A 125,544-nucleotide genomic window follows, 5' to 3' on the forward strand; every position below is an offset into this window, starting at 1 on the left:
GTGGTGGGCAGGGTTGGGTAGGGTTACTTTAACTTGATTACTTTCAATTACTTTTGGATTACTCCTATACCAAATATGCTAATAAAAGACAAAAGAAACTAAATATGAATAAAATGACTCAATTTTCTGCAGGCTCTGGGAGTAACGGAATACATGGAACGGCAAAAATGATGTTGGCAAGCTGTTTGGATTGATTTTCATTTTGTTTCTGTCGCATTTGATGTTGGTTTTGCCGGAGATCAAAGAGATCAAAGCCAGGTGAGAAAGCTTACCACGTTTTGTGAGTCATCATTTTATTCATATTTAGTTTCTTTTGTCTTTTATTAGCATATTTGCTATTGGAGTAATCCAAAAGTAATTGAAAAAGTAACCCTACCCAACCCTGGTGGTGGGCCAGATGGATAGTGGCCCTCTGCGCTAAATGGATCTATGGTGACCTTGATCAATAATTGTTAATTGGGGTGCACGGGTGTCGCAGAAGGTTCGGCACGTGGTGCGCTTGCTGCGGCCGGCACATCAACGCCAGCGATTGGGTGCGGCGAGCCAAAGGCAACGTCTACCACCTGGCCTGTTTCGCATGCTTCTCCTGCAAGAGGCAACTCTCTACCGGGGAGGAGTTCGCACTGGTAGAGGACAAGGTGCTTTGCCGGGTCCACTACGACTGCATGCTGGACAAGATCAAGAGGGCAGCCGACAAAGGTGACCTCACAACATTGTACTTTCTTAACAACTGTGTCGAACTAAAGGTGATAACCATTTCATATACAGTGGAACCTCGGTTCTCGACCATAATCCGTTCCAGAACCCTGTTCGAAAACCGATTTGTTCGATCACCGAAATCATTTTTCCCATTAAAGATAATGTAAATGGTTTTAATCCGTTCCAACACCCTGAATGTTTACCTTGAATGTTTAACGTAAACATTAAGCTAACCCGGGCTAATCGTACGTTCGCGTTATCGTAATCTTCCGTACGAAAGATTACACTAACATGAACGTGTAAAAATAAAAAAATCAGGTCGTTTACAAGTCATTTAGCACCCGGGTCTCCACAACAAGTGGTGAGCGGTTCATTGGAAAGGGGGCTCCGTTCCAACATCCTGAATGTATACCTTGAATGTTTAACGTAAACATAAAGCTAACCCGGGCTAATCGTACGTTCGCGTTATCGTAATCTTCCGTATGAAAAATTACGCTAACATGAACGTGTAAAAATAAAAAAAAAGGATAAAGAAAATAATTATGAATAGGATTTCTTACCCTTGTGGTGGTCAGCAGAAGGCGCAGAAAAGATCAGACACTCGCACACCTCCTTCATATTTTGCTATTATTTCTTTCTTAAATGCAATAGTTGTACGGACTACTTTTCTTTTTTCACTTTTAGCAACTTTGCTGACTTTTTTGGAGGCATAATTAGGGGCTAAAACACTTCCTACACCTATATTAAAAGCGAAAGCAAAATGAAGCACGTCCGCACGCGATAACAGTTGTTCACGAAAAGAGCGATCTCCACCCGTACGCCGCTCAGCATCACACCCTAGCGTACGCACTCACGCATTACCGGCGATTTTTTGACCGAACAGCGAAGCAAGAATTTCTCGAAATTTTTGGTCGGACTCTGATTTGTTCGAACTGAGAGGCGTTCGAAAACCGAGGTTCCACTGTATTGTGTTTTTTTTCAGTAGGAAGAGCTAAATAATACACATGGTCCCTTTAAGGTACTCCGGGTGTTGGCCTGTACCACTAGGTTGTCCTGTTGTGGCTGATTCACTGCATGGAACTACAAAGTTAGATAAATATTTTATTAACATTCATTTTGACAAGTTTTAAAGTAGTTTCTCTGTCTTAAAATCAGTTTTACCTATCTACATAACAAACAATTCGTCTTTATTCTACTGTACTTTATTTGATTTGATTGTACACAGCAGTACTACTCATAATGTACAATTTTAATAGGGGCAGATGTGAAATCAGAGCCTTTATCTTGAAAGGAAAAAAAAGATAGATAGGTGCCAAAAACATTTGGATAGTTCGAACACATCGATTCAAAATTGCCTGCACACAATAACAACACAATAAAGGAGCCATGATAATATGTGCTCTCCTTTATTTTTGTAATTTTCTTTTTTAATGAGACTAATTTTTCTGTTGTATGCCAATTTAAGGCAGCAGTGTAAATATGGACGGTGCAGTGCCTACCCAACAAGAACTTAACCAACCTAAACCTTCCAAGAGAGCAAGGACCAGTTTCACAGCCGACCAGTTGCAGGTAAAATAAATAAATATAAAATGAAAATAAGAAAATTGAATCTAGCTTTCCTCTTAATAAAAATTGACATTAATGATAAAAACGGTAGCGTAACTATATAAAACAGTATCCTTTCCAGGATTTTCTTAACATTACATACAGTATGTAAATCCTAAATAAATGCATATTGTCATAATTTGCTTACTTGTTTATATTTTTTTTTATTTTTTTGTGAAAACAGGTGATGCAGGCACAGTTCGCTCAAGACAACAACCCGGATGCTCAAACGCTGCAGAAACTGGCAGAACAGACGGGCCTCAGCCGGAGAGTCATACAGGTTAGGCATTCAGTAAATACAGTAATCCCTTGTTTTTTGCGAGGTCGCCTTCCAAAAATGACCAGTAATCGAAAAAATCCGTGAAGGTGAAACCTTTTTTCATCTCATCTCATCTCATCTCATTAGCCGTAACGCTTATCCTCATTAGGGTCGCGGGGGGCTGGAGCCTGTTATCTGCCTGTTTCTGCCTGTGCGTCAATAATGTTGTGGCTTAAGGAAGCCGGTTACCAGCCGGTTCCTGTCCAAGACTTTATAATCACTGTATAATGAAAACAACAACAACAACACGATAAGTGATTTTAAATGATCATGGAATGGCATTGGTCTTGCCCAGGTTTGGTTCCAGAACTGCCGAGCGCGCCACAAGAAGCACGTGAGCCCCAACCACACGTCGGGCACCACCCTGACTTCCCTGCAGCCCGCGCGGCTGGCTCCGCCCACCCCCACTCCCGAAGAGCTGCAATACTCGGCGTACGGTGGCCCGGAAGGGTCAATGCTTTCGGTGTTGCACTCTTTTATCGACAATGAGCACCACGCTTTTTATGAGCTGCTCTACGAGTGACAGGCTACTGGAGATTCTTAAAGAGTGCTAACTCCCTCTAGTAGTGCATAAAAAATTGCTCAAATCAATGTGTCTAATGTGAAATGACTCCAACAGTTACCGTATTTTCTGCACTATAAGGTGCCTCGGATTAAAAGGCACACCCCCAAAAAATAGTATATTGTCATATATTTTTCATACATAAGACGCACTTGACTAAGAGGCACGTGTAATTAATACTACAGTAAGAGCTACTGTATTTTTTACACTTATGGTATATATTCACACCACTGACCTCAGTCACAAACATTGTATGCAATGTTCCCTCTAAGCTGCGTGTGTGTGCAATTGCGCACTACCCAGAGCTTTTCCGCACACAAGAAAATCTAGCTAGCTCACAAAAATCAGGGCTCGAAATTGCTAATTAAGAATAATAATAATAATAATAATTTCCTTTGTATTGTCATTCTTTGTAACAATGTACACAGAACGAAATGTCGATACACCTGACCCGTTGTAGCGAGCCGATGCAGCCGCAGCCAACAGAGGGCGCCGCCATTATACCAATTAGGTATGTCTCGGCCGAGGCGCGAACCAGCGACCTCCCAGTCTCAAAGCGGGCACACTACCATCTAGGCTACTGAGCTGGTTCAAGAAGCGAATTAAGTCAAGGTTGCAGTGCATGAAGGTAAAAATACACGGGCTCCCCTGATGCTGTGTTGTAAATGCAGTGTTTTGAAGTTAAAGTCGAAGTAGAACGAAGTTGAGTAAAGTTAATAGAGTTTTTCGAGGACCGGCTTCTTCGGCTCGGCTCACTAAAAAGTACCGGCTCTTTCTGGTCCCAAACGGCTCTTCAGATTGTTTTTGCTTATTTCATCCCTATATGGGCAAATATTATCTACAATTATGCACAAAATGACTTAAAGGAAGGGGGGGGGAGCAATAGAACAAAAAAGAAATGAAAAAATGAAAAAATGAAAAACGAGTGAAAAGCTGAGAAAAAAAAGGAGAGAAAAAGAGAAAAAAGAGCAGGAAAAATTCTGAAAAAAAGACAGAAAAAAAGAAAAAGAAACAATTAAAAGGAAAAAGGAAATAGAGAACAAAAAAGCAAGTAACAGCTGGGAAAAAATAAACACAGTAAGATTTTTTTTAAAGGAATTTAAAAAGAGGAGAAAAAACAGGGAAAAAGAGGAAAAGGTTTGTGTTGCATTCAAATAATTTCCAATTATATCAAGTGAATCTTGTTGCCAACATTGTACTTCCACTAAAAATGTAATTAAATACAGTTCTGTATCGTGCAACCGACCAAATAAGTCCCCAAAAATGTTAGTATTATGCGACAAAAGATACCAGGAATAAAAGAAATGGAAATCTTGTGAAAGAATTGTAAAAACATATGACGTTTGTAGGCCCTGCAACATTTGCAATCATACATGAGTCAATTCATTTAAAAGTGAAAAATAATTTTGCATTGCCGGAAACTCAGCAAAATGTAACGTGATGTCAAGTTTTGGACATGTTTGATAATGATTTAGTTGCCACACTTGGGATTGCTGTTGCTCACTGTTGTTTCAAGCGTGGCTCACCGACTTTGTGTGAACGCTCAGACCCCTGGAAAATTACAGGGAACATTGATTGTATGCAACAGGAATCAAACCCGGGTCGAGTCATTACACTAATACCGTAAAATATTGTATGGTAACCCCCCCCACACACGTATAATGACTGTATGCAGCTTATCCACCCCATTTTGTGGTAGGGCACACCGGGTTAAAAGGCGCAGTTTTAAAATTTCTGGCCGTTTTGTGGTTTTTGGGGGTGCCTTATAATCCAGAAAATACGGTTTGTATTCAAATTTGAAGGAATTCCAAAACTCTTAATTGAGCCACCAGATGGCGGTAAAGCACTGTTTCTATTTAAGGTAGGATTTCTCCTGAGTCGAAAAGGGTCTTCTGCATTTTTTACAAAATAAAATGTTTTAAAAAAACACCATCCCAAGGGAAATCATACAAATACAGTGTTTTTGGATCCCTTTACACATTTTAAAAGGTTATATTCCGAATATATTTGAAATTCTCTTTGCCAAGTCTTGTTCTGTTTGCAGTTATTTTGCTCATTTTAACAACTATCTTTCTTATCTGACCATACTTTTAACTTTTGAAGATATAAATAATAAGGAACCGAACGAATTTGTTAAAGATTTTGCTAAATATTTTTTAATTTCTAACATTATGCTAAGCTAAGTCACATTTGTTTGTACAGCCCTAAAAAATTTATATCAGCAATAAACATAAGTAATAAGGTAAATTGTTCCTAAGGTATTTAACAAGGGTTTCAGCCTCATAATAGGGTTTTAAATTGTTCTTAAGGTTTCAGGCTAGGGTTTCTAACTATGGTTTGCTCCATAATTAGGGTTTTAAAGCGTTCCTAGGGTTTCCAGCTAGGGTTTCCATCCAGGGTTTCCATCCAGGGTTTCCATCTAGGGCTTTAGCCTCACAATAGGGTTTCATAGGTTTTCCAGTTAGGGTTTCCCCCCAAGGAATTGGCCCCATATTAGATTTTTAAAGCGTTGCTGGGGATTCCAGCTACGGTTTTGCCCACATATTAGGGTTTTAAATTGTTTATAGTTTCCAGTTAGGGTTTTGAACTATGGTTAGGACCCTATAATAGGGTTTTAAAGCGTTCCTAGGGTTTCCCACTAAGGTTTGTAACTATAGTTTTGCCCCATATTGGATTTTTAAAGTGTTCCTAGGATTTCCAGTTAAGGTTTTCAACTAGGGTTTTAAAGCATTCCTATGTCAGACGAAAGGAAAACTGAGATCCCTTGCACTCGTTTCTTGGTTTTTATTGGAAGGAAGGAATGACAAGACGTGATTCTTCGATCCGTTGTTTGACGGATTGACGAAGCTTGACAGGCGGGTGAAGGCTTGGCGGGAATGGTCGTGGACAGGCGTAATCTTCGTGTTGTTGGTCGGGGCTGGAGTAGAAGGGCGTCGTCGTGTTCAGAAGAGTGATCAGGAGTCAGACGGGCAGGGCAGGTCGTAGGCAAATTCAGAAACGGGTTGGCAACGGAGATTAAGTAGAAGAAAACAGGAGGCAGGCAAAGAGTCGGAGGTACGGGCTTTCTGAGCGGATGGCAACAGGTAGCATAGTACAATCAGACAGCTTGTTTCCAGAAGCTGATGGACAGGGTGCGTAAATCAGCTGTCCTGGCTGTTGGCGCCAAATCCTGAGCCCAGGTGTTCCCGATCCGGGTGATTGTGACATCCTAGGGTTTCTAGCTAAGTTTTTTAAATTAAGTTTAAGCCCCAAATTAGCGTTTTAAGCATTTCTAGTTTTATTTAGCTAGGGTTTCCATCTGGGGTTTCCGCCCCGTATCAGTGTTTTAAGGTGTTCCTAGGGTTCCCAGCTAGCGCTTCTAACTATAGTTTTGGCCCCATATTCGCGTATTAAAGCTTTCATAGGGTTTCCAGCTAGGGTTTCAGCTCCATATCAGGATTTTAAGGTGTTCCGAGGGTTTTCAGCTAGCGTTTCTAACTAGGGTTTTGGCACAATATTTGTGTTTTTAAGCAATCTTAGGGTTTCTGGATAGTTTTTTTCAACTAAAGTTTCAGACTCCTATGAGGGTTTTAAGCATTCTTAGGGTTTTCACCAAGGATTTCCAACGAGGGTGATCATTTGTGAAGATATTATGATGGTTGCAAAAGCAAGAACTGCAATTCATCTAATCTACCTCAAAATTGTTGATTTCCTTTTATATTGTTAAAGTGGCGGAATATTGGTGGAACTTCCTCTGAACTTTGTGCAAAAGTAGCATGTTGCCGGGCCTCCAAATGTAATTTATTCTATGCGTGTGTGCTTGAGTGTGTGTGTGTGTGTGTAGGGTGATCAAATAAAGGTTTTATTACACAAAATAAATTGTGATTTATCAATGTACATTTTGAACTTGTCAAACAAAAACACTTGAAATAATTAATTTATAATTCGTCTTATTTTTCTGTGAAAATGTCTTTACAAATACAGTACATAAAAAACTCATCTTTTAATTTTTTCACAAAGCAGTGTATAACAGAACTTGAGAAAAAATACGGTTTTAAAGAAATTTTATTTTTGTTTTCTCTAATCATAACGTACTTTTGGTTAACATTTTTATTTTGAAAGTCCTACCTAATTTTTAAGACAAATAGTATATTTAAAACATCCATCCATTTTCTGTGCCGCTTATCCCTCACTAGGGTAGCGGGAGTGCTGGAGCCTGTCGCAGCAGATGAGTGGTTACCAGGCCCGTGGAACATTTCTGAGGTCAGGGGTTCAAATCCTGCTACCAGCCTTCCTGTGTGGAGTTTGCATGTTCTCCCCCGTGCTTGCGAGCACACCGGTTTCCTCCCTTATTCCAAAGAGATGCATGTCAGGTTAATTGACCGGTCAAAATTGTCCCTAGGTGTGAATGGGCGAGCGAATTGTGCGTCTCTGTGTGCCCTGCAACTGGCTGGAAACCAGTTCAGGGTGTCCCTAGCCCACTGCCCAAAGATAGCTGGGATGGGCTCCAGCACTCCTGCAACCCTACTGAGTAAATAATGGATATTGGATATTTAAAACAAAATGAGGGCAGCACGGTGGGGCAGTGGTTAGCGCGTGTGCGGCACAGTTCTAAGGTCTTGGGAACCTCTTGTGTGGGTTCAAATTCGGCTACCGGACTTCCTGTGCGGAGTTTGCATGTTCTCCCCGTGCTTGCGTGGGTTTCCTCCGGGCACTCCGGTTTCCACCCACATTCCAAAGACATGCATTTCAGGTGGATTGGCCGGTCCAAATTGTCCCTAGGTGTGAATGAGCGAGCGAGTTGTCTGTCCCCGTGTGCCCTGCGATTGGCTGGCAACCAGTTCAGGGTGTCCCCTGCCCACAGCCCAATGATTGCTAGGATGGGCTCCAGCTCCCCCGCGACCCTACTGAGGATAAGCGGTGCAGCTAATGAGAGATGAGAAACAAAATGATTTTTCAATATATTTTTTTTTTCAGAAAGTTAAATTAACTATTCCAGCTGGCTTTATCGAGCCTTGGTGCAAACTCTGAAGGGCTGCGGTGTGTTTGCCACCCCTACGATCCCTTCTGTTCTTAACTCCTCCCCCTCCGGGGCGAAGAAAGTGAACTTCTGTAGAATTGCCACCAAAAACAGGAAGATCTCCATCCTTGACAGGCCTTCTCCGATACACATTCGCGTCCCTGTAAGGTCAATTTTTAGAGTGTTGCATACAGAGAGAGTCCTGGCAAACTGCGTGGGGCTCACCCGCAGAAAAAGGTAAGAAGGCTTCTCTTTTGACAATCTTGCCTTCGGCATCCAGAAAGTGTCCAGGGTTGAACTGCTCTGGTGTCTCCCACTCAGCTTTGTCGTGCAGTGCGGTGGTCAGTAACGGGAGCACTTTTGTACCCTGGAAATAAGACACATACCCACGTTCTTACCAAACTACAAACATCACATAGAGATACGTTCTGACAAGACCTTGGGTATGATGTAGCCCCCCAGCGTTATGTCTTTGGTAGCCACTCTGGGTGTACTGAAAGGACTAACGTCTCCCATCCTATGGATCTCATGGATGACGGCTTCGGTGTATGGCATATGTGGTCGGTCAGCCATCGTGGGGAGCCGACTCCGGCCGATTACATCGTCGATCTCCTCGTGTATCTTCTCTGGAGGTGTATGAGGTACCCAAATATCAATAAAGCACAAATTTCCAAGGCAATATTTACGACCTACCCTGGACATCCCTGTTTTTGATGAGGTAGATCAAAGCCCACTGCAACGTACTGGAATTTGGCTCTGTACCCGCCATAAAGAGATCAATGGCGCAATTTGCCAAATTGCCCTCGTTGAAGCCTATGTTATTTTCGACCTGCTGGGCAGGGCACAGGACATGCATTGAGTTGACAGTTTGTGTCCCCCGCCTCGCTCGCTGGACTAGTTACTCACTTTCTCCATCTCGATGAGGAAATTGTCAATGTAGTCCCGTGGGTCATCCGGGTCGAGATCCAGTTTGTGCCTCGCTACTTCTTTATTGATGAAAGTCACGAGTTTTTCTCTATGACTAAAAACTGTGTGGTGAGGCCCTGGCAGGAATGTCATTATGTTGGGGAATGCCTGGTACAACTGCTCAGAGAAACAGAGTCCTGGTTTCTATATCCAAGTTATCTAGAAGTCTTTTTCACACTGCATTTAACATGCACTTGAAAAACCTGTTCACTAAGCACGTGGCAAGGGGGACAACATAGTAGCCAACCACACCCAGCAGTAGCTAGGAGGTAGAGCGATCGTTTTAGGATTAAGGGATCCCAGTTCGAATCCCGGCTTGTCCGTCTTACATGTCGAAGTGTCCTTGGGTAAGACATTAAACCCCCATTTACCCCCAATAAGCAGGTTAGCGCCTTACATGGCTGCACAGATCACGGCCGCTATTGGAAAATGTGAAGCACAATGTAAAGCGCTTTGGGAACTCCTTGACTTGAAAAGCGCTATATAAATGCAGATTATTTCAAATGCAGAAATGCAGATCAAATGCAGATCATTTCAGTAGAATGGAGTGTTGCTGGATGGTGTGATAGCAAAGGAATCAGACAGAAAAGGGGATGCTGAAAATACTGGAGTCTGGAATGTTGGAGAACAAACAGATACATGCCTATACCGGTACTGAGTGACTAAAGCTAAAGTTTTTACTCTATGTTCGGAGCCAGAATATACAATCTCTTTACAGTTATTTGTTAAGGGCTTCACATCATAAAATGTTAGCTGAATATGTAAAAGTATTTACAGAAAAGTGAATATTGTCAATGACCAGAGGCGGAAGTACCCAGTTTTAGTGAAATGGTGACATGTTAATGTCATGATTGCCAAAATGAAGACACCAGTGGCAATCGTTTGGCGCGCAGGAGCGCCCTCTCTGATTGACTGGCACTTTCCTCTTAAGCTGTCAGTGGCCAGAGGAGGGTGTCAGACCGTACTTGTGTCTCCCTGTGTGTTTTGCCAGATTCCAGTACCAAAGACCTTTTCTGTTTTGATTCCTGCCTGCCTTCGGTGTCGACCTGCTCTCCTGCTTTGGGGCGGCAGTAGCTCAGGAGGTAGAGCGATCGTTTTAGGATTAAGGGATCCCAGTTCGAATCCCGGCTTGTCCGTGTTACATGTCGAAGTGTCCTTGGGTAAGACACTGAACCCCCCAATACCCCCAATAAGCAGGTTAGCGCCTTACATGGCTGCACAGATCATGGCCGCTATTGGGAAATGTGAAGCACAATGTAAAGCGCTTTGGGAAGTCATTGACTTGAAAAGCGCTATAGAAATGCAGATCATTTCATTTTCATTCATTTCTCTGGCCATCGACCTGCCCGCTAAGACGTATCGATTCTGCCTACCTGTCACGGAACTGCCGTTCCGTCCAACGCTGCTAGCACTCGACAATCCTCGGCTTCCTAAGCAAGCTCTGTCAGCTCAATCCAATAAAGATTCCTTTAAAACAAACGCAATTGGGTCCGAGATTCCATTCTCTTTTCCTGACAGTTAAAGACATTACTGCCTTAGACTTAAATGTACTACCAATCCTTTATTTTTTTAGAACTGCAGTTCTCATAAGAGATCCAACTGTCCCACTGCCTACCATTCCACAGGTTAAGGACAGTTTACCAGTAGGCTGTTAGTTCAGCACTTGCCAATTGAGCGCCAAATGTTTTTCTAAGGGAGCGCAGGTCTTCAACTGCATGTCACAGGACTTGGACTTACATTGACCCAAACAGAATCCGCCAGGCGAATAAATTCATTCATGTGGTTTAGAAGCGTGGCGAAGGCATGGTCGCTGTACTCGAAGCGCCTTCCCATCACCAGCTGGCAGATTATATTGGACGCTGCATTGGAGAAGATCCGTGCCGGATTGAACGGTTGACCTGCAAAAGAGAATCTGCAGAATGCGGTAATGGTTTCTCCAAGGGTGTCAGAGCCGGAAACCAGTGGGCCAATTCACCTTTCTCCTTTGCAATCTCTTCCTGCAAGTGCTGGCTCTCTTTGCTGATGGCTTGCTCCATGCGATTCTTCCCCATGCCGAAGTTGCGAAGAGTAAACAGAGCGAAACGGCGGTGTGTCTTCCAGAGGTCGCCGTTACTTAAAAAGAGACCACCTGTGGCAAATTTGATAAAAGGGGATTTCATTTAAGGAGGACTTTTTAAGTATTTGAGGGATTGACATTTACAAGAGCCTTAGTGCCACCTCTGTCTCTCCCCCAAAATGTCAACCTTTATTTTGCGTTGCGTTAAAACAGATCTTGGCAATTGGAGACAGGATGCACTGTTCCCTTTAATTTTCCAGGGGTCTGAGCGTTTACACAAAGTGGGTGAGTAACGCTTGAAACAACAGTGAGCAACAGCAACCCCAAGTGTGGCAACTAAATCATTATCAAACATGTCCAAAACTTGACATCAAGTTACATTTTGCTGAGTTTCCCGCAAAGCAAAATTATTTTTCTCTTTTGAATGAATTGACTCATGTACTATTGCAAAGGTTATACGGCCTACAAACGTCGTTTTTTCTTACCGTTCTTTCACAAGATTTCTTTTATTCCTGGTATCTTTTGTCGCATAATTCGGAATACATTTTGGGGGGCTTATTTAGCCGGTTGCACAAAACAGAACTGTATTTAATCACATTTTTTAGTGGGAGTACAATGTTTGCAACAAGATACACTTGATATAACTGGAAATTATTTGAATGCAACACAAACTTTTTCTTCTTTTTCCCTGTTTTTTCTATTTTTTTTTAAATTCCTTTAAAAAAATCTCGTGTTTATTTTTTCCTAGCTGTCTTCTATATTTACTTTTCTTTTTTCTGGCTTTTTTCCTGAATTTTTCCTGCTCTTTTTTTCTCCTCCTTTTTTTCCTTTTTCCTCAGCTTTTCACTACTTTCTTATTTTGGTATTTTCTTTTTGGTTCTATTTCCCCCTTCCTTTAAGTCATTTTGTGCACAATTTTACATAATATTTGGTCGTGTAGGAATTAAAGAAGCAAAAACAACCTTAAAAGCCGTTTGGGACCCGAAAGAGCCGGTTCTTTTTAGTGAGCCAAGCCGAAGAAGCCGGTTCTCAAAAAACTCAACTAACTTTAATCAACTTCGTTCTACTTCGACATTGACTTCAAAATACCACATTTAAAACACAGCGTCAGGGGAACCTGTGTATTTTTACTTTCATGCACTGTAACGTTGACTTAATTCGCTTCTTAATTAGCAATTTCGAGCCCTGATTTTTGTGAGCGGGCTAGATTTTCTTGTGCACAGAAAAACATTGGTCAGCATGCACTGTTTTTACCACTTAAAACAATGAGAGTACCAAAATTGATTTCATGATCAGTATTAAGGTTGCTTAACATCTCATAGATTTTTCCATCTTACGTATCATACCCACAAGACTGGCCATGATAGTTGTTGTGAACTAGGTTAGAAGAATAAATCGAAATTGTTTTTCTGCCAATAAAGGATTCGATGCAAGCTTACGCTATGCAACATTTCTGTGCCGTTTGCTCTCTTTCAACAGATAAAATGTATTGTACTGTACATTATTTTAAAGCACCTTTAACTTCTAGTGTATATTTTGATGGCGGCGCCCCTGTTCGGCTGCGGCTACATCGGCTCGCTACAGTTTTTTGCACTTCGGCCATAAAACCCAGTCTTCGACTCAGTTTTGACGGCGCACAAAGTCAAATCAAACTGCTGATTAAAATACGATCGCAGTTTTTTTTGCTGGATATGCGATCATCTAGACATCAAGCGCTCGGTGCTACGACCACTCGGGAGTGTTTATTAGCCACGGACTGCTATGTCAACAAGACCCAGCGGCCTACAAAGCAGCGAAGCAGAGTGGCAGGACAGCGGCGTGACCGCCGGACGAGGAAGCGAGGTTGTCGGGCCGGGCTAACAGCTAGGCTAAAGGCTAAACCCTGCAAAACACCTCTCCCATCCATTTTCCTCTCCAACGTTCGCTCTCTGGACAATAAATTGGACCATTTACAACTGGGAGTAACATCGAACCGCGAGATGACGAACTGCTGCGCTAAAATTCTGACGAAGACATGGTTAATCTTATCTATCCCGGCTGACGCATAAGGAAACTGCGGGTCAGATGTATCGACATTTCGTTCTGTATACACGTGTACACGAATGACAATAAAGTAAATCTGAATCTGAATTGAATCTGAATATTTCCTCAATTTTACCTTCATTGGGTGAATATGAATGAGCGTCAAGGCTCTTGCCGTGCGTCACGAGGATCTCTTTGACCATCTTATATCCGCTCACAAACACGGACTTCTGACCATCTGTGTAAACGCTAAACACGTTTCCATAGGTTTCAGCCAACTGGACATGATATAGCAGAGGAGTGAATGAATGAAAGGACAAGAAAAGGAAAAATTGCACGCAGGATTGGGGTAAAACAACAAGTGAGGTAATCTTCCTGAATTTGCCAAAATTAGAAGATTTCATTGAGGTGGTATTAAAATAAAAATCAGTACCTTTGATAAAGAGACGAGCAGCTTGTTTCTGTCCATATACAAACCAAAATGTTTGATCAAGGGCAGTTCGAGCGGTCCGGGAGGAAAGTTAGGAGGGTTCCTGTGTCTGAGGAAGTCTATGACAAGGAGCAGGAATAAAAAAACGAGTAACCATCTGAAGTCAAACCGAAGCATTATATGTTCAAGCCACATGTCGGCAGACCGGAATCAGAAGCGCAAGAGTAGAATGGCAGACGCGAATGGACAAAATAATGGCAGAGTGTCTGAATAAAAGCGGTAGAAAGTCAGCCGTGCCTCCCCGGACAATCAAAACACCTGCCTGGTGTATTTAGCTTACTGACATTGTTGGGTCGAAATAGACAATGGTAAAAGAATGATGGCAGTCTTTGAGAAGATAAAATCACATTGTAACATGCTTGAAAAAAAAATGCTTTAAGGGTGTGCCTGTTGTGGTAAGGCAAACAATCCACTCCTTTCTTCCATGTGTGTATAATACAACAATACAATATGCATTTCTTTGTTGTATTATAAAGGGTGGAGTTTGTAAGTTGTAAATGGGCTAAAGTTCACAGTCATTATAACTTTATATATCAGGGTTTGATAATCTGCTCTGAGGTGGGGATCAGAAGGTGAAGCTACCATATAGTGTGGGATAGAAGCCTATTGTAATGCGTAGCTAATGCGTTCCGAACCGCTCGATACCCAAGATAAAAATATTGAAATAAGCACAACTTGTGTATTATACGTGGATATGATTAAATAAAATGATATAAAAATATTTTAGGCCATTTTATCTACCAATACCTCCGGTGTGACGTGGTTAGAGCTGGTTCAGTGGTGTCGTGGGTGGATGCAGAGGAAGTAGGAGACAGTTGATTAAAATCAAAACGGATTTTGAAACTTCCACTTGCGAGCATTGTCATGCTCCTAGAAGATTTCCTTGCTTTAATAGATTCCTTATTTTCAACGATAGTCCTAATTGTTGATTGGCCACTGCCATACATTTTGGCAAGAGTTAAGAGTTGCCCTTCTAGTATTTCTTGATGATCGCAAAATTTGTTTCCATGATTACCATGCTTTTGCTTCTCCATTTTACATCATTACAAGCCTTTGTACCCATAACAAATGAACTAAAAAGATGCATATCAATTGTAAAAGTTGTCAATTCCTACATTAATCGGGTAGGTGTGCTGCTTTTTCCAGGCAACTATTAGGATGTTGCTGACCAGTGGCAGGGACGACGGGCCGGTTGGGAAGTTGGCCAGCTCCCTCTTGCTGAAAATGCACCACAGGAGGAACGGGCTAGGCACAGAAGCAGCACCCCCAAAGATTAAGACCAAGGACCCCGCTGTACATCCACATGATGTCCCGTTCAGTTGGTTTGTCAGTGCTGTTCAGCCAAGCAGCGCCTTTAGTACCAACCCCCCTACTCATTTGCAATTACCTCCTTTAAAACACTCAACACTCGGCTACTTGAGGAAATCACAGTAATCAAAAAGATTTACGCAGTTTTTAAACTGTGAGTTTTCTTTTTCAAAGCTACCTGTATTTGTTCTGTCATTACCGGTAGTGGTGTTTGATCAACTGTAGTCCCTCCGCATCAACGGATTGTTTATTTGAATAGAACTTGTCTGACAAGATCCATCCATTATCTGCTCCACTTATCCTCAGTAGGATCGCGGGGGTGCTGGAGCCCCTCCCAGCCATCTTCGGGCAGTGGGCAGGGGACACCCTGAACTGGTTGCCAGCCAGTCGCAGGGCACACAGGGACAGACAATTCGCTCGCCCATACACTTAGGGATAATTTTGACCGGTCAATTCACCTGACATGCATGTTTTTGGAATGTGGGAGGAAACCGGAGTGCCCAGAGGAAACCCACGCAAGCACGGGGAAAACATGCACACTCCGCACAGGAAGGTTGGTAGCTGGATTCGAACCCATGACCTCAGAACTGTGCCGCACACACGCTAACCACTGCGTTGCCGTGCTGCCCGTCTGACAAGATGAATGGGTAAAAAAAAAACTACAAAAAAGAGTAGGGCAGATATTGGAATTTAAAAACCAATTCAACATTTTCACTGTTTAAAAACTATTAATGAAGCTGGAAGGAATTTGGAACTTTTTTACTCGCGCCAACCACCTCTGGCTTGTGTCAACATTGCAGCCACTCTCAAGCAAATACGTTCGAATAAACTCCTTTTTTATCTTTCATGGGGTTTGAAATGTATTTTAGGCAGGCTTCTTCTTACGCTCACAATTTTTATGCTACACTTACAAATAGAAAAAAACATAGGGGTTTAGCATGATGTCACTCTCCGCCACAACCCACGTCCCCCATTCCTCCAACCTAGGGTTAGGGTTAGGCTTTGGGTTGGGGTTAGGTTAAGGGTTCGGTTGGGTTAGGATTAGGGTTAGGGTTAGGGTTAGGGTTAGGGTTAAGGTTATGGTTTGGGGTTTGGGGTTTGGGGTTTGGGGTTTGGGGGTTGGGGTTAGTGTTAGTGTTAGTTTTTTTAGTGTTAGTGTTAGTGTTAGGGTTAGGGTTAGGATTTGGGGTTAGTGTTGGGTTAGGGTTTGTGTTAGGGCTTGTGTTAGGGTTTGTGTTAGGGTTTGTGTTAGGGTTTGTGTTAGGGTTTGTGTTAGGGTTAGGGTTAGGGTTAGGGTTGGGAATAGGGTTATGGTTATCCAACCTGACGTGTTTTCCACTGATAAGCTTTCTAAAAGTAAGATAAAAACAGGTGGGGAAAAACATAAGGGTTCCTTGAACTCTGTTGGGCATTTTTAACAAATACTTTTTAAAGAAAATATTTCATCTTTTTAAAGACACCCGAAATGATGTACCACCTTTAAGTAATAAAATTACGGCAGCTGAAAAGTCATAAAAAGCCTACTTGACAATCTGGACATAGTTTTGCAACACAATTTATAAAATATCAAAAAGTTTAAAAAAAAGTGAAGGAAAACGACAACAGAAATTTGACTATAAAAGTACATCAGATCAATTCCATTTGTGTAAGACAACACCAGAGAAGCATTTGTTGGACCCTCAGCGGGGAATGGCACGGATCTCGAAGGGGTATGGTGCACGGGTCATTCCGACGATTCCCTCGGAGCTCAGCTTGATTCCTTCAGCAGCGGAGAAGGTGAACTTCTGCAGCATGGACACCAGGAACAAGAACAGCTCCATCCGGGCCAGGCCTTCACCCAAACACGCTCGCCTTCCTAGCACAACCAAAACAGCCTCATTACGTTCTTCTTGCTTCGTCTCCAGAGAAGCTGCTTATTTACCCGCCGAGAAAGGTAAGAATGCATCCCTCTTGACAAAATTCCCTTCAGCGTCCAGGAAGTGTCCAGGGTTGAACGTATGCGGAGTTTCCCATTCGTTCTTGTCGAACAACACCGACGTCAGGATGGGCAAAACGGTGCAGCCCTTAAAACCACAGGAAGATCATTGGAATGGGTTAGTGAGACTTTTCTGTTCCTTTGATCTTGAGAAACATGTTTACTTCATGTTGATCCATGAAACTGGTACTAGGTGGTATTTATTTCAACATTTTCCATGACTGACTTCCAGGAAATCTTCAGGTATTGGATTACCAGACTTTTAGCAATAAAACAAGCTACAAATACAGACCGATTCACAGGTGCCAGGTCAATTTTCACTCAATTTGGCATTACAGTGGAACCTCGGTTTTCGAACGCCTCTCAGTTCGAACAAATCGGTGTTCGACCAAAAATTTCGAGAAATTCTTGCTTCGCTGTTCAGTCAAAAAATCGGAGTTTGAACGCCGGTAATGCGTGAGTGCGTACGCTAGGGTGTGATGCGGAGTACGGGTGTTCAAGCCCAATTATGCCTCCGAAGAAGGTCGTTGCAAGCAGCAACGTTGCTACAGGTGAAAAAATAGGTTGTTCGTCCAACTATTGCCTTTAAGAAAGACATAATAGCTAAATATGAAAGCGGTGTACGAGTTTCCGATCTTGGGAATACAGCATGGCTAAATCTACTATCAGTACGATAGTAAAGAATAAGGAGGCTTTGAAATCGAGTGCTGCGGCTGAGGAAGTTAGTGCTATAAGCAAGCAACTGCCGCAAGTTTTGGAAGAAGTTGAAAAACTATTGATGATTTTTCTCTCCCTACCGTCCATCACAAAGGTAAGAAATCCTATTCATAATTCTTTTCTTTATCCTTTTTTTAAATTTTTATACGTTAATTTTAGCGTAATCCTCCGTACGCTAACGCGAACGTACGATTAGCCTGGGTTAGCTTCATGTTTACCTTCATGGTAAACATTCAGGGTGTTGGAACGGATTAAAACGATTTACATTACTTTTAATGGGAAAAACGATTTCGGTGATTGAACAAATCGGTTTTCGAACAGGGTTCTGGAACGGATTATGGTCGAGAACCGAGGTTCCAGTGTATTTGGCGAGATTAACATGACAAGGCATTCCGGACTGATGCACCTTCGGGATTGTGTACTTTCCCAGCTGTACGTCTTTGGAGGCCACCCTGGCTCCATTGAGAGGAAGAATGTTGCCCATCCTCTGAATTTCATGGATGACTGCATTGGTGTAAGGCATTTGGGCTCTGTCCGCCATCTTAGGGAAACGATTTAGTCCAACCACTTGGTCAATCTCAACCTGGACTTTGTCTTGGAAAAGAAACACAAGATTGATAAAAGGTACAATTGTTAAATTGAGGACATCGTCGTAATTTTCCCCTTCCTCATTCCACCTTGGATTTCAGGGTTCTGGATGAGGTAGATCAGACCCCATTCCAGTGTTGTGGAGGAAGTCTCTGTGCCGGCAACGAACATATCCAGACAGCACAGAACCAGATTTTCTTCCGTAAAACCCACATCACAGTTTGCTTGGTCCTGTTTATAGAAACCGTAAAACACGTGAGTCATTCGTTTTTTGGGGGTTTTTTTTGACGATAGACCAAGTCATTGTTTTACTTTGCTCTCTGATAAAAAGGCATCAATGTAATCTCGAGGGTTCATAGGGTCCAAATCCAATTTATGGATCTTTACATGGTCTTTAATGAACTCCTGCATGGCTTGATAGAGGCCGAATATTCTATGGTGGGGCCCTGGCAACCGCTGCATAACTGCTGGGAAGGCACAGTAGAGCTGTATCAAAGAGAAAAAAAAACACAAAAATACTTTTAAACTTTCATAATCAGAATTTGTTTTCTCCAATGTGGTTGAGGTACAAATCTTTGTGTTATAAACGAACTTAGACTTGCCATGGTTGGCTTTAAAGTTAGCAAGTGAGTTAGCCCCTGACACAAACTTTTTCTTCTTTTTTCCGTGTTTTTTTTCCTACTTTTTTTAAAATTCCTTTAAAAAAAATCTCATTGTGTTTATTTTTTCCGAGCTGTTACTTTTTTCTTTTTGTTCTCTATTTACTTTTTTCCTACATTTCTTTCTTTTCTTTTTTTCTGGCTTTTTTCTAAATGTTTCCTTCTTTTTTTCTCTTGCTTTTGTTTCTTTTTTTTCTCTGCTTTTCACTACTTTTTCATTTTGGTATTTTTTTCTTTGTTGTTTTATTCCCCCTTCATTTTGTGCATATTTTACATAATATTTGGTCACATAGGGATTAAAGAATCAAAAACAACCTAAAGAGCCGTTTAGGACCCGAAAGAGCCGGTTCCTTTCAGTGAGCCGAGCCGAAGAAGCCGGTTCTCGACAAACTCTACTAACTTTACTCAACTTCGTTCTACTTCGACTCAACAACGTCAGGGGAACCCGTGTATTTTTACCTTCATGCACTGTAACTTTGACTTAAGTCGCTTCTTAATTAGTAATTTTGAGCCCTCATTTTTGTGCGTTGGCTAGATTTTCTTGTGCGCTAAGAATGTGTGCGCAGTGCGAAATTGCGCAAGCGCGCAGCTTAGAGGGAGCACTGGTTGGCATTATCTTTATTTTCATTGATAACAACATAGCGAACATTGTTTACAACAAGATTCAACATGGCAATTTAGATTTGGATCAGATCTTTAGATCTTAAAATTCAAACTCAGTTAGCCTCTGTGTTAGTGTAAGGTTTTCCTCACCCGAGTCCACACACTACCTCCCAAATAGATCATCTCTGTCATGGTGGCGCGCATCTGCTGGAGCTTTGGGTCACAGTAGTCGAATCTTTTCCCGAAAACGACCTGACAGATTATATTCGCCACCGCGCTGGTCAAATCAGCTGCGGGATTGAACAATTCGCCTGAGGGAGAGATGACATCTCACACCAACTGTACCAACATTTTGAATTTAGAAAAAGAAGAATTTACTCTTATTGTCATTCTTTGTAACCATGAACACAGAACGAAATGTCGATACACCTGACCCGTACAGTTAAACTGAAACGAGCCGATGCAGCCGCAGCCAAACAGGGCGCCGCCATTTTAGACCTAACTGCTGTGTTGGGAGTCCTTAGGTGACCAAACCCCCCAATCCGAACCCTTAATGCCGAGCGCCAAGCAGGGAGGCAATGAGTACCAATGTTGTAAGTCTATGACTCGGCCGAGGCTTGAACCAGCGACCTCCCAGTCTCAGAGCGGGCGCCCTACCCTAGGCTACCTCTCAACCCTAAGCTGGAGGTGAAACTCTAACATGATTTGAAAGTTAAACCCAAATATGGAACTGTAAATCTTGCTATACACCTATCCTAAAACATGACTTGGAATTTCATAAATGACTTAAATCCTTCCCTTGATGGAATCTCATCTGTAGCATTTGGTGTGTGTTGCTCACCATTGTGATTGTGGAAAGCCTGGGCCAGGTGTTGGCTCTCCTGGCAGATGCTCGTCTCCGAGACGCCGGTTGCCAAACCGAAGTTGCGCAGCGTGCCCATGGCGAAGTGACGCTGCTTCTTCCAAGTCTTGCCGTTGCTAAACAAAAGCCCTCCTGAAGGAACAAACACAAGCGGACTTTCACTCAGTTTGTTTCTTTATACCGCCCTTTCAATGCGTGGGTGTATACTTTTATGCATGTGTGTATTGAAGGATTTTATACATTTCACTATAAAGGATTTTATACGATTGACTACAAATTACATTTAATGCAAAGATATTCACTGACTGGGCTTTAGTTCAATGACAGGGCAGTCTGTTCCAAATGCAGAATATTTTGTCTAGGGAATATTGATAACAGGACTCTGACGGAGGACGGCAGGCGTTGTTTTGAAAATAAGGCGCTGTGTTGCGAGAACTGTGGGCGCAAAACAATTCCTTGGCACGCCCATGGGAGGAGCCGAGACGCCATCTTGCGGGGAGACGTGGGCCAAGAAAAAAAGCTAGAGGACTTCAGAACAAGGCTTTCCAGAGACTCCAACGTCGCTAATTTGGCTGTTTTCGATGGAGTACGCATAGTTAAATTGTTAGGGAAATTAAAACTGCCCCCATGTGGAAATGTCGGCTTTCCTGTTGATTTTTTCCTCAAGAAACAAGCGCATAAATTGTTGGCTGAATGTGAGTTGTGTTTGGTTAATGGAGTCCGATAACTAATTCGAACAATTTGGTAAAGGGTACATTTTGATATTTATATCAGGAAGCCAGAACAGAATAATTAAAAACAATAACATCAATAATTACAATGGATCATTCAGAAGTCACCAGGGAACTTCTGAGCGGAGAGAACCACAGGCCAATACATATACTTTTCACTTTTGATGTTGTAAATCGGACATAAAACGTTGAAATAATTTGTTTTTACTTCACGAGTGTGTCTCATATGTTGTTGATTCTTAGAAAATCATTTTAGTTTTGTAGCTTTAAGTGTCAGGTTCTGCACGGTTGCCATGGCGCCCAGCTGGCACTGCCCCTTGACACCTGCTGACTCGCATTTTCTGATTACTCCTGTGGGTACTTAAACTTGCTCTTTTGAACTGCGCTTTGCCAGATTTTTGTTGAAAACTTGTTTATGCATGGTTATACTTGTTGGACTTTGTTGCACTTCGGTGTAACATCCTGAGAGATTCCTGCAAGTTCTGTTTAATTCTGGAAATGCCTAGTTGTAGTTTTGCCTGTGTTTGACCCGTTTTATTTTTTGGTCTGGTCTGTTTGTGTTTTGGGACAACTTTTCTTTCTCAATTAAAGTGTGAGGACGTCTACGCAAATGAGCTCCTACTTCCTGCTTCCCGATCCGTTTCATGACATTAAGTTTGAAACCAAAATGTGGCATCATGACAAAAAGTTCTTAGGGTCCCCGATACTTTAAGTAGGTACTGTAACTGATCATATTTGAATATATCTGTTTAATAGGTTTAATAAGATCAGCTTTAACTCCTGCTGTCTATGTGTGAGTCTAATTTACTTATTTTCTATATGCTATATTGTTTCTGTGCTTATTTGTACCACCAAAAAGTATCTGAGTGTTTTCTATTGGTGTGTGCACCAACTCCATTGCATAGGTGCGTGCGCTACCTTCCCGTTTGTAGATTCTGGAAAACAAAGCCTGGTACGGTCTGTCCACGAACTTGTCGCCGTGCGTTACGAGCATTTCCTTGACCATGTTCCAACCACATACGAACACAGTCTTTTCTTGTCCCACTCGGATGCAGAAAACGCTGCCGTAGGTGTCGGCCAACTGCATGCACAGGACAAGGGAGCTTTGTGATCGGTTGAATTGAATCACAATTTCAGCACAATATCGGCTGTGTGGTGAGTTGCTCAGCAGCACAAAAGCAGCGCACTGTTTATCAATTTCTTGTTAATGGAAGCAATTACCAGTTGTTCTCCCAGCTATGGGAGAAATTTCCAGTTGTGTATGATGGGAGCAAAACTATAATAAAAATGCTAATAATAATAAAAAAATACTAAGATAAATGAATAATCCATACATTTATATATATATATATATATATATATATATATATATATATATATATATATATATATATATATAGTAGAAATAACAACAATACAATTGCTGTAATAACATGTTTGAATTTATTATAATTAGTGTTATTTTGCAGTAATTTACACTTAGATTTTTTTCAATAATATATTCTATAATATTGTCTCATCTCATCTCATCTCATCTCATTAGCTGCACCGCTTATCCTCAGTAGGGTCGCGGGCTGCTGGAGCCCATCCCAGCAATCATCGGGCAGCGGGCAGGGGACACCCTGAACTGGTTGCCAGCCAATCGCAGGGCACACAGGGACATTACATAATCTGCCCATTACATAATCTGTAATATGCTACATAATAACAATTTTGAAAGCAAGAATAAGATTTATGGGTTCTACTTAAAAAATGAGCTACATACAAATTCTATAACATTTTGAAAATGTAATCAGATTAGGGAACATTAAGCAATTTTAAGAGTAAAATTCAAGATTCAAGTACTTCGACCCATAATGTATTTTTCTACATAAAAATTGCTTATTTTCTGTTCCATTTCAGGTAGGGGTCCTTGAGACTATTTTGTACCTTTGGCTTACTATTTAAAGAATTACATTGCTGCCACGGAAAAAAATATAAGTCCAAGAGCTATACAGATGCCATGCGTTCATATAGTTTCCAATTTCATATCATAATATTGAGATTTTGCACAAATATTGCATGCCTGTTTTCAACTTTAACGATTTTAAATAGCAATTTTCAAATTTTACATAGTCAGTATATTAAAATGTGAAAGTTATCAAACAAAAAGTTAATTTTTTTGTGTAAAACCATCAATATTTTAAACGGACGGTGTGGTCGGAAACCTATGGCTTGCAAGCTATTTATGACTCTTTTCATGAGTGCCAATGGCTCAGCGATGAAACAGAATTTTGAAAATGATCATTCTACTAAATTAGACTTTGATTTATTTTTTCTCTCTGTTTTTGAACCTTTTTATACTAAGCAACTATAAAGTCAAGCAACTCAATCCTTGAAAAAAACACGATATAACAACATGTAAATTAAAAATATGTACTTTTCGGTTTCGTTATACAATGTCAATGCTGAAGCCAAATACATTTGTAAGTAGAGGTACCACTGCAAAGACAATGTCATGGTTATTCCTATCAATTCATTTTTTTTTCAATAACTTTCAAGACGTAAAATTTACTCTTTTAGAGAAAATTTAATAGCTTCATTTGCAATTATATATTCGGGACATTTATGCATGTTTCAGTCTTCTTTTAGTCAATAAAGCATTCCAGGCAGGGAAAAACAGATGCTAATTAAATGCAAAAAAATTCTTACCCGCATCAGATACGTGTGCGGCTGCTTGGCATCGATGTTAAAGATATTTCCGACCAATGGTAGGGCCAACGGGCCGGGCGGGAAGTCGGCTGGCTCCCTCTTGCTGAAGGTGCGCCCCAGGAGGAAAAGGGCCAAACCCAAAAGTAGAACCCCCCAAAGATCCAGACCCAGGACCGCGCTGTACATCCACATGATGTCCTGTTCTGGTTGCCAAGTTAGTGCCGCTGTGCTAACACTGCGCCGACGGTATCTATTACACTAGTCATTTTGCACATACCTCATTTAATTAAATCAACACTCAGCCCAATTTGAGTCAAACTTACTCTACCAAATCAGGATTATCCATTCATTCTACCGTGTATTTAAATAAATATTGTCATAATATACATTCTTTAATATTTTTTCAGTTATGTTTTATTAAAAAAATAGCAGGCAAGAAAAACGAGTCTGCATAAAATGCAGTTTTTTTTAAGATTATTTATAGTTTAACACCTATTAGTGGTAAAATAAAACGTTATTCCTCAAAACAAAACAATATTGATTGGAAAAATAAACAAAAATACATGAACTATCCTATCTGTCACTGTCTTGTACCACGGACAGACTGAAGAGATCTTTTCTACCTCATGCCATGAGGCTCTTTAACTCCACCCGGCAGAGTAAAGTCCCACATTAAACCACACCCCTTACATTGCATATTACCGTACTTTTATTGCAGTGTGTATTTTATGTAGCACTATTTAAATACTCTATACAACACGCTACAGTGGGTATTAGCACGTCACATTGGTTATTTGTATATCGTATTCCTTTTGCTTTATTATTGTATTGTTCTCAGCGAAGGGATGATGCTGGAAATGTGAATTTCCCTGCGGGGAGGAATAAAGTATCCATCTATCTATCTATCTATCTATCTATCTATCTATCTATCTATCTATCTATCTATCTATCTATCTATCTATCTATCTATCTATCTATCTATCTATCTATCTATCTATCTATCTATCTATCTATCTATCTATCTATCTATCTATCTATCTATCTATCTATCTATCTATCTATCTATCTATCTATCCATCTATCTATCTATAAACGTGCATTTCTTAAGTCGTAGGACAAGAAATTAGTTTGTTTTTTTTGCATAACATGAAGCTCACCCAGAGGGGGCTCACATGCCAAGATTACCAATGTTAATCACTTATGCCCGCTCATTTGGCGCCAGACGCTGTGGGCTCTGATTGGCTCCCTGTGCCTTTTTAAACCCAGTCCTGTCAGTCTCCGGTTATCAGTCCGTCTGAGAACCTCTGTTGATACAAGGCAAGCTTTTTTTTACGCCCGCCGGTCCTGTTTTTGGACCCGTTTTGCCACCTGCCCATTCCTGATCTCCCTGTTTGTCTCCGGCTACGACCTGTTTTGATCCCGACAACGTCTGCTCTACCGTCCCGGCTTACGACCCGTTTTTGATCCCGACTACGTCTGCTCTCCCGTCCTGGCTTATTACCCGTTGCTGACCCGACCACGTTTTTGAGTCCCGGCTACCAACCTGTTTTTCTGTCCCTGACACCGCCATCGCCCGCTACGGAAGATCCACTTCGGGAGCGAACACCGGATCGTGGGCGCAGCCCTTCCTCTTTCTTTCAATAAAACTTGTGGTAAACGTTACGCTATTGGGTCCTGATTCTGTTCTGGTCGTGACATCACATGATTGTCCGCTATTTTGCTGTACCGTAAAAATTAAAAATTAAAACCGAGTGAAAGACTCTGCAAAACAATGAGAAAAGTAAGGTCTATCTGAGTCTCTGTAGTTTGTATTCCTACTTATCCTTTGCAGTCCTCGGTAAATCGACATGTAGTGGTCAAATATTACACAGTGTCCTTTGAAACCGATACTTTTCTTAATTATCAACATCTTGGAATTTCTCATTTAAATGTATTATTAGTTGCCCATATTTAAATGCATCATTTCAGACAAGACGAATGAGTCAATAAAACAGTATAAAGATACAAACACTTGTAGTCTTTGTGATTTAGCATTGAATTTAATATGCAAAGTTAGTACACTTTTGTCTTAGGAGCTATTATTTGATAAAATGATGCCATGTAAGAAAATTATGAAAAGCTTCATTCAACATCCGATTATTATTTTGGAATGATTAGCGTTACAAAATTTGACAGGCCTGCTGACCATTAAAACTTAATTTAAAAGTGACTGCATAAAGGTGGGGGGTGTTGTTTGAGGAAGTTGGATGATAAATATTTTTACTCATAAGCTAAATATGTGTTAAGAATGCCCAACTGAGGTCAAAGAGCTCTTATGCTTTATTTTCGCCTACCTGCTTTTACCTTACTTTTAGCAGAGCTGTCCAGGGCGGAACACATTTGGTAGGTGGAATCTAGGGTGAGGCAAGTGCTGGAAAAGGACACTATGCTCGTCCCCTCGGCTTTTTATTTTGTTTGTATTTGTTAATCTCACATTAAAATGGGGAAAGTAAGAATAGGCCTGCTTTATGTAGAGTTCAAAGTTCAACCCAAACCCCAAGAAAAGATGAAAAATGATTGGTTTATTCGAAGTGCGTCTAAGAAATGCTTGTACTTGCACAAACATCATGAATAAGCTGACTGAGGCTCCAATTATCACACAAGCCAGGAGATGGCAGCAGTGAGTAAAAATGTTCCAAATTCCGTACAGCTCGTTTAATTATGAATGCAGACAACTCCTATTTCAAAAGGATATTGTGGAAACCCAAGGTCCCATCCAATAGAGGAGGCTATAATGGTCGGGCAGACACGACCTTTTCTTTTGGGCCCTGTAATCAATTGGCTCCTGGAAATGGTGACACATGAGGCCAAACCATTAATTGCCTAGGAAACAGTTTTCAAGCGCAGCTTTTCCAAGAGAAAGGAAGAGATGACCAGGCTGGTGAAGCGAATGCACCAGTCCTTCCATGCCTCTGGGATAAGCAGCCATTGGCCGAAATTTTCTTCCTAAAATAAGAAGAGGAACCTCCTTTCGCTAAAGCTGATGAGAAGTCAGAACCCTGACCTCTAGGAGTGCTCGAATACTTCCCTGAATTGTCGCTGTGTACCGTCTCTCAGCCGAAGGTGTTCTCGCCCCAGGAGCGAGAGACAATCAGACCCTTGCAACCCCTGAGCAAAGGCTTCACCGACCACGAAAAGCCTACCTCCGACTGGAGAAGAACCTTTGTTTTTTGGACCTCACCCCAAATGCCCCCGGAACGTTTTGGCAGTTAATAAATCTCTTTTTGTTCTATCCACCGTGTGAGCTCATTGAGTGTTATGGCGGACTCCGTAAACATAGTCCCAGAGTCAACAAACAAGAGGGAAACGAAGCTTGCGCCGAAGAAGGGCGGTACATCACTTGTTTGGACCTATTTTGGTTTTGACGAAGCAGACGTGGAACAGAAGAAAACGCCGGTTGCAGATTTTGCTTTCGCGTAGTTGCTAGGTCCAGAGGAAACACAAGTCATTTGTACCAGAATCTTAAAAATTCACATATTAAAATACACGGCATGTCAAAAAGGATTACAAGTAAAAGACGAAGAAGGCGCATCTAGAAGTGGACTGGGAGGTGAACAAGCCTCCATCAAAGCGGCATTTGCGCCTTTCATGCTAGGAATTCACCGGGGAGCCAAGGGGGCCCCAGCCTGCAAAAGTTTTGGAACCATTGGTTTAGTGCCCACTTGATTGTTATTTTTTTCCTTACATTTACCATTTCCGGTTTCGGTCTTTGTTTCTGGTTTGTCTGGACATTTTGTTGTTTTGTGTGCGTTTGATTGTCTCTTTGTTCCTCCTATTTTATTCAATACCATCCCTCTTTTTGAGTACCCATGCTTTCCCCATATAGTTCACTACCCTCAAGCTTCACCTATTGTGTATTATTTAGTGCCCAACTAGCGTTAAAAGAACGACATTCATTCAAATATAAATTTGAATAATAAGCAAAAATTCACAAACCATCATATCAACAAGCATACCGTATTTTCCGCACTATAAGGCGCACCGGGTTATAGAGCGCACCCCGGAAAACTAGTTTTTGGTCCTATTTTTGACATACATAAGACGCACCGGATTATAAGGCGCTACAATGGGAACATCGACAAAACAGTCAGATAGTTCAGTCAGACTTATTACCCCCTTAACATTCCGAAAGCTTGCAAAGACGCAAATACGTGTCGAGAACACGTGCGGATGCGGTGTCCGTACGATGTCACTCAAATGCATCGTTCCATCATTCGGAAGGTTAAAGTCTTGGGATTCAAGAAATGCCAACCATTCCTTAATATCTATTTTCTTTTTCGCTCGCAACTTTACTGTGCATATGACGATAAACACTTGGAATTGAGTTTAATTTAAAAATAGACACTCCATTCCATCCATTATCTGCACCGCTTATCACAGAAACATCGAGTTCAGTCTGAAACAAGATACAGGGACAATATAAAATCCGGAGTAGCTCACCGAAGTCGTTGTGTTCATAATAATGTGCAGCCAATGTTCTCTTATATCCGTGAGGGTAGTAAATCCAGGAGAATACAATATTTACAAATACAGAATAGAAAAAAATGCTTTCTCTATGCCGTCAGCCACATGCTATACACATTCATCTTTTTCGGCCAATTGCGGCTTTGTTTCGCCGTTTAAGCCAATGCCAGCCTGTAAATGATAAAAAGGATCCGCCCCTTGACCTCCGAATAACTTTAGCTAATAGTGATCGATTCAACTGATGATTGACACGTCTTTTTCGGCCAATTGCAGGCTTTGTTTGCCGTTCAAGCCAATGCCAGCCTGTAAATGATAAAGAGGATCCGCCCCTTGACCTCCGAATAACTTTAGCCAATAGTGATCGATTCAAATGATGATTGACACATTGGTTAGCCAATGAAACGCCGGTAAATAAATCCCAGCATACACCGCGGACGACTTCGCCTTCGGGGGAAAATCTAGTCGGCGGCTGCAAGTTAGTTGGAAAACTTTGCAATTTTAAAATTGATCCATAAATAAGGCGCACTGTATTATAAGGCGCATGGTCAGCTTTTGAAAAAAATAAAGGCTTTTAGGTGCGCCTCATAGTGCGGAAAATACGGTACTTTTTAAATACTCACAGGTCACTTTGATTCTCCATAGTTTGTATTCTTTAATGTGCTTGTAGCACTTGTTTCCAGCTTTACTACACAATACAGTGACCTAGATTTCAAATATTACATAGTGCCCCTTTAAAGATAGAAATCAAAAGTCTTGCATTAATGCTTACTACTGAAGAGATATCCTTAATTCAAATGACAAAGCTGTGCGGCTATTTTTGGCAAGAAGGGCATCATCAGCGGGGTAAGGCGAGGAGGCGGAATGGCGAGGGGGTAATGGTGAACCCTTCCACTGGCTCCAGACTGGGCATTTCCCCTGGCACAGGGGCAAAGGTGAAGCGTTGTAAGAGGGACGCAAAGAAGGTGAAGAGTTCCATCCTTGCCAGCTGCTCGCCCAAACACGCCCGTTTACCTGCCATGAGAATGCAAGTGAGTTAACAAGTGAATTGCACTCAGGATTGGATATAATGATTGGGTAAATTCAAAGACAGCCGTAAACAGTTTGCATTTAAAGAGAGTTCATTTCATATTCATTTGGAACAGTCTTTCTTAGGGTATTAATATGATTGTACTATACTTAACTTTGATCATTATTCTAGAAATAATAGAATAGAATAGAATATACCTTTGTTGTCATTGCTACAAAATGGGTTAACACATTGTGACAACGAAATTGGGCATGACACTCAAGTTTCACACATTCACAGTGAGGTAAAAAAGCCAAGAAGATAAAGGAACAGAGAAGATAAGGGCATTGTCATACTTTACAATTTGAATAAACTTTGAATGCTTTCTTTTTTCATTTTCAAAATGAACAACTTGTTTCATCATAATCATTATGCTGAACCATTTCATTTAAAGTATGGTCAAATAGACTTAGTCAACCATCAACACATTTGGCTAGAAAATCACAATGAGCCAGCACTGGTGAGCTTTATTCAGAACAGGTCAGCGGACCCCTCAGCTGTCCTAAGAGGACACCCTGGTGCCCCTATGCATCACATTGGAGACGGCTGGTTTATGCTTTACCATAGTTTGAGTAGACCTAGCCTAGAAGTTCGAGCTGATGTAGTCTAATCATAATGCCCATGCAAAATATATATTTTTCATAGCTCCTACATTAATTTGTAGTGCGTAGTGAGTTGGTTCAGGTGTTATAACTGCATTCAAATGTTAAAATAAACGCATTCAATGCCAAACGTGAAAACATTTTTCCCATTGTTTGTGAACAAATGTAGTGCTTTCAATCCTTTGTAATCCGTGATTATAATATGTGAGGTGGGTTTCTAGTGTAGGCTGAATAATAAATCACAATACTAAAAACTAAGTCAAAATTTGGGGGTTGACATTATTTAATAATGCAACCCGTCTGAGAACAGAAAATCCGGATCTGTCCTATATTTCGTTTTTGCAACACCAACCTTTGACACGCAGTCAGGGGAGGTAAGTGAGGCTATGCATCATAGAAATGTGTTATATTATTCATTCATGCCTATGCTTACTTTGCACAATGTTGCCTATTTTGCACTACCGCATATTACACTAATACGATCCCAAAACTGTATGTAAACACCCTACATGTCCGCACTTTCTTATGCGGCATTAGCTCAGGAGAAAGAGTGCTCGTCTTGGGATCAAGAGGTCGCAGGTTCGATTCCCGGCTCCTCCGTGTTACATGTCGAAGTGTCCTTGGGTAAGACACTGAACCCCTAATGCCCCCAATAAGCAGGTTAGCGCCTTACATGGCTGCCAGGCCGCTATTGGGAAATGTGAAGCACACTGTAAAGCGCTTTGGGAAGTCTTGACTTGAAAAGCGCTATATAAATGCAGATCATTTCATTTTCATTTCATTTCATAAATATTGTGTAAATTATCCTTTATCTTTTTTTAAAAATGTTTTAATCCTCACTGTAAAATGTGAAACTGGAGTGCCACGTCCAATTTCCTTGTCACAATATGTTCAACCCATTTTGTAACAATGATAATAAAGGTATATTCTATTCTATTAGGTCATATTTATGGGCAGCACGGCAGCGCAATGGTTAGCGCGTGTGCGGCACAATTCTGAGGTCATGAGATTGAACCTTCCTGAGTGGAGTTTGCATGTTCTCCCCGTGCTTGCGTGGGTTTCCTCCGGGCACTCTGGTATCCTCCCACGTCCCAAAAACATGCATGTCAGGTTAATTGGCCGGTCTGAATTTTCCCGAGGTATGAATGAGCAAGTGAGTCGTATGTCCCTTAACCTTCTGATACTATTTTTTTCCCGATTCCCTTCCTCCTACCCACGTGTAAGACACTTGCCATCAGTTCAACCACTCCCCCAGTCGGTTTTTCTTTCTTTGTTCCTTTTTTCCTTTTGGTGTTTAATCAAACAATGTGTGTCTTCAGTTTCCATTACTTTCGGATTATTGATTCTTATCAAAAATTCATGAACTGTAATTAAAAGAATTAAAAGTAAAGTTAATGTAGCAAGTTTGCCTCCAGACTGTAAAACTAATCCAATTATCCATCCAATGTTCCCTGTAATTGTCCACGGGTCTGAGCGTTCACACAAAGTCGGTGAGCAACGCTTGAAACAACAGTGAGCAACCATAATCCCAAGTGTGGCAAGATAATTAATTATCAAACATGTCCAAAACTTGATATCAAGTTACATTTTGCCGAGTTTCCGGCAATGCAAAATTATTTTTCTCCTTTAAATGAATTGACTCATGTACTATTGCAGAGGTTGTACGGCCTACAAACGTTGTTTTGTTCTTACAATTCTTTCACAAAATATCCATTTCTTTTTTTTTCCAGATAAATTTTGTCGTATAATATTAACATTTTTGGGGGCTTATTTAGTCGGTTGCAAGATACAGAACTGTACTTAATCACATTTTTAGTGGAAGTACAATGTTGGCAACAAGATTCACTTGATATCATTGGAAATTATTTGAATGCAACACAAACTTTTTCTTCTTTTTTCCTTGTTTTTTTTCTACTTTTTAAAAAATTCTTTTAAAAAAAGTCTTATTGTGTTTACTTTTTCCGAGCTGTTACTTTTTTCTTTTTGTTCTCTATTTACTTTTTTCCTGTTTCTTTCTTTTCTTTTTTTCTGGCTTTTTTCTAAAATTTTCCTTCTCCTTTTTCTCTTCCTTTTGTTTCTTTTTTTCTCAGCTTTTCACTACTTTTTCATTTTGGTCGTTTTTTTCTTTTTTCTTCTATTCCCCCCTTCTTTTAAGTCATTTTGTGCATAATTTTACATAATATTTGGTCATGTTGGGATGAAAGAAGCAAAAACAACCCGAAGAGCCGTTTAGGACCCGAAAAAGCCGGTTCCTTTTAGTGAGCCGAGCCGAAGAAGCCCGTTCCCGACAAACTCTACTAACTTTACTCAACTTAGTTCTACTTCGACTCGACTTCAAAATACCGCATTTAGGACACAACGTCAGGGGAACCCGTGTATTTTTACCTTCATGCACTGTAACTTTGACTTAAGTCGCTTCTTAATTAGTAATTTTGAGCCCTCATTTTTGTGCGCTGGCTAGATATTCTTGTGCGCTGAGAATGTGCGAGCAGTGCGCAATTGCGCACGCGCGCAGCTTAGAGGGGACACTGCATCCAACTAAACTTTATGGTGAATCGCTGGGGTTATCTATTGACCAATTTGGTAACTGCTCAAATAAAGAATACTCCCTAAAAGCTGAAAAAAAATATCAAAATTGAAGCAAACTCCTTACAGTTTCTCTGTGAATCATTTCTTTGCAAATCTGACTGTGACACCAACCTGCAGAAAAGGGCAGAAACGCATCTCTTTTGCGAAATCGGCCCTCCGAATCCAGAAAGTGTTGCGGGTTGAACGTTTTGGGGGTCTCCCATTCGTTCTCGTCAAAAAGAACCGACGTCAGGTTGGTTACGATGGGGGTGCCCTGAAATATGAGTAGGAGGTGATGTCATATTTTGCTTATTTTGTATTAACCAGCCTTGTACCTTTGGAATAATGTATCCTCCTAGCGTGGTCTCCTTTGTGGCCATCTTGGGGAATCCCAGGGGGACAATGTTGCTCATCCTTTGAACTTCATATATGACAGCTTCGGTGTAGGGCATGTTTGGCCGGTCAGAAAGTGTGGGTGGACGGGATTCTCCAATCACATCGTCGATCTCTGTTTGGACTTTCTCTGTAAAGAACGTGTAAAAAAAGCACATTGTTCCCCATTGAGATCCAAATCTTGACGGTCGCTCTCACTCTGTATGTCCGGGTAATGAATCATGTAGACCAGAGCCCAACGCAAGGTGGTGGCCGAAGTTTCAGTGCCAGCCTCCATGAGGTCCAGGATGGTGCCCACTAGAGTTGTAACGTTGAATTTGGCTGCAGGGTCTCCTTTCAGCTTCAGAATGACAGGGAGTGATAAAAGCAGACACTTAACAATAGTTCATTTTGATTTTTTTCACTGTCACTTTGAAGAAATGTAATAAATAATAACATTAAACCCACTGGTTGGTGCTAGTGAACTGGAAAGAAAACCCTCACCGAAGTAAGTTAAAATAAAAGCATGAGTCCAAAAATATACTTCAACAAATAATTATATTTACCGTAAATTTCGGACTATAGAGCGCACCTGATTATAAGCCGCACCCACCACATTATAAGAGGAAAACCGATTTTGTACATACACAAGCCGCACCTGTATACATACACAAGCCGCACCTGTATATAAGCCGCATGCGCCCAAATTAAAAAAATGTAACACAAGCACAAAATTAACCCAAACCCGACTTTAAGTCCCGCGATTGAAACTGAATGTCTTTCATTAAAGTACACAGTCCAAAATTCACAGCCGGCAAAATGAACGGAAAATGATACCGGTACTTAAGGTTTGATGCATTGTTATATGGAATCAGCCAGTCTACGGTTTCAGGCCTGCAGCTGTTGCATGACCTTTATCTGTCCCACGTAAGGAACGCATTACACCTATTCTGGCTTCTCTTTACTGGATGTCCGTGCATTTCCGGGTTCATTTTAAGATTCTTTTATTTGTTTTTAAATATTTAAATGGCCTTGCCCCTCCCTACCTCAGTGAGCTGCTTCACTGTAATGTTCTTGCTCGGTGCCTCAGGTCACCCGTTTAGCTGCTGCTGGAGGTACCCAGGTATAAAAAAAAAACTCAGAGGGTATGGATCCTTATCTGTTGCTGCTCCTAAACCAGGGGTGTAAAACTCGTTTTAGCTCGGGGCCACATGCTAGTGCGGACTAGTGGATTACAGTATAGCAAAAGAAAGAGGGTGAAAAAGAGAGAGAGAAAGGAAAGGAAAAGAGAGAAAGGAAAAAAAAGAGAGAAGTAAAGAGAAACAAATGAAAGGGAGAGAGAAATAAAGAGAGCACAATATAAAAAGGGATACATAGGAGAAAGAAGGATACAAAAAAAGAGAGTAAGATATAGAATGGGAGAAAGCGAAAAAGGGAGAGAGAAAGCAAACAAAAGAATGGTAAAAGAGAAGGAGAAAGAGACAGGGAAAATGAGCGACTGTGAGATACTGAGAGAGAGAGAAAGAGGGAGAGAGAGAGAGAGAGAGAGAGAGAGAGAGAGAGAGAGAGAGAGAGAAAGATGGCGGAAGAGAGAAAGTGAAAAAAGTTATGGTTGAAGAGAGAGGGAGAGAGAAAAAAAAGAGAAAGTGAAAGTGTGGAAAAAAACAGCTCAACAGAGAGAAATAAAAAGACAGGGTGAGAAAGAAAGAAGAGAATGAAAGAAAGAGTGAAAGCAAGAAAGAGAGAGATAGAAAGAGAGAGTTAAAAGTGAGAAGAAAATAAGAGCATGAGAAAGACATAAAATGAGAGGAAGAAAGAGAGAGGCCGCTACAGTTGTTTTGTGAGTGGCACCTGGCTTTGGCGACACCGAGTGGCCATATTTAAAACTTCAACTCATTGTCCTATTGTGCTTCATTTTGTAATGTCTCGCGGGCCAGATTGAAAGCCTTGGCGGGCCTGATCCGGCCCGCGGGCCACATGTTTAACACCTGTGTCCTAAACTGTGGGGCAATTTCCCCCATGCACATCAGACAGGCTCCTTCACTGCCCAGTTTTAAAACCCCACTTAAAAATTCATTTTTATTCCTTGGCTTTTGACCAAGCGTGAGGGTTTGTTCCCGTTTATATCAGTTATTTACCGTAAATTCCGGACTATAAGCCGCTACTTTTTTCCCAAATGTTCAGCCCTGCGGCTTATTCACTGAAGCAGACAATTTATGGAATTTTTCTAACGGCCACCAGCGGCGCTAGAGTATAAATGTAAAATCAAGACCAGTAGAATATGTGCGCCAAGAAAGACTGCAACCTCTAAGTTTAAGCATACATTGTCTGTAAAGTTAAGGTACGTTCCGATAATGAGGGAGACGCCCTTGATGGCGATAGTTATGAGGGGAAAGTTGAGGACGATCTTCCGTGAATTTCACAAATAAGGGCTGCTTTTTTTTAATAGGCGCGTTTGATACATTGCGAGCGTGATCCTACTAGCGTGTTGGTACCTTTCAAAGGCACGGTTTGGGATGAAAGTTATATTATTATTATTAAAGCTTTGAAAACTCTCTCGGTGTACCGTCTTTCTTCGTAAATATGTGTAACCATGTATAATATGTATTTGCAACTGTATATTTTTGTAATGTATTTATTTTATAGATTTATTCGGTTATGTGTTCTACGGACGAATCAAAAAGAAGGGGCAGAGCACACGCGGGCTGATGGGAATTGGGGTAAAGCTGAGTTACCGGTAGATCTGTCTGTTGTCGCAGCGGACAATAGTGGATATATATTTCTCCCACCCTTAACTTTGGAAATATACATTTTGTTTCCTTGGATTACTTTCAACGGGACCCGTACTTTACAAGTCTGCATCATACGTTAATTACGGGTATCGTTTACAGTTTGTGACGCCAACTGTGACTCTAGAAGTATGTACAATCTATGCAGTTACAATCGTGGAGCTTACAGTCCGTTCTGGGTTAAACTTGTGTTTTAATGCGGGCGCACGCGGCTTATACATGGGTGCGGCTTGTATAAGAACAAAAGTAGCAGATCACCCAAAAAATGGTGGATGCGGCTTATAATCAGGTGCGCTCTATAGTCCGGAATTTACTGTACTTAAATTCGTAGAAATATGAATTTTACAGACTGCGACGACCAACCTTCTCTATCTCGTCAAGGTATGCGTCAATATAGTCACGGGGTTGGTCAGGGTTCCACTGCTCCTGGTGCTTTTTCACTTCTTTATAAAGGAATTGCTCAATCTTTTTGTAGTTGGCCAAGACCGTCTGGTGCGGGCCCGGCAAGTACTTGAACAGCCATGGGAAGGCATTGTACAACTGTGGACGAAAAAAATAAAGTTAAATGTTAGGTTTGTTGAGAGGTTTCGGTAGCTGTTCTCGCCAGGGCGCCCACCTGTGCGGCATGTGTGCCAGAGAGCATAATGGCCTCATTGTCCAGCTCGAGAAACTTGCGGAAGATCTGGTCAGTGTACTCAAAGCGGTGTCCGAACAGCACCGAGTAGATGACGTTGCCCACGCCATTGGTTAGCGTGTAGTGAGGGTTGAAAGGCTTACCTGGGAATGACAACAAGGATGTTTGCAACGCCATCATGCGAGATTAAAACTTGTTGTTTATAATTCTGGAGCAGGGGTCCTCCAACCAATGTTCCCTGTAATTTTCCTTACGGGTCTGAGCGTTCACACAAAGTCGGTGAGCAACGCTTGAAACAACAGTGAGCAACGGCAATTCCAAGTGTGGCAAGATAATTAATGATCAAACATGTCCAAAACTTGACATCAAGTTACATATTGCTGAGTTTCCGGCAACGCAAAATTATTTTTCTCTTTTGAATGAATTGACTCATGAATGATTGCAAAGGTTGTACAGCCTTCAAACATCATTTGTTTTTACAATTCATTTATAAGATTTCCATTTCTTTTTTTTTTCTGATATATTTTATAGATAGATAGATAGATAGATAGATAGATACTTTATTCATCCCCTAAGGGAAATTCACATTTCCAGCAGCATCCCTGAGCTGAGAACAATACAATAATAAAGCCAAAAGAATACAATATACAAATACCCAGTGTGACGTGCAAATGCCCACTTTAGCATGTTATATAGAGTAACTAAATAGTGCTACACAGAATACATAATGCAGTAAGATTCGGTAATATCCAATGTTGGTGGTGTGGTTTAATGTGGGCCTTTACTCTGCCGGGTGGAGTTAAAGAGCCTCATGGCATGAGGAAGAAAAGATCTCTTCAGTCTGTCCGTAGTACAAGACAGTGACAGCAGTCTGTCACTGAAACTGCTCTTCTGTCCGGAGATAATGCTGTGAAGCGGATGCGATGGATTGTCCATGATTGACCTCAGCTTTTTCAGTGCCTGTCTCTCAGCTACTGTTGTTAGGCTGTCCAGCTCTTTGCCCACAACAGAGCTCGCTTTCCTAGCCAGTTTATTGAGACGAGAGGCATCCTTCTTCTTGACGCTGCCTCCCCAACACGCTGCCGCATAGAAGAGGGCGCTTGCCACTACTGTCTCGTAGAATATCGCATAATATTAACATTTTTGGGGGCTTATTTAGTCGGTTGTAAGATACAGAACTGTACTTATTCACATTTTTTAGTGGAAGTACAATGTTGGCAAGATTCACTTGATATGATTGGAAATTATTTGAATGCAACACAAACTTTTTCTTATTTTTTCCGTCTTTATTTCTACTTTTTTTAAAATTCCTTTTAAAAAAATCTCATTGTGTTTATTTTTTCCGAGCTGTTACTTTTTTTTGTTCTCTATTTACTTTTTTTCTACATTTTTTTCTTTTCTTCTGGCTTTTTTCTAAATTTTTCTTTCTTTTTTACTCTTCGTTTTGTTTTTTTCTCAGCTTTTTACTCCTTTTTCATTTTGGTATTTTTTTTCTTTTTTGTTCTATTCCCCCTTCCTTTAAGTCATTTTGTGCATAATTTTACATAATATTTGGTCATGTTGGGATGAAAGAAGCAAAAACAACCTGAAGAGCCATTTAGGAATCGAAAGAGCCGGTTCCTTTTAGTGAGCCGAGCCAAAGAAGCCGGTTTTCGACAAACTCTACGAACTTTACTTTTCAACTTCGTTCGAAATTGACTTCAAAATACTGTACGGCATTTAGGACACAACGTCAGGGTAACCCGTGTATTTTTATCTTCATGCACTGTAACTTTGACTTAAGTGGCTTTTTATTTAGTAATTTTGAGCCCTCATTTTTGTGCGCTGGCTAGATTTTCTTGTGCGCTGAGAAAGTGCGAGAAGTGCGCAATTGCGCACGCGCGCAGCTTAGAGGGAACACTGCTCCCAACTTTGTTAAAGCCAAGATAAATAAAATAATTAACAACTTAAAATAACAACTTAGCACGTTATTAATATTTTGTTACTATGTTGTTACTATGTTGTTACTAGGTTGATTATTTTTTACACGATTGACAATTGAATTGCGAGGTCGTATCTCCATGGATAATTGTCGTCTGGTTGTTGGCCTGGTCTGGAGCAAACTAGCTTTTGAGTAATCACCATAGTAACTAAACTGAGTTAAAACGCTCCAGAGGGTCATCAAAACAGCCCAGAAAATCGTCAGTTGCTCTCTGCCCAGTCTGGAGGACATTGCCTGCTCTCGCTACCTCAGCAGAGCAGAAAACATCATCAAGGACTTTTCTCACCACCTCTTCGACCTGCTGCCTTCCGGCAAGCGCTACAGGTCACACAGACAAAAACAAACAGACTCAGAGACAGTTTCTTCCCCAGTACCATTACCACCCTAAGCAGACACCGCACAAAAAACTGAAAAACTCTTGCAAAAAGACTACCTCGTACGAACGTAAAATGGTACTCAGGTCTATGTTTTCTACTCACCTTGCACAATGTTGACCATTTTTTTGCACCATGATGACTATTTTTTGCACCAAATGCATATGTTGACTATTTTTTGCACTATGATGACTATTTTTGCACCAAATGCATATTGCACAAACCCTTACGATACCAAACTGTATGTAACATCCTACATGCCAACATTTCTTGTGTAAATATTGTGTAAATAATAACTATAACCTTATCCTCCTTGTTTTATAACCTTATCTTCTCTGTTCCTTTATCTTCTTGGTTTTTTACCTCACTGTGAATGTGTGAAACTGGAGTGTCATGCCCAATTTCGTTGTCACAATATGTTAACCCACTTTGTAACAATGACAATAAAGGTATATTCTATTCTATTCTATTCTATTAAATGAAACCTGCTTTCATGCAACCAACGTGAGGCTATATTCAGCCAAAATATTCACATATCCCGGCTTAATCCTTTATCTTTGTTTCGTGCAATACCTCCCTGGAAACCCAAATTAAGATAACGGAGGATGAACTTTTATGCAGGACTTGCCTTGCTCCTCTCTAAATGCCTCGCACAGGAAGCCACACTCCACTTGGATGTATTTCTCCAGAGATTGCTGCCCCCCCTCAAAGTAGCGCATGTGTGAAATGGTAAACTTTCTGTGCTTCTTCCACGGGTAACCATTGCTCAGCGCCACACCTGCAAAAAACATTGACAGTGAGTCAGCATTGTCACCATCACAAAGGTTAGCTTTATTCTGAAACTCATAGGACCAGTTCTTATTCAAGCCCCTGTGTCACAAAGGTTTCACCATCCCTACCCTTTTCCTTTTGTCCACGGCGTATACAAAAAGAATGCTTGATCTTGAAAACAATCTTGTTTAAACACTGTGTAACTTCACTTTCAGATGAGTGAAAATGAATCATTACCGTGATTGACTGTGAATCAGTTTAATATTCACGGTTCACTGTTCTACCGCATGGTTCGTTGGGGCACCAATGAGGATGCAACTCTGGACAGCTTTCTCCTCTGTTAACGGTTCCACGCCTGTTTTTGGGTCGTGGTGAAGTTGGCACCAGTCCATTTCCTAATGTTGTCGGACAGACTGAAGAGATCTTTTCTTCCTCATGCCATGAGGCTCTTTAACTCCACCCGGCGGAGTAAAGGCCCACATTAAACCACACCCCCTACATTGCATATTACCTTACTTTTATTGCAGTGTGTATTTTATGTAGCACTATTTAAATACTCTATACAACACGCTACAGTGGGTATTAGCACGTCACATTGGGTATTTGTATATTGTATTCCTTTTGCTTTATTATTGTATTGTTCTCAGCGAAGGGATGCTGCTGGAAATGTGAATTTCCCTGCGGGGATGAATAAAGTATCTATCTATCTATCTATCTATCCATCTAATCTTTTTTGGTCTTCCTCTCCTCCCGCCCCCTTGGACCGTGCCCTGGAGAATACTTTGGACCAGTCCTAATGACCGTGTGTCGTGACCATACCACTGAACCCCCTTCACATGCTCTGTCTGTAACCGCATCTGTGGATCCAGGATCGGACTCTTCAAACATCAGCAGACTCACAATTAAAAGAAGATGGTCATCATCGAATCGATGGACAACCCCAAGCAAGCAAGCATAGCAAGACTGAAGTTTCCATCTGCGCACAGTTGACAACAGTTCTTCGTAGGGTCGAATGTGGAAAGTTTTGTTTGTCACATAGGCTAAGGAGCTGATGCCTAGAAGTTTCCTGTATCATTGCATCTCCACAGCCTGGATTTTCTTTTCCAGTTTTCTGTGATAATCCGTGTCTCGCAAGCGTAGAGGAAGATGGAAGTAACCAGCGCTTGCATGAGTCTGATCTTTTATTTCCAGGGTTGGGCAGGGTTACTTTAACTGGATTACTTTCAATTACTTTTGGATTACTCCAATACCAAATATGCCAATAAAAGACAAAGTAAACTAAATATGAATAAAATTATGACTCACAACACGTGGTAAGCTTTCTCTCTTGACTTTGATCTCTTTGATCTCCGGCAAAACTAACATAAAATGCGACAGGAACAAAATGAAAATAAATCCAAACAGCTTGCCAACATCATTTTTGCCGTTCCATGTGTTCCGTTACTCCCCAAGCCTGCACAAAATGTAGTAATTTTATTCATATTTAGTTTCTTCTGTCTTTTATTAGCATATTTGGTATTGGAGTAATCCAAAAGTAATTGAAAGTAATCAAGTTAAAGTAACCCTACGCAACCCTGTTTATTTCACTGCTATATTCTTGCTCCCCCTGATGGGTTCAAGTCTGGCAAGTGCGGCTGTAGTTTGACCTACTCTCTCCATTATTTCTGGTTCTGACCTCTCTTCTGATATGACAGCTCCAATATGTTTAAATTTGGTTAAACTAAACTGAACTGAACTGAACTGAACTGAACCAATAACAAACCCAGACCAAAACAAAACAACAAAAACCCAAAACTTTTCATCCCTAGAAATCATGTTGAGAAGGGTAAAACAAAAAAAATGGATATTATTGGCCAGGAAGTGTCAAACGCTCATGACATTATGACCAAAGGAGGGACAACACGATTATTCTCTTGTGAGAACAGTTGTGGAACTTTTCTGAACACACGTCACATAGCCGAGTATTAATTCATAATTTCATATTCTAGCTCGAGTTTCTTCACAGCAACGGCAAAGACAAGTTGTTCCAGAGCTCCAATCCCAAGTGTGTCAACGGCATAGACTTTAAAGGCGAGGCCATCACGTTCAAGGCCACCACTGCCGGCATCCTGGGAACCCTGACGCACTGCATCGACCTGATGGTGAAGAGGGAGGTCAGCTGGCATAAGAGGCTTGACAAGAAAATGGAAAAGAGAAGACGAATCGAGGAGAGCTACAAGTCAGCCCTCAATGATCTGAAAAAGATGTCCCACTTTGGTAGTCCAGATTATGAAGAGGGCCCGAACAGTCTCATCAATGAGGAGGAGTTCTTTGATGCGGTTGAAGCCGCTCTCGACAGACAAAGACAAAATCGAACAGTGTCAAACAGAGAAGACCAGAATCAAGAGATCCAGTCCACTTCCACCAGCAGACATCTTCTTCAGCTCTGGTTTTTACAGGTTATCCGAGCAGGTGGAGGAGATGGTGCAGAGTCACATGACCTACTCACTCCAAGAACTACATCAAGGAGAAGAAGGCGGGGGTCAAGGAGTTTGACGACAAGAAGGTGGAGCTGAAGGAGAACCTGATCGCCGGTGCCCTTGGAGGTATGGCGCCCGCCCCGATACTGGGAGGTTGTGGTTCCAGCCTCAACCGAGTCATAACCTAAGACTTAAACATTGATACCCGTTGCCTCCCTGCTTGGCGTTCAGCATTAGGGGTCACCTAATGATTGAGCGAGGGGGCTGGGAATCCCCTCCTCTGAATCAATCTCCCAAAAACAGTCAGAAATGACTCTAGCCACCTCCCACTAGGGGGATATGGCTGTGGTATATAATTATAATATTCTAGTTTGTAGATGAGCTGGATTCTATCAAAGCTGACTTCTGGATCACTTGTGAGTCAATAACAGAGCAAGAAAAAAAATGAACATATTACAAATACATTCACACCAACAGTATAAAGAATTGTAAGTTTTTTATTGTTTATCGACCATTCCAGTTCAAGACTTTTATAAGAATGGGGTCACTCACCGAAAGCATTGAACGCATCATCGAAGAGCGGGACGATGGGCCGCTCTACAAAGCTGTCAAGCTGGTTGACAAGCGCCTCTTTGACCATGCGGTAGCCCATGACGAACACCGTCTTCTCGCTGCCCTGCCTCAAGCTGAACATAGGGCCATACGTCTTTGCCAACTGCCATTAGAATTACATGACAATGAGATGTTGATAAAAGAGATTTGCACGTGAAGACTATTCGTGATTTCATTTAGAAAAGGTATAACCTCTGCTAAAGAAGAAAATTGGTTGAATGAAAATTGCTGGGCAAGACCACGTCTAATTTGTGGCGCAGGTAATCAATGCAATTTTAGAGTTAGGTCGATTACCTTACATCTCTGAATAAAAGACACAATAAGAGACAATATACATTAAATTAAGCTCATGAGGAGATGTAACCAGCTCAAGACCTGATTCTTATTTGACCACAATCTGAGCGTCTTCTCTATTTTATTAAAACCAGTTCATTCACAGAGTTGTTGGGGAGGGGTGTTTAACATATCAAACAGGACACCTGTGTTAAAAAACAAGGAATCCATAAAATAGACCAACATAGGAATGTAGCTTGACTCTAGAGGCAAATGGTTGATTGATTTGAGCAGAGGATAAAACTCTTTGATGTAAGGAAATACTTAACATTTTCTGAAATGTTCAATATTTGTAGAAAATGCATTATAAATTTACATTTATCGTATCATTTTGTCAAGTCCCAAAAACTGCTGACTCATGCCTGCTTGAGTCAATACTTGGTTTTGAAAGTATTCTGAGAAAATCACTAATTTGTCAGATGTTGGATTCCTAACTATAAAAATGTACCAAACGTTTACCAAAATGTTCCAATTAGTTATTTGACTCTATTGACCAAACACGTCCTACATTCACCCAACAATCATGCATGCTCGTTTTTTGAGAGAGAAGAAAAAAAAAAAGATCAAGCAATCTGCAATTCCGCACGGGGGCGGGTTTATTCACAATAGCAGATGTAAGTGTGCCCTCCGAGACAACTACTCCACCCCGAATTTTTCCAGGATCATTTATACATTTCAACAAACATATCAAAAGACATCCCACCCTTCTCTAATTTGCTATGTGTTTCTGCAACTAGCTTTAGCTTTCTCTTATTGGCCATCTTCTCCCCGCATAATGATGTGCAGTGTCCTCCCATGGGCGTGCCAAGGAAGCCCCCTGGGCTTCACTATCCCGTCAAAGAGCGTCGCTATGTCTGGGATACTCAAAACAACACTGAGTGTTTCTACGTCATCAGGACCTTTCTGCGTCAACAGCGTCTGGATGTCCTGATTATCTTATCAGCCTTACGTCCCGTTCCCGCCGTTCCTGTAAACAACATTTTCCACTAGGGTGCCCTGACCTCACACCACAGCCCAGTCAGTGAATATCTTTTGCATTAAATGTAATTTGTATTCAATCGTATAAAATCCTTTATAGTCAAATGTATAAAATCCTTCACAGGTTAGTGTATTTTAAACCATAATTCTAACAGAAACAACAGGCAAACGTGAGCACAAAATTTATGGTAAAAGTGTGCAGAATTTTGGTTTTTCTATTTGTGAAATTAGTTTTGAAATAGACCATTCCTGGAGAAAAAAAAGATAGGACAGAACCCCCAGAAATGGAGAAGGAGATCTTCGAGTGGTTTGAAGCACAGCGACAAAATGAATAGAGTGTTTTGAATAAGTGTTCATTTTCAAGCTCCCAAGATTTCACAAGCCAAGAAATATGAAAGATTTACAATTTCCACAGTTCAGTGTACAGTACATGTTTTCTTTCTATTTCCTTTATTACGTGTCTGTTTTAGGGGGTCGGCACAAATATGAGTATGTACAGTGAATATGTAACTACATAGTTACGTTCAGAGTAATCCACTTCTTTTTGGGTCAGTAAACGGGCGGATAACGGAGTTACTTTTTAAATGAAGTAACTAGTAACTGTTATTAATCAAGGTTTTTCAGTAACGCATCCAACAAGAACGTTCAACTTTAAGAGCCACATACCTGCCCTGGTTTTACTGTTAACCTCCAGGGTAACCTGATAACTGCAAAGGGCTACCAGTTTTATAAGCATTTTTAAAATGACAAATATACACGTTATTACTATGTTATTACCAGGGTTTGGTAGGTTTACTTTAACTGGATTACTTTCAATTACTTTTGGATTACGCCAATACCAAATATGCTAATAAAAGACAAAAGAAACTAAATATGAATAAAATGACTAAATTTTGTGCAGGCTTGGGGAGTAACGGAATACATGGAACGGCAAAAAATGACGTTGGCAAGCTGTTTGGATTTATTTTCATTTTGTTTCTGTCGCATTTTATGTTCGTTTTGCTGGAGATCAAAGCCAAGAGAGAAAGCTTACCACGTGTTGTGAGTCATAATTTTATTCATATTTAGTTTATTTTGTCTTTTATTAGCATATTTGGTATTGGAGTAATCCAAAAGTAATTGAAAGTAATCCAGTTAAAGTAACCCTACCCAACCCTGGTTATTACCATGTTCCTATTATGTCATTACAAGGTTGGTATTAGAAGTAGAGTTCAAATAGGCTGAATCAACCACTAAAACTTCGGCCTTGTATAAGGGAATTTAGTAATTTTCACATATAAATGAAAAACACATTTAAAAAAGAATTTTGGAGTAATAGATCATGTAATTAAAGACTCAAATCATGTCAAAGAGTTCTAAAGTCAGTCACCTTCGTTCCAATTGATAATAAATGTTTGTTTTGTTTTATTTGCTTACACTTTCCAAAGTTTTGATGTCCGTCCCCGTGAAGACATTTCCGAGAAAAGGCAGGGGCAATGGTCCGGGTGGGAAAGTTCTGGGCCGCCGGTTTTGCAGAATATCCGCTAACAGCAGTGCCACCAAAGCAAACAGCAGCCAGCCACTGAAATCCAGACACTCAAAGAGAGCTTGAAAAATCATGACTTGTGGAGGTTTTTCACATCTGACTTTGAGGAATGCAGATTGGGTATTTTTGAGGGAAAGGAGAGGAGGAGAAAACGTTACGTAAGAAAACCTGGCACGTAGTGAAATGTAAGAGTAGAGGTTAAATGGCTTTTTACAGCCGACTGCTGATAGTGTTGACTTGAAGCGACTTCTTTGACAGTTGCTATAATTTTTTTTTTTTTATGAAATGAATTCAGTTTGCTCTTACCCCTGAAAGAACTCCAGCAATGATTTACTGGGATTAGTATCAGCGGTCAGATTACATTAGATGTTTCTGGCAATCATTAAAGAAGTGCACGTAAAATGAATCATAACAAAGAATGAAGCCAAGTCATGGAAGTACCGTATTTTCCGCACTATAAGGCGCACCTAAAAGTCTTAATTTTTTTCAAAAGCTGACCATGCGCCTTATAATACAGTGCGCCTTATATATGGATCAATATTAAGTTGCAAAGTCTTGCAACTAATGAAAGCAGCCGCCGACTAGATTTTCCCGCGAACGCGAAGTAGTCCGCGGTGTATGCTGGGATTTATATACCGGCTAACCAATGTGTCAATCATCATTTGAATCGGTCACTATTGGCTAAAGTTATTCGGAGGTAAAGGGGGCGGATCCTTTTTATCATTTACAGGCTGGCATAGGCTAAAGGGGCAAAACAAAGCCTGCAATTGGCCGAAAAAGATGAATGTGAATAGCATGTTGGGTTGACGGCATAGAGAAAACAGTATTTTACTTTTCTATACAACTGATTGTTGTCCTATGGACTGATTCTCCCACCTCAGCTGTAGACCTCTGCAATTCATCCAGGGTGATCATGGGCTTTTGGCTGCATCTCTGTTCAGTTTTCTCCTTTTATGAGGTGAAAGTTTAGGGGCACGGTCCGATCTTGGTAGATTTGCAGTGGTCTGATACTCCTTCCATTTCAATATTATTGCTTGCACTGCTCCTTGGGATATGTAAAATCTTTTTGTATCAAAATCCAGCTTTAAACTTTCCCACAACAGTATCTCGGACCTGCCTGGTGTGTTCCTCGTTCTTCATGATGCTCTCTGCGCTTTAAACAAGACCTCTGAGACTACCACAGTGCAGGTGCATTCATACAGAGACTTGCACACAGGTAGATTTCATTTATCATCATTAGTCATTTAGATGAACATTGAATCATTCAGAGATCCTCACTGAACTTCTGGACAGTTTGATGCACTGAAAGTAAAGGGGCTGAATAATTTTGCACACCCACTTTTTAGTTTTTTTATTTTAATTTGTTAAAAAAAGTTTAAAACATCCAATAAAGTGTGTTCCACTTCATGATTGTGTCCCACTTATGGTTGATGCTTCACAAGAAATTACTTTTTTGTATCTTTATGTTTGAAGTCTGAAATGTAGCAAAAGTTCACAAAGTTCAAGGGGGCAAAATAGTTTCGGAAGCAACTGTAGTTATCTGTTTTTCTAGAAAAAAAATAACAAAAGAAATACCTAAAATGAGCAAAAATGATCTACTAGAGCAGGGGTCGGGAACCTATGGCTCGCGAGCCATATATGGCTCTTTCTATAAGTACCTGTGGCTCGGAGACAAATTTGATTGCATGCAAATTTTCTCCATCTCGTCCAAAACCTAAGCCACTAATCCTGTTCAGATACACACAAAGCCAAACCAAGGCTGACATCAAAGTAGTGCTTGGCAGAATATATAGGGCACGTTTTTCACTACAATTTACAGTCAAGGTGTCACACGAAAAAAAAAAAAAAAAACTCGTTCTGGCTGTACATCGCTAAAGAATCCGTTATATAAAACCTCACTATATTCTTTTTTTTACGACTTCCGGTGGCGCAATGAGGTAGACGGCAGCAAGGAAAGTAGCTCTGACAAAAATCACTAAAGAGTAATGTAATACTTACTTGGAGAAAGACAGAAAAGGTATAAATTGTGACTCATATTAAAGACAAATTATTCAACAAAACATGGTCAAGAAGGGGAAACTTGTCGAGGAAAGGGCGCTAAGGAGAAAAAGATCGAGGGAGCAGAAGGAATGGCATCGGTCGACGAGGGACGTGACTCGGCCATCCTCCACGAAATCCGTAAATTACGGCAAGAACACACTGAAGCAGCAAGGGACAGCAAGATTACGATGACAAGACTGGAAAAGAGCATCGAAGAACTTCTGGAGCGCACTGTGTTGCTGGAGCGGAGGGTGGAAAGCATGGAGGAGCTACATGCTAACACGGAAGAGCGAACGTCAAAACTAGAGCAATTAACAGTCTCCTTGCTCCAACAAACCACCAAACTAGCAACAAAGTGTGAGGACTTGGAGTCGAGATCACGACGGAACAACATTAGGATACATGGGATTCCCGAGGGTGCCGAGAGAAAAGACACAATCGGCTTCATAACAAACTTTATTAAATCAAACATTCCGACAACCGAACATATGGATGTGCGCATTGAGAGGGCACACCGCTCACTGGGGAACAAGTTTCAAGGTAAAGCACTGCCACGGGCAATTATCGTACGTTTCACCGACTACATAGTGAAAGAATCCGTAATGAAAGAAGCATGGAAGCAGAAGACAACGTACGAAGGCAAGACCGTTTACTTCAACCAAGATTACACCACAGAAATCCAAAAAAAGAGGAAACAAGTAAGGGACGTTATCAAAAAGTTAAAGGAAAAGAACGTAAAGGCACAATCACCATATCCCGCCCAGCTGAAGATGTTTTTGGACTCAGGAATAAGAACATTCTCTACACTGATGGAGGCAGCAACATTGCTAAAAGAAATGGGGATCGAAGTGGAAGAGGACAACACGGAGACACTGCAAAAGATGTTGTCAAAGAACATTTGGACCACAGTGACCGGAATCGAGAGGAAGACAAGGGAACACCCCCATCATAGAAGGTGACTTACAAGCTCCTATGGAGCAAAACGAAGCCATATTCGGATTTGGGGAGAAAGAGTAAGGACCATATATGCCCTTTCTATTATAAATTCAATAAGTTAGAAGTAAGTAAAATACCAAGTAAAATTGTTATCTTTAAATTAAAACAATGTATGTACATATATTGGCATAGAGCTACTTTAAAATATTTAGTTAGTTATAACTATGGATGACGGTACAAAAGTTGTTCACGCACTGAGTGCATATTTCCAGGAGGGTAGCCACAACTCTCCAATTGGACTCTTGGAAGACATGGGTTTTTGTTTTTTGGGTGTGTTTTTTTTCTTTTTGGTGGGAAATTATGTGTGCTTGTCAATATGTTTGTTAGTAATTTGGTTTGTTTTGTCAATGGAGGTGTTAGTAATTAATGTAGTGTTTCTGTATGCTTCAAAAATCAGTGAGACTCAATACAAAACATGAGCAATCTAAATATTGTTTCATATAATGTACATGGGCTAAACCACCCCATCAAGAGAAAAAAGATATTGAATCAACTCAAGACATTGCAGAGCTCAATAGCATTATTACAAGAGACACATTTGACCGAGATTGAACATAAGAAGCTAAAAAGAGAATGGGTGAACCAGGTGTTCTACGCATCCTATGGTAAAAGGAGGGGAGTAGCAATTTTACTTGGAAAAGGGGTGGCGTTTAAAGTCGAAAAAGAAGTGAAGGACAATCTGGGGCGATATATAATGATTATAGGATCAATGGCCGGTTGGGAAATATCAATAATGAATGTTTATGCACCAGTTGAGGAAAAGGGGACTTTTTTTCAAGTATTAGCTAAAGTAATAACCAACTGTGCGAAGGGAATGTTACTTATAGGAGGTGACTTTAACACTGTACAGAATTGCAAAGTGGACAAGTATCCTTCAGTACATGGAACAAATACAAAGACGTCGAGGATGTTAAATAACATAACTAAAGAATTGGGATTGATAGATCCATGGAGAGAGAAGAATCCCCAAACTAAAGACTATACTTTCTATTCAAACCCGCATGGCAGCTACTCGAGAATTGATTACTTTTACATTTCAAGACAACATATGCATACAGTAGTAGAGTGTGGTATAGAGAATATTACTATAAGTGACCATTCTCCAATTACTTTGAAATTAAGTTTAGACAATGAACCCCATTTTAGGTATTGGAGGATGAATGTATCTCTCCTCTCAGATAAAAACGTAGTACAGGAAATAAAACGGTGTATAAAAGAATATTTCCAAATCAATGACAACAATGAGGTTTCTCCAACAATATTATGGGAAGGAGGGAAAGCTGTAATAAGGGGGAAATTAATAGAAATATCGTCCCGGCTGAAACGAATACGCTTAAAGAATCAGAAGGAATTGGAGGATAAGATTAAGGAACTAGAAGAAGAACATAAAAAAACACCAAATGAATCCAGATTACAGGTATTAAAAACAACCAGAAGCAAATTAGATGAACTTTTGACAAATAAAGCAGAAGGGGCTCTGCGCTTTGTGAACCAGAGATACTATGAAATGGGCAATAGAGCCAGTCGACTGCTAGCCTTCCAACTTAAAAAGGCCCAAACAGATAGGATGTTTTATTTGTGATATAATTCTATCTCTAAACAATGTTTAGTAAAACCCAAAGGTATAGCAGAAGCATTTGCAGATTATTATAAAGAATTATACAAGGACTCAGAAAATGACTTAGATAACTACACGGCACAAAACTTTTTAGGAAAACTACATTTACCAACACTAACAGGGGGGGATACATTAGAAATTATTCGCCCCATTACAAAACAGGAAATACAAGATACAATAAATAACTTAAAAATAAATAAATCACCAGGAACGGATGGATTCCCGGGGGTGTTCTACAAAAGCTTTAAGGAAGAATTAACACCAGTACTGCAGAAAGTATTTAACTATGCTCTAACAAAAGGAGATCCCCCCAAATCATGGTCGGAAGCCATCATAACAGTCCTGCACAAAGAAGGAAAAGACCCAATATTGTGTGAAAGCTATAGACCAGTTAGTTTACTTTGTAATGATCTAAAAATTCTTACAAGCATACTGGCAAAAAGAATGCAGAAATTTATTGCGAAATTAATTAGAAATGATCAAACAGGGTTTATTCCGGGAAGGCAGGGTGCAAACAATATTAGGAGGATACTAAACATAATTACGAGCACAAAATCTAAGACCCAACCCTCGATGTTACTGAGCTTGGATGCACAAAAAGCTTTCGATAGGGTGAAATGGAGCTTCTTACATCAATCACTTATAGCTTTTGGCTTCCCTCCAATATTTGTTGAATGGGTGAAAATAATCTATAAAAATCCGAAATCTCGTCTTAGAGTAAATGGTCACTGTTCAGATTTCTTTGAAATCAAAAGAGGAGTCCGGCAAGGGGATTGCTTAAGCCCACTCTTGTTTGCAATAAGCATAGAACCACTCGCAGAATCAATTAGACAAAATGAGCAAATAAGGGGGATATTGGATGAAGGAGGAACAGAACATAAAATATCATTGTTTGCAGACGACCTGTTGGTAATGCTGAAGGAACCTTCGTTATCAATACCACCACTGTTGGAGAGCCTTAAAATATATGGAGAAGTAGCTGGGTATTCAAATAACGAGAGCAAATCAATAGCAATGATGATATCAGGAAAATGTCCAACAGATGTGATTGAAAGGTTTGATTTTAAATGGACAAATAAAGGGTTTAAATATTTGGGGGTGACCATTACACCACATTCCACACAGCTGTTTGATGCAAGCCCTCTCTTGGCTGCGGCTGCATCGGGTCAGATGCAATCGACATTTCGTTCTGTGTACATTGTTACACAGAATGACAATACAAGGAAATTATTATTATTATTATTAAATTACGGAATGTTGATAAAAGAAATAAGGAAAGATTTGGAAAAATGGGAAATTTTGCCCTTAAGTCTTATCGGCAGGATAGAAACAATCAGAATGAACATATTACCAAGACTATTATTTCTGTTTCAATCCCTTCCAATTCTGATCCCGGCATCCACATTTAAAATGTTAAATAAGTTAATAGCAAAATTCCTTTGGCAAAACAAGAAACCTAGAATAAAATACAAAACCCTGTTAGCTCCTAAAGAAAAGGGGGGCCTAGACCTACCCAATATTAAATATTACTATTGGGCAGCTCAAATTAAAGCACTCATCTTGTGGATTACAACAGACAAAGATGCGATATGGGTGGACATGGAGCAACGATCTTGTCCAAATATGCTGGTGGAATCGTTACCATACATATCAGTCACGAGGTGGAAGAAATTAAAAATCCAGAATGAATGGATTAAGGGAACTATTAAAACTTGGTCAACTATACAAAAAAAATTAAAAATATCAAGATCTGTGAATAGGGCTACCAAAATAGCGAAAAATCCAGACTTTAAACCTGGGGGTATGGAGGTAGGGTTTCAAAAATGGGCCCAAAAAGGACTGATGTTGATTACCCAAGTATTGGAAGCACAGGCAATGAAATCATTCGAACAACTCCAACAAGAGTTTGACCTACCCAGAAATGATTTTTACAAATATTTGCAACTAAGGCATTACCTCCAGAAACACGAGGAATGGGGGAAAATATGTAAGGAGCCAACTAAGGTAGAGGAATTATTAATATCGTATACAAAAGGACAATCAATAAAGGGGGTTATATCAAAACTATATAAAGCCCTGAGAATGGATCTCAGTAATGAGGACATGGCAGTTAAGGAAAAATGGGAACAAGAAACTAATGTAGCGATAAAAGACAACGAATGGGAAAAAACATTGAAAGAGGGACACAAAATAACCAACAGCCCGACATGGAGGGAGTTTGAATGGAAAGTAAAAATGCGATTCTTCTATACACCCTCTATCACTTCAAAATATAAAAATACCTCAAATCTATGCTGGCGTAACTGTGGGGGGGTCGGTGACTTTACGCATATTTTCTGGAATTGCCCTGTAATATTAAATTTTTGGAGAAGTATCCAGAGAGAAATAAAATTAATCACGGGCTGGGAGTTGCGGTTGGACCCAAAGGCTTACGTAATAGGAATTTTGCCAGAAGAATTACTATCTGGTCAACAGAAATATATACTAAGGGTAATGCTTCTGGTAGCAAAGAAAATGATCACAGTGTCCTGGCTGAAACCACAACCTCCTGACATAAAACAATGGAGAGACAAATTAAAGCAAATGTACATTATGGAAAAAATCACTGCAAGACTTCAACTGAAACTTGACCAATTTGAGAAAAGATGGAAGCCTATCACACAAATTTTACTTGATGTCTAAACACCTCCCCCTATTTATTATGTCCGTTGTTTTTTTTTTTTTTTTTTTTTTTTTTGGATGTATATTTTGATTTATTATTTTATATATATGTATGTATATATAATATATATATATATATATATATATATATATATTTCTTTTTGTATGGATGTATTGTATGAATATTTATTCTTCCTTTCTATTAATAGTATTTTTTTTTCTTCTTTGTTGTTTCTTCTGTTATTTATGAGTGTGTCAAGTGTATATATTTTGTGTTGATGTATGATGGAGGAATCAAACCTCTGTCAAAATTGGTGTGAGAAATAAAAAGTTAAAAAAAAAAAAACCTCACTATATTATCTGTCTTCAGTGTCCAGATACCTTATGATGAATATACAGAACACACTGTAAATACGCCAAAACACCGGAAGAGAACTTAAAGTTTTTTGATTGGGTGAGTGGGAGGGATGGGTGGAGCTATGCAAAAGTGCAAGCACTCCCTCCCATCTCTCGCCCTACGCCGTCTGCGCCATAGATAAGCACATCAGGCTCCCTGTTTGCAGAATGTTGTGACGTTTTTACAAAATAACTGCTTACATCTGGTTTTGAAACCAATATGTGTGAAAAAAAAGGGTCAAAATGAGTTTAACCAATCTTGAGTAATTGCAAGAAAGACACAAGTTTAAAATGGTATGTTTGTTGATTTTGGGACACGGGCTCTGGCATTATTCTCTTTTCATAATTTTTATCAAATCATCAAAAATAAATGTGCTGAAGACTAAGCTTTTGTCTGGGGCGCGGGTTTAGCAATTTAGTAAATTTGTCTCGGTGTGGCTCTTTCCCAAAATAAAATTCATATATTTTGCTTTTATGGCTCTTTGAGTCAAAAAGGTTCCCGACCCCTGTACTAGAGAATATTTTTAAATACATTCTAACATTTTTCTCTTTTTTACAAAAGTAATGAAAAATATAAAAGCAGAAAGATTATGCGCTACTTTGATTACTTTAATTTATTTTATTTTTATCGTTTTTTGGCATTGACATCTTAAAAAGCATCTTGAAACAAAATAAGTTGTCAAATAAATTTCCCTGTAGTACCTCATGAGCAAATCATTAGTCCATAAAAAGAGAAAAATTGTAGTCTGCTGCCACCTAGTGATATGGATGAATGTTACAATCACACAGCTGATGACTGAAAAAAAATCAAATATAGTCAAGTCAAGTCATGTTCATTTGTATAGCCCTCAACCTCAAGGAGTCTCAAAGGGCTGCACAGACATCAGATTGTAAACCACAGACTATTGTTAAAACCTACCAGAGGGAAAGGAAAAACACAAAAACTTCAACATGAGAAAAATGAAGAAACCTTGAGAAGGGACCATCCATAGGTACTGAACAATGGCATGTTTTTTGCATAGCTAAAATTGGGCAATTTCCTGCACCACATAAGACCGGGTCTCACAGCACAGTCGAGTGCTGTGGCACACTTGTTAAAAAATACTTCACTAGAGGGCAGCTGGTACTGGTATCAATCAGAGTCGCGAATACCAATAATGTAAAATCCAGTCCATAATGACACTCGTATGTGCAGTGTTCTCGTTTGCCTGTGTCCCTGCGTCCTAGACGCATAATTTTTGCTGGGGACGCATTGGGTCAAATCAACGTGTGTCCTCGGGACGCATCGTTTTTGACACCAAATTGCCATTATTACCCGATTACTTTTTTTTTTTTTTTTTTTTAACAAAGATTTACTGCACTCTAAACTTTTAGTCAGGCAGATCCGCCATCCGCCATTGTTGTTTCGGTCTCGCGCCGATCTCGGCAAACGAGATCTTGTTGCTTCGAGATGACGTCATTGTTGTGGTGGTTGTCGAGTGAAAGAAAAGTATGTCTCAGAAAAAAACAGTTGGTATTAGGTGCCAATCAACAAAAAAATGGTAATTTCTTCAGTGTCGGTAATAAGTCGAAACATAACACAGAAAGTGGTAACAACGGCAATAATTCCGGCACGAAAAAACGGTGGAGAAATTCTTCAGAAGACCGCGAAGGCAAGGAAAACACGTGTTTTGAAGCGAACGATTCGATGAAAGAAAATAAACAAAAGAATACTAGCAAGAAAAGGACTTTTCTGCCAAAATGGACTAAATTATACTCCTGGTTACGCTATGAGGAGGATGATAATGGATTGGACTTTGAGAAGGCATTACAACTGTGGCAGGACAGCAAACCACGAAGAATATATGAACTGAAAAAGTTGAAGTGATAACTGCTTTGTATTACCAATTAACTGTGATGATTAAAACTGCATGAATATATAAATATTTCAGCAATATTGTATAGTGTACAATATTCTTAACTAAAAAATCTGAAGTGATAACTGCTTTGTATTACCAATTAACTGTGATGATTAAAACTGAATGAAAATATAGATTAATATAATTATTTCAGCAATAATATTTTGTATAATGTACAATATTGTTGTGAAATGAAATGAAATGATCTGCATTTATATAGCGCTTTTCAAGTCAATGACTTCCCAAAGCGCTTTACAATGTGCTCCACATTTCCCAATAGCGGCCTTGCAGCCATGTAAGGCACTAACCTGCTTATTGGGGGTGTCAGGGGTTCAGTGTCTTACCCAAGGACACTTCGACATGTAACATGGACGAGCCGGGATTCGAACTGGGATCCCTTGATCCCAAGACGAGTGCTCTACCTCCTGAGCTACTGCCGCCCCTGTGAACTGAAAAATCTTGAAATGATAAGTGATGATTAAAACTGAATGAATATATAGATTTATATTATATATTTGTCGCCGATTTACAATTTCAACCGCGATAACACTAAATTTTGGGGACCCATTGATCTCTGTTGGGACCCATAGATTTTTGAGCATGCGAGTCCCCGGGACCCATCACTTTTCAGAGGTAAAATGAACACATAATGTGTATCAGTTCTTTCCCATTTCTAGATACTGTATGTATGAGCCCACCACCATCATGCAGTCATCAAGTCAAACCGGGAACTTTTTTGTGTGAAAGATGTCTTGCGGTAAATGAAGTAGGGCACCTGTATACGTTTTTGACTAAATCCCCAGGCCCCCTCCCTCAAATCAGGTCACTGGCCTCATTTGTTTTTTCTTCCCACGTGCAGAATACAAAAAAGTGCCATCTCGACAAAAGTGCCGCCATTTTCTTCTTATCAGATGGATAAGTCACAAAATGTTAAAACAGATCGCTTGAAGACAGGAAGTCGTCTTAGCACCGAGTGGTGATGGTATTCTGGAGATGCTTCATAGGGTTTCTCCTCAGCAGTAAGTATCTCATCTATCGTATTTAGTATCTATTATACAGTAGTATTTTTTAAACATTATTTTCTCAGGCACGTCCCCCTCATGCTTTTTTGTTCTTTCTGTGCAGAATTCGGCGGATGCCAGATATTCGACAAGAGCCTGGGCCACCTCAGCGTGGAACCACCCTCGCCCCTTCTGCTGGGCTCGGACCTTGTCGTGCGCTGCAACATTAACAAGTGTGAATGGAGGTAAGAAGAAAAAAAAAACTCCCGGAGTCAAAGATTAAAATCATAAATGATTACTTCAGCCAGCACCAGTGTTCCCTCGCACATTCTCAGCGCACAAGAAAATCTAGCCAGCGCACAAAAATCAGGGCTCAAAATTACTAATTAAGAAGCAACTTAATTCAAAGTTACAGTGCATGAGGGTAAAAATACACGAGTTCCCCTGATGTTGTGTCCTGAATGCGGTATTTTGAAGTCGAGTCGAAGTACAACAAAGTTGAGTAAAGTTAGTAGAGTTTGTCGAGAACCGGCTTCTTCGGCTCGGCTTACTAAAAGGAACCGGCTCTTTCGGGTCCGAAACGGCTCTTCAGGTTGTTTTTGCTTCTTTCATCCCAACATGACCAAATATTATGTAAAATTATGCACAAAATGACTTAAAAAAAGGGGGGAATAGAACAAAAAAGAAAAAAAATACCAAAATGAAAAAGTAGTGAAAAGCAGAGAAAAAAAGAAACAAAAGCAAGAGAAAAAAAGAAGAAAACATTTAGAAAAAAGCCAGAAAAAAAGAAAAGAAAGAAATGTAGGAAAAAAGTAAATAGAGAACAAAAAGAAAAAAGTAACAGCTCGGAAAAAATAAACACAATGAGATTTTTTTAAAAGGAATTTTTAAAAAAGTAGAAAAAAAGACGGAAAAAATAAGAAAAAGTTTGTGTTGCATTCAAATAATTTCCAATTATATCAAGTGAATCTTGTTGCCAACATTGTACTTCCACTAAAAAATGTGATTAAATACAGTTCTGTATCTTACAACCGACTAAGTAAACCCCCAAAAATGTTAATATTATGCGACAAAATATATCAGGAAATAAAAAGAAATGGATCTCTTGTGAAAGAATTGTAAGAACAAATGACGTTTGTAGGATGTACAACCTTTGCAGTAGTACATGAGTCAATTCATTCAAAAGAGAAAAATAATTTTGCATTGCCGGAAACTCAGCAAAATGTAACTTGATGTCAAGTTTTGGACATGTTTGATCATTAATTATCTTGCCACACTTGGGATTATGGTTGCTCACTGACTTTGTGTGAACGCTCAGACCCGTGGAAAATTACAGGGAACATTGGCCAGCACTGACAACTTTGTTTTTGTAGAAGTGAGAGTTTTGCTTCAAACTGAGAGGGAAGAAAATAGAAATAAAATTAAAAATGAATATAAGAATATTTCATTGAATTATCCATCATAAACAATTTAAAACATTTTTGTCAGGACCAGAACGGAAACAGGACCCAATTGCATGACATTTATCACAAGATTTATTCAAGTCAAGTCACATTTATTTATATAGCCCTTAATCACAAAACTGTCTCAAAGGACTGCACAGAATTACAATGACACAATTACCCGATCTTAAACCAATATGCGGGCAAGGAACAACTCAAAACCTATGCGTGAGGAAAAAGAGAAACCTTGAGAAGGGACCTCACAAGTGGTAATCCCCCTTTCAGGATGACCAGGGTGAATTACATTTAGCATTACAGTACACAAACATAGTAAACACTAGGTAACATGTTGAAAATTTGTCCGGAAACTGCATGACAGCAACAACGCCCCCGTAAAAGAAAGAGGAAGGGCTGCGCCCACGATCACTGGACGCGGGAAGCAAGTCGCTCTCGGATTCGGACTGTGATCCGAACACGGAAGTCGATTTTCCGCAGTGAGCGATGGCGGTGTCAGGGACGGAAAAACGGGTCGGTAGCCGGGACTGGGAGAGCAAAGCGTGGTCGGGGTCGGAAATGAGTCGTAAACCAGAACGGGAGAGTAGACGTAGTCGGGGGGAAAAAAGAGGTCATAAGCTGGGACGGGAGAGCAGACGTGGTCAGGTTCAAAACAGGTCGTAGCCGGAGAAAGACGGGAGCAAAAACGGGACAGGTTGGAGTTAGGGTCGAAAAAGGCTTGTCTACTATACACTGAGGTTCGCAGACGGACTGACAACAGGGGTTTGACAGGACAGAGCTTAAATAGGAACAGGGAGCCAATCAGAGCCCGCAGCCGTTAACGCCAAATGAGCGGGCACAGGTGATTCACATCGGTAATCATGACACAAACAGGGGCCAGTATTGGCTTTTTTAGTGGCTGTTTTGAAATCAGGGACTAAAAATTAGAAATGAGAGAAATAATAAAGTGCCATTAATTTCGAGACATTTTCAGATTGAAATATTCCGTTGAGGTTTGAACATTTTCCATTAAGAATATTTCTTATGTTTCATCTTATGTACTTGTGGTATGGGTATGTGGTATCTCAATAGACGAGTATTTTATCAGGAGAAAATAAGGTACCCCCATTAAGACTAACTTTGTTTTGAAAAGAAAAGAAACTGTAAGAATACAGTATATTTGACGTTTTTCACGACTATTGATTCAAAACATGTTTTGAACAGAGATTAAAAACTATTTGACGGATGTGTGAGGACTGAAACCAGGTATTGGTATACGTGCCAATGGAGAGCATATTTTAAAATATCAGTACCACAGTTACTTGCTGTGCCTCACCCGTAGTCATGGAAACATACAATTTTTAATACATTAACGGGTTATGTTTTTTTCAGTTTTAACATTCAACCTCTTCTTTTAGGATTTACTTTTGATTTTCTTTTTGACTTTTCAAATGACATCATAAATATTATTAATATAATTTTAATGTTACGTATTACGGAGTTGAGTGTCTGCTGATAGAGGGTGAGGCACATAATTCTCTTGCCTCATGGCAGAGGGCAATAGTGAGACCAAGGATTCTGATTTTGCGCACACCTCAACCCCAAACAATAGAATTAGTGATCGCACTGTATTAGCAAGATAAGAGGAACTCAAACTAGCTTGTAATTGTTTTCTAATTGCTTGGATTTTTTTCACTGTACCTATCGATACTTTTATTAAAAGGAGCAGTATGTAACGTATTGCTATGCTGAGCATCTGCAGATGCAGAGTGAGGCACATAATTCTCTTGCCTCATGGAAGAGGGCGATAGTGAGACCAATTATTCTAATTCAACACACACCTCAGCCCCAGACAATAGAATTAGTGATAGTATTTGCAGTCCGACAGAAAGTTAAGCCATCCAGTAAAAAATGTCTTGCTGCATGGATTTTTTTTTTATGATGGAGGATTCTATACATGCTTTTAGTCCAAAGGAGCAGCATATACCTTAAAAAATTAAGGTCAGACAAAAACTTTTACTGAACATAAAATGTTTTTCCAATGCTACAGTTTATATATACATTTTTTGCTTTGCCAATAAAATGAGGAATTAGATGTAAGCGAATGTACTTGTAAATCTGACTGTGCCTCACCACACTTCACTCCAGTACAACTAGGGACTGTGGGAGATACCCGTGTCTACTTCCTTTTAGTGTTTTAAAATCATAAACAAGAAATCAGAAGAATATTAAATTTCCAAAATGTATTTAACGATAAAACAAATTTATTGTAAAATGTCATTTTTTTAAATGGAGTTTTATATTTTATGTAGTTGTGGTATCAGTTTGAAGTATCAATAACTACTGTTAGGGAAAAAAACTACATTACAAATGTAGCGTTTACCAAATTGTTTGAATTGGTTATCTGACTCCATTAACCAAACACAAACTTCATTCTCCTAACAATGCATGCTCGTTTCTTTATGGAAAAATGAACAAGAATAGCTGACATTTTCACACAGATTTATTTTCTTAAAGAATTTAACTAAGTGAATTCCTTTGAATTTAGCCGAATTATTGTCGAATTAGTCTAATTAGTCTTCTTTGAGCCTCCCTCTCATTCTCGATCTGATCTCCCGTCTCTTCTTCCGTCTTCTGTCTTCTGTCTTCTGCCCACGTCTTTTCACAAGCTGGGGTGCTGGCTCCTCCCCCGTGGGCGGGCCAGGAACCCCCCACGTGGCCTCCACCTAGTCGCCACCTCGTCTGACCGGTGCGTCACGAAGGCCCCTCCAATGGGGCAGGTCAGGTGCCAGCTTCACCACCTCCTCGCCGAAAGGCTCCGCCACGTCTAGGGAAACTCATATCAGCAAAGCGCTTCTCAAAACAATACAAAGCGTTTATCAAAACAAGGCCCAAGTCCTTCGTCAGCACCCAATTATCAAAATTCCCCAGCCAAAACACTCCACACTTGGAACCTGTCATCGAACTTAAGCCTCCTCTGTGAAAAATCTTCATTGCATCCAATAACTGTAATTTGTATAAAATTGTACAAAATCCCTTATGGTCAAATAAATAAAATATAAAATCATTTTCTACTCAATAATTAAATGTCATATTGATGTGAAAATTTGATACAGAACCTCCATACTAAATGTATTATAATTGATAATAATTTGGACGTTTGCTTTTACAGCTCAGAGGTGTCGTTAGTATTGAGGCCAGCACCCGAATCTGTGTGGAAGACATCTGACTGCAGTTCTGTGGTTGAGTTCCGCCTGTCCAACGTGCGTCGCCACAAATTCAACCTCTTATGTCGCCTGCACCAAGATGGCGCCATTTACATCGTTGATGGCCTCAGTCTGCAGGGTGGCCGTACGTAAAGGAATGAGTATTTATATCAATACAGTGGCCCTAACAATATCCACTTACGATATTTCACCGTTCAAAAATCAGGACTTGAGCTGGTTGCATCTCCTCATGAGCTTAATTTAATGTATATTATCTCTTATTGTGTGTTTTATTCAGAGATGTGAGGTAATAGACCTAATCAAGTCAAGTCCTCTCATTATATATCGAAATTCAATAGAAGGGGAGGTTATGCTGTGGCCCCTCTACATCCCAGATTAATGTGTTCCTGGATCGAGCTCTAGCTCCAGAAATTTTTGTAACTAATTCTCCCCAAAATAAATAACCGAAAACCAATTAATCTGTTCACAGCCTCTTAAAATAATCCATTGTATTGTATGCCGGGCAAGAGTTTTGCTCAACAGACATTTGGCATCTTAAAAAATTTTCATACTTAGCGTAGCTCATATGCAGGGCTGGGTGCATTCCAGAAAAAAAGTGATAAGGTACAGCTACTGGTTACTTTATTTAAATATTAATTGCCTTAACCCCTAAGAGACCTGGCAACCAAAAGTAGCATGTTGCTAAACTAACTATCTAGTTACAAAATACCGTAAATACTTGATCCCTAAAACTGCCTAAAAATAGCCAAACAATAAGAGAAATAGAAGAAAACATGCACACTAACCTGTGGAATCTGTGAACCCATCATATTTCTTTGTTTGCAACCTCTCAAAATTGGAACAGGCTAACAGCTGAGACGATCTTCATTCCTTTTGTCTTCGGACCACTCGAATACTCCTCTATTTCCGGGGACGTCTTTTTTCTCCAGGCATCATCTAATGCAAAATTAATTTTATAAATAAAAAGGCGATTCATCACTGTAGGTTGTCAAAACCCGAAATGACGGTGGACTCAAACGCGTAACGTTTTCACACCAGGCTTTATTTTAGGGAAAAGGGGTAGTCATGCGCAGGAACACAAACGCCAGTGATTCGGCAATTGCTGGACAGAAGAAGTGAGACAGAGAAGTCAGGTGCGGGAAAACAGGAAGCCAGGGGCAGATAAGGGCGAAACCGGGCAGGACAGACGAGATCCATACCAGATACAGGATACACGAGCAAGATATCGGACAGGACTGGACAGACGGGATCGATAATGGATACTGAATACACCAACAGGATCCCGAACAGACGGGATCGATACCGGATACAGGATGCACGAGCAAGATACCGGACAGGACAGACGGGGTCGATACCAGATACACGAGCAAGATACGAGAGCGAGATACCGGACAGAAAGGGATCGATACCGGAAACATTATGCAAGAGCAAGACATTGGACAGGACGGGATCGATACAGGATACAGGATGCACGAGCAAGATACCAGACAGGCTGGGACAGACAGGATTGATACTGGACACTGGATACACGAGCAGGATCCCGGACAGATGGGATTGATAAAGGATGCACGAGCAAGATACCGGACAGGACAGACGGGATCGATACCGGCTACACGAGCAAGATACCAGACAAGACGAGACAGATGAGATGATATAGGATACTGGATACACGAGCAAGATACCGGACAGCACGGGACAGACGGGGTCGATACCGGATACTGGATACACGAGCAAGATACTGGACAGAGTCAAAATGCATGCCTTGCAAGTGCAGAGGTTCGTTGACAGACTGACAAGGAGTGAATGAGAGCACTGAGTTTAAATAGAAGGGGAGCCAATCAGGTAACGAGCAGCAGCTCACGCCAAACGAGTGGGCCCAGGTGAGGGCAATCGTGACATAGGTGTTGTATTCATCATTGTGTTAAATGGAGGAGTATTTAATTATCAAATCACAGAATGCGATGTTATTCATGCCATGCGTTCCAAAAGTTGCGGCGTAACACAGCATATTGTAACAACAGTTGAGTTACAAAATGTAATCAATGACGCGTTACATTACTCGTTACGGAATTGCATTTTTGTTCAAGGAACGTGTTATTCCCAACATTGTTCGTATGAAGAGGGGCCACTGTACTGTTCACAAAAGCATATTAGCCAAAAACAAGCCTTTTCCATCAACATAGACCCCCCAGAGAAGCCGGGAAACATTACATGCGAGACCACTTTGCATGCCACAACGGTGGAGTGCACCTGGCAGGCCGGACGTGACCCTTATGTGGCCACCTCCTACAAGGTCTCACTCAGCAGGTCAGAGGACAATCCTTCGACATGACAGCATGCAGAAATGCCGAATTCAATTGATCTCACTGACATAATTTATCGTGTCACTCACAGCGGAAACGACACGAGGAACTGGACGTCGGAGGCCGACAAGGTGGTGCTGGCGAAAGCTGATCTGGATGTAAACCAGCGCTACCTGTTGGTGGTCTTCGCCAACAACCACTTCGGAGTCTCTCGCTCGGATCCGTTCACGCTGCGCCTTTTGGATATACGTGAGCAAAAAAGGAAATTTTTTATCTTTTTTTCATTTAACGGGTTTTATCTAGCGCTTCCTAGTGAAAATGTTTTGAAACAGTATTAAAAAAAACAAGCAAAAATACATATATTATATACATATATATATATAAATATACCACAGTAATATCCCCCTAGTGGGAGGTGGCTAGAGTCATTTCTGACTCTTTTGGGGAGATTGGTTTAGAGGAGGGGATTCCCAGCCCCCTCGCTCAACCCAACTGAGGTGTTGGGAGTCATTAGGTGACCAAATCCCCCATTTCCGAGCCCTAATGCTGAACGCCAAGCAGGGAGGCAACGGGTACCAATGTTTAAGTCTTAGGTATGACTCGGCCGAGGCTTGAACCACAACCTCCCAGTCTCGGGGCGGGCGCCATACCCCCAAGGCCACCGAGCTGGTTTAGAAAAATACATAAACTATCATATAAAGTCCATATTTTAAAATACTCATAGAGAAAGGAATTGGCATTAATGTTACATAAGCTGAGATTCACAAAATTGGCCGTCATCTTGCTGCTACAAGCACCGAAAAACCTAGATCCATGCAAAACGCTAAGCAAAAAAAAAGTTGGAAGGAAAATAGTGCGGTTTGGTCACTTTGAGTCTCTGTAATTTGTATTTTTCTTGTGCTTTTTAACACTCGTTTTTGGTTGCACTACGCAATGGTGGGTTGGTTGGATCCCTTAACCACCAGGGTTGGGTAGGGTTACTTTAACTTGATTACTTTCAATTACTTTCGCATTACTCCAATACCAAATATGCTAATAAAAGACAAAAGAAACTAAATATGAATACAATTATGACTCACAACACGTGGTAAGCTTTCTCTCCTGGCTTTGATCTCTTTGATCTCCGGCAAAACGAACATAAAATGCGACAGAAACAAAATGAAAATCAATCCAAACAGCTTGCCAACATCATTTTTGGCGTTCCATGTGTTCCGTTACTCCCCGAGCCTGCACAAAATTGAGTCATTTTATTCATATTTAGTTTCTTTTGTCTTTTATTAGCATATTTGGTATTGGAGTCATCCAAAAGTAATTGAAAGTAATCCAGTTAAAATAACCATACCCAACCCTGTTAACCACTAGGGTCATAGGAGCACCATTTCCTGTGGTGTGTCTTGAGCAAGAACAGCCTGGTGGCACCCATCAATCCAGCAAGTTATAGTGGCCAAATAATACGCACAGTTAATTTAATGTTTGTGTTTCAAGAAACACAAGTTGAAAATAAAAATGAAAAGACTTTTAGCTAAATATTTTACTTTTACCCTTATTTCTTCAAAGAAAAAAATTGCTAAATTACATCTCATCTCATCAGCTACACTGCTTATCCTCAGTAGGGTCGCGGGTGTGCTGGAGCCCATCCCAGCAATCATCGGGCAGTGGGCAGGGGACACCCTGAACTGGTTGCCAGCCAATCGCAGGGCACACAGGGACAGACAACTCGCTCGCTCATTCACACCTAGGGACAATTTGGACCGGCCAATTCACCTGAAATGCATGTTTTTGGAATGTGGGAGGAAACCGGAGCGCCCGGAGGAAACACACGCAAGCACGGGGAGAACATACAAACTCCGCACAGGAAGTCTGGAGCTGGATTTGAACCCACGCAGGAGGTTCCCAAGACATGAACTGCGCCGCCGTGCTTGCTAAATTACATGCTATATGTAAATGACAATCTTTAAAAAACGATTTTGTCAGCAAATGTTACGAGTAAACAACTTTGAAAGCTAAGGTTTAGGATGAGGACATTGGAGCTTAAGCTTCAAAATAGACAATAAATTTAAAAATATATTTAAAAAAAATAATTAATATATTTGCTGTGGGAAAATGAATGTGCTCATTTTCAGTAATAGGTTTCTTTTTACTTGACAAGAAATAAGGGTCAACATTTCGTAACTTTCATTTTGTCAGAACCAGAACAGATGGTAGACCCAAACGCGCAACGTTTCACACAAAGCATAAATGTAGAATCGAGGAAGTCAGGTGCGGGGAAACAGACGACAGTGGTCCGGTGCTCGTTGGGCAGGAGGAGCAAGAAACTCACGTGTGGTCGGAATGCGCAAGCGAGTGGAGTTGCAGTGACGGCCGATCGGAGCGTAGTCGGTGTGCCAAAACGGGCCAAGTAGCCGTAGCGAGAGATCAGAGGGTTGTCAAAGGCAGGGCAAAATCAGGGAGCTGGAAATGATTGGGAAATCAGGGACAGACGAGCAGGATACAGATGAGGACGGGACAGACGGGAGCCAGAGTCAAAGTGCTTGCTTTGCGTACGCGGAGGTTCGCTGACGGACTGTTTAATTAGAAGGGGAATCAATCAGGCAGCAGCTGGCGCCAAACAAGCGGGCACAGGTGAGGGCAATGAGTAATCATGACACATTTTGTCAGAGACCAGAACAAGCACTCGGATCCAATAGCGTCAGTTTTATAGTTTATTTGGACAAGGGTCGGTGGAGCAGGCTTGAAACGTCGGGTCTTGGTTGCAGAAAGCCTCTTTGGACGGAATGGCAGCTCCGTGGTGAAACGCGTGACGAGTAACGTAGCAGGTAAGTCGGTGACCGGGGCGGGAGAGTAGATCGTAAACTTGTAACAGAAAAGGGTCAGGCAACGAGAAGCAGGCTTGGAATAGACAAAGGGATCGTGGGTACCTTGAATGTTGGAGGCTCACTCATGGAAACGAGGAGTACACTCGAACGTCTCTGGACGCTGACAGCTTAAGTAGAAAGCTTCCACCAATCAGGAAGCACGCCAGCTGATTACCTCAGGTGGCTCCAGTTAGGTAATCACGACACATTTAGCTGTGAATTTTTTTGGGTTACTTTAACTAGCTGTTCTTGACGATTTAATCCTTGAAAATGATGTAATTAATACATTTTAATTGTATTATTTAAAAAACAAAATCAGAGATTTGAGTTTGATATGGCCAGGGTTGGGTAGGGTTACTTTAACTTGATTACTTTCAATTACTTTTGGATTACTCCAATACCAAATATGCTAATAAAAGACAAAATAAATTAAATATGAATAAAATGATGACTCACAACACGTGGTAAGCTTTCTCTCCTGGCTTTGATCTCTTTGATCTCCGGCAAAACGAACATAAAATGCGACAGAAACAAAATGAAAATCAATCCAAACAGCTTGCCAACATCATTCTGTTACTCCCCAAGCCTGCACAAAATTTAGTAACTTTATTCATATTTAGTTTCTTTTGTCTTTTATTAGCATATTTGGTATTGGAGTAATCCAAAAGTAATTGAAAGTAATCAAGTTAAAGTAACCCTATCCAACCCTGGATATGGCACAAATACAAACATGTTTTGTGAATTGGCAATGCCACTCATTCTGGACCAAAAACCTTTTAAAACATTTCTTTCAAATTCAGTCCCAGGTTAACATTTTATGATTTTATTTATTTTCTTAAATTTTAATTACATTAGCCGACATGCCCCTCCTTACTCTTTACAGTTATACCTCAAAGTCCTCGTATCAAACACGTTCAATTCGAGAACTCCTCGCTGGCGGCCATGTTGCGGTGGGAAAGCAACGAAGATCCGTCACAGCTTCTCGCTTCCGTCAGATTCCGCCGGGAAAATGCTTCCTCTTGGGTACATACACTCACAAAAAAAAAACAAAAAACAAAAACAATCAGGTGGTCCTCTTTATGTGACCACCCCCCTTCTCTTCTCCTAATGTTAGGATGCAAGAGGAGCGACTCAGGTCAGCCAGGACGAGATCCGAGTGGGTGGTCTGGAGCCTCTCGTACGCTACCGATTCCAAATCAGGACTTGTAGCTCGAGAACCTCAAAATGCAGCAAATGGAGCTCAGAGGTGAAAAGCAGAAGTCCGGGAAAGAGTAAGATCTTATTTTTTTGTTTGGTGCTGACATGACTTGTTCCGTTATCGGGCTATGTTTTGGGGCCCCTTCTTTTCTTGATGGGTCTACAGGGTTCGTACGGGTGCTTGAAATCCTTAAAAATGATTTCAAAGTCAGAAAAATGCTTGAATTTTGGGTGAAGTGCTTGTAAATGCTTGAAATGATTTCCATTGACGTGGCAGTCTGACTTCATAGACAACGCTTTTAAATGAAGAAAAATTGATTTTGAAATACGATGATTTTAGCCATGAAATAGGTGTACGGAACCTGTGTTTTGTTTCATCAGCTATCGTTTTATGCAAAAGTAGGAATAGCAACTACCTCTTGCTTTCCTCTTTTCTTTTGTCTGGCTTAGCAAAAATGAATCTCCAATTTCCCTTTTTACTTCTATCTCACTATTCTACAGCTTCAAGTCATCGTTTAACCTGCTTTGTGTGACAAATATTTAGGTTTCGTGAGTACAGAACAATGCTTTGATGGTTTCCATCCATCCATTATCTGCCCCGCTTATTCTCAGTTGGCTCGCTGGGGGTGCTGGTGCCATCTTTGGGCGGTGGGCAGGGGACACCCTGAACTGGTTGCCAGCCAGTCGCAGGGCGCTTTGATCGTTTTATGAGTGCTCGTTCAAAATGGCTGACACTCGTTTTCATACCAGAAAGAATGGAGATGGAAGGAAATGAAAAAAGTGAACATAAATCAGTGTAATTTTTCAAAATCCAGGCTTGACACTAAAATGATGACTCACAACACGTGGTAAGCTTTCTCTCCTGGCTTTGATCTCTTTGATCTCCGGCAAAACTAACATAAAATGCGACAGAAACAAAATGAAAATAAATCCAAACAGCTTGCCAACATCATTTTTGCCGTTCCATGTATTCCGTTACTCCTCAACCCTGCACAAAATTTTGTCATTTTATTCATATTTAGTTTCTTTTGTCTTTTATTAGCATATTTGGTATTGGAGTAATCCAAAAGTAATTGAAAGTAATCCAGTTAAAGTAAACCTACCCAACCCTGATTAGAAGACAACTTAAAACAATGTAAAGACTGTAAAAACTAAAAGAATGTATACATTGTGGCGACGAGCGTATAAAACAAGAAGTATATAACTACATTTAAATATGTGAATGAACAAAGGGTGCATTAATTACCACTAAATGATTCACTTGATTAAGATATTGATGTGACTATTAAAAGAATAAAAAGGATATAACTAGAGATTCCTCTTGTGTGGTCGTATTAAGCCAGCTAACTTTTTAAAAAAGAAAAATAATGATTACACAACATCAGGTCTGTTTTTAATTGTACACACATTTTATCTGATAGAATTTAGCCGGGAGTGGCAACAAGCAAACACTCAGCTAATGCAAGGTGGACATGTGGGAGTATAGTATGATTAATTTCAACTGATATCTTTCCGTTGTGTTTATCTTAAGGACCGTCTCAGCAGTTACGTGTGTGGCGGATATTGAGTAATAGCAAGAGCAGCTCACTGCAGAATGTCACCGTTTTGTGGAAGGTAACGTGATTTTTGTTTCGGCAAGTTGTCAAGGTTATTTGTGCCGATTTGAACCCAGTTCCAATGAAGGCGTTTTTATCAAAACCTTCTGGCATTTCTGTTGTACTTTTTTTTTAAATACACAAATGCTAAATAATAATAGGGTTGGTGGTTTCAACGTCATGCTAATGACAAGAAGTCAGGTTAAGTCAAGTCATTTTTATTTGTATAGCCCTTAATCACAAAGAGTCTCAAAGGGCTGCACAGGTTATTGCACAGACTATTATTTCTGACTATTAATACACCATCCCCTGATCTGAAACCAACATGAGGGCAAGGAAAAACTCAAAAAACCTCAACATGAGGAAAATGAAGAAACCTTGAGAAGGGACCGCACATGTGGTAATCCCCCTTTAAGGACCAGGCTGCAATGGATGTTGCAATTACAAATAGTACAGAGATATTGTCAAAAAAATATATAGGTTATTCAAATGCTATAGAGTAGAAGTGTGTTTTGAGCTTAGATTTAAACATTTCCACTGAGGTTGCAGATCAGATCTCAGGGGGAAGAGCATTCCACAGCACCGGTGCCCGGATGGAGAACGCTCTCGAACCTGCGGAACACTTCTTGGCTCTTGGGATCACCAGTAGACCAATGCTTTCAGAACGAAGGCTTCGGACTGGAACATAGGGGGAAATTAAATCGGAAAGATATGAGGGAGCAAGTCCTTAGCGCAGTGACCAATGGTGAGGTTTGTGTCTGGTGAGGCAGAATAGGATTTACAAATACATTCATTCATTATCTGCACCGCTTATCCTCAGTAGGGTCGCAGGGGTGCTGGAGCCCATCCCAGCTGTCTTCGGGCAGTGGGCAGGGGACACCCCAACTGGTTGCAGTAGCTCAGGAGGTAGAGCGATCGTTTTAGGATTAAGGGATCCCAGTTCGAATCCCGGCTTGTCCGTGTTACATGCCGAAGTGTCCTTGGGTAAGACACTGAACCCCCAATACCCCCAATAAGCAGGTTAGCGCCTTACATGGCTGCACAGATCACGGCCGCTATTGGGAAATGTGAAGCACAATGTAAAGCGCTTTGGGAAGTCATTGACTTGAAAAGCGCTATATAAATGCAGATCATTTCATTTCATTTCATTTCATTGCCAGCCAGTCGCAGAGCACACAGAGACAGACAACTCACTCGCTCAGTCACACCTAGCAACAATTTGGACCAGCCAATTAACCTGACATGCATGTTTTTGGAATGTGGAAGGAAACCCGAGTGCCCGGAGAAAAACCACGCAAGCACAGGGTGAACATGCAAACCCCACAAAGGAAGGTTCGATCTCATGACCTCAGAACTGTGCCGCACAGGCTCTAACCACTGCGCCAATGTGCTGCCCCAAATACATTCACTTACATCATATTCATCCTGATTAGCAGAGCAAGAAAGTAATATATAAACAGTAGCGCAGAAAGAAAAACGTTTTAGTTTCTTGCCTTTAAATAAAGTCTATGTGCTGCTTCTTTTGTAGAAAAATATCTGCAACAGGAAAACAGTTAATGGATTGCTTGACTTGCTGTTAGCTTGCTAATACTGTACTCGCTTTTGCACTCTACCATGAGGCAAGAGAATCGAGTGCCTCACTCTGCATCTGCAGACACTCACAGTAAGGGCCCGGTCACACAGCCGTTTGCGTCTGTATCGCGGGTAAAATTTTGCGGTTTTTTTTGCCCGTGGTTGCCCGCGATGGAAAATGCGCAAAATTGGCCAACCCGCTGTTGTCAGGGAAGACCAGAACAGAGCAGGAGACCCCAGAGCGTTCGTACAATTCTTTATTTGGGGAAGCGTAAGGGTTAGCGGGAGACGTGATCAATCGTAGCGTGGGACGAAGGCAGGTCGAGTTTACCAGGACTGAAGAGAAGATCGTAGCGTGGGACGAAAGCAGGTCGAATCGGAGGCAGGTCGGATCGGAGGCAGGCAGGCAGAATCAGGTAAACAAGAAGGCACATGTAATCGGGAGAGTCTTACGGGGTACAGAAGTAATCCTCCGACAAAGAGTTCTCCGCGTAACGCGTTTAAAAAGGGAGCATTAACCAATCAGGAAGCACATTCCAGCGCGCCACATGATTACCCCAGGTGGCTCCACTTGGGTAATCATGACAGCTGTTCATCGGTGGTATGCCCGCAAAACAGACGTCGGCGACTGTTCGCTTCCTCATCGCGTCATTCCCGCGTCATTTTCTCGTGTGGACCACGGGTATAAAAGCTCCCGAGCCGGTGTTGTGCCCAAATCCGAATCTTTAGAAATATCAATATCAATCACATTACTGTGCATGTTGAGAGATTTGTCAGGTCCCGTGTCTGTTGGGGCCAACGAATCACTCATAATGACATTCAAACCAAGTACAGTGAAACCTCAGTTTTCGAACGCCTCTCAGTTCGAACAAATCGATGTCCGACCAAAAATTTAGAGAAATTCTTTCTTCGCTGTTCGGTCAAAAAATCGGAGTTCGAACGCCGGTAATGCGTGAGTGCGTATGCTAGGGTGCAATGCTGAGCGGCGTACGGGTGTTTTAGCCCCTTATTATGCCTCCAAACAAAGTCAGTGCAAGCGGCAAAGTTGCTACAGGTGAAAAAGGAAATGTAGTGCGTACAACTATTGCATTTGAGAAGGAAATAATAGCCAGATATGAAGGAGGTGTGCGAGCGCCTTCTGCTGACAACCACAAAGGTAAGAAATCCTATTCATAAGATTACGATAACGAGAACGTACGATTAGCCTGGGTTAGCTTTAAGTTTACGTTAAACATTGAGGGTGTTGGAACGGAGCCCAACATTGAGGGTGTTGTAACGGAGCCCCCTTTCCAATGAACCGCTCACCACTTGTTGTGGAGACCCGGGTGCTAAATGACTTGTAAACTATCTGATTTTTTTTATTTTTACACGTTCATGTTAGGGAATCTTTCGTACGGAAGATTACGATAAGGCGAACGTACGATTAGCCTGGGTTAGCTTTATGTTTACGTTAAACATTCAAGGTAAACATTCAGGGTGTTGGAACGGATTGAAACGATTTACATTATTTTTAATGGGAAAAATGATTTCGGTGATCGAACAAATCGGTTTTCGAACAGGGTTCTGGAACGGATTATGGTCGAGAACCGAGGTTCCACTGTAGTCAAAAAATCATTTGACATATGTTTTTAGCAGTCATCTCTAACATGTGGTACATGCACTCTATCTCACGGTTCTTTTTCTAAATTCTGATTTGTCCAAATCGGTTTCATCTTTTAGATGTTAGAAGTGTATGTTTTGTTGTTGTTGTTGTTGTTTCTAACAGGAACTGCCGCTCTGTTTACCTTTTGATTTCAACTCAAATGTGCTGTTTTGTGTCAATGAGCCTAATTCCTGCATCCAAATTTCCAGGCTCCTTCTCCACAGTCATACAGTGGACAGGTGGAGCACTACTTGGTGGACCTGTGCCGGGGTCTCGTCCCACAGAAAGTAATCTGCATCACGTCCTCGTGCCGGTGCTCCCTTCAGGTGCCGTCTGATCTTATGGCACTTACCGTTCGAGTGGTGGCCACTTATGGGACTTCACCGCCTGCAAGTGTGTCACTCAAACTTTCAGGTATTCGCACCATTTTTTTATATAACTGCCTTGATCCATCGACTTAGGTTTGAATTTATCATTGGTGGGATATAGCTACTTTTTTGTAATGAATAAATAAGTAAAACAAAATCATTAATATTGGTGTGGACAAAACAATGATTTTTCGATATTTGTGGGTACACGTGCCCTCCGTTCATGCCAAAACTACGCCCTTGGCTTAATCAACTTAATTTTAAATTGAACATTCCATAATGACTGTTTTTACATAAGCAAGTATTATAGTTGTTCCAATGAGGACTAATTTCAAGATATGTGCTAGGTTATTTGTCCTGTTTTCGTAAAGTAGCATTTATTCAGCCATTTGAATATTTACCTTGCACACGTTTATCACTGATAACACTTAATTACAATATTGTCCTTTTTACTTTTACTTACAACCATTTTTTTTTTTTCAATTTCGTTATTTATTTACAGCCTAAAACTTTATTTATTCCTTTTTTACTCAAGCAATAACCTTTTTCTACAAAGGTAGTGCTTTACCGCCACCCAGCAGAATTCTGGTGCCAAGAAATTTTGTCGACTAGGCTAATCGACATGAACACGTTTTTTGATATATTTTACACTAGCTACAGTGTTAGAGTATTGCAGTGTCACATATTAAAAATGTAACATTTCAGAACCATCTTGTGTAATTTATAAAGATAAACTGCTTCTGCTGTAGGGCAGCACGGCGACGCAGTGGTTAGCGCGTGTACGGCACAGTTCTGTGGTCATGAGATCGAACTTCCTGTGTGGAGTTTGCATGTTCTCCCCATGCTGGCGTGGGTTTCCTCCCACATTCCAAATTGTATTGTATTGTATTTATTTATTCAGCCAGTATAAACCATACACATGATATATACAAGAAATCATTTGACACGCGAACACTCAATAATGATAAAATAATAGATTTAAAAGAATAAAAAGAATTGAGTAAAAAAGATATTCTAGTGTATAATACAAGGTAATTATATAGAATAGTTTAAAAATAAAGAATATGTAAATAACAAGACTAGAGTAGAATAGGTCGGAGGAACGCCGTTGGCATAATAATACTATACATAATAACCTAAATCAATTCCCGTTGAACATACGGATAGCGGAAGGGTAAAAACTCTCTTTAAGACGTGAAGTCCTGCTCGCAATGGACCGAAGACGGCGACCTGACGGCAGGTAATCAAAGTACCTGCGAGCAGGGTGACTGGGATCGTCTATTATTTTTAGTGTCCGTTTTCTAGTTCGATTGATGTAGATACTTTGCAGGGACGGGAGGCCAGTACCTATTATTTCCTCTGCCGTCCTCACTACTAATTCCATATTTGACAATTCTTTCTGAATGACGCAACCAACCCAAACTGTGATTGACCTAGTTAAAACGGATTCAATGATAGCGCGTTAAAAATTGACTAGAATGGATTGACGGACTCCGAATGATTTCAGTTGAAGAAGGAAGTAGAGCCTTTGTCTGGCTGACTTTAGAATATCAGTAGCATTGACAATCCATGTGAGGTCAGCTGACAAGTAAGTACCCAGAAACTTGAATGAATGGACTAGTTCCACATCACTACGATTAATTGACATTGGCACATGCGGGGGAGGCTTAGTACGGAAATCTATTATCATCTCCTTAGTTTTACCTACATTCAATAACAGATTACTCTCATGACACCAGGTGGAAAGTGAATCAATTTCTGCTCGGTATTCAGTTTTGTCTCCATTTGAAATAAAGCCAGTAACTGTGGTGTCGTCTGCATATTTTGCGAATAGTGAATGGTCAGAATTGGGTTGGCAATCATGTGTGAATAGGGAAAACAAAGTTGGAGACAATGGACAGCCCTGAGGCGTACCAGTGTTGAGGACAATAGAACATGAATCTTTTTCACCAATGCGAACAGACTGTTCTCTATTGAGAAGGAAATCTAAAATCCAATTTGATAGTAAAACGGTAGTAGATAGTAAAAACATGCATGTCAGGACAATTGGCCGGTCCAAATTGTCCTTAGGTGTGAATGAGTGAGCGAATTGTCAGTCCCTGAGTGCCCTGCGACTGGCTGGCAACCAGTTGAGGGTGTCCCCTGCCCACTGCCCAAAGATAGCTGGGATGGGCTCCAGTACTACTGAGGATAGCAGTGCAGGTAATGGAAGGATGGTTGGATGCTTCTGCTGTCTGGCCATAACCATGTTATAAATATATCCATAACAAATGTGGGTGTTATGATTCTAAGACACAATCATTATGACCAATATACACAATGAAGACCAATCATAGCCATTTATTATTCCTCAACAAATCTTAATGTGAGGGATATATTGTTATGGGCACATTGTGTACGATTTGACCACTAGATGTTACTGTATTTCGTAAAGTGCAAATGAAAAACAAGTGATACAAAGCTCAAGGAAAAATATAAACTTAAGAAAACTCAAAGTGACCTAAACGCACCGTTTTTCTTTTCTTTTCTTGCCCAGCCATTCACATGGTTTTGTTTTTTTTTGGGGGTACCCTTACCAGCAATATAAACGAATGAATGAATGAATGTATAGATAGATAGATAGATAGATAGATAGATAGATAGATAGATAGATAGATAGATAGATAGATAGATGGATGGATGGATGGATGGATGGATGGATAAATGAAAGAACGAGTGAGCTAACGAACAAACTAGTTAATTAATTAATCAATTATTTAGTTCGTTACTTATTCAATTAATTATTTTTTGAATTAACAAAAAAAAAGAATGGCCTTTATTGTCATTAAATGGCGGTCAACGACATTGAAGGGCTTTTCCTTTCATGGGAAACGTCGGATGATTTAAAAAGATACAGAACATGTGTAAGAAGATGAAAATGTGAAAGACAGTATAATGATATTATATAAAACATATTTGTATATTTAGTAGAGAACAATTTTCCACGATATGCATTATGTATGTGAACATTGTAGATGGGATTTTAGGATAGCAATGGCTCTATATGTCATCTCCTTCTTGGTGAGCCTCATGTTGTGTAAAATAAATGTTTCTTTAAAGGGGAAAAGCTAAATAATACATAACGTCACTTTAAGTACAAGCAAAATTGCCAACTTGACATGATTCTGTTCAGGTGATCCAGGGCCTGTCCTCAGACAAGCTGACCCAATTGCCAATGGCAGCGCTTTAGTCGTCTCCTGGGAGCGTTCTGGACCGATAGCACCAGAAAGTGAAGATCTGTACTTTTTGCTAGAATGGATTAAAGTACCTGGAGAGGCAAGCAATCCAAAGTGGATGCAAATATCTCCGGATCAAAATAACGCAAGCGTCACAGGTAACAATGCCTGTTCAGTATACTGACAGTGATATTTTTTTAATACGGTACTGACACTTAGTGGATAAATTGTGTACTACATCCAGGGTTGGGTAGGGTTATTTTAACTGGATTACTTTCAATTGCTTTTGGATTACTCCAATTCCAAATATGCTAATAAAAGACAAAATAAACTAAATATGAATAAAATGATGACTCACAACACGTGGTAAGCTTTCTCTCCTGGCTTTGATCTCTTTGATCTCCGGCAAAACTACCATAAAATGCGACAGAAACAAAATGAAAATAAATCCAAACAACTTGCCAACATTATTTTTGCCGTTCCATGTATTCCGTTACTCCCCAACCCTGCACAAAATTTTGTCATTTTATTCATATTTAGTTTCTTTTGTCTTTTATTAGCATATTTGGTATTGGAGTAAACCAAAAGTAATTGAAAGTAATCAAGTTAAAGTAACCCTACCCAACCCTGACTACATCTTATCAGCCCCTGCTTTCCTGTTGTTAGGCTTGTCTGTGGGTGTGAGGTACAACATCTCAGTTTACGTTGTCGGCAGAAGAGGAGTCAGCTCGCCGTCCTCTATCCTGGCCTACTCAGGAGAGCTCAGTAATACACACAGACACCATTTTTGTTTCTTATTTTTGACATGTTTCTGACAAACTACAAAAGGTGACCTGATGACCCTGAGTGACTAAATGTGTACTGGTCAAGCTAAAAACAATCGTCAACCGGCAAGTATAAAGTAGCCAACATGAAGGTTTAAAAAGGGTTAAGAGAAGCAAAGGGAGAAATCGATCGAAGACCAATGATCAGAGTGATAAAAGCGCCTTAAGAACAATTTAAAGAAAGCCTTCCAGATAGTGAAAGACCTCAAACAAACAAAACAGGAAAAAGTCAGCAGCATTCGGAATAAGGCAGGGAATAAGCTAACTGAAGACAAAGAGATGATTATTGGTGCACAGAATAAAGCTCCAAACTCTACAAACAGCAAGAATTCCGGCTCAGGGGGAAGTCAAGTCAAGTCAAGTCATGTTTATTTGTATAGCCCTTAATCACAAAGAGTCTCAAAGGGCTGCAAAGACCACATATTATTGCAAACCACAGACAATTATTACACCATCCCCTGATCTAAAACCTACATGAGGGCAAGGAAAAACTCAAAAACCTCAACATGAGGAAAATGAAGAAACCTTGAGAAGGGACCGCACATGAGGTAATCCCCCTTCCAGGATGACCATGCTGCACTGAGGTTGCGGATCGAATCTCAGAGGAAGGAGCATTCCACAAAACCCAGGCCCGAATGAAGAAGGCTCTCGAACCTGCGGATCTCTTCTTGGCTCTTGGGATCATTAGTAGACCAGCATTTTCAGAGCGAAGGCTCCGGACCGGAACATAGGGGGAAATTAAATCTGAAAGATATGAGGGAGCAAGTCCATGTATATATTGTATCCTGCCCATAGAACCTTAAAATCACATTAAGCTAACAGGGAGCCAATGCAGGTTAGCTAAAATCGGGTAATGTGATCAAACTTTAACGTTAACGCGAATGAGTTCACCTCTTGGCGGGTTCATTCTGTCACGAGGCCGGACCAGATCGGAGGCAGGAGGCAGGAAGGGTGAACTCATTCGCGTTAACGATCAGTTACTTTTATTAAGAAAATAAAAGTCGTCCAACACTCAGGGACAAAAACAAAAACAGGCTTACAGGCAACCAGGAACTCAGACTAGGAATACTCACAAAACAGGCTTTTACTCAGAACGGGCAAGTACAGGTTTCCTAAAGTCAAACAGAACAGAATAATGCAAAGTAATGCAATGAACCCGCAACCGGCAATCCCCAAAACCTGCCCTTAAGAAGCGCACACGCAAATTAGAAAATCTGCTACAGCCGGTGCCAAGGGGGCGGGGCTAGCCGGTCGCCACGGCGACCATGGTGGACATGACACTTTTTTTCTCTTTTTCTCTCCTTTTGTTTTTTTTCCCCCAGCTTTTCACTCCTTTTTCATTTTGGTCTTTTTTTTTCTTTTTATTCTATTTCCCCCCCTTCCTTCAAGTCATTTGGTGCACAATTTTACATATTTTGTCGTGTAGGGATTAAAGAAGCAAAAACAACCTGAAGAGGCGTTTGGGACCCGAAAGAGACGGTTCTTTTTAGTGAGCCGAGACGAAGAAGCAGGTTCTCGAAAAACTCTACTGACTTTACTCCGTTCTACTTCGACATTGACTTCAAAATACCACATTTAGAACACAGCATCAGGGGAACCCGTGTATTTTTACCTTCATGCACTGTAACTTTGACTTAATTCGCTTTTAAATTAGCAATTTCGAGCCCTCATTTTTGTGAGCTGGCTAGATTTTCTTGTGCGCGGAAAAGCTCTGGGTAGTGCGCAATTGCGCACACACGCAGCTTAGAGGGAACATTGTCCGAGCCCATGCGGCAAACAAAACGGTGCACAACACCATCAAAGTACACATTGGATGGACACTACAAAGAACTGTTGTCAACTGTGCGCGGACTGAAAATTCAGTGGGATGGTCATGTCACAAAATCATCAGAACTGGCCAAGACAATTCTCTAGGGCACAGTCCAAGGGGGCAGGAGGAGAGGAAGACCAAAAAAGAACTGGGCTGACAACATTAAGGAATGGACTGGTGCCAACTTTGCCACAATCCAAAAACTAGCCAGGAACCAACAACAGTGGAAAAAGCTGTGCAGAGTTGCGTCTGCATTGGTGCCCCGACAACCCATGCAGTTAAGAAATACCCGAACCGTAAAAAAGTAAAAAGCAGAAAACCTTTAAATCATTGACTCAATCATTTAAATTAGTATTTGTATGCTATTTTTATCCCTTTCCAGTCTGCACTAGTTTACACGAGTTAAATAAACTGTTGTGGGAATGAATTTAATTGTTGTTTTAAAAAATTTTAACAACTGCACATATGATAATCACTACAAGAGATTAAATCTTCTCATCTCTCATCAGCCGTACCGCTTATCCTCATTAGGGTCGCGGGGGGGCTGGAGCCCATCCCAGCCATCTCCGGGCAGTGGGCAGGGGACACCCTAAACTGGTTGCCAGCCAATCGCAGGGCACACAGGAACAGACAACTCGCTCGCTCATTCACACCTAGGGACAATTTGGACCGGCCAATTCACCTGAAATGCATGTTTTTGGAATGTGGGAGGAAACCGGAGTGCCTGGAGGAAACCCACGCAAGCACGGGGAGAACATACAAACTCCGCACAGGAAGTCTGGAGCTGGATTTGAACCCACGCAGGAGGTTCCCATGACATGAACTGTGCCGCACAAGCGCTAACCACTGCGCCGCCGAAAACATGCATTTCAGGTGAATTGGCCGGTCCAAATTGTCCCTTGGTGTGACTGAGCGAGTGAGTTGTCTGTCCCCGTGTGCCCTGCGATTGGCTGGCAACCAGTCCAGGGTGTCCCCTGCCCACTGCCCGATGATTGCTGGGATGGACTCCAGCATCCCCGCGACCCTACTGAGAATAAGCGGTGCAGCTGATGAGTTGATGAGAGATTAAATCTTATTAAAGGAAAAATATATTGAGGAAAAAAACCTCAATAATAGTTTTATGATCAAATCTAACATCCCTGAATGATGAGTTAAAATGACCTTGACCCCCCTGAACTAGAAGCGTCTTTATTTTCATTGAAACAACACAGTGAACATTTTTACAATAAGATAGACATGGGACTCCATAATACATACAGGGAGTCCAGAATTATTAGGCAAGTTGTATTTTTGAGGATTAATTTTAATATTGAACAACAACCATGTTCTTAATGAACCCAAAAGTCTCATTAATATCAAAGCTGAATATTTTGGAAGTTGGAGTGGGGCTTTTTTAGTTTTAGCTATTTTAGGAGGATATCTGTGTGTACAGGTGACTATTACTGTGCATAATTATTAGGCAACTTAACAAAAAACAAATGTATACCCATTTCAATTATTTATTTTCATCAGGGAAACCAATATAACAGCTCAACATTCACAAATATACATTTCTGACATTCAAAAACAAAACAAAAACAAATCAGTGACCAATATAGCCACCTTTCTTTGCAAGGACACTCAAAAGCCTGCCATCCATGGATTCTGTTAGTGCTTTGATCTGTTCACGATCAACATTGCGTGCAGCAGCAACCACAGCCTCCCAGACACTGTTCAGAGAGGTGTACTGTTTTCCCTCCTTGTAATTCTCACATTTGATGAGGGACCACAGGTTCTCTATGGGGTTCAGATCAGGTGAACAAGGAGGCCATGTCATTAGTTTTTCTTCTTTTAGACCCTTTCTTGCCAGCCACGCTGTGGAGTACTTGGATGCGTGTGATGGAGCGTTGTCCTGCATGAAAATCATGTTTTTCTTGAAGGATGCGGACTTCTTCCTGTACCACTGCTTGAAGAAGGTGTCTTCCAGAAACTGGCAGTAGGACTGGGAGTTGAGCTTGAGTCCATCCTCAACCCGAAAAGGCCCCACAAGCTCATCTTTGATGATACCAGCCCATACCAGTACCCCACCTCCACCTTGCTGGCGTCTGAGGCGGACTGGAGCTCTCTGCCCTTTACCGATCCAGCCACGGGCCCATCCATCTGGCCCATCAAGACTCACTCTCATTTCATCAGTCCATAAAACCTTAGAAAAATCCGTCTTGAGATTTTTCTTGGCCCAGTCTTGACGTTTCAGCTTGTGTGTCTTGTTCAGTGTTGGTCGTTTTTCAGCCTTTCTTACCTTGGCCATGTCTCTGAGTATTGCACACCTTGTGCTTTTGGGCACTCCAGTGATGTCGCAGCTCTGAAATATGGCAAAACTGGTGGCAAGTGCCATCTTGGCAGCTGTACGCTTGACTTTTCTCAGTTCACGGGCAGTTATTTTGCGCCTTGGTTTTTCTACACGCTTCTTGCGACCCTGTTGACTATTTTGAATGTAACGCTTGATTGTTCGATGATCACGCTTCAGAAGCTTGGCAATTTTAAGAGTGCTGCATCCCTCTGCAAGATATCTCACTATTTTTGACTTTTCAGAGCCTGTCAAGTCCCTCTTCTGACCCATTTTGCCAAAGGAAAGGAAGTTGCCTAATAATTATGCACACCTGATATAGGGTGTTGATGTCATTAGACCACACCCCTTCTCATTACAGAGATGCACATCACCTGATATGCTTAATTGGTAGTAGGCTTTCGAGCCTATACACCTTGGAGTAAGACAACATGCATAAAGAGGATGATGTGGTCAAAATACTCATTTGCCTAATAATTCTGCACTCCCTGTACTTAAAAAAGGGAAAATAAGACGATAAGGAGGGCAGGATAAATAGGGAACAATATTTACAAGGTAGTGCTTGTCTCCTGACCTAAGTTGTAAATGCATCGTAACGATTTTGCAAAGAAACAAAATTCTAACAGAACTCACTTAATAAGATATTAATACCAACTTTTCTATAAGCAAGATATATATTTTTCAAAGTCTTGTGTGCCTGTTTAGGGTGGTGATGGCCCTGGGGAAAAAAGCTTTTTAGTCCTTGTTTTAAGGGACCTTTAACGCATACCAGAAGGCAGCAGGTTGAAGAGGAGTCTTTAAAATGTTACAAGCATGATGGTTTATGGTTCCATTATGTATATTATGTGTTCATGTGATTTATTTGTCATTTCAATGACATTCATCACGCCTTTGTCGTCGTAGCTCCATTCTCAAAATACTCTCCAGTTTTACAAAATGTATATATACTAGTTTTCTTTCAGTTTTTAGCTGCTGATTCAGTAATATTTCCACTTAATTTATTACCCCAATGTGTCAGAACCAGCACAAATGATAGACCCAATCGCGTAACGTTTAATCACAAGTTTATTGAAATATAGAGGAAAGTCAGCTCCAGCGATCCGGTGCTCGCTGGGAGCGGGAAGCAAGCCGCTCACGGGATCAGAGCGAGTTCTGAATGCGGAAGTGGATCTTCCAGAGCGGGAGATCGTAGCGTAGTTAGAGGGTAGAGCAGGTTGTTAGCCGGGAGATCAGAACGTGGTCGGGGTCAAAAACGGGTCATTAGCCGGGACAGGAGATCAAAACGTGGTCGGGGTCAAAAAACGGGTCTTAGCAGGAGACAAACGGGGAAATAAGGAACGGACGAGTGGAAAACGGGTGACATAACGACACCGACGGGAGTTAGAGTCAAAAAAATGCTTGCCTTGTGAAAACAGAGGTTCGCTGACGGACTGACAACAGGCGAGTGAAAGGACTGAGTTTAAGTAGGACGGGGAACCAATCAGGTAACCAGCAGCTGCTGGCGCCAAACGAACGGGCACAGGTGGGTGTAATGAGTAATCATGACACAATGTCCAAATTCAGCAATCACAGAAACAAATGCATCCCCGCATACAAAAGATTATGTAGATGTTAAATGTAATAAAATATCTTTTCACTTAAAGAGACAAAGTGGTAAAAAGGATTACTTAAAAGAAAAACATAAACTATCACATAAACATGCAATTTTAAATACTTGTAGGTCAAGAAATTTGTAGGTATTTTACATGACATGAGGCTAGCCTAGAGGGTGTTGATATGACTGTCCGCCATCTTGCTGCTACGGGTACTTGAAAAAAACAAATGCCTTGTGGAAGGCCGGGCAAGAAAATGAAAAGAAAAATGGTGCAATTTGTTCACTTTAAGTTTCAGTAGTTTTTAATCTTCCTTGTCATTTGTATCACTCATTTTTGGTTGTACTACAAAATAGAGCAACATCTAGTTGTCAAATATCACACAGTGTTTCTTTAGGGAAGGCATAAATGAAAAATATGTAAAGTGAAAATCTTTATACTTTCTGAGTACGTTCATATCACGCCCAAAACAGGATCAGGACCCAAATGCGTAGCGTTAACCACAAGTTTATTGATAGAAAGAGGAAGGGCAGCGTCGGTGCTCGCTAGACACGGAAAGAAGCCGCTCACGCAATCGGATCGTGATCTGAATACGTAAGAGGATCTTATGTAGCGAGAGATGGCGGAAAAACAGGTTGCTAGCCGGGACAGGACAGCAAAAACGTGGTCGGGATCAAAAACGGGTAGTAAGCCGAGACGGGAGAGCAAACGTTGTTGAGATCAAAAACAGGTCGTAGACAAACGAGGAGATCAGGAACGGATGAGTGGAAAAACGGGTGCAAAAGCAGGACAGGCGGGAGTCAGGGTCAAAATGCTTGCCTTGTAACAAAAAAGGTTCGCTGACGGACTGACAACCGGAGAGTGACAGGACTGGGCTTAAAAAAGGACAGGGAACCAATCAGGTAGCCCGCAGCGGGCACAGGTGATACTAATCAGTAATCATGACAATTCATGATAAAATTGTATAGGTAGACAGGTATGCAAAAGGACCGCAAAATTTTAAACTTAAAAATATTAAAGAAGGGCTTGAAAAAAAGTAGATAAACTACATTGAAGTTTAGGCCATGATGTCACACTTGAACCTTTCAGAACCGTCCGCCGGTCCCAGCGCTTCGGTCCTGGACCACAACAAGACACACGTTCTGGTCCAGTGGGCTGACCCTGAGGTAGAACTGCAAAGGGGCTTCATCACTAACTACACCGTTTATCTGAGGATGTCATATGTGAAAAGCCAGGAAATCCAAGGTTGATAAAAGCGGCACAGCAAAATTGATTTAACTTTGATGATGATTATTTTATCTCCTTCAGTGGCTGTTGCTGCATCACATCCCAGGCGGACATGGCTGAAATGTCCCAAAGGCGCAGTTGCCATCCAGATGTCTGCCTCCACCTCCGCTGGAGAGGGCCCACGGGGTGACCTCATCTATTCTCATCCCAGGGAGCATACAGGTATCTAATGAAATGGTCTGCATTTATATAGCGCTTTTCAAGTCAATGAAGGAAAGAATTGTTGTAAAAACAAATAACGTTTGTAGGCCGTACAACCTTTGCAATAGTCAATTCATTCAAAAGAGAAAAATAATTTTGCATTGCCGGAAACTCTTTTGCTGTTGCTCATTGTTGTTTCAAGCGTTTCTCACCGACTTTGTGTGAACGCTCAGACCCGTGGAAAATTACAGGGAACATTGCTTATGATCCAAAAACATCTGACGTAAACAACTGGAGGCAGAACAGAAAACGACGCAGCTGAAAATGGGCATTAAACCTAAATTTCTCACAAGGTTGGCGCCAGGTGGGTGCCAGGCTCAAAATATAAGAAAAGGACGTGAATGGGTTTATATTTTTGGCTCTTTAAGCCTGCGTAATTAAACCAGGTGCTGCTCGTGCAAGCACAGAATTGAATTTCGTTCTTAAAATTGAGCTATGTGGCAATTATTCAGGTGCGCTCTGTGGTCTAGAATTGACTGTACTTTTCTTTTATTGGGGAGCTGGACTGGCGGTGCAAGTCTTCCCGGTGTTGGCGGTGATAGCAGTCACAATACAGCTGGCGTGCTGGAGAAGTGTGAGGAGAAGGTACAGAAATCATGCTTTTCAACATTGGTGCTGCTGTTTTGGTGAATAACAATATGCATGTGTGTTTGTATTTGTGTGATTATCAGGATTAAAGCATTGTGGGGTCCATATTGGTTGGTGGAGAAGCTTCCCAAACCAGGAAACAGCCAAGCGGTCAAGCTACTGAAGGTAGGACACTTGACTGAGTATATTTCTACAAGGAATGCTCTTTTTTCGCATTTTAATGTCATCAGAAAGGTGGAATTTAGGGAAAACAAATATTACTAGAAAACCAAATATTAAAATGTATATTGTTTTAGAGTAAGGTGATGAAGTGTTCACGTGATGTAGTGGGCATGACGTTAGAAATCAGGTTGCATGGACAGGTGCTGGGAGAAGTTGAAAGCTTTAGGTACTTGGGATGTGATGTGGCTGCAGTTGGTTGAATGGAGTGTGAGGTATTGCACAGAGTGAATCAAGGAAGCAAGGTTTTGGGTGCTCTGAGGAGAGGGATGAACAACAAGAGTATGAGTATGGATGTTAAGAGGGGACTGTATGAGAGTGTGATTGTGCTGACTGTGTTGTATGGTGCAGAGACTTTCAAAAGGAAATTAAATGTGTTTGAGGACTATGTCAGGAGTGACAAGATTGGATAGATTGAGAAATGAAATTGTGAGAGACAGAACTGGAGTAGTCGTGGAACTGAGCAAGCGTGTTGATAAGAGAGTACTCGGTTGGTTTGGACACATGGAGAGGATGTCAGGAGGACCAGAACAGAGCAGGAGACCCCAGAGCGTTCGTACAATTCTTTTATTTGGGGAAGTGTAAAGGGTTAGCGGGAGACGCGATGACCGTCGAACGTCAGCTGCAACGCCGTGAAGACAACTTCGGAAGACGTAGCCAATCGTAGCGTGGGACGGAAGCAGGTCGAGTTTACCGGGACTGGAGAGAAGATCGTAGCCTGGGACAGAAGCAGGTCGGATCGGAGGCAGGCAGAATCAGGTAAACAAGTCACGAAGACACAGGTAAATCAGGACAGTCAAAGGGGGTACAAAAGTAATCCTCAGAGAAGAGGTCTCGGCGTAGCGTGCTTAAAAAGGGAACATAAACCAATCAGGAAGCGCATTCCAGCGCGCCAGATGATTACCCCAGGTGGCTCCATTTAGGTAATCATGACAGAGGATGGATGAGGAGCGAATGTTGAAGAGGATCTACAGAGCAGAAGTCAATGGAAGGAGACCAAGAGGAAGACATTGCAAGAAAGAGGTCTAAATATAATGGAATCTAGAGCTCTTGTTGGTGATAGAAAGGAGTGGAGAGGTGTTGTGAAAGGATAGTGGGATTGTGGACGCGTTCTTAAAGATGGGCTGGGCACCCGTATGATGCGGCAGGGGTAAACCAGTGAAAGCTGTCGGGCCCGCTTTCTGGTGTCCCATGTCATCTGGAGGGACGAAAGCATGACCAACTTGGGTGCCGAGGTGCCTAACTTGTTTGGGTGTTTGGGCAATTGGGTTGGCCGTGGTCCAAAAAATTTTGTGTCTTTTTTTGCTATTTATTTCCCTTTTATTTTCTTTGTTATTGTATGTGTGTGTCTTGCTGTCGGTCACCCCTCTTGAGGGATATGACCAAGGTAGATAGATAGATAGAATATTGTTTTAAAAGTACCCAGTGCATTTTTCACTTTTTATTCTTTTTTACAGTTTATTTTGGGGCAAAGGGAATTTAGAAAAAGCTTTCAGCATGAAGGAGGTGGCAAGAAAATTATAAACAAAAACACAGTCGGGGCTAGACTCATGGCTGAAAGGGTCAATTATATCTTGTGTCAGTCAAGGACAGGCATCAATAGTTCACGAAACAAGTGCAGGCAGGAACATCAATCGGAAATGCAACATTCTGACAGTTGCCCATGGCACATTCATTATATACAGGGTTATTAGTGAGGGTCCGGTGTGGGTGTTGAGAGGCAGGTGTGGCAATCCTACAGTCCTTCTGCCCGCTGGCGCCCTCTGGTGGATAGTAGCACGCTGGATCTTGACATGCTATTTTATTCAGTGAAATAATAAATAATATGAACATTACTATATGAGGGTTAGCTCGATGGTTAGCTCGTTCGCGGCACAGTTCTGAGGTCATGGGTTGAAATCCAGCTACCAGCCTGTCGTGATTACCTAACCGGAGTCACCTGAGGTAATCAGCTGGTGTGCTGGAACGCGATCTCTTGATTGGTGGAAGTCTACTACATAAGCTGTCAGCGTCCAGAGATGGACGTTCGAGTGTCTTCCTCATTTCCTGAGTGAACCTCCAACATTCAAGGTACCACAAGCCCATGTATATTCCAAGTCTGATTCTCGTTGCCTGACCCTTGTCTGTTAAAAGTTTTCGATCTACTCTTCCGTCCCGGCCACCGACTTACCTGCTACGTTTCGCCACGCGTTTTCACCACGGAGTTGCCATATCGTCCCAAGAGGCTTTCCACTGCCAAGGCTCGACGTCCCAAGCCTGCTCCCCCGAATCTTGTCACAATAAATCCTTTAACTGACGCTATTGGATCCGAGTCCTTGTTCTGTTCCATGACAGAACACTCGAACCAAAGCATGGATCCAGCGACAGTTCGTCCCACCTCTGAGAGATGCGGAAATGCCGAACAGGAATCCGCGCTACAGCGCCTACAACACACCGAAGGCGCAATACAACAAATCGTCCACGACGTATCCACACTAGTCCGGCAAGTACAACGTCACCAAGATTTTTTTGAACAGTGCGAAGCTTCCCCGGCAACACGAGCACGAGATCCAGTTCCGCCCCTTTCTGATCAGGTCGGCAGTGTTGAACCACGAGTAGGTTCGCCAGAGAGATTCAGTGGAGAGCCCGCCCAGATCCGCCCCTTTCTTATAAATTGCCGACTAATTTTTGATCTACAACCGCGAGCCTTTGTGAACGAAAAGGCGAAGGTGGCTTTTGTGATAAATCATCTGACTGGCAGAGCCCGCCTTTGGGGAACGGCAGAATACGAACGAGGGGCGACAGCATGCACCTCTTTTAATTTGCTTAGCCAGGAAATGATTAAAGTTTTTGATTCTGGAGCCTCATCAGTCGATGCTGCTCGTTCAATCTTGAACATTCGCCAGGGGAGACGCTCCATTGCCGACTATGCCATTGACTTTCGCACACTAGCAGCCCAGAGTCACTGGAACGAAGAGGCGCTGGTCGACGCCTACCTCCATAGCTTGTCCGGTTATATCAAAGACGAATTGGTTTCCCACGCTCCTCCGGTAACTCTTGACAATGCTATCGAACTGACCGCCCGGATCGACCGTAGGGTTCAGGCAAGACGCAGAGAGAGAGAAGATCCCAGACAACCCATCACCCGGCAAAGTCAAGACATTAGTAAGATACCGAACCCCCCAACCAATTCTACCGCACCTCATGAGATGATGGAGGTGGACCGCACCTTTCTCTCCGTCGAAGAACGCCAGCGAAGGCGTACCGAACGGCTATGTTATTACTGCGGCGGCCAGGGACATAGGGTGGTCAATTGCCCGTTAAAAGCAAACGCTCGTCGGATATAGGGGACATCCGATTGAGCTCAGCTTTATTATCGTCCCCCAAGACTGATAGACCTGTTCTCCGGGCAAATCTCATTATTTCCGGTACATCTCAACCCTTCCATGCCCTCATCGATTCTGGCGCCGAAACAAATATCCTGGATTTGTCACTCGCACACAAGATGGGGATACCTGTTGAAACCCTTCCTAACCCGGTATCAGCTCGGGCTTTGGATGGCCACCTATTAGGCACCGTATCTCAAATAACGGAACCCATTGAACTACAGCTGTCTGGAAATCACAGAGAGAAGATCCGATTTCACTTACTTCACTCCCCTAACCAACCCCTTGTCCTGGGTCATCCTTGGTTGGTGCAACACAACCCCCATTTCGACTGGCGCACTGGGTCGATACTTGAATGGGGCATGGACTGTCACCAAACCTGTCTGCAAGCCGCTCCTTACCCAAATCATCCTGTTTCCACGAGGGCTCCACCCAATCTGTCCAAGGTCCCAGCCTGTTACCACCACCTACGGGAGGTCTTCAGTAAAGCTAAGGCCTCTTCCTTGCCCCCTCATAGACCTTATGACTGCGCAATTGATCTCCTGCCAGGGTCTGCTCCTCCTCGGGGCCGCCTCTACTCCTTGTCCATTCCCGAGAGGAAGGCCATGGAGGAGTACATTTCCGATGCCTTGGCGGCTGGTATCATTCGACCCTCCTCTTCTCCTGCTGGGGCGGGGTTCTTCTTTGTGGGAAAAAAGGACGGATCACTCCGGCCCTGTATAGATTATCGGGGCCTTAATGAAATCACGGTTAAAAATCGCTATCCCTTGCCTCTGCTTGCCTCTGCATTTGAGCTTCTACAGGGGGCCACGGTCTTCACTAAACTTGATCTGCGCAACGCCTACCACTTAGTCCGAATCCGGGAGGGTGATGAATGGAAGACGGCATTCAACACACCCAACGGTCACTACGAGTATCTGGTAATGCCGTTCGGATTAACCAATGCTCCAGCTGTTTTCCAATCTTTGGTAAATGACATTTTACGAGATGTGCTTAATCGTTTTGTTTTTGTGTATCTGGACGATATCTTGATTTTCTCAAAGTCCCTCGATGAACACCGAAAACATGTCCAGCTGGTTCTCCGTCGTCTCCTAGAGAACTCTTTATTTGTTAAGGCAGAGAAGTGCGAGTTTCACGCCAAGACAGTCTCGTTCCTGGGCTACATCGTGGCGGAGGGGACCCTTCAGATGGATCCTGCCAAGGTATCAGCAGTCACCTCTTGGCCTGTCCCTGAGTCTCGGAAAAAACTCCAACAATTCCTTGGTTTTGCCAATTTCTACCGGAGGTTCATCAGGAACTACAGTTCGGTGGCAGCTCCCCTCACGCTTCTTACCAGTCCTAGAGAGCCATTTCGGTGGTCTTCCGAGGCTAATGCAGCTTTCAACCGTCTAAAAACCCATTTCTCTACGGCCCCCATACTCCAGGTACCGGACCCTGCACGCCAACTGGTAGTGGAGGTGGACGCCTCAGATGTGGGAGTGGGTGCTGTCCTGTCCCAGCGGTCGGACAAGGACCAGAAAATGCACCCGTGCGCCTTCTTTTCCCGGCGGTTGTCCCCGGCCGAACGCAACTACGACGTGGGGGATCGTGAGTTGTTGGCCGTCAAGCTAGCCCTGGAGGAATGGCGGCATTGGTTGGAGGGGGTAACGGTGCCGTTCATAGTTTGGACTGACCACAAGAACTTAGAATATATTAGATCGGCCAAGCGGCTCAATCCTCGCCAGTCACGTTGGGCCCTGTTTTTCACCCGCTTTAACTTCACTCTGTCCTACAGACCCGGATCTCGGAATGTGAAACCCGACGCGCTGTCCCGACAATTCCAGAGTTCCAATGACACACCTCAGGGTCCCGCAACGGTCCTTCCAGCTTCCTGTATGGTGGCAGCAGTCTCCTGGGATATCGAGTCCCGAGTCAGAGAGGCGATACCCGATCAGGCGGGTCCCAGCTCCTGTCCCGAGGGTCGACTATTCGTCTCCGAACCCTTACGGTCCGAGGTCCTCCAATGGGGGCACAATTCTCACTTTTCTTGCCATCCGGGGTCGGCTCGGACTCACAGTTTCTTGTCCCGACGCTTCTGGTGGCCTACCATGGCCAAGGACGTTAGGGAATACGTCTCCGCCTGTCAAGTGTGCGCCCAGAACAAAACATCCCACCAACGTCCGGCCGGTCTGTTACATCCACTTCCGGTTCCCCGCCGCCCATGGTCCCACATCTCCTTGGACTTTGTGACGGGGTTGCCAGTATCCGAGGGGATGACGACTGTACTAACTATCGTGGACCGGTTCAGTAAGATGGTCCATTTCGTGGCACTACCGAAGCTCCCCTCCGCCAAGGAAACTGCATTGATAGTCCAGCAGCATGTGTTCCGCCTCCATGGCATCCCTCTGGACATTGTTTCTGACCGTGGTCCCCAGTTCTCATCCGCGTTTTGGAAGGAGTTCTGTCGTCTGTTGGGTGCCTCTGTCAGCCTCTCATCAGGGTTCCACCCTCAATCCAATGGTCAGTCTGAACGAGTGAACCAAGATTTGGAAACGGCACTTCGCTGCATGGTCTCTAGTGAACCGTTGTCCTGGGCTCGGCAATTGGCATGGGTGGAATATGCTCACAATTCCTTGGTTAGCTCATCCACTGGAATGTCCCCCTTCCAGTGTGTGTATGGGTACCAACCCCCTATGTTCCCTAGTCAAGAAGAGGAAGTAAACTGCCCGTCAGCTACGGCGAATGCACGTCGCTGTCGGCGAACTTGGGCTCGTGCTCGGGCCACACTCCTTCGGGCAAGCAAGACTCATGCCGTTGGGGCTAACCGACGGAGGAGTCCTGCTCCGAAGTACCAGGTGGGCCAGAAGGTGTGGCTCGCATCAGCTGATCTTCCACTGAAGGTTGAGTCGAGGAAACTGGCTCCTCGGTATCTTGGCCCGTTTCCTATAGTAAAAATTATCAACTCCTCAGCAGTCCGTCTCCGTCTACCAAGATCTATGAGAGTGCACCCCACGTTTCATGTTTCCCGAATCAAGCCCGTCAGCCAGAGTCCGTTGGCACCCATTCCACCTCCTCCCCCAGCTCCACGCTCCTTGGACGGGGAGCCTATCTATACAGTGCGCCGCCTGCTCCGCTCCCGACGCAGGGGTCGGGGCTTCCAGTACTTGGTCGATTGGGAGGGATATGGTCCGGAGGAGAGATCATGGATTCCCAGCAGGCAGATCCTGGACCGATCTCTTGTGGCAGAATTCCATCAACTGCATCCTGACCAACCAGCACCACGCCGTGGTCGTCGTCGGAGGTCCGACGCTGCTGCTCTTCCACCGGCAGACCCACCCGCTACCACCCCTTCAGATGCGGACGAAGGGGCCTCTATCCACTCGGAAGAATTCTGAGGGTTCATCGGACGACCTCTGGGCCCTCGATTTTTGGATTATTGGTGATGTATTTTGGGTTTTGGGGAATTATTTGTAACTGGCCTGTGATTTTTTTTTCCCTTGGATTACCGGTGTTGCCATGTGACGTGTTTGGATTTATTTTTATTTTTCCCTGGGGGACTTCTGGAGCCGTCCCTTGAGGGGGGGGTTCTGTCGTGATTACCTAACCGGAGTCACCTGAGGTAATCAGCTGGTGTGCTGGAACGCGATCTCTTGATTGGTGGAAGTCTACTACATAAGCTGTCAGCGTCCAGAGATGGACGTTCGAGTGTCTTCCTCATTTCCTGAGTGAACCTCCAACATTCAAGGTACCACAAGCCCATGTATATTCCAAGTCTGATTCTCGTTGCCTGACCCTTGTCTGTTAAAAGTTTTCGATCTACTCTTCCGTCCCGGCCACCGACTTACCTGCTACGTTTCGCCACGCGTTTTCACCACGGAGTTGCCATATCGTCCCAAGAGGCTTTCCACTGCCAAGGCTCGACGTCCCAAGCCTGCTCCCCCGAATCTTGTCACAATAAATCCTTTAACTGACGCTATTGGATCCGAGTCCTTGTTCTGTTCCATGACACAGCCCTCCTGTGCTGAGTTTGCATGTTCATCCCGTGCCTGCGTGGGTTTCTTCCGGCATTCCGGTTTCTTCCCATGTTTCAAAAATATGCGTGTCAGGTTAATTAGCCGGCCCAAATTTTCCCTAGGTGAGAATGAGCAAGTGTTTGTATGTTTCTGTGTGCCCTGTGACTGGCTGGGAACTAGTTCAGGGTGTCCCCTGCCCACTGCCCGAAATTAACCTGGATGGGCTCCAGCACCCCTGCGACCCTACTGAGGATAAGCGGTGAAGATGATGGATGGATGGATGGATAATAGTATAAGATGTACAATATTGTTTACTTTTGCAGTGAAATCTCATTTAAGACTGTTTTTCTTTTACTTATACAACAAAATAAAAAACATGCTCTGCCATCTCCCATAAAAGACACATCTTTTTGAAAGTTTTTTTTTTCTCATTTTAAATAGAAAAGGTAATATTATCTAAAGTAGGAAATCATTGGCAAAAATGTCACCAAAAATACTTGAAATGAGAAAAGGTTTTTGTCAGTGAATCAGGGTTAATTATTCATCTACAGTGGAACCTCGGTTCTCGACCATAATCCGTTCCAGAACCCTGTTCGAAAACCCATTTGTTCAATCACCGAAATCATTTTTCCTGTTAAAACTAATGTAAATCGTTTTAATCCGTTCCAACACCCTGAATGTTTACCTTCAATGTTTAACGTAAATATAAAGCTAACCCAGGCTAATCGTACGTCCGTGTTATCGTAATCTTCTGTACGAAAGATTACGCTAACATGAACGTGTAAAAATAAAAAAAATCAAGTCATTTAGCACCCGGGTCTCCACAACAAGTGGTGAGCGGTTCATTGGAAAGGGGGCTTCGTTCCAACACTCTCAATGTTGGGCTCCGTTCCAACACCCTGAATGTTTACTGAATGTTTAATGTAAACTTAAAGCTAACCCAGGCTAACCGTGCGTTCGCGTTATCGTAATCTTCCGTACGAAAGATTACGCTAACATGAACGTGTAAACATAAAAAAAAGGATAAAGAAAATAATTATGAATAGGATTTCTTACCTTTGTGGTGGTCAGCAGAAGGTGCAGGTGGAGGGTGGGGAGGAAAATTATTGTTTGGAAGGATGTTCTTTTCTCTTAAAATACCGATCTAATGACACTTGCATCTGCCTTCTTTTTAGCACTTTTCTAAAGTGACTCATGACAGGCATAATTAGGGGCTAAAACACTTCCTACACCTATATTAAAAGCGAAAGCAAAACGAAGCACGTCCGCACGCGATAACAGTTGGTCACGAAAAGAGCGATCTACACCCGTACGCCGCTCAGCATCGCACCCTAGCGTACGCACTCACGCATTACCGGCATTCGAACTCTGATTTTTTGACCGAACAGCGAAGCAAGAATTTCTCGAAATTATTGGTCGGACTCCGATTTGTTCGAACTGTGAGGCGTTCCATTTATTTTCTTATTTTCATTGCGGTCGACAAGTCCGGTTATACATTTGGTGTGATGTTTGATTGAATGTCAGGCTGACAGATTTGGTGTCATAAAAAAATAACAATAATTTGTATCCTTAGCTGGACACTGGAAGCTTGCCATCTTCTTCGTACACAGAAGGCGACCCCCCGTTATCCCCAATCAGTTTTGCCTCCGAAGTGGATTTTTATACCATCGTCCCTTCTGTCCTTTTGGTTCAGCATCCCACTAAAGCCGAGACCAGTTTTCCAGAGACGGCTGTTAAAGCGACACTGCAATATAGTTACAAACCTCAGCTGACCGTGGTCCCACAGGCAGACCAGCAGCCGGACCAGGACCAGACGAATCCTACAGGGGATGACCCTGTTTCCAGCCGCTCTCGACCGCTAGGGAACATGTTGTCCAGTTTAGTGTTGGACTCTTCTGTCTGGCCCCAAACCTCTGGGTTGGACTGTGGCAGAGGGACCTGCGGGGACCCCGAAGACCATCCTCTTGTGCTAGGGTCACCAGGTGAAACCGGGGTTGATGTCTCGCTGAGCGGTGGGTACGTCCCACAAATCTGTGATCCCAGCAGAGGGCAGGAAGCTAAATGACAAGCACCAAATCTGTTCATTTGTCCCATCTGCAAACATAATGGGAAAACATGTAAAAACTGAGGAAAAAACCCCGTCAAAAGACATTTCTGCATTACATTTAACTTGACATAACGATTTTCAAGACCAACTGAAAGCAGTCACATTCTTTAACACTTGTTTTAAAAACGTTGCCAAATCGGCAGGGTTGGGTAGGATTACTTTAACTTAATTACTTTCAATTACTTTTGGATTACTCTAATACCAAATATGCAAATAAAAGACAAAAGAAACTAAATATGAATAAAATGATGACTCACAACACCTGGTAAGCTTTCTCTCCTGGCTTTGATCTCTTTGATCTCCGGCAAAACGAACATAAAATGCGACAGAAACAAAATGAAAATCAATCCAAACAGCTTGCCAACATCATTTTTGCCGTTCCATGTATTCCGTTACTCCCCAAGCCTGCACAAAATTTTGTCATTTTATTTATATTTAGTTTCTTTGGTCTTTTATTAGCATATTTGGTATTGGAGTAATCCAAAAGTAATTGAAAGTAATCAAGTTAAAGTAACCCTACCCAACCCTGCAAATCGGGTAGCAAAAGTAAATTAAACAGCGGCCACAAAGACAGCAATATTAAACAGCTTAAAGTACCACTAAAAAAAACAATAGTCAAACTGGAGCACATCGAAAGAGGACTTACTGGCGGCATTTTGCTTCGCTTGACGCACGCTAACATTTTAAGTTATTTTGACTACCAATGCACATTGACATGCGTGGTTACTCCAATACTCCGATTTCAACTTGTCTTGGAAGCAGCAGCCCTCACAGTCAACTTTCCTTTTTTTTATTCACAGTCGCAGGAAAAACAAAGAAAAGTGGGGAATTGAGCATCAATTCTTACATGTACTGAGTCAATACGCTCTAAATTTAAATGTTACTTTCATTTATTGTCCCTTTTTGTAATGATCTCATTTAAAAGCAAACAGAAGTAAAATCTTACGCTGAGCATAGTGGCAGCAAAACTTTGATGACAGTGTCCTCTGTATTAGTGACTCTTCAAATGCCTTTTTTTGCAATTGTTTTTCCTTTTGATGGTATTCTACTCAATTCTAACACATGCAACTGGATAACCCGCTTTAACCCACCACTATACCATCAGTGAAAGACAGTATTAGCTTAAAAATGTGTCATGTGTAAAAGCAGTGGATGTTTCGCGCAACATGTCATTGTCTGATGGGAGCGAGTAAAAATAAACCACAAGTCTGCTTCCTCAACTTCAACTTAACGTTTTTCTTTTCAACTTCCTGAGGGTTTTCTCACTTCCTCACTAAACACACACACCTACAACATTATCAGATAGAAATCTTCTATTATTTTGTTTCTGTTGTCGAGCATACCAAAGGTGAATCTAGAGCAGGTGTCTCCAACCTTTTTTAAGCAGAGAGCTATGTTTTTGTTATTAATTAAACCTTGTTGAATATGCATTCCTAAAATAACAACTTATCAGGTTATCACTATATTGTTACTGTGGTATTATTACCAGGTTAACAGGGTTGGGTAGGGTTACTTTAACTAAATATGAATAAAATTACTAAATTTTGTGCAGACTTGGGGAGTAACGGAATACATGGAACGGCAAAAATGCTGTTGGCAAGCTGGTTGGATTTATTTTCATTTTGTTTCTGTCGCATTTTATGTTCGTTTTGCCGGAGATCAAAGAGATCAAAGCCAGGAGAGAAAGCTTACCACGTGTTGTGAGTCATCATTTAGTTTCTTTTGTCTTTTATTGGCATATTTGGTATTGGAGTCATCCAAAAGTAATTGAAAGTAATCCAGTTAAAGTAACCCTACCCAACCCTGCAGGTTAATTATTGGAAGTAGGATTAATTAGACTCTGTCAACCATAACAATTTATTTTTATTTTACTAGAGTCACAATCACCTAGTATTGGTGAACTATTTTCAGAACAGGTCCGAAGGCACCTCAGTTTTCCTAAGGGGGTACCACGTTGGGGCAGGACGGGAAAAATTCCCTTCCTTTAAAAATGATTAACATATATTAAGAAATACCTTTGAATCCTAACATAATATTTGTCCTTAATATTTTTATCATAACAGCAATTTACCATTCCTTTAAAGGAACAGTGTGTTTTATCAAGGGCCTGCTGATGGTAAAAAAAGAACTTAATAACAAATATGTATAAATTTTAATAAAAAGCACATATTAATGACCTATCATATAAACATCCATTTTCAAAATACTATGTAGAGGAATTTTCATTTGTTTTACATAACATGAGCCTCAGCTAGAAGGAGCTGATACAATGGTTCGCCGTCTTGCTTCTACGGATACCTGAAAAACTCAAAAAGGGGTAGGAAAAAAAAAAGAAATCAAATGCTGTCTGTTTTGGTTAATTTGAGTCTCCGTTGTGGGCAGCACGGCGGGGCAGTGGTTAGCGCGTGTGCGTCACAGTTCTGAGGTCATGAGTTCGAACTTCCTGAGTGGAGGGTGCATGTTCTCCCCGTGCTTGCGTGGGTTTCCTCCGGGCACTCCGGTTTCCTCCCACATTCCAAAAACATGTATGTCAGGTTATTTGGCCGGTCCAAATTGTCCCTAGGTGTGAATGAGCGAGCGAATTGTCTGTCCCTGTGTTCCCTGCGATTGGCTGGCAACCAGCTCAGGGTGTCCCCTGCCCACTGCCCAAAAGATAGCTGAGGATAAGCGGTGCAGATTATGGATAAACAGATAATGGATGGAGTCTCCGTTGTTTGTATTTTTCTTGTGCCTTTTGGCACTCATTTCACACAATGCAGCGTCATCTGGTGGTCAAATAATACACACTGTCCCTTTAACTTCAGCCCCTTGTTTGTTAGAATACCACTAGAAGTCGGCTACCATATCAAGTACATATACCTAAAGGCCGTTAAATTAATGCAATATCTGAGGAAAATATTTTGCTTGGACTTTTGCTAGGATTTTTTTACATGAGAAAACTGTTTCTATGTACTTATGGGTATCAATGACTTATCAACATTTCAGTACAGAAATGGTTTCGACAGAATATGATATCGAACATCCCTACTGCAACACCAAAATTTAACAAAAAAAAGAAAACAACAAAATTAAACAAAAGCTTATTGGATGATTTTACCTGACCTGCCATAAATTTGTAAAAGTGGCATGTGTTTACCTCAATTTAAAAGGTTTTTTCTCATTACAGACAAACCAAATGCTCCTTTCCGCCGCTAGAGGTCAGCAAAGGTGTAAGGGAGCTCATATTAAAGACAATACAGTGGGACCTCGCTACTTCGCGGTTCCAAGTTCGCGGGTTCAGAGCTTCGCAGGTCCAAAAAATAATAATAATTAAAAAAAATATTATTATTATTATTATTTTTTAAAATTTAAGCATTTTTGTAGGAGCGTCGCTACTTCGCGGATTTTCACTTTTCGCGGGTGGTTTTGGTCCCCATTAACCGCGATAACCGAGGGATTACTGTATTGAGCAGTATTTTCTCGGCTTCAGTGGGCCCAGTTTAGTAGTTTGATCTGATGTCATCGCCCATTCACTCTTAAAAATCTCATCTTGGATCTTTTAAAAAATTATTTTAAAGCAGTATGACACATAAGGCGAGCATATTTTCATCAGAGCTCCCACTTGAGTTTGTTAATGTTTGTGGTGAGTTGTTTCAGATACGAAGCTGCATTTACTCAATTGTTAAAATAAACAAATTTGTTTACTGTCACACATTCAATGCCAGACATAATGATCATATTTTTCTAAATAAAGTGTTGTGCTGAGAAAATGTTATCATAGATTATAATTTGCAGGGCAGGCTACCAATCTAGGCGGAATGATAAGGCATAGTACTGAAAAACAATGCAAAATATTTGGCAATATTTTTTACTGATCAAGCCCACCTATGAACAAAGTCTGGATCCAGCCGCTGAGCCAAAATGAGTAGCTCGTCTTGGGATCAAGGGATCCCAGTTCGAATCCCGGCTCGTCCGTGTTACAAGTCGAAGTGTCCCTGGGTAAGACACTGAACCCCTAATACCCCCAATAAGCAGGTTAGGGCCTTACGTGGCTGCAAGGCCGCTATTGGGAAATGTGGAGCACATTGTAAAGCGCTATATAAATGCAGATCATTTCATTTCATAGTAGAAATCTACATGATTAAACTAAATCTAAGACAACTAGTTTATTTTGCACCCATATAGGATTGTATGTGCGTGTATTCTAGTGGTTTCTTTGTCTAGCACGCCCACCAACAATGAACTTCCCTCAATGAAGTTCAACTTTGTCTCACATGCTTAGAAAAAAGAAACAGGATAAAAACAAAGGAACCTTGCCGCGTTGTCTTTGGTAAGTACAGTGTTATTGACTCAACTGGTCCTACTCAAATTTCAATATTTTTGTATCTCTTGTGAAAGCTTGTGGTAAGCTTGGAAGAAGATGTGACATTTAGGCCTACATGCACAAAAACTCATTTATTCATGACTGATGGCGGCAATTTCCACGGCACGGTTCCTGGTCTGTGCCGTCTTGCTGATGCGACTCTGCAGAGGTAAGCAACCAATTTTTTTTTCATTAGGGATGCACTATAATTATGTTTTCTCCCAATACAAAACATCAATAATGCATATACTGTAATTAACTGTTCGATATTTTAAACGTTTTAAAAAATATTTTACTCGTTATGTACTGAAGGAAATAATTTGTTTACCAGAATATCATGCTGAATCTATTTATATAATTTCCCCACCTTACCATCTTTGTAACTTCTCTTGTAAAATCAGGAAAAAAAACATATTTAAATTGAGTAAAAGTATTTGATATGGCAGATGGCGAAGGGTTTTTACCATTTTAAGAACCATTTATTACTGAGTTCAGAATACATACTTCACATCAGTAAAGTTATTTACCCTCTGCCATACTAGACATTTTTTTTCTTTTAAAGTTGAGCTTTTTACAAGAAAAGTCTAAATGTAGCAAAAAAATAAAAATACTACTTAAAATAAGCATGGATTTAGAGCAATAGTTTTATATATATATCCATCCTTCCATTATCTACACCACTTATCCTCAGTAGGGTCGCGGGGTGCTGGAGATTTTTTTTTTAATTTAACTCATATTAAATTTCATTTCAAAAATTTGCCAATGGGGTAAAAAATCAGTTTTTGAGATGTATTGAATAAGATAAAAATCCACATCATATAGAAAAAATATTTCAAAATGTAGTGAAATATCATTCAATCGATAAAAACAATAGAAATGAGACTTTAATTGCAGAACATTAATTTGAAACTAGTAAAAGTATTCTTAAAATTAGAAAAGATTTTCAGCAAACGCCGTTAGTTTTGGGGAATATATTAATTAAAAAAAACACACACTCCAATATAAGTATTTTGACTGTTATGTGTATCTCTGAACGTTAATCTGAAAAATGTATTAAAATGAGAAAACGCATTCTTAAAATGAGATTTTTTTTCAGCTAATAGCGTAAAAATTTGTTTTGGGGAATATATTAACAAATATAAACACATGCGCTCAAATATAAGAAGGGTTATTGTTGTGTGTCTTTGATTATATCTACAGTGCCATTTTTTAAAACTCTGGTCAGAACCTTCAACTTAGAATTGTGTCTTTTTTAAATATGGTATTGGCTCTGAGTGATGGATTTTCAGTGCCTTTCTATACCTATAATAAATATCAAGGCCAATAATCATAACAGATTCTTTCTTTTTATTTGCCAGTGTAACGACCCTCAATCATGCGCGACACAAGGTTTCACAGTCACTCGGATTTTTGCCTGCATTCAGTAAACAAAACAATACAAAAGTCAGGGCATCTGTTCACGACTGCAATAATCTTCAGCGTGATGCAAATTAGCTGAAGCTACGGCAAGCACTGAAGCCCATAAAGTGCCAAACGAAAAAGACAGTCGCAGACGCCCATGATTTAACAATTGAATGAGGCACAGGAATATTAACAGTAATACAACAAAAACACAGATTTTGTGAGAATTCAAAAAAACATTCAAAACAATCAAATGTCAACTCTGTTACACAAGAGAATTATGCTTCAGGTAGTTTAAGTCAACCTTGCTCTTGAATTATGAGCTAGCTTGTAACTGAAAAATATGTCTCTTGGAGATTGCAAAACTAAAACTCGACACCAAACCGCGTCCTTTTGGGTCAGTCTTCTCAGGTGAGTCTCTCGCTTGCAAGATCTGGTCAAGTGAGGGGGCAGTGGTCCCACGTGGCTCCAGCTTGGAGTTGTACTGCACCTTCCCTTGTGAATGCCACCAGTCCATGTACAGCGGTAATAGACTAGTGACCCCCACCCCAATCAACACCAATATGACGTACTTACGCGTGGACAACATCATCGATCACCAGACCTTCAGCTGCCTGTGCTATTGTGTGCAGCAGTGCGGAATTGACATCTATGCCGGTTGTAAGTGTGAAACTCGCTGGACTTTGTGGGGGTGTGTTTTGATATTTTTCTGTCCGTAGACCCACCGGAGACGCCGCGGAACATTCGTTGCAACCAAAAGGTTCTGCGCAACCAGACAGAGGATGTGTTTTGTTCCTGGGAAAGAGGCCACAAAACCTACCTGAGAAACACTGAGGAACACTGGTTTGTATGAGAGTGCTTGTGAGTGTGAATGACCTTTATAATAAAAAAATTGAAAAAAAATCTTGTTCCTATCAAACATGACATGCACATTAATTGCTAAATTCGGGGTTCCATACATGCAGCCTTTCAGGCACATATTTAAGATATTAACACTAGACAGGATTCTGATTAATCAGAATTTTCACTTTAAAGTAAGAATTCATTCTGAAGATGTGAAAATTTGGGCTTTTTTCCAGAAAAATATAGAATTCTCTTATCTCAAGCTTTTTTTCTGAACTACCAACATTTCTAAGCAGCCATAATGAAAAACGAATATAGGAATTCTGACATTTTGCTGTGTAATAGTGTAATTTGATAACGTACTAAAAATCAGACAAAATTCAGGTAAAAAGGTAATTTTTTGTGCAATATTACATTTTTCAAAAGTGCCTATGATGAGTTGATCTGTAAAAACATCTCCAAAACCTAAACCCAATTTTTCTGTAGTAGCATTTTCTGGCATTCTTTGACTAATCATCACAAACAACTAATGCTATTAACAGTTTGTATACTTACCCCTATATGCTAGATCCACTCCAAATCATAACGCTTAGAATTTTTGGAAAAAAATGCAAAATTTTGAAGGAATTCTGTAAAGTCAAATTTCTCAATTAAAATTTCAGAATCCTGCCTATTGGTTTTTTTCTTCATTTCTTCTGACCCACAAACATGAGACAGTGTACATTTGTGTGTGTGTCCACATATCCGTGTAGTAGTGTGACAAGTGTTACAGAAGATCCCGCAGAACTGTGGACTGAAACGAAAGTTGTCATCACTGAAACTGATCCTCCAGAGGCTAGCTTCCACGTGCCTAATACTGTCCGTGTCATCTCAGTGAAGGTCCTCACCAGTAATGAACTTGGTTCAACCGAATCACTTCCTGTCAACTTTACCCTCAGAGACATCGGTACCTTTTTGTATTCTTTGTCTTATTGTTGTGGCAGACTTTCAACTTAACATGAAGTTAATGTGAGCAGCAATCCCCTCTGCTCCGATTCTCGGGGTGCCTTGGTGCTCTTCCAGGAGGTGCACCATCAGGGTTCAGGTGCCTTCGCTAACGCAACACCTCGAGGTGCAGTACGCTACAGAAACAGGGCAGTGGACTAACTATCCAAACTCAGTAAGGAGACCAAGCTCAATGTTGTACAAAATGATTATGAATCCTAGGTGGTGAGCTAAGAAAAACAATTTGATTTTTACAATGGTAATATCAGTACATTCCAGAACACACTGTTTACCTTAACACATCACATGGTTCACATCTTATTTCCATTAAATCCATTGTTGTGATGTATGGAAACAGGGTCACAATATTTATGAATCTGGCTAATCTCCGATGTCAAACTATTAAAATGCTACCTGTTGCTCCACCAGGATGTGCCGGTGCCCTGGAATTACTCACTAAATATAAATTATTTGGAGCCCTACCAGTTGTACCGTTTTAGAACCCGAGGGAGATTCAGCCATGGTCTGTGGTCCAACTGGAGTGACATCACGTCCAGCATTACTCAAGAAGAAGGCAAGTCATCGAAGTAATTATACATTTTGCATCAATAATGGGCTTGTTTCAGGGGCTTCAAAGACTGCTGAGGTAAAGTGCACTAAGTGCTCCCGAATCTGGGGTTGTCAATCAGTAAACCAACCTAAAATGTCAAGAAGCTATAGATATACAATTTTGGTTTGTACAGGTGTAGTTTGATAACTTGCCAGGAATCTAAATTCAGAAAAAAAGGTGCATTTTTCTTGGCAAAAGTTTTCTATTTAAAAAAAAACAGAAAAGAAAAACCACGGAAAGTCAGGTATTTTGGACAGAAACATTTTCTTCTTTAGCAAATTGAGAGAAAATGCTAATGACGCAAACATCAACGCCCATTTCATGATTAAATATAGGCATTTAAATGGTTGCCTTACTCTTTACACAATGGCTTGGTTTTTTTTAAATAAAATATAAGCATTTGTAGCAGGAAGAAAGATGCCTGGTTCATGAAACCTATGTCTCTTCCAGGAAAGGCAACTCTTCGCGTTCTGCGCTGGAGTCAGTGTGCACTCTCTCTGATATACAAAACTAAAGCTCTTGCATCCGAATTTTTGTTTTTCCGGTTTTGTTCCAGATGTTTGACCTCAAAGTAAGTTTTTCAAATAAACTGTAAATGATAAACGCTAATTGCTATACTGAGAAAACATACTCCCACTGAGTGAAGAATTGGCATTTTATCATAGCCAAAAGCTCTATAAAGTCGATACAGCTGAATCTGGTAGAAATGCCTATCGAGGTTAAAACCATAAAAACATATCAAAGGGAACAGGAAATTCTATTGGAATCGCATGAGAGTAAGGACTTCATCTAAAAAGGTCAGCAAATAATATCCAGAAAAAAATCTCAAGAATGCTTGCCAAAAAACACAGAAACACTTTTGACATTCTCTTAAGAGATTGTAAAGTTTGATGACTCACCATACAGTCAACAATCAGTAACTCGCAAATAAAAAAATCCCCCCCATTGCCAGTTTAGTACGGCAACACAAACTTTTGTTCATATGTCAGTCATAAAAGCACTTGACAAAATGTCAAGAGGGGCCAGGTTCCAAGAACTAACCATTTGTTCCCCCCCCAAAAATAAGGACACTTTGAAGTTAACATTGTGGTTTGTTTCTGATAGCACCTGCTAGAGAGCTGGATGTGTGGTACTTTCAAGCTCCCTTCAACTTCAAGTCCATATGGCTCTACTGGAAGGTAAACATTTAAGTGTGAGAGTGTTGTTATGCGTATGTCTGAGTACTGCTCTCAGTTTCACTTCAAAAACAAAAGGTCCCTTTTTTGACCACGGGTCAGGCGTTAAGTGTCGCACATGCTCGATTCTGACCACAAACACATACGTATGCACGCAAGCAGTGACATTGTAAACTTCCACTTTACTTTAGAAGAGATTAAGAGAAATGATCGAGCAAAGACTTTGGGACTTGCTAGATCTCACATTGACAAAAAAAGGTTAGATAAATCAAGGTACAGTCTATGAATACTCAGCCAATAACAAGGATGTTGAGTACATTTCATTTAAATTGTAGAATAATCTTGGAGAATCACTTAAAAACCTTCATTTTTGGTTGGTTTTTGGCAGCACCATTCAGACTAAAATGGTCATGTTTTGCAGTGTTCCCAACTAACTAATTTCCTTTTGGGATGCTCAAATCAATTCTCACAAAGGAAAAGAAATGTATCAAGCATATTTTAGGTTTGGTTCTCTTATGACTATAATCATTATAGGGTCCCCCAATTCCACGGGAAGGCCCAATTGAATGCCCACAAAGCATCTTTAGGTCCAGCAAAGCTTTAGAACACCACCTCCTGAAGTTCCTTTCAGTACTGCACAGCAGGTAGCTCTTTGTAAGATGTTTCTCTCTGCTCTTTCCAGCCGATGGCTGTTACCCTAGCCAGGGGTAAGATTGTTGCATACTCTGTAGCGGTCCATAACTCCCAGTCCAACCTTGTGTTCAAGTCCAACATTAGTGCAGACTCTACGGGCGCTTGCGTTCCCTTCTGCTCTGATTGCCATGTGACGGTGAGCGCCCTCAACTCCAAGGGGAGGTCCCCACCATCCAGAATCAATGTATATCGCATAAGTAAGCCAACACAGCATAACATCTGAAAAGGGACACATTTTCCATTTTGACAACCTTAACTGGATTGCTTAATGTATTTGAACATTCCAAGAGACAATCTCCAAACCGTTTTCCGCACCTTTTAGTATCGGCCCAGTTGGAAGTCAAGGTGAAGACAAATGAGCATGGTGCCATCCTCCTGTGGAGACATTCAGAAAGCTCGATATCCCATGTGGTGGAATGGTACCCAGAGGGTTTTAAGATGCAGGAACTGCAATGGATACGACTGGCAGGAGAAGATTACCAAGCCAATATCACAGGTTGTAGAGTACTGTCTGGTCTAGATCATTCATGTGTTCTTATGCATTTTGTTTGTTCTGGTTATTTGCCTACCAGAATAATTTCCTCCTCTGTTCCTTATCAAAAGTTTTATGGATTCTGGGCCATCCTCATTATATGTTCTGTTATGTTTTAAAGATTCAGACAATTATGTTCATATGTTTTTGATCATTGTGCATGAATTCTAGATCACCATCTATTCTTTTTTTGTGTGTGTGTGTGTTTTTGATGGTACTCAAGGCATTACAGATTCTCCCTTTTTCTGAATCACATGTACTCTAAATACTAACTAGAGTATTCTCTAAGTGTGTTTGCAAACATTTTTTTTTTGTTCCAGATCGTCATTTTCCAGTGTTTTAGAACACCCACTCATTGTTGATTACAGGTCATTCTAGTACTGTGCTCCGAATCATTAAGTATTCTGGATCACAGCTCTTTGTGTTCTAGATCATACTCGTTATTTTTTCAAGATCCGCTTCTTTGAGATAATTTCCTTCAAATATAGTAATTTAGGCCATCTTGTATACATGTTCTCAATCACTTACTTCATGTGTTTCCTGGGTCATTTTGATTTATGTGATCCACTTCTGTTTTTTTCATATTTGTTCCAAATCATCTGATTGACGTGCATCATCATCTCTACAATTTCCAGACTGTGCTTTTTATCTATTGTGGGATGTCCGACTTTTTCCAGACGATTTATTTAGTTTCTAGAGTATAATCCTCTTAATACAGTGTGTTCAACTGTTTTGTTTTGTTTTTTTTTTTCAAATTATCGTCAATATTTTCCAGTTGATCGTTTTTTTTGTCTTCTAGATAATTCCATCATTGTCTACCAAACTGACCATCCTGCTTTATCACAGGTTTGAATGCATCAGAGTGCTACGAAGGAGCTGTTAAGGCTCTCTACAGCAACGGTTCAATGGCTATGGAGAGCTTCAGACTCCTCAACATAAGCCAATCTGGTAACTGTGTTTGACCATACAGAATAAATGCTCCTGTCAAGTCAACCTAGTGATTAGTCCAGTGATCGGTTCTAGTGAGTCTTCAATAAAATGTTTATTGGGGTTCAATGTCCATGCAGAAGGTGTCACCTCCTTCTATGCTGTTGTACAATGTGCGCCCTTGCTTCTGCCATTGTTGTTTTTTTTCATGCATGTACAGGTGGAGGGATCTCAGTTTAACAAGTTTCACATGTCCTCTGACTGTAACTTACATTGTCATCTTGATTTGCATACAACACAAACTCTTATCCAAAGCCTCCCTACTTATATCCAAACCCTCTGTAATGGTACCTGTAGCCTGTCAACACGTATCTGCAGACATGATCCTGTGTGTGGTTCGCACTTATATTGCAAAACGTGTGCATTTGCGCTCACACAAATCGTTTTAAGTGCCAATGCTCTAAATTGATTTGGCTGAATCAAGAAGTTTTAATACCAGAGCTTTAATTTGTATTGCTTTTTTCACAGTCCCCAAGGTTGGTCCATCAGTTCAACAAGAAGTGGACGCCGGTATTGTAACTTTAACGTGGGCAAAACTTTCCAGGGCCCTGCGTTGTGGCTGCATCACTCAGTATACCATCTACCACAAAGACAACAACGGACATTTAAAGAATTGTAAAAACTAAAAGTGCAAAAAATCTTCATCTATTTAGTTTGGTAGGGGAATGATGTTTGTGTTGTTTTACAGATTCAATTGAAGCGACAAAGCAGTCTTTTGTCTTAAAAAACCTGACCCCAGGTGTCCACAACCTGTGGGTCACTGCTTGGACTTCACATGGAGAAAGCCCCAGTAGTCAAAGAGTCAAGATTGCAATTCAAAGTGAGCACATAATGTCTGTCTGACAAAAAAAAAGTTCAACAATATGAGATGGTAAAATCATGAATGACTAAAAATATGTCCTTGTGGTTGACAGTTGTAGAGGAGAAGCTGGTGCGCATGCAGGTGTTTTGTTCACTGTTGTTCGCGGCAGTTGTGCTGTTATTATGCCTGTGTCAAATCCCACCTTTAAAAAGAAGGTTTGTCTTATAACAGCAGCTAAATAAGGGATAAGAAAAGTCAACATTATCTTGCCACAATGAACCAGAATGTTTCCACTTTGTAGAGTTTGGCTCCTTTTCCGGTGCTTAAATCAAGTAGTACCTGATCCTGCAAACAGCATATTAGCAAAAGAATGTGCCCAGGAGAAGGTAAGAACTGTACATTTGAATTGATGTGTGTATATTGTAAAATTGTATGGAACACTGGCTGTTAATAATAACTTTGTTAATTACCAAAAATATTATTTGGAGTAAGCAAGAAACCAATTTTTCTTAGTTTTTGTTACGGCACAGGGTCAAATGAGGTTGCGCGATCCTCAGAGTGAGGCTCCTGCTAACAAAGAGGACGAACCAATCATCAACATCGTCATGGATGCAGAGAGTGTACTTGAACACAGCGCAGAGCTGGCAAGCTCTTCACCCTTGAGCCCCTCCATGCCTCAAGAGATTTTCACCACATACCTCAAGAGCAACTCCTACGAGTCGGACAGCTTAGACCAGACCCAAAGCTTGCTCTGCTGCGATACTGCAACCGCGAACTACCTCTCAGCCCCATATAAGGAGGAGGCCAAGGAGGCAGAATATGTGGATGAAGAAGCGCAGGATTTGTTGGTACAGATCCTGCACCCAGGGACGTTAACCCTGGATACAGTCCGTATTAATGGCAGCAGTCTCTTTGGAGAACTCCTGATCACACACTCCTTTGGTCAATGAGTCACAATGAAGTCCACTAATCACTTAGTATTTTGAAATGACCTTGTTTGCTGTCATTGTCTCATAAACATGGGGCAAAAAATGCAGCCATCCTAGGACAAAATTAAGAGACAGCTACCAAATGTTTTTTTATTGGAAATAGCAAAAAAACTACGACTTTCAATCAAATCCCACAAAACATTTTTATCATGAACTCTTTATCTGGGATATGAATTGCATGTCCAACTGGTTGTGTTATAACTTTTGGTTTTTGTTAATGGTTGCTTAGTTAACAGTTCAACGTACCGGTACTGAACATTATTAGATTTTTTTTTGCCAAAGTTCATGCTACATTGAATGATGTACAAAAAAATCGCAGCTTAAGAACTACATTTACCAGTAATCTTTGACAGGGAACAGAGTAGGTATCGTTCCAGTGTGACGAATACATCTATCATGCATTATCTGCACCGCTTATCCTTAGTAGTGTCACGGGAGGCTGGAGTCCATCCCAGTTATCCTCGGGCAGTGGGCATCCTAAACTGGTTGTCAGCCGGTTGCCGGGCACACAGAGTCAGACAACTTATTTGTTCATTTACACCCAGGGACAGCCAACTAACCTGACATGCATGTTTTTGGCATGTGAGACGAAACAGGAATGCACGCAGGAAATCCATGCAAGCACAGGGAGAACATACAACCTACACACAGTAAGGCTAGTAGCTGGACTTGAACCCATGACCTAAGAACCGTGTCGCAGATGCGCTAACCACTCATCCACTGTGCCACGTGCGAAAAACATGTGCAAGTTATTAAACGTTGAACTGCTTTTAATTGGGATATTGTATAAATCAGGATTACAATGCTGTGATTGACATTAACAATTGAGTTGCTGACTTTATACCGGAATTGCTGCGTAGAAGTTCGTTCCGAAGTAATACACTAGGCCTCAGAGAATGTTGTGACAGGAAACTTGCAAAACTAAAGAAATACAAGAAACGTGTTTTAATGTTTAATTTTATCTAAAAAAATGAGCATGTAGACAAAATGATTGAGATGTATTAATGTAAGTCTGGAAAAATATTCTATACATTCACATGAAAAATTTGTTGTGTTTTCTTTATCAACCTCGTAATTAAAGACAAAACCTGATGTAGGTAGTCCCCATATTGACCTGAGATGGGACATTCCCACTGTGGGAAAAAGAGAAGCTGGGGTGAACTGTTGGCTTCAAATAAATCCAGCTGTCATTTAAACTCTGCATACAATGGAACCAAAGCAAGGCCTGCCTTACGATTATCTACAAAGTATACAGAAAATACAAATCTTTGTGTGAAGGTGTTAATCACTTTCACACGTTTGAAAAATTCACAAGTGTTAATTGCACAAGATTGAATGTATAAATGGGTAAAAACAAGGTGGGAATTCATATTTAGAAAGTTCACTCCATGTAAAGTCCTTCTTTACTGAACTTTCTTGTCCTTGTCAGCCACTACTTCTGAAAGGTCTTCAGGTTTGATAGCCTTCACCTGGGCCTCCATTTGGGTAACGCGGTGCTTCATGCGGGACTGGCTGGAGGTGAATTCAGCCAAGAGCTTGGCAAACTTGGTCTGCATGACGTTCAGGTTGTCCTGCAGCCTGGTCAACTTCTCCTCCAGGTCCTTAGGGTCAGCGCCAGCATTAGCTACCGCCTCATCGATCAGGTTGTCCTTCATCAAAATGGCCTTGCCCTTCTCCTCTAGGGCCTTTTTGGCTTCAGGGTACTCAGTAAGAGCCTCCATCAGGTCGTCTTTGGAGAGCGCAAAGAGGTCCGAGTAGCCCACACTTCGGATGTTGGCTGTTCTCCGATTTCCAGCCTTGCTGCCCTTGATGCCCAGGATGCTGATTTCCCCAAAGTATGCGCCATCACTTAGCACCACAAACTGCGTGACGCCATCATCAGCCACCACTGCCAGTTTACCCTCCTTGATAATGTACATTTCCCGGCCAATATCGCCCTTTTTACAGATGTAGTCCCCTGGACTGAAGACTTGAGGCTCTAGCTTGAGCACCAACTCGATAAGGAGTCCGGCCTCGCAATCTTGAAAGATGCGCACTTTCTTCAGTGTGTCTAAGTGGACGTTGATAGCGATTTCGGCCTTGAGTTTGTCGGGCAGGTTCTTCAGGACCTCCTTCTCATCGCAAGTTTTCTTCTCCGTCCACAGATAGTCGAACCATTTGATCACCCGGGCCTCCAGGTCTTTGGTGACCTTACGGAACTGCATGTACTGCTTGATGGAGTCGATCTTAGCTTGAAACTCAGCTCGAGAGGCATTCATGTTGGAGATCATGGCGCCGACGTTTCCGACGATACTAGCGAAAATCAGCACACCAGTGAGGAAATCAGCAATAACAAAGAGGTACTCCACATCTTTCACTGGTGGAGGCGTTTCACCAATTGTGGTGAGAGTTAGCGTGGACCAGTAGAGTGAGTAGATGTACTTTCTGGCCAGGCGACCGTGTTCCGGATGGCTGATGTTGGGGTAAACCCACGTGTCAGAGCCAAAACCAATGGTCTTAGAGATAGCAAAAAACATGCAGGCATTCCAGTGGATGATGACCAGGATGTAGAGCACGAGATTACTAATTCGAAACATGTTGGGAAAGCTGGTCCTGGTCTCAGTCCTCTCAAAGAACTCGAAGAGTCTAGATATCTTGCAGAGGCGGTTGAATCGGAACTCTGGGTTGTTGAATCCATATCTTAAGAAGAGCAGATCGGTAGGGATCATGGAAATCATGTCGTACTTGAACTGCGATGTGGTTCTGTATTTGGCCCTCAGCTTTGAGGCATCCTTCACAAGAAGGCCTTGTTCCAGGTAGCCTAAGGAACAGACACATAATTAGAGCCACGTTGGATTACAAGCAATTTATCAAAACAGGCAAATATGTCATCCACCTGAATCATTAACATTTAAAAAGTATAGAGGGCATGGGGAGTAACGGAATACATGCAACCGCTTTACATAATAAGAATTTTTTTTTAATGGAATTCTGTCAAAAAATAAGGATTACTTTGCGTATTACAATTTTTTTAAAAGCATTTTTATGTTGCACACTTCACTCTAGTTATTCTTTTCCTCATTTGCATCACCTCTGTTTACGTTCACTACTCGATCTCTGCTGTCTCATTCACTCACGCAGGGCCCCCCACTATTTGAGTGGGGAGGGGTACCTGACTACAAAATATGACTATGACTAAAAACGCTGCAAAACCAATAGAAAATTGCCACTACATTAAAGTGCAAATAACATGAAAGCATAGACAAACAAGTATGAACAAATGAAATAACATAAAATAAAATTATGAATGCAATTAATTGCTTGGGAGCATTAGCCTTCAGCATCCTTCCAAGCATCCATTCATTCACTTCATGCACTCATTCACGTTTGTCTTACATTTACAGATACGTAATGCACTCATAGATGAAATGTGTCTATTATAATTTCAATGGCTGACCCTAGAGAGACATAGAGACTTGACAAGAATTACGAGAGTGTGTCGGAAATTTAGATAGTGAACACTTGGTGTGTTTAAAACGATATTGGGTTCTTGTTGTGCTCTTATTGTGAACTAAAACAAGGAATGTCTAATTCATCAAAAGATCTCATCTCATCTCATCTCATCTCATTAGCTGCACCGCTTATCCTCAGTAGGGTCACGGGGGTGCTGGAGCCCATCCCAGCAATAATCCAAAAGAAATCCAAAGTAATCGAGTTAGATTGCTTTAAAATTTTAGTATTCAGATTACATTACAGGTTACATTCTTTAACAGGTAGTTAGTAACTGTATCGGGTTACAATTTTAATGTAATCCTCCCAACCCTGGTCACCCAGCCATAAAACTGACCTGTTCTTGACCTGACAAATGTGTCTGTGTAGTAGATAAAGTCTGAAGTGTAGTCCAAGAAGATCCAAAGTTTAGTGAAGCGGTCCTGGAGTTCATTGAAGCAAGCCCTGATTAAATAGATGAGGAACATACTTCTAATTGATATAAACTGTAAAACAAAAGAAGTAGAAAAAAATACCTGGTCACTATCATAATCAGGTTGTAAAACACTGGGGCAGCAATGACCGTCAGCCATCTGTAGTACATGTCTGCAGCCGGGTCCATTATCCAGATCTCTTTCCTGAATAGGGGTAATAAAATGTTTTTTTAGAAAGGCCTTGTAGAAGTGTGTAAGAATAAGAGAGATTATACTGCAATTGAATCATTTATACACAAAGGCAGCAAAAGTACACTTACGGGGGCTCCTCTTTCTTTTTGTCATCTTTCTTATCATCTTTTTTGTCATCCTTTTTGTCATCTTTTTTCTCATCCTTCTTTTCATCATTTTTCTCATCTTTCTTTTCATCTTTCTTATCGTCCTTCTTCTCATCCTTTTTTGCATCATTTTGGTCTTTTTTTATCTCTTCTTTCTTGTCATCCTTTTTGCTAAGGGACACAGCCTTGTTCTTTTAATTCTTTAAATCACAAAAAGTGTCTTCATCTAGCCGGGATAACTGAAGGGATACCAGACTAGATCAAGATTGGAAGGGTCTGATGGAGGGGTTCACATATTTTGGGTGGAGTACTTTATTTTTTAGGGTTCAGAGTCACAAAGTGACTAATTGGGTGCGAGGGATAGAGTATGTGAACTCTGTGAGGGAGTGGAGGTATTTGAGACAACATATGGAGGGCAGAGTTTGGTGCAGATTTAGAATTGTTTTTGTATGGTTTGTACAAATCTCTGAATGATCCATTGCAAAGAAAACTAAATTAATTTCATCATTACTTCTTGAAACTATAGTCTGTCTTTGATGCACCTAACAAACCACAAGGACATGGGGAAAAATACTAATCTGGGAGTAGAAAGGAAGTTCATACCAGCTAGGGTAGAATACAGCTAAGATTTCGACCAAGTCTATGAACTTACTCGTCTGTGTTGTTGCAGTTATTCATATTGTAAGTAGCTAGCGGCCACTTACTGCAAAGACTTCAGAAGCAAATTATGTAAGGTAGTCACATATTTTGTTTCATTATGAACTTTGATCAAATAAATTCTAGTTCTACTCACTTCTTTCCATGCTTTTTGCCCTTACGGTTCGGTGACTGCATGGCACTCTCGCGGCCAGATGTTTCTTTGAGCTCTGGGCCTCGAAAGCGCTCCAGGAAGGAGTCGTTCCTTGCCGGTACTTCAGGGTTCATTCTGTTAAAGGCCCAGTTGCGGAGCATCAAGAAGAAGTAAGAGAGCCTAGACATGGTCAGAGAATGGAGATGACAACGTTATACGTATCTAGGCTCCTGAGATTGGGTCAGATCACAAGGCAGAGTTGCTTTTATTGTAGGTATTTTTTACCTGGCCATTGCACCTGGACCCGTAAAAAGACTTCTGTTTGAATTTGAAGACATAGCCCTCTCAGAGTTGCAACTGGAAGACACCATTTGCAGAATTTTAGCCAGAAAGCACTTGTTAGATTATTAAAATACTTCACTGAGTATGTTGTCACTATCACATGAGTTTTCACCTATATTAGTTTTAGTATTTAATCAATACATTATTACTTTGACAACCACATTATCAATTTAGTTCTTTTAAATGCACCTTATGCTTATCCACATATGTGAATGGAGTATCGGTATATACTTTTGCTATTCATTCAAGGTTTTCATATCAGTATTTTCCAAGCAATGGTCTTCTGATGCGTCAGCCTTATTTTGTTATTCAACCTTCAAAATCCATCTGTTTGCAGATCAAACAAAAGTCTCTTGTTCATTGAGTTTCTTTCTTTTGCCTTGTATGTTTCATTTTTTCTTTGCCTTTTTCGCTATGAGAGAGGGGCAAGACATTTTCTTTGAGGCCTTTTGGATGGAAAACGGTCTCCTGAACAATTGGTCCGGCGTGCACTCTGTTTTATTTTATTTTGTAACTTTGTAATGAAAGTCCTCAACTGAACTGCTCTCTTCAGGTTTATTTTTTCCTTTGTCTAAATACTCGGTCTGTCCCGAAAGTGGAATACGCGACCAGACAAGAATGATCTATGCCCACATACTGAACTAAAATCTTGTGAGCATGTTTTTCATACTCACAAATCTGAACTATGGTCCCAAGTTAAAGTGCTCTGACGATAACAAACTCCAAAACAAACCTTTTATGGAGCCATCGGAGGAACTTTTGAAAAAAATGCCTGTACTTATGGTATCACATTTTAAGGACCTGCACATTTGAAAAGACATCATCGTTTAAATCACAGGTGTCAAACAGGCGGCCCGCGGGCCAGATCAGGCCCGCTAAGGGATTGAATCCGGCCCGCGAGACAACACTCAGAGAAGCGCAAGAGAAAAACAAGCTGCAGGTTGAAATATGTCAACTTGATGTTGCCAGAGCCAGGTGCCTCAAACAAAGACACTGTACTTTTATTTCTTTCTCTCTCTCTCTTTCTTTTCCACCCCTTTTCTCCCACTCTCTGTCTCTTTAACTCTCTGTGTCTCTCTTTTTCTCTTCCTTTGTTGCTCTTTGTCTCTTTCTCTCTCTGTGTCTTTTTAACTTATTTTGCTCTAACTTCCTTTTTTCCTTTTCTCTCTTTTCTCTTTCTCTCTTCCTTCCCTTTGCGCTTTCTTTTCTCTTTTTTCTCCTTCTGTCTTTCTATTTCTCTTTGGATTTCTTTCTTCCCCACCCTTTCTTTTCCCCCTCCTCACGACTTTTTATCTCTTGTTTCTCACGCTCTCTCCCTCTCTCGTTTTCTCTTTCTTTGCCCCGCCCTCTCTCCTTTTCCCTCCCTCTTTCTCTTATTTCTTTATTTCTGTTTTTCTTTCTCTTTAATCTACAAGTCCGGCCCCCGACAGAATGTTTGTTCTATCGTGTGGCCCCCGAGTTAAAATGAGTTTGACACCCCTGGTTTAAATCCTGAACCTACACTCTTTGGTCAATATCTACAGATGGGAAGATCAAGAGTAATACCATTACAAATATGCAGGTAGCTAATGATGAGCATTACAGACATATTTTAACACAGGGTTGAAAGATATGTAAAATAAGCTTAGATTTCAATGAACTCCAGCATACTTGTTTTTAATTGTTTGTGCTTTTAAAAAAAACAATAAAACACCAACCACGAATTTGGCATACAGATATTCTCCACATTAAACAAGGGAAACTAATCACAAAAACAAGAATATGATCAAAACCGGGAAATGGACACTTGGACATCGTCAAATTCGCACACAGCTCATGACCGTCTCAACTTTCAACCTTTAAACCAACCTGCTCTCTCCATTTTCAATGACGGCCAGCTCCTCGTCAGATGTCTGGCTGGATAAGCGGCATCTGGTCACGTACGAGATTTCGCTGTTAACCTTCGTCATCGTGGGGCCTGAAATAAATCATATCAAAATCCGATTTTCAGGAAAAGACTCACTAGACCAGCTCAAGGATGGGGAAACTTTTTAGGTCAAGGGCCCCACTGTATACGTTTCTGGTAAAAGGGCCAGACCAGAGGGAGAAAAAAGAATTGATTGGTACAGCGTGTGGAATCCGATACCTCATGAGGGAAAAAATATTGCTTTTTTTTCCTCCTATGCATTTATGAATAAATACATCTACAGTAAGTCACAAAAGTGAGTACATCCCTCACATTTCTGCAGATATTTCATTATAGTGTTAAGTAAAACAACAGTAAAGAAACATCGCTCAAACACAATAAAGATTGGTCTGTAAAGATTTTATAGCAATGTAAATTTATTTTATCCCTCAAAAAAGTCAAAATATAGCCATTAATAACCAAACCCCTTTTGCAGCAGAAGTGAGTAACCTCAAGTGAAAGTTCCTGAAGTGTATGGTCTGAGTAATTCTAGGCTGACCCACCAGCTCTTCAATCTCTGCAGCAATGATGGCAGCACTCCTGCGCCTATCTTTCTTAGATACCATTTGGATGTGACACCGTGAACGTTCACTCAGCTTATTTGGACATCCAACACAAGCCCTGTTGTGAGTGCATCTTGATTTTCTAAAACGCTAGTGGATCTTGGCTACTGTACTGCAGCTCAACTTCAGGGTGTTGCCAATCATCTTTTAGGCTTGGGCAGCCTCATGTAGTGTGGCAATTTGTTCTTTTAGGGTCCCCAGAGAATTCCTTGCCATGGTGTGGCATGTTGGGAGTTTCAGTGACCAGTATGACAAAGTGAACTACCTATACATCTGCTCCCTATTCTTACCTGACACTTAGTAAGAGTAAGAAGTCACATTGTATTTAGGATGGAAAATGACAAGCAGTACTTTGTTTGGACATATAGAGCTGAGTGTTTTTGGGGTGTACTCACTTTTGTTGCCAGGGGTTGTTATCGCTTATCAAATATTTTGAGGGTTTTCAGAGGAGAAATAAATTTACTCTGTTATATAAGCTTTACACAGAATTACTTTTATCATGTAAAATAAACATTTTTTCAGTGTTGTTCTATTAAACATTATGATGAAATCTCTGCAGAAATGTGAGAAGTGTACATAGTGTACATCAAGGGTCACCAACCTTTTTGAGGATGAGGGCTATTTTTTGTTACGAATTGGTGCAAATATGTTTCTAAAATAACGACCTAATTCATTACTATGTGCTTACTATTTTATTACCAGGTTGTAATCATAAGATTTTAAATCAACATCTAATACAGCATGTCAGTTAGAAATACATGATGAAAAAATAGCAAGTACAGAAATATCCTTTAAAATATATATACATAAATTTGTATGGTGTGTCAACATGAAAGGACACTATACTTTTTTTAACCATATTTAACATTATAATTTGGGCATTTTTGTTTTGCAGGCCGAAATAAATATGCTAACACGCCATATGTGGCCCGCGTGCTGTAGCTTTACCCACCTCTGCACTAGGCCCTTTTTTAGGTTCAGTAGTAAGTAGTGTTTGTAAAATGAAACTTCATATCAGGGCAAAAATGCATAATTCCTTTACTGGGATGATCAAATGAATGGCCAAAGTATTGCTCAGTTGGCCCAAATTGGAGAGTTTTCTGAAACATTCTAGGCCTGTCCATACCTCTTTGACACTTTAATTGTGCTGAGTCCAAAATACATACACCGACAAAGTCATTTTTCCACTGAGCGACTCAGTATGTATACACAAGCTCTAAAAATAAACCCTCCTTATGTCCTAACCACTAAACTGGATGAGCGTGTTACTGAGTTTGAACGGTCAGCACTGCTTTTAAAATAAGCGCCAATTACGGGTCTGCGCCGGCCCTGCTGGCGGCGTGGGTGTGGGCATATATAGCACTGTTAAGCCCATTAGGCGGACTTCTTTGGGAATGCATAGTTAAGGTCTCCCTTCTTCACTTCTAAGAAGGCTAAGTCTATACATGATGCATTAGCTACAGGTAACTTCTCATTGAAAGTGAAAGTTGTGATTATTGAATTTTGGGATTCATTCATTAAAAGGTTAAACAATCATGTTGCAGTGTTTCACAGATAGCATTTAAGGTAGTTGTCAGATCAAATGCAAGATGTTTATCAAAATGTTTCTCGCTGAAACTTCAATCTTTCCCCTCAAAATGTTCAAACTAAATTGTTAAAATTCCTTTTCATATTTGAAAAAAAAAAAAAAACAGCTTGTCATTCCATGCTTTTGTGGTCAACAGAGAAAGTCCTTGATTTACAAACAAGTTCTTAAACTACAGAAGTATGCCCAGATTACGCAAAAGGCATAATTCAATATTAAAATCGAAATTTATGTAAACATTAATTCTATAAAAAAAAAACATTCAGTGGACTGAAAAGAGTACATAAGTCATACTGTGCTTATAAGATGCAACAGATGTCAACAACCCTAGTTACAAGAAGACAATACTCAGGGTTGGGTAGGGTTACTTTAAATTGATTACTTTCAATTACTTTTGGATTACTCCAATACCAAATATGCTAATAAAAGACAAAAGAAACTAAATATGAATAAAATGACTACATTTTGTGCCGGCTTGGGGAGTAACGGAATACATGGAACGGCAAAAATGATGTTGGCAAGCTGTTTGGATTTATTTTCATTTTGTTTCTGTCACATTTTATGTTCGTTTTGCCGGAGATCAAAGAGATCAAAGCCAGGAGAGAAAGCTTACCACGTGTTGTGAGTCATCATTTTATTCATATTTAGTTTATTTTGTCTTTTATTAGCATATTTGGTATGGAGTAATCCAAAAGTAATTGAAAGTAATCAAGTTAAAGTAACCCTACCCAACCCTGACAATACTACATTTCAGAAGACAGTTTTAATGGGGCAGTGTGTAATATTTAGTGCCTTCTAGTGATACAAAAACTTTCATTTAGTCAAATAAAACATTGATTTGAGTACTATGCAAAAATACACGAACTATCATACCAAAGTTGATTTTTATATAAAAAAAATAATCAGTATAGAATTTTATATTTATTTTACATAGTGAAATCCCTACCTATAAGTCGCCGCCATATTTGTCTTTCATCTTGCTGCCACGCTGTGCTCTAGACACTAGTTTCCGTTCACAGTAAACAATACAGTGTCATCTACTTGTGAAATATTACACACTGGGGCTTCGAAGGGACAATCTGTAACATTTAACCCCATATTGTTGATGCAGTGTGTAGTGCAACCAAAAAGAGTACTACAAAGCACAAGGAATAAAGGAATAATACAAACTACGGAAACTCAAAGTGACCATACAGCACCATTTTTTTGTAGCCCAGCCTTTCAAAAGGTGTTTGGCTCCCTCTAGGTGAACCTCATGTTATGTAAATAAATACAAATGTCTCGACCAGTGAGATTTTAAAAAAATACACATCTTATTGATAGTTTATGTAGTTTTGCTTAATATTCAAATTGTTTTTTTTTTTTAATTTTATGAATTGAATTATTCTACCAATAAGAGGCACTAAATAATACACAATGTTCCTTTAAAGGTGGGGTGCGTAGTTTGATGTGTCCCTAAAAAGTTATATCTTCTCTATTAAGTATGTATTAACAATGCCCAACTGAGTTCCAAGAGCCCTTGTGCATTGTTTTCAACCTCAGTAGCCTAGATGGTAGTGTGCCCGCTTTGAGACTGGGAGGTCGCTGGTTCGCGCCTCGGCCGAGTCATACCTAATTGGTAAAATGGCGGCGCCCTCTGTTGGCTGCGGCTGCATCGGCTCGCTACAACGGGTCAGGTGTATCGACATTTCGTTCTGTGTACATTTTTACAAAGAATGACAATACAAAAAGGAAATTATTATTATTATATGCTTTTATCTTACTTTTATCAGGCCCATTCAGGGCAAAAAAAACCTAAAAAGATGAAAAAGAAGAGTCTATTCGAGCAGGTCTAAGAAATGCCATGTACTCCTGTATTACTCTGCCGCTGTTTCTTGGCTTAAAGTCATGATTGCAGCCTTAAGTTTTCAAATCTCACACCCTACCCTTAATAATGGCCAACTAAGTTTAAAGAGCCTTTATTAATTCTTTCCCACCGCGCCTATATGCTTTTAGAATCTCTGTTCTGGAAGTATGAAAGGGGAGAGAGGGGGAGAGAGGGAGCTCATGCTTTTATTCAAAGTTTTTTCTCAGTGTAGCACAAAAATGGTAAAAGTTAGCAAAAGCCTGCTATGAATACAATTGAAACACTAACCCAAACTCCCAAAAAGATTTTTTTTTAAAAAGAGCTTATTCTAGTGCGTCTAAGATTTGTAATTTTTTGAGGAAGTGGCTGACTGAGACTGCAATCATAACTGTAAGCCTGGAGATGGCAGCAGAGAGTAACAATGTTTCAAATTCCGGACAGCAATTTGAGAATAGAAGACGACTTATTTTATTAGTAAAAAGACGACAAAACCTGGACGGTTTTGCCGTTACAAAGGACGTTTTTTTATGCATTTTAAGACGAGTACGACGTACAAGGAAATCTGTACGGAAAAACGCAAATTTGTCAATCGCATGCATCTGGGGATTTCCCATCATGCATCATTCCGAAAAAAATAAAAATAACATATGGTGTACGATTATTTTGTATTTTGTACGGGAAAATACGACAGTTTGTACGGGCATGGAGCCGTGGAGGTTGACAGGTATGCAAAGGGTACAGCTAATTTAAACTAAAATCGTTACATTTCCTTTTCATATTCAAAAACAAATCCACGGTAACCACCCACAAAAACAGCCTGCTCATTTAACGTATCAACCTATTTGCTTATTTGTGTGGTTGTAACACATGCAGGCACGTGTAGATTAGCACTAATGCCAGGGAGTTAATAAGCACAGGACACCCCCACCTTCACCCCCACCGCCAGCTTCACTACATTAAACGAACGTGACAGAAGTTTACCTTTAACTAGTGCAGCCAAGGGGAAACATATACAGTATAACATTACATCATAAGCCACATCGACAAAAACACAAATATATGTCAATTGTTTTCATTTTGTAAATATAATTATATTAAAAACCTACAATTAACTTATTTTGTGTAATGCGAACTAGGTTTAAAACATTGACACCATCTCCGGGCAGTGGGCAGGGGAAACCCTGAACTGGTTGCAAGCCAGTGGCAGGCCACACAGAGACATACAACCACTTTCTCATCCACACCTTGTGACAATTTGATCCAGCCAATTAACCTGACATGCACGTTTTTGGAGTGCCCGGAGGAAGCTCACGCAGGCACGGGAAAAACATGAAAACTCCACTCGGAGTGGTTGCGTCTGGACCTTCGCACAGTTGCGCGCTAAACACCCAGCTGCCGTGCCGCGTTTTAAAGATATATCAAGAGTAAAGAAATAATGAATCAAGGCAAATGCAGGTACCTAAAACAAAAATCTTCTTTGGTATGGTTACAGAGTTCTAAAACACCAAAACATACTATGACTGTTAGCATTATGGTTAACAGAATGATCTGTTAATATAATAATGCTCTTATTCAGGTTGTGGGAGATTAGCAGCACTGTAGTGTAAAGACCCGCTAAGAAGCTTGAGGATTTCTTTTTATCAGGACAGCTTCAAGTCGCGACAACACAATATTCCCAGCAAAAGATATGCCATCTAATGTGAGAATATATGTGTTGTGCATACACTATGTATTTTTATTTTATGATGAATTAATTCAGAGTGATGCTTTATTCTGCATTGATTGTTAGAAAATTTGTCTTTAACCTTTACATACTATGAATACTTTGTGCAAGAAAAGCAGTTGTGCCTATGGATTTTGAAGTGTAGTGTTAACGCACTGCAATAGCCAAGTTCACTAAATCGCATTTTAAAATGTATTTTGATATTGTAGTTCTTCAATTGGTTGGCATTATATTTATTGAAAATAGTCAACATTTGTATTCTTTTATTTAGTTGTTTACGTACTACTTTGTGTATTGTTTTGATAATTATTTTATTTACATTTTTTGCAGTGATCCAGGTGAATTTATATTTATTTCATCTGGTGTACAAAATAAAAATCCCTCTCTGATTTGAAAAGACTTGTGACTCTAATTTTTTTTCCAATGTAAATTATTTAACAAGCATTAATTTCGCAAATCCCAGCTAAACATAGATCTTAGAAAATACAATACACTGTAATGAATAAAAAAAATCAAATGTGAGCGTATTCATTTTGTTTTAAATGATTTGATCTGCTAACTCTTTCATAGTGGTGCATCAGTTAATGTTGGTGTTTGAATTACATGTTTGTTGTTCAATAATATGAAAAGACAACAATCAACATGCTTCATTCTAAATTAGACATGGTAAGAAAACATCTTTTTATCATATATATTTTTTTCATGTGGTGCCTACCTGGTTGGTCAGGCGTTTATATCCACCCCATAGGAAATCACTTCTCGGCAACCACCACCATCCTCAAAATACCGTCTTCATCTCACGTGTACGGCAAATTCTATAAGCACAAATTTTTCTTCATGGTTCTTCTTTGTCAACGAGCGTCCGCAATCTAGAGAATTACCCGCCACTTGGACACCATTGTTGTTGAAAAGGTGCTCCGAGGATGAGGATAAAAAGGAGAAGGGAGGCTCAGCAGGCAGATCCCAGATCAGGACGGGGAGGAGTCCCCTATCAAGAGTATCGTACGTTTACTAGAAAGATATGGTACATTATGTGGAATCGATCATTGGTGGATGCTGTGAGACAGGTTTGTCATCCCAAGCTTTTGCTGAGGATAGGTTTAAAGTTTAGTAGACATTCAAAATAGAGAGAATACATCAATGAATGAAACCTGTTCTAAAGGTCCTCCCTCGACCCCTTTTTATGAAATCCCATAGGTTACAAGAAGCAGATCAACCCTGAATGGGGTGTATATTAAGGAACAGCAACATGATTGGCCAACAGTGACAATAATGCAAACAGTGGATAACAGTCAAAATAACGAACAACAGTGATTCAAAATAACGGAGAACTGTGGCTACCTAAGCAATCTCCTTTGCAGGTATCCAATAGAAAAAACTTAACCATATTCTTCATTGTAATGAAATCCGAACAAATATTCAATAATTTACTTATCAGCTGTTAAGTCAGAAAGTACTCGAGTTACAAACAAGTACCTTTCCTAAAACTACCAAGGTAATCCAAGATTATGCGGAGGGTGAAATTCAACGTTAAAATCCAAATATATATCGAAATACTTTCCGTGTAAGACAAACATTCAGTGTATTGTAAAGAGAAACAAACTGCATACATTGCACTGGAGTATAAGTCATGTTTGTTTGCAGCTTATGCGGTTCATTAAATCACAACGCAGATGTCAATTAATCTAGTTTTCGCCGTAGAAGTTGATAATGCGTATTTTGGGTGCGGAATACAGCAACACTAATTTTGAAGGGACAGTGTGTATTATTTGACCACTAGATGTCACTTTGTTGTTTAGTGCAGCCAAAAACTAGGAAGAATACACACTACAGAGACTCAAAGTGACAAAACCGTAACATTTTCCTTTCTTTTTTTACCCAGCCTTTCATAATGTTTTATGTTTTGGGGGGGTTCTGTTTCAGCAAGATGGCAGACGATCCTGTCAGCTCCCTCTAGGTGACCCTTATTATAAGTAAAACAAATTTCTCAATCTACAAGTATTTCAATTTAAATGACTTCTGCAACAAATGCAATATTGCACACCCCTTACGATACCAACGGTATCACGAAAACAACTGTATGTAACATCCCACATGCCGACATTTCTTGTGTAAATACCATGTAAATTATAACTATAGCCTTATCCCCCTTGTTTTATAATCTTATCTTCTCTGTTCCTTTATCTTCTTGGCTCATACCTCGCTGTTAATGTGTAAAACTGGAGTGTCATGCCCAATTTCGTTGTCACAATTTGTTAACCCATTTTGTAACAATGACAATAAAGGTATATTCTATTCTATTCTATTCTATTCTATTCTAAATATTATTCAAATCAGTATTGTTTTAGTCATTAATTACGTTTTTTTTACCACTGGGAGTCGCTAAATAACAAGCAATGTCCCTTAAAGTGTAAACGACGACTTCTCAAACTTTTTGTAAAGAAGACGACAGAAGTTGTAACTAAAAAAAATTAATTAATCTGATTTCCGGATCGCTATTGATTTTGTTTTAGTTTATTTCTATACCATTAGCATATCCTGGACCAGCCCATTTCACTCATGATCCTTCCCTCCCACCAAGTTTCCAGTGAAATCCTCTGGCGATAAAAAGAACCGTGCCTCTTATCCTGCTTTTGTGTGCAGAATTTATTCAGCCACCTAAGGCCCTCTCATGGATGCTTAGTCAGGTTCTTGTCCTTTGTTTTTATCTTTTATGAAATTACATCTAATGTATTCCATTGTGCAATTTGACATCCATCCATCCATTATCTGCACCGCTTATCTTCAGTAGGGTCAAGGGAATGCTGGAGCCCATCTCAGGTATCTTCGGGCAGTGGGCAGGGGACACCCTAAACTGGTTGCCAGCCAGTCGCAGGGCACACAGGGACAGACAACTCACTCGCTCATTCACACCTAGCGACAAATTTAGACCGGCCAATTAACCTGACATGCATGTTTTTGGAATGTGGGAGGAAACCCACACAAGCACGGTGAGAACATGCAAACTCCGCACAGGAAGGTTGGTAGCTGGAATTGAACCCATGACCTCAGAACTGTGCCGCACACGCGCTAACCACCGCCCCGTCGTGCTGCCCATATTATATTATATTATATTATATTATATTATATTATATTATATTATATTATATTATATTATATTATATTTTTAAAAAAATTAAACTAAGTAAATGAATATTTACTATGTCTACTGAAAAGCAAATCTGTTGTGAGTTAACAGCATTACTGTATTTTTCTTGTCTTACTGAGCAGTGAAATAGTGAAATGATTTTTAAAATAAGAAAAATATAATAAATAAAATGAATTAAATAAAGTAAAATAATTTGTAAAAGGAAAAGTAATATTAATAATAAAGGTACTAAAAATATTTTGAAGTTTCTACTATGAAAAAAAAAAAGTTGAAATAGGAAAATTATCATTTGCTATACAGTTCATGTTAAAAATATCTGTTGGGAAGTAATTTTGCCAACAGTATATTTTTTCTTGTCCTACTAATTAAAATACAACGAAAAAAAATAAATAAACAGTACTAAATCAAATAAATTAAAATTGTTTGTAAAATAAGAAAAAATACTAAATAAAAAAATGTTAAATAATTTATAAAAACAGGAATAAAATGATAATAAAAATTGCAAAATTGCCTCTAAACTGATTTTTGTTAGTATGCAAAGCAAAAATTAGTTTTTCTATCCGAACCTTTTATTTTTTTCCCTGGTAGCTTTAAGCAGATACTTTAACCAATATTATTTACAAAAGAAATACAAGTACTTTCTTTTTATGTCTCTTTTTTAGTAAAAAAAATGACAAAAATTATCCAGCAACCAGATTTTTTTAATGAATTCTATTTACTATTTTTCCAGTGAGTTAACACAAGGCAAAAAGAGCTATTAGCAGTTCCATTTTTTTTCATTTACACAGTCATCCTCATTATTCTTATTGTTTTCATAAAAACATCAGGCAATAGAGGAGTCATTATATTGATGAAACAGCGAAACTAATCTCATCACTACTGTTGGGGCAACCAATTTCCCTTACTCTGCACCCCCTACCCTCCACTCCCCTTGCGCCAAACCTCATTAGTTTTAGGCCGACCTCCAGGTGCATGGAGATCTATTCAAAGCCTCTTTACTCGCCGTACCACGTGCTCATTACTGGGTTCTCCATGTGCTATGGCGGCAACGTATGCGACCCCTCCTGCCACTTCTACGCACAAACGCCTTTGCATTTTCAAGCCTATCCAACCAACCTAGGCCCCTTTTGTTTTTGAGCTCCAGCTGTTTGACAATGGGCGCACACAAACATTTAGTTTATTCATAACAGCGGCTATTGCAGAAAATGGAGAATGAGGAACATGGAAATACTGCCATTAGATAGATAGATAGATAGATAGATAGATAGATAGATAGATAGATAGATAGATAGATAGATAGATAGATAGATAGATAGATAGATAGATAGATAGATAGATAGATAGATAGATAGATAGATAGATAGATAGATAGATACTTTATTCATCCCCGCAGGGAAATTCACATTTCCAGCAGCATCCCTTCACTGAGAACAATACAATAATAAAGCAAAAGGAATACAATATACAAATACCCAATGTGACGTGCTAATACCCACTGTAGCATGTTGTATAGAGTATTTTTCACTCACATATACTCACATCCACTACACAGCATTATATCCAGACAGAAGAGCAGCTTTAGCGACAGAATGCTGTCACTGTCTTGTACCACGGACAGACCGAAGAGATCTTTTCTTCCTCATGCCATGAGGCTCTTTAACTCCACCCGGCGGAGTAAAGGCCCACATTAAACCACACCCCCTACATTGCATATTACCGTACTTTTATTGCAGTGTGTATTTTATGTAGCACTATTTAAATACTCTATACGACACGCTAGAGTGGGTATTAGCACTTCACATTGGGTATTTGTATATTGTATTCCTTTTGCTTTATTACTGTATTGTTCTCAGCGAAGGGATGCTGCTGGAAATGTGAATTTCCCTGCGGGGATGAATAAAGTATCTATCTATCTATCCATCTATCTATTTAAATAGTGCTACATAAAATACACACTGCAATAAAAGTACGGTAATATGCAATGTAGGGGGTGTCGTTTAATGTGGGCCTTTACTCCGCCGGGTGGAGTTAAAGAGGCTCATGGCATGAGGGAGAAAAGATCTCTTCAGTCTGTCCGTGGTACAAGACAGTGACAGCAGTCTGTCGCTGAAGCTGCTTTTCTGTCTGGATATAATGCTGTGTAGTGGATGTGAACAGGTAATGAAAATTATTTCAATGTTTTAAGTCACTGATCCCGAAACTATAGCCCGCGGGGCCCACCCTCACATTCGGTCCGCCCCCTTGAACAATACCA

General features: G+C 40.8%; 7 protein-coding genes across 10 annotated transcripts in view; 3 read left to right on the forward strand and 4 right to left on the reverse strand.

Annotated features, from left to right (window-relative positions):
• The window catches only part of LOC148355469 (LIM/homeobox protein Lhx8), a 15,217-nt gene extending 11,667 nt beyond the window's left edge, over window positions 1–3,550 (forward strand). For 2 of the 3 annotated variants that reach the window (XM_088349164.1, XM_088349166.1), the window contains exons 4-7: window positions 479–699; window positions 2,165–2,268; window positions 2,489–2,584; window positions 2,919–3,550. In XM_088349164.1, coding sequence (XP_088205290.1) covers window positions 479–699; window positions 2,165–2,268; window positions 2,489–2,584; window positions 2,919–3,146 — 649 coding nt within the window. In that variant the 3' untranslated portion in view covers window positions 3,147–3,550. The remainder of the gene's footprint in view (window positions 1–478; window positions 700–2,164; window positions 2,269–2,488; window positions 2,585–2,918) is intronic. The other variant, XM_088349165.1, reaches the window with a different exon arrangement.
• Window positions 3,551–5,949: 2,399 nt separating this feature from the next.
• LOC148355470 (cytochrome P450 2J2-like) lies at window positions 5,950–14,045 on the reverse strand. 2 transcript variants are annotated; one of them, XM_088348806.1, is made up of 9 exons: window positions 13,662–14,045; window positions 13,365–13,506; window positions 11,126–11,278; window positions 10,888–11,048; window positions 9,091–9,267; window positions 8,878–9,016; window positions 8,623–8,810; window positions 8,410–8,551; window positions 5,950–8,345 (listed from the first exon to the last, which is right to left on the reverse strand). In XM_088348806.1, the coding sequence occupies exons 1-9, from the start codon at window positions 13,851–13,853 to the stop codon at window positions 8,170–8,172; spliced, it is 1,470 nt and encodes a 489-aa protein (XP_088204932.1). In that variant the 5' UTR covers window positions 13,854–14,045; the 3' UTR covers window positions 5,950–8,169. The 2 variants fall into 2 exon arrangements, with proteins under 2 accessions (XP_088204932.1, XP_088204933.1); XM_088348807.1 differs by having other exon boundaries at window positions 8,878–9,013; window positions 13,662–14,043.
• A 2,520-nt stretch (window positions 14,046–16,565) lies between these two features.
• LOC148355471 (cytochrome P450 2J6-like) lies at window positions 16,566–24,763 on the reverse strand. The gene is made up of 9 exons (XM_088349549.1): window positions 23,853–24,763; window positions 22,080–22,242; window positions 20,410–20,562; window positions 19,719–19,879; window positions 18,619–18,792; window positions 18,396–18,537; window positions 18,125–18,312; window positions 16,948–17,089; window positions 16,566–16,881 (listed from the first exon to the last, which is right to left on the reverse strand). Exons 1-9 carry the CDS (start codon window positions 24,042–24,044, stop codon window positions 16,706–16,708), a joined length of 1,491 nt encoding a protein of 496 aa, XP_088205675.1. The 5' UTR covers window positions 24,045–24,763; the 3' UTR covers window positions 16,566–16,705.
• Window positions 24,764–28,996: 4,233 nt separating this feature from the next.
• On the reverse strand, window positions 28,997–45,667 carry LOC148355472 (cytochrome P450 2J2-like). The gene is made up of 9 exons (XM_088349548.1): window positions 45,311–45,667; window positions 42,524–42,686; window positions 39,370–39,519; window positions 36,369–36,529; window positions 36,116–36,292; window positions 33,183–33,324; window positions 32,927–33,114; window positions 32,724–32,865; window positions 28,997–29,366 (listed from the first exon to the last, which is right to left on the reverse strand). Exons 1-9 carry the CDS (start codon window positions 45,491–45,493, stop codon window positions 29,191–29,193), a joined length of 1,482 nt encoding a protein of 493 aa, XP_088205674.1. The 5' UTR covers window positions 45,494–45,667; the 3' UTR covers window positions 28,997–29,190.
• A 10,340-nt stretch (window positions 45,668–56,007) lies between these two features.
• On the forward strand, window positions 56,008–93,795 carry il23r (interleukin 23 receptor). Its single transcript, XM_088350142.1, has 16 exons — window positions 56,008–56,065; window positions 56,154–56,274; window positions 60,638–60,816; window positions 62,876–62,999; window positions 63,087–63,244; window positions 66,734–66,873; window positions 66,965–67,121; window positions 68,579–68,661; window positions 72,066–72,270; window positions 75,397–75,597; window positions 76,106–76,204; window positions 83,081–83,236; window positions 83,300–83,440; window positions 83,980–84,064; window positions 84,151–84,232; window positions 93,217–93,795. The coding sequence occupies exons 1-16, from the start codon at window positions 56,008–56,010 to the stop codon at window positions 93,706–93,708; spliced, it is 2,481 nt and encodes an 826-aa protein (XP_088206268.1). The 3' UTR covers window positions 93,709–93,795.
• Window positions 93,796–98,021: 4,226 nt separating this feature from the next.
• On the forward strand, window positions 98,022–108,216 carry il12rb2 (interleukin 12 receptor, beta 2a). The gene is made up of 16 exons (XM_088349361.1): window positions 98,022–98,059; window positions 98,128–98,261; window positions 99,896–100,153; window positions 100,213–100,336; window positions 101,089–101,282; window positions 101,353–101,495; window positions 101,750–101,894; window positions 103,035–103,108; window positions 103,788–103,995; window positions 104,121–104,294; window positions 105,177–105,278; window positions 105,786–105,932; window positions 106,006–106,137; window positions 106,232–106,334; window positions 106,421–106,505; window positions 106,650–108,216. The coding sequence occupies exons 2-16, from the start codon at window positions 98,198–98,200 to the stop codon at window positions 107,067–107,069; spliced, it is 2,373 nt and encodes a 790-aa protein (XP_088205487.1). The 5' UTR covers window positions 98,022–98,059; window positions 98,128–98,197; the 3' UTR covers window positions 107,070–108,216.
• Window positions 108,050–121,052, reverse strand: LOC148355475 (cyclic nucleotide-gated channel cone photoreceptor subunit alpha-like). The gene is made up of 9 exons (XM_088349362.1): window positions 120,858–121,052; window positions 114,329–114,437; window positions 112,424–112,495; window positions 112,142–112,318; window positions 112,001–112,060; window positions 111,331–111,519; window positions 111,113–111,214; window positions 110,935–111,041; window positions 108,050–109,908 (listed from the first exon to the last, which is right to left on the reverse strand). Exons 2-9 carry the CDS (start codon window positions 114,427–114,429, stop codon window positions 108,512–108,514), a joined length of 2,205 nt encoding a protein of 734 aa, XP_088205488.1. The 5' UTR covers window positions 114,430–114,437; window positions 120,858–121,052; the 3' UTR covers window positions 108,050–108,511.
• Between the last annotated feature and the right edge of the window lie 4,492 nt (window positions 121,053–125,544).

This window comes from Urocampus carinirostris, chromosome 12 (genome assembly GCF_059441175.1).
Source record: "Urocampus carinirostris isolate Australia breed hairy pipefish chromosome 12, RoL_Ucar_1.0, whole genome shotgun sequence".
Classification (NCBI taxonomy): domain Eukaryota; kingdom Metazoa; phylum Chordata; class Actinopteri; order Syngnathiformes; family Syngnathidae; genus Urocampus; species Urocampus carinirostris.

Coding starts and splice junctions, on each gene's coding strand:
- LOC148355470 (XM_088348806.1), bottom strand. CDS start 13,853: ATGTGGCTTGAACATATAATGCTTCGGTTTGACTTCAGATGGTTACTC. Junction 13,507..13,661: donor TGCTCGTCTCTTTATCAAAG/GTACTGATTTTT, acceptor TATCATGTCCAG/TTGGCTGAAACCTATGGAAA. Junction 11,279..13,364: donor TTCATATTCACCCAATGAAG/GTAAAATTGAGG, acceptor AATTTGCCACAG/GTGGTCTCTTTTTAAGTAAC.
- LOC148355471 (XM_088349549.1), bottom strand. CDS start 24,044: ATGTGGATGTACAGCGCGGTCCTGGGTCTGGATCTTTGGGGGGTTCTA. Junction 18,793..19,718: donor GAGGTAGTGTGTGGACTCGG/GTGAGGAAAACC, acceptor TCTTTGATACAG/CTCTACTGTGCCTTCCCAGC. Junction 18,313..18,395: donor CCAGAACCCTGAAATCCAAG/GTGGAATGAGGA, acceptor TTCTTTTCCAAG/ACAAAGTCCAGGTTGAGATT.
- LOC148355472 (XM_088349548.1), bottom strand. CDS start 45,493: ATGATTTTTCAAGCTCTCTTTGAGTGTCTGGATTTCAGTGGCTGGCTG. Junction 39,520..42,523: donor TGATGCGTTCAATGCTTTCG/GTGAGTGACCCC, acceptor TGTTTTTTGCAG/GTGTGGCGCTGAGCAATGGT. Junction 32,866..32,926: donor GAGGATACATTATTCCAAAG/GTACAAGGCTGG, acceptor CTCATATTTCAG/GGCACCCCCATCGTAACCAA.
- il23r (XM_088350142.1), top strand. CDS start 56,008: ATGGTATTCTGGAGATGCTTCATAGGGTTTCTCCTCAGCAGTAAGTAT. Junction 56,066..56,153: donor CAGTAAGTATCTCATCTATC/GTATTTAGTATC, acceptor CTTTCTGTGCAG/AATTCGGCGGATGCCAGATA. Junction 56,275..60,637: donor ATTAACAAGTGTGAATGGAG/GTAAGAAGAAAA, acceptor TTGCTTTTACAG/CTCAGAGGTGTCGTTAGTAT.
- il12rb2 (XM_088349361.1), top strand. CDS start 98,198: ATGGCGGCAATTTCCACGGCACGGTTCCTGGTCTGTGCCGTCTTGCTG. Junction 106,138..106,231: donor AGTCAAGATTGCAATTCAAA/GTGAGCACATAA, acceptor TGTGGTTGACAG/TTGTAGAGGAGAAGCTGGTG. Junction 106,335..106,420: donor ATCCCACCTTTAAAAAGAAG/GTTTGTCTTATA, acceptor TCCACTTTGTAG/AGTTTGGCTCCTTTTCCGGT.
- LOC148355475 (XM_088349362.1), bottom strand. CDS start 114,429: ATGACGAAGGTTAACAGCGAAATCTCGTACGTGACCAGATGCCGCTTA. Junction 112,319..112,423: donor GGTCCAGGTGCAATGGCCAG/GTAAAAAATACC, acceptor GACCATGTCTAG/GCTCTCTTACTTCTTCTTGA. Junction 111,520..112,000: donor AACTGCAACAACACAGACGA/GTAAGTTCATAG, acceptor TGTGTCCCTTAG/CAAAAAGGATGACAAGAAAG.